General features: G+C 43.6%; 6 protein-coding genes across 6 annotated transcripts; 1 reads left to right on the forward strand and 5 right to left on the reverse strand.

The window, feature by feature from the left end:
• Positions 1-1,377: 1,377 nt before the first annotated feature.
• LOC130490786 (olfactory receptor 6B1-like) lies at positions 1,378-2,325 on the reverse strand. Its single transcript, XM_056864592.1, has one exon. It carries the CDS (start codon positions 2,323-2,325, stop codon positions 1,378-1,380), a length of 948 nt encoding a protein of 315 aa, XP_056720570.1.
• Positions 2,326-9,210: 6,885 nt separating this feature from the next.
• Positions 9,211-19,861, reverse strand: CD8A (CD8 subunit alpha). Its single transcript, XM_056864593.1, has 6 exons — positions 19,837-19,861; positions 17,056-17,400; positions 16,365-16,475; positions 11,603-11,713; positions 11,398-11,434; positions 9,211-9,253 (listed from the first exon to the last, which is right to left on the reverse strand). Exons 1-6 carry the CDS (start codon positions 19,859-19,861, stop codon positions 9,211-9,213), a joined length of 672 nt encoding a protein of 223 aa, XP_056720571.1.
• A 6,940-nt stretch (positions 19,862-26,801) lies between these two features.
• Positions 26,802-29,328, forward strand: LOC130490788 (olfactory receptor 10A7-like). Its single transcript, XM_056864594.1, has 2 exons — positions 26,802-26,964; positions 28,331-29,328. The coding sequence occupies exons 1-2, from the start codon at positions 26,802-26,804 to the stop codon at positions 29,326-29,328; spliced, it is 1,161 nt and encodes a 386-aa protein (XP_056720572.1).
• Positions 29,329-34,223: 4,895 nt separating this feature from the next.
• On the reverse strand, positions 34,224-62,975 carry LOC130490789 (fibronectin-like). Its single transcript, XM_056864595.1, has 13 exons — positions 62,837-62,975; positions 60,246-60,392; positions 58,142-58,306; positions 56,208-56,369; positions 54,563-54,709; positions 53,630-53,794; positions 52,319-52,495; positions 51,033-51,179; positions 49,737-49,901; positions 48,282-48,443; positions 39,802-39,948; positions 38,554-38,718; positions 34,224-34,285 (listed from the first exon to the last, which is right to left on the reverse strand). Exons 1-13 carry the CDS (start codon positions 62,973-62,975, stop codon positions 34,224-34,226), a joined length of 1,950 nt encoding a protein of 649 aa, XP_056720573.1.
• A 12,905-nt stretch (positions 62,976-75,880) lies between these two features.
• LOC130490790 (fibronectin-like) lies at positions 75,881-104,385 on the reverse strand. Its single transcript, XM_056864597.1, is given in 9 exon segments — positions 75,881-75,918; positions 76,983-77,147; positions 77,739-77,885; positions 78,815-78,991; positions 79,625-79,789; positions 81,014-81,160; positions 82,596-82,757; positions 84,187-84,487; positions 104,167-104,385. Coding segments are annotated over 9 exon segments (1,521 nt in total).
• A 10,073-nt stretch (positions 104,386-114,458) lies between these two features.
• Positions 114,459-119,744, reverse strand: LOC130490791 (alveolar macrophage chemotactic factor-like). Its single transcript, XM_056864598.1, has 4 exons — positions 119,672-119,744; positions 116,504-116,630; positions 116,317-116,401; positions 114,459-114,482 (listed from the first exon to the last, which is right to left on the reverse strand). Exons 1-4 carry the CDS (start codon positions 119,742-119,744, stop codon positions 114,459-114,461), a joined length of 309 nt encoding a protein of 102 aa, XP_056720576.1.
• Positions 119,745-144,179: the final 24,435 nt, after the last annotated feature.

Raw genomic sequence — 144,179 nt, forward strand, 5'->3', positions numbered from 1 at the left:
AGACACATTTTTATACGTGGTTAGACATGGTAAGAACATAAGAAGAGCCCTGCTGGATGAGACCAGTGGTCCATCTAGTCCAGCATCCTGTTTCATACAGTGGCCAACCAGTTCCTCTGGAGGTCCAACAACAGGGCATAGAGGCCAAGACCTTCCCCTGGTGTTGCCTCCTGGCACTGGTATACAGAATAGGGTTGCCAACCTCCAGGTGGTGTCTGGAGATCTCCTGCTATTACAACTGACCTCCATGTGACAGAGATCACTTCACCTGGAGAAAAATGGCTGCTTTGAAAGGTGGACTATATGGCATTATACCCTATTGAAGTCCCTCCTCTCCCCAAACCCCATCCTCCACAGGATCCACTCCTAAAATCTCCAGGTATTTCCCAGCCCAGAGCTGGCAATCTGCAGAAGTTTACTGCCTTTGAATGTGGAGGTCCACGTTAGATACCATGGCTGGTAACTACTGATAGACCTTTCCTCCAGGATTGACTCCGAGATTTAAATTATCACTATTTATATGGTGCCCCACAGATCTTTAGAAGGTACTCTTTACTAAATAGTGAAAAGAATTGAAGACAACCATGTCTGTCCCTTAGGGCAAACTTAGAAACATAAGTACTGCAATTCCTTTTCTTAGGTTCTGAAAAATGGTATTACTTTTGTAGTGTTTGTCACTCTGAATATTAATAGCTTGGGAGACAATGGGTGGTGGAATCCAGCCAACTTTTCTGCTCAGTCTCTCCTAGTCCTCATTCCTAGTCTTCCCATTTCACATAGCCTGTGTCCAAATAGGTTCCATAATCCTCAGTATAGTCTTTTTGGGTGGCCATAGAGGTCCTATCTCCCAGCAGAAAAGCTGGGTGAATTCTCCTCCACCACCACCACCCCCGAAATAAACAGGAAGGAAACAGTAAGAAGGGATGAATGTGAATTCCCCAAATAATCAGCGTCACAATTTCCACGTTCCTACTAAACCCCTTTTCTAAGAGAATAAAGATTCTGGACTTAAGTTCCACCAGCAGTAATGCATTTGTGTATATATTTGGATTTCAAAATATATTCAGAAATGGAGACTTATGGAAAAACAGAAACTTGTAGTTAACCTACTAGTAGACATCGACCCAAACATATCTCTGGCAGTTGCCAAATTTATGTCTATGGCATTAAATAATACTCTTAAATTTTAAATTGTACAATTATGTATATTTATAATCTTAATGACGTTTTATGAAAGCTGTAAATGTAATTCCAATACTTGAGTCCGTATATTTAATTATTATGTTGTTTATTAATGTACTTTTCCCATATGCTCATGACTGATTGGTCAATGAGCATTAAATAAACAATACCATGCCATACAATTTGTATAAAAATTTATGCTGCTGCCATGCATTTATTGAAAGCCCTCTTTCTAGCTTCTTTTACCTCTTTGTTTCTCAGGCTATATATGAGGGGATTGGCCAGGGGTGTCAAGACGGTGTAGAAGACGGAAAACACCTTATTAAGAGCACTCAGTGTGTCACTCTTGGGAAGCATGTAGACTGCCATGACAGTACCATAGAAAAGGGTCACCACAGTGAGGTGAGAGGAGCAGGTGGAAAAGGCCTTCTGCTTTCCAGTGGTGGATGGAATTCTCAGGATGGTGACCACAATAGATACGTAGGACAAGAAGGTCAGCAGGAAGGGAGGTAAGGTAAACACTGCAGCCAGGATGCTGGTGACCACTTCGGTCGTACGGGTATCACTGCAGGATAGTTTTACCATAGGGGTGAAGTCGCAAAAGAAATGGTCGATCTCATTGGGGCCGCAGAAAAAGAGCTGGGAAATAAAATATATCACTATGTTGTTAGCCAGGAAGCCACTGAGCCAGGAACCAACAGCTAGCTGAAGGCAAATCCGGTGGTTCATAAGGCTTCCATAATGTAGGGGTCTACATACTGCTAAGTACCGGTCGTATGACATGGCAGTTAAGAGGTAACATTCTGTACCCAGCAAGAAACCAAAAAAATAATACTGAACAATACATTCATTAACAGACATGGTTTTCCCACCAGCAAAGAAAGTTGCTAACATTCTGGGAAGGATGGTTGAACTGTAGAAGAATTCCAAACAGGAGAGGTTCACCAGGAAGTAGTACATGGGGGTGTGAAGGTGCTGATCGGTTACAACCAGGGTGATGATGAAGAGATTTCCAACAATTGTTACAATGTAGATTACCAAAAATAAGAGGAAGAGAACCAATTGTGTTTCAGGCTGATCACCAAATCCCAAGAGCAGAAATTCCTGGATGACTGTTTGGTTTTCTAGTCCTTTCTTGGCCATAGCTTCTAATACACCTAATAAAAGTGAAATAAATCATCATAAGATCAAACATTTTCCATTCCTAATAATCTCAGACTAAGCTAATATTTGGGAGGGGGCGTGCGAGTTTCCAAGTGACTTCTGTGTACACTGTTTAAAGGTAGTTTTTCATGTCCAGAGTCAAGCTCTTTGGAGGAGGGGTGTTTCTGCAATGTTCCAGACCCATGGTCCATTTATTCTAGCATCCTGTTACACACAGTGGTCAACCAGATGCTCCCAAAGACCCACAAGCAAGACAAGAAGGATAAAAATCTCCCTTTGATGTAGTCCCCGGCACCAATATTCCAACAGTTATTACCTCCAAACATCAGAGCTAGATTAGAGTCCAGCAGGACCTTAGAAACCAATAAGATTTTCAGGGTAGATGCTTTTGAGATTCAAAGCTCCTTCCATCAGATCCAAGAAGGAATGGAGATCCCTGAGTTTGTATAAACCAATCAGAAGGTGGAAGGAATGTTATAAAGAAAGAAGTCAGGAAGCAGAATGTAATCAGCTTAATAAGAATAGGAGAGAAATAATTTTCTTGCCTACAGCCTCCTCATCCACTATAAAACACTTCCTAACATGGATGCTGGGACCAAGGCTTGCAATAAACCAAGATGCCATATCTGTCCCCATATTCATGCTGACAGCACAATCACCAGACCTAATGACACTTGTCATACCATCTCAGGTACAACCATTTGCTCCACTTCCATCTTTATATATGCCATCAAGAGTCTGCAATGCCCTTCCCTTCTCTACATCAGACAAACAAGACATTCCTTGTGGAAAAGAGCAAATGGACATAAATCTCACACCAAAAATCACGACACTCAAAAAAACAGTGGGAGAACATTTTAATCTTCCAGGTCATTCCATTGCTGACCTAAGAGTGTCAATCCTGAAACAGAGAAGCTTCAAGGGGAGATTACAGTGTGAGATTGCTGGACTTGAGTTCATTCACAAATTCAGAACAATGGAGCCTCCCACACACACACGGTTGAATAGGGACATGGGATTCTTATCTTAGTACAAAGGCTAATGTTCTTCCCCTGCTCTAATCAAGCTGATCACATTCTGTATTGCACCTTTGCACCCTGACTCCTTTCTTTGCAACACCCCTCCCACCTTCCAACTGGGATATAAGGACTCGGGACCTCCATTCCTATTTGGATCTGATGAAGGTAGCTTTGGCTCTCAAAAGCTTATGCCCTGAAGATCTTGTTGGTTTCTAAGTTGCCACTGGACTGGAATCTGGCTCTTCTACTGTAGACCAACACAGCTACCCTCTCAAACTACCTCCAAACATGGTTCCATCTAGTCATGGTGGTTAATATCTACTGACTGACCTGGCTTTCATGATTTACTGTATTTCACAGTCTTGTCTTTTTACTCACTATTTTTGTGTAAATGTAGTGTAACTTTGGGCGTTTTAGTGACAGTTTTATGAAGAACAGCAGAACCACCTTGGGATCTACACACTGGAATAAAATATAAGAACATAAGAAAATCCATGCTGGATCAGACCGGCCCATCAAGTCTGGCAGTCTGTTCACACAGTGGCCAATCAGGTGCCTCTAGGAAGTCCACAAACTGGACGACTGCAGCAGCATTCTCCTGCCTGTGTTCCACAGCACCTGATATAATATCTCCTGCATCTGTCAAATTCGTGTTTTCCCTCATAATAAAGAAAAAGATAAATGAGAATGTAGCACCTGGATTTTAAAGGCAAATAGATTGTCTAAGTCATGGAAGGATGAGATAGACTGACCACTGAACCAGCATATGATTTGTTGATCTGTATGTCTGTCTTTCAAACTGTGAAGACGGGAGGAAGCATTGCTCACTCCGCAGGGGGAAATCTATCACTTCTCATTTTGTGTTGCATATCTTTTCACCCTTAGTCACCAAGAAAGAAGAGCTCCATGGAGTATGAAGCACCACATTTTATAATCCTTCAAAGTAACAAGAGCCAAACAATCCATGGTAGTTACAATTGTGGGTTGTTAATTTTCAACTCCTAATATTTATTAAGGTCGTGACAACCCTGCTTTTCTTCCCAATGAAGACCCAAAAGTGCTTACAGCATCATTGAACTCATGAAGCTGCCTTATACGGAATCAGATCCTTGGTCCATCACAGTCAGTATTGTCTACTCAGACCAGCAGCGGCTCTCCAGGGTCTCAGGTAGAAGTCTTTCACATCACTTACTTGCCTGGTTCCATTAACTGGAGATGCCAGAGATTGAACCTGGGCCCTTCTGCATGTCAAGCAGATGATCTACCACTAAGGTACAGCCCCCCTGTTCTCCTGTCTTCCACTGTATCCTCCCATCAACATCCCTCTATGAGCTAGGTGAGGCTGAGAGAGAGTGACTGGGTCAAGGTCACCCAGTGAGCTTCCAAGGCAGAGTGCAGGATTTGAACCTGGGTCTTCCAGATCCTGGTCGAACCCTCTAACAACTACACCACATTGGCTGTCAAACATTCATCGAAATAACCTTCTCCGTGCTATCTGTCCATTTTCAAAAATCAGTTGAAGATTTAGAAACTCTCTTTGCAATCATAGAAGGATCTGTTGCTCACCTAGTGTTCATATGCCTCCTTTTATCTGTTCATTAGTAACGGTACTCTCTTGATGCATAGAACAGATACCATCCAAAGGCAACCAGCTAAATGTTTGTAAACTTCCTTCCGTAACCACATCTTTGATCTTGGGCTTGATTGTGGGGATCCTTGTATTTGTGTATGAAGATCCTCTCCCCTGATACTACTAGTCTGACTGCTGACGTCTGGGGAGTTACAGTTTCCATTTTACCTTCCATAATATTCCATAATTGCTAGCTGGGTTAGCAGTTTCCTTGTGTGGTATTAGCAAAGTCCGCTGGTAAAAGCTTTTATGGGAAAACATTGATTGTCAGCTTGGCTGAGGGAATTGTTAATGAGAATGTAGAGTAACAAAGTATAACAGCAAAGGTAGGAGAGCATGTTTAGGCGGTGTGTCATAGTGAGAGCCAGTGTGGCGTAGTGGTTAAGAGCGGTGGACTCTAATCTGGAGAACAGGGTTCAATTCCCCTGTCCTCCACATGCAGCTTGCTGGGTGATCTGACCTAGTCACAGTTCTCTCAGAACTCTTTGAGTCCCACCTACCTCACAAGGTGCCTATTGTGGGGAGGGGAAGGGAAGGCGATTGTAAGCCGCTTTGAGACTCCTTAAAGATAGAGAAAAGTGGGGTATAAAAACCAACTCCTACTCCTACTACTCTTCTTCTTCTTCTGATGGGACAGTGACATCCTTAAAGGTCTGGCAATGGCTAATAGATACCCATGACACAGCCCTCTACCTGATGCCACATCCAAGAAAGATGGCATATATCTACAGCCCATGCACACACAAACAACGGTGCTGCATTCATGCAGTGCTAACTTGACCTCTGCATTCATGGTGGAATAACCTGACCGTAGGGAGGGGCTATCAGAAGCGGAGATGTAATATAATTACATCAACACTGGGTGCCCAAATACATGTTACAAAATTTCTTACATTTGTTGGGAGAATGAGATGAGACTTTTGTATCAGATGTGGAGCAGGGAAGGCTGTGGCTCAGTGTTGGAACATCTGCTTTACATGTAGAAGGTCCCCCACATCTCCCATTGAAAGGATAATAGGTGATGTGCCTCTACCTGAGAACTTTTGACTGTGATGAATGGGGAGAAGCAGCTTCAGTGTTGTCAACACCACCACCACCGACCCCCCACACACACACACTGTTTGTGTTCTTGAACCACCCTGTGGAACCTGTGGAACCAACTACTGGCTCAGTTGCCAAAATTGCGTGGTTCTAGAAGTAACATGATTTCACAACAAAACTAATAGCAGTTTGGGGATATGAAGACAACATGGGGGTGGGGCTGAAGCTGTTTCTCCCTACACGCCACAGTCGTGAGAAGAAAAGTGCTGATGTGAATATGGGAGGCACAAAACTCCCACTGCACAAATGGTGCACAAGTCCTTGTGTCATCCCCCAGCAAACACCAGGACTTGGTAATGTGTAGATTGCCCCTCATGAGGATGTTGTAGCCTCTTTCCCTTACTTGACCATTCGTGTGAAGTATTTGGTGACAATTGTGTTATGCAGCTTCCAGAGCAGATGTATAGTTAAGGATGCTTTTTTTTTTGAGTATTCTGTAACACCTGTGCACCCTATTCGTTGCAAAATCAAGATGGATTATCCTATTAACTCAAAATAAGCAATGAAGAGTGTAATGAAAGCAAAGTACAAGTATATGTATCCTATAAGAATCAAATAAAGATAACAAATGTAACGTTTTAAATGAAAATTGTAAATTGTTTATTGAATATTAGTACACTAAGGCACGTAGATCAACTAGCATTCAGCGTTATATATTAATGATTAATGTATGTTCAGTTTATTTTAAAACTATTATGTATAATATGGTCAAATGTCAGAATAATCTAATGAAGAATTATAATAGTTTAAATTGTTTGAATTGAACTGCAATGATAGAAGGTCTTCGGCTTCTTTGGGGGGGGGGAATAACAAAGCACCGCTTCAACTTCTCTTTCTGCAAATTTAGATTATGTCAAAATACCATTGCAGGATTCTCCCTTTCAGTCTGTGAAAATGCCTTCTGCCCATTTCAAGTTAAAGGGTTCTACCTGAATTGATTGGAAGTCAACCACATAGTAAGTTGTGCAAACCATGTCATGCAGGTGCTCTGTGCTAGCAAATTTCTTCCCAGCAGATGGATACAAAGGCCAAAAACGCATGGTCCCTTAACCCATTTTATTCCCCGTTTCAGCCAGGATCAAATTTACCCGGGCTGGGGAGGAAGCTGTACGCATTATCTTGAAAAGAAGGGATGAAACTGTGCCAATTGATCCATGTAAACAGAAAGTGCGGGAGACATGAAGATCCTGTTTAGTTTGGCACCCCCCTCCCCCAGTGATTGGTCGTTTCAAATTGACCAATGAGGGCCTTCCCTTCGACGGGAACCGACCAATCACTGGGGGGCGGGGTTGTTGCAAGCTAAATAGGAACTGTGCACGTCTCCCACACTTTCTGTTTACATCACTGGTTCCCAACCGGGGGTCCACGGACCCCCAGGGGTCCGTGAGAACTAAATTAAGGTCCGCAAAACAAAGTTATAAACCCATAATAAATTAATATTTTCAATTAAAAGTTCTCTATCATAAAAACATATATTCAAATATTATTCAAAGTTTAATGTTTAACTAACAGTAATGATTAAAGTTTATTTTCAAATTCTCGGAATTTTTATTTTGAACCGTGGGGTCCCTGCCCCGAACAAAAAAGTCCTAGTGGTCCCTGGTCAAAAAAAGGTTGGGAACCACTGGTTTACATGGACAGATTTGCGCACAGCTTCGTCCCAGCTTTTCAAGGTAATGGGTACAGTTTCCCCCCAGCCTGGGTCAATTTAATCCTGGCTGAAATGGGGAATAAAGTGGGTTAAGGGACCATGTGTTTTTGGCCAAAGTGAAACAAGGATGCAAAGTGAAACGGCGACTTTCGGTCACATAAGCAGGTTTTCAGATGCCCATCGATATGGGGGAAAGGGGAGGAGGAGAGAGCAGGCAAGGGAGTGAAATAGCTTCTGTGTATTTGTGTGTGTAAAATAAGCACTGCTCCTCTGATTAGCGGCATGTGTAGCACTTGTGAGAGCTGCTGTTGTGTGTGCTCACATGCCGTTGGAAAGGGGGGGAGAGAGAATTTATGTCTCTCACATCGTCTCTGTCTCTAGTCCCTATCTGTGTGCAAATGTTTTTAGTTGACTAATTCTCAGGTTATATAATCCATACCATTATGACTTCAGTTGTAGTTAGTGGCATGGCTTACTTCCTTAAGCAATCTGCTCCATTAGCATGTGTATCCAGACGTCTGCCAGGCATACACCTGATATGCAGCCTTGTATCAACAGCAGTGGAGTTCCTTTTAGGTGCACTGTAGACCATCTTGCCTCAGCTATGGCCTCCCCACCCCGCAAGAACAATCTGAAGAGAACAACAAAGGAATAGCCTGCATACTAAGTATACTATTGGAAGCCTCTGACAAACTGGAAAGATAATAATAAAAACAGGTGTAATAGCCTTTTTCAGACATTACATTTCGGAGTAGCCATCTGTGCAAACCTGGAACAGGTGCTACCTGCAATCCTCCTCATAGATGTAATTAGATGGGGAGAGGCTGTGGCTCAGTGGTAGAGCACCTCCTTGGCATGCAGAAGGTCCCAGCATCTCCAGTTAAAGGGACTAGGAAAATAGGTGATGTGAAAGACCTCTGCCTGATACCCTGGAGAGCTGCTGCCGGTCTGAGTAGACAATACTGACTTCAATGGACCAAGGGTCTGATTCAGTATAAGGCAGCATCATGTTTTCATGTGTACCATTTAGTCTGAGTAGGGCACTGCGCATTATGCCCTATTCAGATAAACTGGTGACCACAGGATCGCAAGTAGCACACACTCCAGGTGTGGACCAATGGATACCCCAAAACATAAAGTCAGAAAGTCACTATTGTTTGTGGGATAATAATAATAAAATGTTCTAGTTCACAGAGCTGATTACTGAGATAATATATGGGAAATGCTTTTCACACCTGTATAGTGCACTTCAAATACTATCTAATATAAAGGTTTCAATGCGCAGGGCAATTTACAGCAGGAAAATAGCCTGAAAGGAAAGGGTTAAAATGCACCAGCAGCCGCTTGACATAAAAATAAAAAATCTATTAAAAAAAACCATGGTGTGATGTATAATGTGTTGTTTGGGTTATAGAGAGAATGCATAGGGAAATCCATTTGTATTGATCCAGTCCTGTTCCATACTAGCGTGGTATGGAGGGTTTTCCATTGGTTCCATTCAAGGGCCTAGGGAAGGAGAGAAAAACCCAAAATGAAGGCACACTCTCACAACATGAATTTTGCTCTGTTCTTACTGAGACTCTGTGGACTCTAGCATTTGCTTGTGGGGTAGGGTTGCCAACTTCCCGCTATTACAACTGATCTCCAGGCGACAGAGATAAGTTCACCTGGAGAAAATGGTTGCTTTGGAAGGTGGACTCTATGGCATTATATCCCATCGAGGTCCCTCCCCTCCCCAAACCCCACCCTCCTCAGGCTCCACCTCCCAAATCTCCAGGAATTCCCCAACTCGGAGGTGGCAACTCTATTTGGGGGGAGGAGGGGCCTTCTTTCACCCAGAGGCCACTGGATTTCTATGTATATGTTTTAGATCATAGTCTGATACAGATTTAAACTCACTGAAGCCCATAGATTCCAGGGGTTTTGATATGTTTAATTCTGTTATGCTGTGACCAGAGCAGCAAGCTGTATTTAAAATGGCAGAGTATGGAGTAGTAGTCAGAATATCAAACGAGGATCTGGGATACCCAACTCTGAATCCCTACTCTGCCATGAAAGCTCACTGAACAACTGTGACCTAGGTTCTTTCTCTCAGCATGGCCTACCTCACAGATTTGTTGTGAGGATAAAATGGAGGAAGGGAGAATGATGTTATATACAGCTTTGGGTCTCCAGTAGGGAGAAAAGAGTGGTATAAACAACATGGTAATTGTAAATAAAGAGAGCAATTCTTATTTGTTGAATTATGTGGGAGTAGCTGCTGATCTTTTTGAAAATGCATTGGTCAAAAGGTTCTTTTGGTTCTGTCCCCTATGAATTACAGGCTGTCATTAACAAAGACTGCTTGAGAGAGTCTCAGAAGCACTTTGTTTTCTGGGGCAAATAACCCTTTACTAGCACAAACGTGATTACTAGGGTTGCCAACCTCCGAGTAGTAGCTGGAGATCTCCTGCTATTACAACTGATCTCCAGCTGATAGAGATCAGTTCCCCTGGAGAAAATGGCTGCTTTGGCAATTGGATTCTATGGCACTGAAGTCCCTCCCCTACCCAAACCCCACCCTCCTTAGGCTCTGCCCCCAAAACCTCCCACCGGTGGCAAAGAGTGACCTGGCAATCCTAGTGATTATGATGTATTGCGGAGTCATCCAAAACATATTTAGACCCTTGTATGTCTATTGACATACAAGACAGTCTGGAAAAGACAGTCATGCTAGGAAAAGAGGAAGACTCAACAAGAGATGGATTGACTCAATAAAGGAAGCCACAGCCTTCAGTTTGCAAGATCTGAGCAAGGCTGTCAAAGATAGGACATTTTGGAGGACTTTCATTCATAGGGTCGCCATGAGTCGGAAGCGACTTGACGGCACTTGACACACACATGTCTTTTGAAGCCAGAGGGCTAAGAAGGCTTAACCCTGCTTAGGATGGGCACTGTTAACTGCTCTGGTAATATCGATCCCAGTTCATCTAACGTAATGTTGTATCAGTACTACCAAGTACTGCAGGCAGATGCGCTAATGCTAATTTTAGGACCAAGGGGCAGGCAGCTTTGTGGTTTGTGGGTCATGCTGCTGGGGTGTGACAGCAAATTAAATGGCAAGAAATGTAAGCTATAAGTATTATGAGTCCCATGAGAACTTCCTTTCCTTCTCATTTCAATTTGGTGCCATCTTCTGACAATTTTTGTAGAAACCCTACCAATTTTCATTTTGTAATGTCTTACTCTCAAAGTAGCAACTGAGGGGTGTGTGTGTGTGTGTGTGTGTTTGACTTCTAGCAATGCAGTAAGGTTTTCAAGGCAAGAGACTAACTGAGGAAGTTTACCATAGCCTTCCTCTTAATAACGACCCTGGTGTTCCTTGGAGGTTGCCCATCCAAACACTAACCAGGGCTGACCTTGTTTAGTTTCTGAGATCTGACAAGATCAGGCTAACCTGGGCCATCCAGATCAAGGCAGCCACTGAGGTGTGACAACAGAAAATACAGTTTGGGAAATTTAATGTGCAATTCTCAACAGAACTGCCCCCTTCAAAGTCCATTGAAGACGTAAGATGGTATTACTCTGTTTTGGATGACACAGCAAGTTGTTCTTCGATCCCAACAAGTCAATGGGATTGTATTGGATGAAATGCAGCCTTTGAAACACACCTTTTACATTGGCATCTTCTTCTTCTCCTTCTAGGATCTTCAGTTAAAATTTGGAGAAAGAAAATAGCAAATTGCTTTATTAGTACGCATGTCAAAATATTGAGAGATATCTATGTAGATATAGTCTTTAAGTTCATAAATACATTACGGACTTGCTCCGCCCCTTCCCCAGCCATTAGCCAGGGTTGGAAGGAAGTTGACTTACCACAGCACACTATCATGGTGATCACTAAGGATATCAATAGGAGACAGCAGCCACCAGACAAAGGAATCCAGATGTATGGATTACAAGGGACCACCAGGCCACCATATGGATCTATCAAGGCAACAATAGACTGAACATGAAGTCTGAAGCTATTTATTTAGGACTTTTCTCACCTTTCTCTCCTTAGCTTACCTTTCTCCAATTAAGGCCACAAGGTGACAAACAGTGGCATCTCAAAACCACTTGTCACGGCACAATCTCAAATAATCTGTCTGCCAAACATTTGAAATAACCAACATTCAGAGCCACATGTCACTGTTCACCCATGTAAACAAATCTGTTTTGCCCATTTTCGCGAAGTGTAAAGAATGGGCATAACCCCTACAAATTCTTAAGTGTAAGGATGTGTCACTGGCAACCAAGATCAAGTTAATTCATGCCATAGTATTCCCTATTATGGTTGTGAAAGCTGGACAATGAAGAAAGCAGACAGAAAGAAAATAGATTCCTTTGAAATGTGGTGTTGGAAGATACGGATACTTTGGACCGCCCCAAAAAACAAATAAGTGGGTTCTAGATCAAATCAAGCCTGAACTGTCCCTAGAAACGAAAATGACTAAACTGAAGCTATTGTACTTTGGTCACATTATGAGAAGACAAGAGTCACTGAAAAAGACAATAATGTTAGGAAAAGTTGAAGGCAGCAGGACAAGAGGAAGACCCAACATGAGATGGATTGACTCTATAAAGGAAGCCACAGCCCTCAATTTGCCAGACGTGAGCAAGGCTGTTAACGATAGGATGTTTTGGAGGACATGGATTCATAGGGTCAGAAGCGACTTGATGGCATTTAACACACACACACACACACATGCATTAGTGCAAGAGCTGCTATCCAAAAACAAACCCAGGAATGAGCCATGACCCTTTCAATCTGCCTGCAGGAGAGGATAGGAAGAAGTAATTGATCTCAAGCTTAAAGAGGATACATGGAGTTGGATCCAGCCACCTTTCTCAGTCTTGTCCAATTTCCGTCCTTATTACAGTCCCTTTACCACATGGCTTTTGTTCATGTAAGTCTAAAGGACCCAACCATAGAGTGGTCAAAGGGAACCCCTCCTCCCTCTCTAATCACAAGAAAAGATGGTTGGATCCAACCCAAGGTTTTACCATTGTATTTCCCATCCTTAATGTCATTTCGTGTTCCACTGTCATAGAAACTAATCCTTGTAAGCAACATTTGGAACCAAAGAATACAAATGTCACTTTTTGGATGTCAAAACATGAATGGCCAGAGAGGTCTCAATTTTTGCATTCCATGGGTTGGACTCCCTGAAGATTTTCACATGCACAACCATAGTGGTGCAAGCAGAAGAGCTAAAAGTACTCTTTACAGTCTGCATGCACAAAGTGAAAGTGGTGTGTCCCCACTGTGTTTTCCATTTGTGCAAGACAGCATATAAAGTATATCTACCAATACAATTTCAAAACCAGATGAAATAAAAGCAGCATTTTACACTGCATTGCTTCATATGCACATAATTATTTCATTAAAAATTATATTGAAATGCTATGGGTTGGATCCAGCCAGATTTTCACTCAATCTCGTCCATTTCTTCTTTCAACAGCAGCCCTCGTTCCACATGGCTTTTGTCCATGAAGGTCCCACAATCTCAAACATAGCCTTTTTGGGTTTGGACCGTTCATCCCTTTTTCACCACCAGAAAAGCTGGTTAGATCCAACTCTATGTTTTGCCACAGTCCTCCTTCAAGCGAGACTGCACTAAGTATGTTTTCCTTTCTGCACACACATCTCTGGGCCCAACTTGTCATACATACATCTGCGTCAGTGATTTCTATACATTGCAAGATACAAAGTGATCATCATGTAGGACTGTATACAGATGATTCACATACTTTTTTTCCTGCAAGAAAATTATGCCAACATGGGGAAATTGCCATAAGAACACACCAAATCACTTGGACAAACGTTTGCCTAGCCTATTGTTTCCAGCAACTGCTAGCCTTTGTGATATGAACTTGCAGCAACATTTCACAAGCACAGGGTTTTCATAGGTAGACTTGCTCCAAGGTTCCATTACAGTTAGCACACATTGATGTATATATTATTAATTTCTTTACAGAATGCTTGCTCTGACTTCCTGCCCTTTTAGAGCCACCAAGGAGGCTAACATCAAAAGCAGAACAACCCTTTGGGGGGGGGGGAATACTTTCAAACCATCCAAAAAGAAAGTAAAGTCCAAAGTTGCTGCATGACAAACCCAGGTAATAATAAGTAGCTTTGTTAGTCTGTCTGTAGCAGTAGGAAAGAGCAAAAGTCCAGTAGCACCTTAAAGGCTAACAAAATTTCTGCAGGGTATGAGCTTTTGTGAGTCACCGCTCACTTCTTCAGATACCATCAGGTATTTGTGACTCACAAAAGCTCATACCCTGCCCGAGATTTTGTTAGCCTTTATGGTGCTACTGGACTCTTGCTCTTTACTACTTCTTCCAGGTAAGTTGATCTGCTGATCTTGAAGAAGCCTTCACAGATCCACAAGAGAGGGAGTCAGTGAAAATCCTCCTCCCAAGAATGAGTGTTGTACTTTGCATATTGACTATGGGATTCCTCTCTTCCTTTCCTTAATTCTACCTGGGTCCCTACTAGACCCACTTTCTCTTTGGTTGGAGTAACTGGGTTGGATCCATCTAGATTTTCTGCAAGAGGGAAAGAGAGGAGGTACTCTCCTTTGGCCACCAAAAAGGCTATGCAGGGAATCTTGGGACCAGCATCAACAAAAAGCCAGGGGGGTTGTAATAAAGAGAGGGATTAAGCAAGCTGTAGGGGAAGAGCTGGCTGGATCCAATCCACTATGTAAACCTCCTAGATTTGGCAAAATCCTTAACTAATCTGATACTGGGGTGAAAGAGACCTCATGACTAGTACCATTGATAGACATCTTCTCCATGAATCTGTCTAACCCACTTTTGAAGCAATCTAAACTTATGACCATAACTGCATACACTGGATGTGAATTCTATGATTTAATTACTTCTTAAGTAAAGAAGTGTTTTCTTTTTGTCTATCCTGTACCTATTCTTCATCAGCTTTGTTGGGTGTCCCTGAGTTCTCTTTCCTTTCCTTTCCTTTCCTTTATCCCTTAGAAGCCCCTTGATCCATTGATCTTGAGCAGCATAGTTTTGAATCGAAAGTTTGAGGGATATAAGGACTGAGATAAATTTTGTCACTGCCAGTGTAGCCTTGGGATCCCTATCACTTAATAAAAAAGGCATTATAGCAGACACAGAGGCACTGGATTTATGTATTAAAAGAGGAGAGATATATCGTGCTCTAAGGTCCTCATAGAAATGGCATTCTAAGAGCACATGAGCTAATGAGTCAGTGGAACCAGAAGAGCATGGACAAGTCCTTCCCAGTAAATTCAAAATCCTTCCTTGCATAACCATTGAAGGGTTAGTGTTTAATCTAGCTAGAAAGAAGGCTCTAGAGAGTCAAGGAATTTTCAAAAAGTAGGTATAGGCAGGCAAACCACATTGTGGTGGAATTCCGAAAAACTGAGATGAGCAAATGTGATGAGCGCGAAAAGATGTGCTATCATAATCAATCTCTTTGATATGCTTTTTCATTGTAGTGAAAGCTTCTGTTTTTCCAAGATCTGATAACATATCCCATGAGATGCCCATCAGTGTCGGATCCCTGAGTGCTAGTATTATGGGGAAAGGAGAAAAAAACTCCCTCTGTCCATTTTCTCTACCCCATGCATAATTTTATAAACCTCTATTGTGTCTCCCCTCAGCCTTCTTTTTTTCCAAACAGAAAAGTCCCAAACTCTCCACCCTTTCTTCATAGGAAAGGTAAGCCCACCCCTTAATCGATTTGGTTGCCCTCTTCTGTCCTTTTTCTCAAGACTGCAATGTCCTTTCTTCTTTCTTTTTTTTAGATGTGGTGATCACAAACAAATATAGGGAGATCTGAGACACCTCAGAGCAATGGACTCCCACACAGTAGGAGAAGGCATGGAATATGACATAGCACTTGTTACAAAAAAAACAGTTGCACAGTTCTTTAATATGCCTTTGGGATCAGTGGGTTCTAGATCAAATCAAGCCTGGACTGTCCCTAGAAGCTAAAATTACTAAACTGGGGCTATCGTACTTTGGTCACATGATGAGAACAAGAAGAACAAGAATTGGTTTTTATATGCCAACTTTCTTTACCGCTTAAGGAAGAATCAAGCCAGCTTACAATCCCCTTCCCTTCCCCCCCCCCCCACAACAGACACCCTGTGAGGTAGGTGAGGCTGATAGAGCATGACCGGCCCAAGGTCACCCAGCTGGCTTTATGTGGAGGAGAGGGGAAACAAATCCAGTTCACCAGTTAGCCTCCGCCGCTCATGTGGAGGAGTGGTGAATCAAACCCGGTTCTCCAGATCAGAGTCCACCGCTCCAAACCACCACTCTTAACCACTACACCAGGAGTCACTGGAAAAGACAATCATGCTAAGAAAAGTCGAATGCAGCAAGAAAAGAGGAAGCTCCAACACGAGATGGATAGACTTGATAAAGGAAGCCACAGCTCTCAGTTTGCAAGGCCTTAGCAAGTCTGTTAACTATAGGACATTTTGGAGGACATTGATTCATAGGGTTGCCATGAGTCGGCAGCGACTTGATGGCACTTAACACACACACACACACACATAAAGTGCATATACATAGGAGCTTAGGGGCTGCATTCGCATACCTGCAAGTGTGACATCTGGACATTTACTGGGTTCATTGGTGAATTGATGATTGTTGGTGTTTGGTGTTTCCGGAGCATGCCGTTGGGTTGTGGGAGCCTGTGTGGTTCTCACTGTAAACAGAATCAATTAGCGGACTTCATGGGAATTCCAAGATATGAAGAGAAAGAACAATGTGGTTGAGCACCTGTCCCACCACCTTTTTATTTAATTACTTTATTTATAGCCTTCCTTTCTCACTGAGACTCAGTGAGAAAGGAAGGCTATAAATAAAGTGCATTAAATAAATGTGCACAATGACACACTCAGATGTAAGCTCAAGTAGAAGAGAAGAAGAAGAGTTGGTTTTTATATGCTAATTTTCTCTACCTTTTAAGGAGAATCAAACCAGCTTATAAATTCCTTCCATTCCTTCCCCCTCCCACAACAGACACCTTGTGAGGTAGGTGAGGCTGAGAGTTCTGAGAGAACTGTGACTAGCCCAAGGTCACCCTGCTGGCTTCATGTGTTGGAGTGGGAAAATCAACCTGGTTCACCAGATTAGAGTCCGCTGCTCATGTGGAGGAGTGGGGAATCAAACCCGGTTCTCCAGATTAGAGTCCACCGCTCTTAACCACTACACCACAATAGCACTAAAGTAGAAACTTTTCACATCTCCTACAGTGGCTATTAAAGATTCATGAAAGAGCTTACCTGGCAGGAAGACTGAGAGGCCTGAACTGAAGTGTAAATATTGGTTGCGAAAGATCATGCAGTTATAAATGCCCTCATCCTTTTTCTTGAATCTTCTCACTATCAGTTTGTAAGTGTTACCACTTTTTGAGACTTCATAGTCTTGGCGATCGTTTGATGTTACCTGTGACCTTGAATTTACATATAAGATGAAGTGGGGATTGTGGCCGTTGTTCTGACGGATCCAGTACACCCCCGACTCTGAAAAGTCTGCTTCGCAATCCAGTTCCACCCGGGAGTCGATGGCTTCAGGAGGTTTGCTAATCATCTTAATTTTCATAGAATTAATTTGAGAACTGCAGTAGCCTGGGGAGAGAAGAGACATAAAAAGAGTTTGTTTTACAGATTGCTGTCTAAGGTTTGGTTCCAGCTAACCAAGTTTTCTTATTACACTGGTGTTGTAGATACATCCAAGCTGTGCTCACAAGCTGGAGTCAGACACAGATTTTTTTTTCACAGTTGAAAAACCATTTGAAAGAGGGATCACTACTTGTACTGTGGGTACATTTCCCAATTTCCCCTCAGGCAAACAGGTTTTGGTGGGGTTTTTTTTTGGGGGGTTGTAATATTTTAAACCCGAACAAACTCTTTGACTGACAGCAAGAGTGGGGGGAAAGATCATTTATCTTCTTGTTCATTACTCCTCTAAGCGTTACGCATATTGGTGGTGTGAGATCAGAGGCGGATCTACTGTGAAACTAATGAAGCTTAAGCTTCAGGGCCCCTAATCCCGGAGGGCCCCCCCAAAGCGATTTAAAAAAAATGAGTGATTTTTCTCAACAAAATCGATGGAATTTTTTTAGTGATAGAATGGGTTGAAGTACTTAATATTGACTTTAGAATATGCTCTAACACCCATTTCATATGTCCTCAAAATGTCCCTGTAATTGGTCAAATTTCAAAATTTTATCGGTGGCTTGCAGTGCTCGAACCCCCAGTTGTAAGGGCTCTCTGAGCTCACCAGAGCCTATATTTGGCAGCTGGATCCTCAAATCCTTCATTGGTGTACGGCTTAATAGTTCTATAGTTTTATTTCATCACTGTATGGCCCATTTTCAAGGACTCCACCCCACCACCCTATTCTCCACTATTTGGGCCTCAAGGTCCTTGCAGGGCAGCAAGGCCCTTTGGACCTTGGTGGATGTTGCCCTATTGTTGCTGGTTGCGAAGGGGCCCCCATAACCGTTCAAGCTTCAGGGCCCCAAAAATGTAGGTCCGCCACTATGTGAGATAATCAACCAACCAACCAACCTTCAATGCAAGCAATGCCTCTCTAAATCATTTTCAGATCACCTTGCACCACTCTCCTGAATAGGCAGTTCATGTGATAGAACTACAGTAGGGCGAAAACGCACGGTCGCTTTAGCCTCCTTTATTCCCTGTTTCAGCCAGGATTCAGCCAGGATTGAACTCACGTCTCGCAAAAAAGCATGTGTTCAATCCTAGCTGAAACAGGGACTAAAGGAGGCTAAAGTGACCATGCGTTTTCGCCCTATAGTAGTTGTCATTAAGCCAGGAAACTCAGTCCGGTTTATTTTGGAAGCCCATTTTTAAAAAATCACACTCCATTTTTAACATATTCGGTCTCTTGGTTAATTATTAATAATTTCCTCTTTCACTAGTTTGGCCTTCTGTGATCCAGCCAGCTTTACACTTTAGCAATAGTTTGCAAGTTGTTTTGGCCGTTTCACACAGTACAATCCAGCTGTAAAGTGGATTGAAAGTGGACTGAAAGTGAATTATTCAGCATGTGTGAAAGCACCCTAGATATCAGCCAATTCCCCTCCTTATGACAGCCGTTCATCCCTCATGCCTTTCATGTATTTTAATTTTATTTACATCAGTTCTACCCCACTTTTATCTCCAAAGGGGGATCACAGAAGCTTACATACTTCTCCTCTTACATACTTCTCCTTTCCTTTTATTTCAAGCTCATCCAACCAAAGATCTTGAGCGCAACATACATAAGAAAAAAACAAAATTTACAACATCATAGAATTGTAAGATATTATAAACAATATGGCTTTAAAATCTTGGAATTCATAAATTATTTTAAAATTACAAATATAAGAATAGATAACTATCTTTATAAGGATAGCAATATAGACAGTACATTGATAATATTTCTGTTTAGCACATGATTTAAACATACTTCTCCTCTCCTCCGTTTTATCCTCACAACAACCCTGTGAGGTATGTTAGGCTAAGAGAGTATGACTGGTCCAAGGTTACCAAGCAAACATCCGTGGCACAGTGGGGATTCATACCTGGTTCTCCCAGATTCTACCCTATAACAGCTACATCAAACTTGCTCTCTTCTGTCCATGTTTCAGGAGCAGGCCATGAGGTTGGTATGCGGTAGTGCGATTGTGCTATTCCCAGGTGCTGTTGTGTTGTTCTGTCCAAGGCCAGTCTATGCCCCGTGTTTAGTCTTCATAAATTCCCATACTGTGGGAATTGCCAAGTGCTCCTTCCTGCCTCTGGGAGGGGGTTACCAGTTATCTCCTGTTGCTTTTCCATATATGCTCTGCATCTTACCTTTGCCCCTTACTAGTGTCCTTCTGAATATGGCTTCTGAAACCTGTCGATTCTAACCAATAAAACTGCTTTTGTGGACTTGCCGACTGTTGGAATCTGTTTATGGGTTTGCCGCAGGGCTAGAGCTTACACCATGGCATTCTCATCCTCTCCAGCATATTCTTTGTGGTGGCCAAAGAGGACTCCTTCTTCCCTTTTGCTCACCAGTAGAAAAGCTGACTGGATCCATCATAGATAGATTAGCTAGATTCAATTAGATCAAATAGATAGATGAGAGAGAGAGAGAGAGAGAGAGAGAGAGAGAGAGAGAGAGAGAGAGAGAGAGAGAGAGAGAGAGAGATGCGAAAAAAAGAAAAAAGACCCACAATGGTGGTACCATACTCACATAGAATCAGACTCAGGAGAAGAAAACCTCTGGCCATTTTCTCTTTTTGCAAGCCGGTTTCAAAGGCAGGTAGAACCAAGGCTATCTGAAGGCTGATGGAAGCAGGACCTACTTAGCGGAAAGGATGTGGTGTCAGCAGCCCCCCAAACGGAAGAGAAGTTTCTCAGCTTGCTCTTTATGGTGAACTAGAAACGAGCAAGAAGAAGCATGAAGAATTCCCAGTTTGAATGAATTTTCTTGTCAGTGATCTTTTTTTCACTTTTCAATCAGCAAGCTTGGGTTATAGTAAAAAAATGCCAGTTTCCATGTTGAGGCACTGGAGCTCCTGCTTTGGTGAAGCAAAACCTTTATCTGATGCTGGCAGAAAAGAATCAGCAGTCTGGCAGGATGGGGGCTTGTAGAAAGGGGACTGTAATAGTTCTGAATCCACAAAGACTGTTCTTGCAAGTGCATGATGATATAATTACAATCATGAAAAATAAAAGGAGAAATTCATGCACCATCACTTTGGCTGCAAAGGGAAAAGTGATAATTTAAGATAATTTAATTGTGATAATTTAAGATAATTTAATTTAATCAATAGACATGAATGAAATGGGGTATGCCAGAATACAGTGGATATAAGGTACATATAAAAAACGAGTGTCTACAAGTAACAGAAAGAGCAGCTATTATTTTTTTTGTTTAGTTTTTATCATTAAAGCTTGCTTCAGAAACGTGGCTACTATTTCAGTAATTTCTGAATCATACCCATTCATTAAAAGTCTAAACAAGGAGTGGAGGGGAAAATTCCTATCCAGAATTAATGGCATTAAAAGTTTAGTGCGTATGTCCACTAGCATTTCGCATTCCAATAAAATGTGATAGATGGAGTCTATCTGGTTCAAGCCACAGCCACAAATTCTCTTTTCCAAAGAGGTACCAATAAATCTCCCGAATAAAACCGCTGATGGGAAGACGTCTAGTCTAGCTAACATAAAAGCCCTGCAGAAGGAGGGCTCACTTAAAAAAATAAAAGTAACCCTGAAGCGATCCAAAATTGGGAGAAAGACCCAGTTTGGATGGAGAACAAGACAAAGGAGTTGTGGGCAGAATTGTTTGTCTTTCATGGTCAAGTAGTCTTTGCTTGATAACTCGGAAAATGTTTTGTCTATCCTGCATCAATAAATTATCTATATCTAATCACAAGATTTTCAGTTTGTGTGGGATAAGCGTGAACCATTCTGTATCTGCAGCTTCTTTTAGTAGGAAGGGAGTAAGATGATTTTCATTTGGAGAAAAGTGAATATTAATCCAATATTTAAAAGTTAAGAGCCAAGCTTTGGTCTCTAAAGTCATCATTCCCGTTTCACTAAGGATAGATTGGAACAGGACGCAACTAGGAAGTCCTAGTATTTGCCGGAGGAAGGAAGTCTGTACAGCTTCCAAATTTTTATTCAATGCTTCTATCCAGACAGGTATTCCATACAGAAATTGCGTCAATATCTTAACTGTAAAAACATGAATAGCTGCAGGTACATATTGGTTTCCTTTTAAGTAAAAAAAACGTTTAATCTGTGATGCTGAATATTTAGCTAAGTTGATGGCATTATTTCTGTGATTTGTCCAAGTTAAGTTGTAGTTAAAAGTGAGGCCCAAATATTTAAAAGACTTGACCTGCTCTATTGGTACATGATCATGAATACCCCTCTCCTCCATGACCATGTCCACTCCCCTCTTTATGCCTTCCAAGTTGGCAGCCATCACCCCATCCTGGGGCAGGGAGTTCGTAACAAAGAATCAATGAGTTCGACGCCCCTGCCCTAGACAGCCACTATCAGTCAGAGAAGACATTAGTGACCTTGATAGATCAAGCGCCTGAATATATTAAGATAGCTTTATATACTCATGTGTATGAGAAAGAACACTTTTTAAATGTCATTAATATGATCTGAATAAATTTTCTTTGAGGAGACTATGAGAAGGGAGAGTCCGCCATCCTGAATGAGAGTGAGCAGGTTAAATATACAGTAGACAGGTCATTAGCTTTTTTATAAACCCAGCCTAATTCTAACCATGGAACTCTTTGGGTCATGATTGTTTTGGCCTTTTCAACTATGATTATTTTGCTTATATCTATATTAAAGGTTTATGTTGCTGTGCAGACACGGGTGCCTGATTTTTTTTAAAAAACTGTAGCGTGCTAAAACTACAAAGAGACCTCCTGTTATCTAGTACCTTGAAGGCTTTTTAGAAGACGTTGACTTAGTGAAGAGAAGACTCCATCCACACCACCAGTACAGCATTCTCAGGTGGTTGTATGTAGCAATGAGGGTCGTCAAAGTGGAAAACCCACCAAGCATATCTCTCAAGATTTTCAAATGTTGTGGTTTTCTTCACCACTGTGGTTTCCACCCTCTGTGAGAAGCATGTACGCAGCTGTGTACAGGGAATGTGTTTTGCTGAACTTCAGGCTTAGCAGGTGGTTCAATAAGGCAAGTGGAAGTTTACTGTCAAAACATCCTTGGCCCTTTTATTTTATTTTATTTTTTGCATCCTGAAGGCCTGGCATGAAGGTGAGGAGACATCACATTTATAAACAGAAGCTGAGCTGAATAACATTTAAGTGAGCCCGAGCGCCCTTTTCTCTTTTTTTCCCCTTTCCCAGCTTAGTCCTGAAGTAAACTCCCTACTGGAAAGAGAGGGAGAAACCCCCAAATGCTACACATCATTCTCAAGTTTTCTTTTAATATAAAAGGAGAGAGCAAGAAAGAAGGAAAGACTCCAAGGGCAAAAACACATGGTCGCTTTAGCCTCCTTTATTCCCTGTTTCAGCCAGGATTCAGCCAGGATTGAACGCATGCGTTTCGCCAAACGTGCGTTTGATCCTGGCTGAATCCTGGCTGATACAGGGAATAAAGGAGGCTAAAGCAACCATGCGTTTTTGCCCCAAGGAAGATAATTTTATGGAACAGGACATATGAGTATGAGCCTGTGTGGTGTAATGGGAAATTTTTACAGCATTGCCATGACAACATGACATCACCCATGTTCCACCCACTATGACTAGACAAGGACAGGGGAGCCCTGAGTTCAAATCCCTACTAATTGAATGATCGTGGGTCGATCATTCTTAGGGTTGCCAACCTCCAGGTACTAGCTGGAGATCTCCTGCTATTACAACTGATCTCCAGCCGATAGAGATCAGTTCCCCTGGAGAAAATGGCCACTTTGGAAATTGGACTCTATGGCATTGAAGTCCCTCCCCTCCCAAAACCCTGCCCTCCTCAGGCTCTGTCCCAAAATCCTCCCACCACTGGCAAAGAGGGTCCTGGCAAACCTAATCCTTCTCATTTTAACCTACCTTCTTAAAAATGAGGGCTGTTATATATATATTTTACCTTAAAAAGATTATCTGTGCATAGGAGAAATAATTACTTCCCCCCCCTCCAATCATATAGACTGTGGTAACTTCCCATTTAGGCGATAATCCAGGAAGGTGGTCCCTAAATATCATCCATAGAGATGAGGCCTATAAAGAGAATGATTAGGTACCACAGTCCCTTAAATGCTGCATTTCTGCAAAGTTCAAAAACCTCCCACCCATTTTATGAAACCACAGTTTGTATTTCAGTCAATACCGGAAAAGCAAAGCATCAGCTTCTCAAGTGTTTTGGCCCCTTCAGTTTTTCCATATTCTCTGATGAAAAGTGCTATGGCCAGAGGTGGCTCAATTTTAAACTGAAATCTGTATTATTATGGTTCCATTGAGATACCCTTTTGTAACCCAGAGATCTGAAGTGATGTAGCCCTCTTGGGAGAGTCCTTTTCAGGCTAAATTTATCTCATAGAAGTCATAGAACCATAGAGTTAAAAGGGGCCATACAGGCCATCTAGTCCAACTTGGGTTGGCAGGTCCCTCTTCACCATCGACGGGAGATTTTGGGGGTGGAAACTGAGGAGGGTGGGGTTTGAGGAGGGGAGGGACTTCAGTGCCATATAGTCCAATGGCCAAAGCAGCCATTTTCTCCAGGTGAACTGATCTCTATTGGCTGGAGATCAGTTATAATAGCAGGAGATCTTCTGCTATTACCTGGAGGTTAGCAACCCTAAGTCCAACCCCCTAGCTCGATGCAGGATCAGCCTAGAGTATCCCTGACAAGTGTTTGTCCAGCTGCTTGCTGAAGTCTGCTAGTGAAAGGGAGCTCAGCACCTCCCTAGGCAGCCGATTTCATAATTAAACTACACCCAATGTAAAAAAAAAAAAATCTATTATCCAGCCAGTACTTTTTCACCCATAATTTAAACCCATTATTGTGAGTCCTGTCCTCTTCTGCCAACAGGAACAGCTCCCTTCCCTCCTCTAAGTGACAGCTCTTAAAATACTTAAAGAGAGCAATCATGCCCCCTCTCAACCTCCTCTTCTCCAGACTGAACATTCCCAAGCCTCAGCCTTTCCTCATAGGGCTTGGTCTCCAGGCCCCTGATCATCTTCTGCACCCACACCGTTCAGTCCTATTTGAAGTGAGGCCTCCAGAACTTCACACAGTACTCAAGGTGAGGTCTGATCAATGCTGTATACAGCAGGACTATGCCATCTTGTGATTTCAATGTTATGCCTATGTTGATACACCCCCCCTTGACAAAGGAGAATTCCCAGTTATAAATATAACAGGCTATCAAATGTGGGGGAGAAAACACCATGGAAACAAGCACTACTTCCATGTCACCTCTCTTGGGCATCTATAAGACCTCTCAGGCAGGTGTTTATATTGGACGTCCTTGCTTAGCAGCCAGTCAACCAAAATTGTATTACTACTTCTCGGCTTGGACGAGTGACATCATTTTAAAGGAGACTATCAGTGCCATCCTAAGCAGATGCCACCTTTCTAAATCTATTGAAGTCAATGGGCTTTGAAGGGTGTCCAGGTGCTTAGGATGGCCCTGCATATTACCAAAACCTTATGATTTGTTTTCCCTGATAAACAATTTGAACCGGGAGTAGGGTTGCCAACCTCCAGGTACTAGCTGGATATCTCCTGCTATTACAACTGATCTCCAGCCGATAGAGATCGGTTCCCCTGGAGAAAATGGCCGCTTTGGCAATTGGATTCTATGGCATTGAAGTCCCTCCCCTCCCCACACCCTGCCCTCCTCAGGCTCCACCCCAAAATCACAGGTATGTTGCACTCCCTTCTTTTATGCTTTTGATATAATGAACCAAAAAGAACTTGGAAGGGTGAGGGGCATTAAGTGGTCCCACATCCGGAGCTTGCATAACTTTTTTTTTTTAACACCTTCCACTGGAAGGGTGAAAAGAGAAAGAACAGCCTATGCTTCCCCTCCTCCGCTTGCTTCACTGAAATGTGTGAAATTGCCTTCATATGAAATAACCACAGAAGTCTGTTTTCTTTCACTAAACATGGATGTTGTATTCATTACAAATGATATCTTCGAGCACAAACCAAAAGAAATCGCCTCGATTAACATTCAGACATCTCTCATGTCAAATCAGTCCAAGTCAGGTCCATCTAACTTGGCATTTACTTTGAATGGTGGGGAAGACTCTCTGGGAACTCAGGCAGGGGAAGGTTTCTCCTAACACTTGCTCTGAGATCTGTTTAACCGGAAATAAACCTATGACCTTCTCCTTGAAATGTATATTTGAAAATGCATACTTCAGCATAATTTCAGAGCACCTTTCAACCTAAAAACAGTCCTCAAGGCAGTTTACAACACACTAAAACATGAGCTATACATAATACCACCATGTAAAAATACTATGGGACACTGTTTAGACCACACTGTTTAGAAGACAATATTAACAATGTCAGCTTCAAAATCAGCAGGCTCCACTCTACAACAATCAGAGGTCTTCTGGAAGAGAAAGGTCTTTGACTTAATTCTCTTCTGTCTACAAAAATGCATCATAAGGAGCCTGGAAGTACAATAAAGTACTGTTTTATATATTCAGTTTCTCTCTCTTGTTTTTTTCTCTTTTCAAAAGACAATTTGGCATTGATGTATATTTAGGGTTGCCAACTTCCAGGTAGTAGGTGGAGATCTTCTGCTATTACAACTGATCTCCAGTCGATAGAGATCAGTTCACCTTTGGCAATTGGACTCTATGGCATTGAAGTCCATCCCCTCCCCAAACCCTGCCCTCCTCAGACTCCGCCCCAAAACCTCTTGCCAGTGGTGAAGAGGGACCTGGCAACCCTATGTATAGTTTCCTCATTGGTTCTTTCAGTACCACTAAAAAGAGAGTCCATACTAGGGTTGCCCTGCTCCAGGTAGCACCTGGAGATCTCCCACTATTACAATTGCTCTCCAGATGACCAAGATCAGTTCCCTTGGAGAAAATGGCTGCTTTGGAGGGTGGATTCTGTGGCATTATACCCTGCTGAAGTCCCTCTCCTCCTCAAACTCCACCGTCACCAGGCTCCAGCCCCCAAATATCCAGGTAGTTCCCAAGAAAGAGCTGGCAACCCTCATTTCATACAATGAGGAATGTTGATAATTGGGCCCTATCCCTAGAGACCTATTTATATGGTCAGTTTTTATGAATGAGAATATCTACCACTCTGACTCTAAGAGCTTAGAATAAGGCCAGTGCTCCAAACCACAATATTCTGGGCCAACTGCAACTCCCTAGTGTTTAAATTAAACAAATATCCTCTTTGGTATTCTGTGTCATATTCTGGATTATGTGTGTATAATACTACCAAAGGGGCTAATTAGATCCTTTCACGTAGGAATTCAGATAGTTGAAAGGAGGATCCGAACAAATAACATGTACTTGGTGATGGGTAGACAACATTCTATAATTGGTTTAAGTCGTTCTAGAGACATTGCTACCAAAAGCTACATCCATCTTCCTATAAATGAAGAGGACATCACCATGAAAAATATCCATGGGAGAGTCACCATCAAAGATGATGTTAATAAATCCACTGCAAAATTAACAGGTAAGGGGGGTGGGCTATTGAAAACTGAAACAGCAAGCAATTGTAACATTGAACAACTCCTTATCTCAATGATCAGCAATATAGGTCTAAACCACACAATACTTTTTGGGGCGAGTTGGCTTCAGACACGGCTTACTTTCCCTGCAGCTGCACTGCAACTGTGTGTTATGTCATTTTAAAAATAAGCAGGACCCTGATATGGCTCAGAACTGCAGTAGGTGGGAAACAGGCTCCTCTCCCCCCCCCCATGCCATTTTCCTGAATCAAAATGGTCCTGAAAGGAGCTATTTGCACAACTTTGGAGCTGAATGTGGAGTATTGTGAGCATTTTTAAAATGACATGAAAGGAAGCTTTTCTCCCTCTCTCATAATACTGGAATGCAGGATCATCTGCTGAAGCTGGAGGGTGAGAGATTCAATAAAAGGAAGTATTTCTTCACACAACACATTGTTAAATTATGGAACTCCCTGCCCCAGCATGTGGTGATGGCTGCCAACTTGGAAGGCTTTAAGAGGGGACTGGACATGTTCATGTCTACTAGTCAAAATGAATGCTAGTCATGGTGCCTAGCCTACCTACTAGCATCAGAGGAGCATGCCAAATATATTAGGTGCTGTGAAACACAGGCAGGATGGTGCTGCTGCAGTTGTCTTGTTTGTGGGCTTCCTAGAGGCACCTGGTTGGCCACTATGTGAACAGGCTGCTGGACTTGATGGGCCTTGATCTGATTCAGCATGGCTTTTCTTATGTTCTTGTAACATTACCCACAGCTGCTGTGTGGCTATGGGGAAAGCAACTCACCCCAAAAAATTTGTACACTTTGGCTGACAGAAGTAAGCAGACTTCCTGACAAGTATTTACTTGTGGTGGAAATGTGGGTCCTAAGTCAATCGATAGCTGAGAAGGAGACTGTCAAGGACCTCAGTAATTTAGGCTGTCTCTTCCATGCCATCATGGTTATACAGTGTGTGTGTGAGTGTGTGTGTGTGAGAGAGAGAAATGACCAGTAGGAAAATTACATTGGATTGGATCCTACAACCCTCCTCTGCCATGTCTTCTTCCAACAAAGGAAAACTTTCTGAACAGGAGGACCTCTTCAAGCACTGGAAGAAGAAGATGGAATGGAGTCATGGGGAGATACAACCCTTTAAAATGAAGATAACGCTGTCCATCTCCCAAAAGGAATGGCCGCTCTGTCCAATTTTTATTCATTTGCATGTCTAAGAAAGTTATGTAAGAAAACAATATATGCAATTTGTAGATAGTATTGAATTCACTGCAGTGATTACCCTCGTTTGAGCAAAATCAGATAAACCAGCATCTGTCTCCGTGTAAAGTCATTTTGTATGTTCCTTTGTTCCAGAGAATACATGAATGATATGCCAGGGACCAATCAAACTTCCATCACCACCTTCTTCCTCTTAAGTTTCAGGCACTTAAACCAACTTCAGTTTCTACTTTTCTTGCTGTTTCTGATTATTTACATCGGGACTGTGACTGGTAATATTCTCATTCTAGTATTAGTTGTGACTGATAAATGCCTTCACACCCCCATGTACTTTTTCCTAGCTAATCTTTCCTTCTTGGAGACTTTCTACAGCTCAGTGGTGACCCCTCGGATATTGTTTGACTGCTTGTCAGATGATGGAAGTATTTCCTTTGGGGGATGTATCTCACAGTTATTCCTTTACACTAGCCTGGCTGGTGCTGAATGCTTCCTTCTCGCAATCATGGCATTTGACCGTTATCTAGCCATCTGCAAGCCACTTCACTACACCGTCATAATGAACTTCAGAGTTTGTCTTCAGCTAGCAGTGGCATCCTGGGTCTCTGGCATTCTGGCATCTGCACTTTCAGTTGGGACCATTTCCAAGTTATACTTTTGTGGCCCCAACCAAATGGACCAATTTGTCTGTGACATGGAAGAGCTGATGAAACTATCGTGCAAAAAGAGCACATGGGCAAAAATGACTGTCTTTGTTGCCTGTTCCATCGTAACACTGGTTCCTTTTGTGTTCATCGTTATCTCCTATGGATGTATCCTCTCAGCCATCTTGAAAATTGCCTCTTCTGCTGGAAGACAGAAGGCATTTTCAACATGTGCTGCCCACCTTACAGTGGTGAGCCTGTATTATGGGACCATCATTATCTTGTATGTAATCCCTAAAACAGGTCAGTCTCCAGAATTCCATAAAGGGCTCTCTGTTGTGTATACTGTTGTCACACCAATGCTGAACCCCATTGTGTACAGTCTCAGGAATAAGGAAGTAAAAGGGGCCTTTAACAAACTGTTTCCCACATCATTTAAGAACAGGAAAGGTTGGGGTTTTCAGTGGGGACTTGAGGAAGACTCTACAAAGTAGACTTAAAGGAAGATGGAGAGAGTTTGCCAACTGTGGAGAAATACATGTTTACTTCAGGTTTTGAGCTTGACAAAAACCCCACACTTAGTGTTTCTCTCTCCTAGCAGAAGACAGGCAGGAAGGGGGAAATCAGTAGCTCCCAAGCATTGCTCAACTACCAACCTTCAAAGCTTTGGAAATGCTAATGGACATCCTGACTGGAGACAATGAAATGGCTGGCTCATGCCTTAACTGGAATCTGACAGCAAGAAGTTGACAGAGAGACTTGGGGATACAAGGGGCTAAATTGTACTTCCTGGTGATTTCAGGAAAGGATTCTTTGACCCACAAAAACATGAGGAAACAGAAGAGACAGAATCCCTTGGCATGGAAAAAGGGTCCATTTTGGCTTATTCCATCTGGAAGCAAGAGCTCTTACACTTAAGCTCCATCTTGATGACTGCCAGGGCCACATGGAGCAGACAAAGGGCTGGCAGTTTAGACAAAGACTCCAAGGTAATGAGAAGTTTTTAAAGCACTGTACATTCTAAGATAAAGAGCCTGCCTTAGAGAAGGACTAGCTAAGACATGTGTACAGTCAGTTTAGACAAAAGACTCCAAGGTAATGAGAAGTTTTTAAAGCATTGTACATTCTAAGATAAAGAGCCTGCCTTAGAGAAGGACTAGCTAAGACATGTATACAGTCAGGAAATTTGCATATTTGCACCTTTCTTTTGTATTCCTTGTGCAGAGTATGTGTGTGGACTTTTTACTATTAATAAATTCTTTACTATTATAAATTCTGATGGTCATTTTCTGTACCACACAGACTGCCACCATATTTAAAATGGGGACCAGGGAAGGGAAGCAGTGAGTTGCTAAATTGCTATTTCCCTGGTAATACATTTATATTTGACTAATTTAGTTAGACATTTTGACAGCCCTAACTGAGATTTTAAATTGGGGTATTTTAGGTATTTTAGGTGTTGTTGGTTTTTTTAATCATTTAATGGGAGAAAGCACAGAGCCGTGCATCTGAGCAAAAGTGAATAGTGATAATTATTTGGCTTTTTTGGGAATCACCTATTTGGCTTTGGGCAGATTCCCAGGTTTTGGTATTCAGTCAACTTGAAACCTGATAGTTATCAACATAATGACATGCAGATAATACTATTTTTTCTTTCTCTAAAAAAAATTTTTTTTCACCCTACAAGGTGGTTGCATTGATTTACCAAACTGTTTAATATCAATGTACTTATTCATATGTATATTTCCCCACCCTTTTTCCCCCCTCTGTAATCATTATATAAGTTAAAAACAATAAAAAAGATTTATATTTAAAAAAAACTTGAAACCTGAATATTGCCGAAACGGCTAATTTCGGGTTTATTTTTGGTTCGGGAATATAAATATGCACAACCCTATACATGACTTTGTTCTTTCCTGCATGAATAGATATTATGGAACCTCAAGATGGGACTGAGAATCTAAGCAGAAGCTGTACTCTGTACAGCAAAGCTCTCATATTAATAGAATTCAACCAAAAATTGCAGTTCTGATCAGTGCTTCTTTTTACATCAGATGTGGATCAAGGACACAAAAAAACTGCACATCATGATGAAAGGGTGTTAAATGGCAAAAAAAATGGTGTAGAATGTACAAAAGAAACAAACATGGAAAATTTGCACACCAAGGAAGCATTATGAAAATGGTGTTCCTGACCATGCACAAACATGAAAAGAAACATAAAATACATGAGATGGATCCAGATAGCTTTGGGAAATAAAGGAGAGGGTCCTCTTTAACCACACCAAAAGACTACGCCAGGCATCCTGGAGCTTCAGTAGACAAATGTCATGTGGGCCAGGGAATGTAGTGAGGAGAAGAAGAAGCCAGGTGGAGTGAAGACAGATGGTATGCGACCCCATATCCATACATCTGTTAAAGGACATTTTGAACACAAGAGGAATCAAGCTGATTCCTGCTACCAAAAGCATTGATTGCTGGTGAAGTGAGCAGGGAATAGAATTGTTTCTAGGCACCAATTCAAAGTGCTGATTCTAACCTATAAAGCCACAGATATATTGGGGCCAGAGTACTTGAAGGACCATTTCTTCCAGGGCTGCTAGCTCCAGGTTGGGAAATACCAGGGGATTTGGGGGGCAGAGCCTGGAGAGGGCAGGGTTTGGGAAGGAGAGAGACTTCAATGGGGCATAATGCCATGGAGTCCACTGTCCAAAGTGGCCATTTTCTCCAGGGGAACTGATCTCTATCACCTGGAGATAGGGTTTCCAACCTCCAGCCCTCCTCAGGCTCTGTCCCAAAAATCTCCAGGTATTTCCCAACCCGGAGCTGGCAACCCTACCAGGAAATTAGTTGTAATAGCAGGAGATCTCCAACCACCACCTGGAGGTTGGCAACCCTAGTTTATTCCCATATCGTCAAGCACATCAGTTAAGATCTGCCTACAAGACCTGCTCTCTCACAAGCCTTCAGAGGTGTGGCAGATGGCAACCAGACACAGCATTTTTTCAGCAGTGACACAGCATTTTTTTCAGCAGTGACATCTCTCTTATGGAATGCCCTTCCCCTTGGGGCTTGCCTGACACCTACGTTGCTTTCTTTCAGGCGCCAGGCCAAAACATTTCTGTTCACCCAGGCTTTTAATTAAGGGGTTGATCTTTTAACATTATTTTAGTCTGGAAACTGTTATTTTAATCGGTTAGTCTTTTTATGCTGGGCTGGCTTTTTAATGCTTCAAGCTATGAGGCAATGTGGATATACAGGCAAAGAAAAGTAAGTGTCTGGGGTATTGATTCCAATAATAAGTTTGTAGAGGAAGGGGGACTGTCTCCAACCGTACACATTGGAGCGACAATGTGCATTATGGGTCAGCAGAGTTAGAAAGAAGCCTGCTGCCCCCGCCCCCCCCCCCCCGGCCTCTGAACATGATTACCAATCCCAGGGTAAGGTCTGGAGATCTGGTGGAATTACAACCAGTCTCCAGTCTACAGAGATCAAATTCCTTGGAGGAAATTGCACTTTGGGAGGGGGCTGTGTGGCATATCTTAGAGTGCTAGAGGGATATCACAGCCCCTCTGAGCTCTCTCCCCAATCTCTGCCCTCCTCAGATGACCCACAACTCCAGGAATTTCCCCAAGCCAGAGTTGGCAAAGCAATCTCAGTTGGCAAACCTATCTCCATCTCCAAGTCTGAATTCTCACCAACTGAATGTGAGAGAGCCATACTCCACGGTTCCCTTGTGCGAACCTTCCAACAGTCAGTAGGAGATCTCTCTCCAGAGGTCCCTGTGATGACACAGGGGCCTTTGGAACTCTCTCATTTCTTGTTGGTGGGTACCCTAGGGTCTCCAGGCCTGCACCTACACCCCAGAAGTTTTTTTTTGGCGGGGGGGGGGGGGGGTAGCTGAATTTATTCCAGCATAAGTTTTCATGACAATAAATGTTGATAGTCTTTAGGAGGCTATGAGACTCCCGTTTTATTCTGCAACTTCCCCCCCCATAAAATTTTATTGAAAGAAAGAAAAAAGAAAAAACATACTTTCAACATACAGTCTTAACAGCAGCCGAGCAATAACATGTCATTATTAGAATTCTACCTTATGAAAAAAGTGCATGCCTTAAATCTAAGATTATTATTCTTAACTACACAATCGCATAACTGCTCAGTAAATCTTTGATTATTTTTAATCACCCTTTACCATACATTAAAGCTGACCAAATTACCCATTGCTAATTCCTGGTTCTAATAAACCAATTATATAAACTACCCTTCGTTATTATTGCCTACCCTATCGATAGCTATTATTCATGTTCAGGTTAGTCTACTAATCAATATCAATATTGCCGTTAAACACAATCATAATATAATTTGCATTTTTTTCTGAAACTCCTCCTCTGGTCTTCTGTTCAGCAGCTGCAAAGCTATTATTCATGTTCAGGTTAGTCTACCAACTGAATGTGAGAGAGTCATACGCCACGGTTCCCTTATGCACACCTTCCAACAGTAAGTAGGAGATCTCTCTCCAGAGGTCCCTGTGATGACACAGGGGCCTTTGAAACTCTCTCATTTCTTGTTGGTGGGTACCCTAGGGTCTCTAGGCCTGCACCTACACCCCAGAAGTTTTTTTTTGGGGGGGAGGGAGTTAGCTGAATTTATTCCAGCATACGTTTTCATGAAAATAAATGCTGATAGTATTTAAGGGGCTATGAGACTCCCTTTTTATTCTGCGGCTCCCCCCCCCCCCCAATAAAATTTTATTGAAAGAAAGAAAAAAGAAAAAAAAACATACTTTCAAACCCATACATACAATGTGTCATGCCTTCCAAAGCGAACCATATTTTTACAGTCTTAACAGCAGCCGAACAATCACATGTCATTATTAGAATCCTTCCTTATGAAAAAAATTGTATGCCTTAAATCTAAGATTATCATTCTTAACTACACAATCACATAACTACTCAGTAAATCTTTGATTATTTTTTAATCATCCTTTACTATACATTAAAGCTGACCAAATTACCCATTGCTAATTCCTGGTTCTAATAAACCAACTATATAAACTACCCTTTATTATTATTGCCTACCCTATCGATAGCTATTATTCATGTTCAGGTTAGTCTACTAATCAATATCAATATTGCCGTTAAACACAATCATAATATAATTTGCATTTTTTTCTGAAACTCCTCCTCTGGTCTTCTGTTCAGCAGCTGCATCAAATTCTGCGGCTTTATAGAATCCCCAGCCACTGAGGTTGTGCCATGACTGGCAGAAATGCTGCACACAGATCAATCGACAAAAACCAGTTGGTGGCAGATTTGTATCTCTCTTCTGAATAGATAAAGTTCTTGTATATTGCCCATCTACTGACTCACCCACCCACTGACTTCGTCTTAAGCAACTGTGTAGTAAGGCCCCAGAAGAGCAATGAGATCTGAACATTTCATAACATCTACTGCAATAGACAAAGAGAAGCAAATGTTTTGTTTGTACATCCTGACATACAAAGATGGAGTTATGGCTTGGTGGTTAACCCCTGCATTGTACGTATAAGGTTTCAGGTTCAATCCCTTGCATCACCAGTTGTTGTTGTTTTTTAAGTCTTCTAGTGAGCTGTTAATCACAGTAGAAAGTACTGACCTAGAAGAACAATGGCCCAGCTTAGTATTCTGTTGCTTCATATAATGTTATCAATTGTTATTATTGCCTGGTTATGGATGAACCATGCTATGGCTTTTGTATTTTGTTATTTGGTTAGTTTTGTTATTTGGTTAGTTAATGTCTGAGTGTATATCCCAATCACCTAGTTGGCAGTGGCCATCGGGGGAAGAATTAGGGTGACGCTGGAAAAGTTCACAAGCACAGAACCCAAATTAACTGACCCAACAGAAAGGGGCCATAATATGTTGGATCCAGCCAGCTTTTCTGCTGATGAAAAAGGGAGAAAGGGCTCCCCTTTGACCACCCAAAAAAAGGTTATGCTGGGGATCATGGGACCTGCATGGACAAAAGAAGAAGAGTTGGCTTTCATACCCTGCTTTTTCTCTCCCATTAGGAGTCCCAAACCAGTTTACAATCTCCTTCCCTTCCTCTCCCCACTGCAGACACCTTGTGAGGTAGGTGAGGCTGAGAGGGTTCAGAGGGAACTGTGTCTGGTCTAAGGTCACCCAGCAGGCTGAATGTGGAGGAGTGAGGAATGGAACTCTGTTCTCCAGATTAGAGTCCATCGCTCTTAACCACTACATCAAGCCATATGGGATGGGAGATGTAACAAGGAGGGAATTGAGCAAGAAAGCTGGCTAGTTCCAAGCCAGTGATCTCAAACTAGGTCAATTGCAATGTGCTTTGGGTTTATTTATATCCAACCAAGCCAAGAAGCAAGATGAAACACTGACAGCTTGGATAACCTATGATAACTGAGTGTGAGATCTACCCACAAGAAGCACATTGGATCCAGAACATAGCAAGAAACATAAGATGTCCTCTGTGTTTCACTTCCTCCCCCATTTGTTCTTACCTGAAGAGTCAAAATATGTCCTTTCTTCATCCACTTAAGATCTGGGCTTTCCAGAAAATACTAAAAGAGTAAGGAAGAAATAACTAATCAAGGGATCTCCATAACTTTGATCAGTAGGATTGCCGACCTCCAGGTACTAGTATGAAAAAATAGCACTAGGCTCGAAATTATATGCAAATTACAAATTTATGTATATAAACTTAGTTTCACAAACCAACTATAAAAGTGCATAAGCTAACACCCATGTGAGTATTTCCATAACCAAATATTTACAAAATATGTTCCACATAAGCACAAACGCTTTTATAGTTGGTTTGTGAAACTAAGTTTATATACATAAATTTGTAATTTGCATATAATTTCGAGCCTAGTGTTATTTTTTCATACTAGCTATAACCTTATAGCATTGGTGTTTCTTCCCTGACCTCCAGATACTAGCTTAAGATCTCCTGTTATTACAACTGATCTCCAGCTGATAGAGATCAGTTCACCTGGAGAAAATGGCCGCTTTGGCCATTGGATTCTATGGCATTGAAGTCCCCCTCCCCAAACCCCGCCCTCCTCAGGCTTCACCCCAAAAATCTCCCGCTGGTGGTGAAGAGAGACCTGACAACCCTATTGATCAGTGCAGGGCAGTTGCCCTTGCCAACTCAATATGACACATACAATAACTAAAAGGAAGATCTAGATCAGGGGTGTCAAACATAAGGCCTGTGAGCAGGATCCACCCCCTTGAGAGCTTTTATCCAGCCCGTGAGCCAGCCAAGGCAGCCATCTCCCCCCACACGCTTGATCTGAGCTGGTGAGGCATGGGCCAGCCCGACCAAGTGGCGTTTATGTCATATCCAGCCCTCTGAATAATTGATTTCGACACTAGGATTTTCAACCTCTGGGTGGTGGCTGGAGATCTCCTGCTATTACAACTGATCTCCAGGTGATAGAAATCAGTTCCCTTGGAGAAAATGGATGATTTGGCAATTAGACTCTATGGCATTGAAGTCCCTCCCTTCTCCAAGCCCCACCCTCCTCAGACTCCACCCCCAAAATCTCCAGGTATTTCCCAACCCAGAGCTGGAAACCCTATGTGAAAGCCCTGCATAAACAGAATGGATTGCAGTGGATCATAGTAGAGATCTCTCCAATAACTAAAGCCGTTTAAGCAGTAACCTGGGAATTCAATGTTAGAAGAAACCTAGATGCCCCAGCGCGTAGAAATACTCCGCTGAAGCCTGTGATCAGAATAAGCTTTGCCCTGTAATTAGGTGATAATTACCCATGATTACTGCAGCATTTCAGTGTTTCTCCTCCTATGCACAAAGCTACTTTGTGCAGTGTCAGAAGCTGCTACTCTAGGGCGTCAACTGGACTTTAAATTAATAAGGATTTAATTATTGTCTATATTTATAGTATGCTTTAAATTGACTGTATTACTTGATAATTAGTCGCCCTGAGCCTGACTGTGGTCAGGAAAGGACAGGATATAAATCCAATAACCCTAACTAAACTAAACTAACTAAACTTCCAGCAAATAAGAGCTGGGAAATGGTTATGTCAATTATTGAATTGTCTTGTTTCGTACAGAAGTGACTAAAGTTTTTTGTTCAAATTCTGTTTGGAATTTTTTTCCCCTTTACATTTATAAAGCTGGCTTTTTTAAAATCAAAATGTCCTGAAAGCAAAGACCATTGGTCTTAAATGTAATTTTAAATGGAATGAAGCAAGAAATAATGGGTTTGATACAACCAGGTTTTCTGATGGTGAAAAAGGGTCACCTTTGACCCCCCAAAAAGGGGGTATGCAACATATTAGTACATATAATACCTAACAGACCCGGCTCAACTATAGAGCGTGTCTATATTTACCTCCTTACATCCTTAATCCCATGTTAATGCATGATCTCCATAGTCCTGTTGAATCATTTATTCCAGGTAGAAATGAATATAGAATCATAGAATTGGAAAGGACCACCAGGGTCATCTACTCCAACCCCCTACACAATGCAGGAAATTCACTACTACCTTCTCCCCCATACCCCCAGTGACCCCTACTCCATGCCGAGAAGATGGTGAAAAAAATCCTTCAGGATCCCTGGCCAACCTGGCCTGGAGGAAAATTGCTTCCTGGCCCCGAAGTGGTGATCGGCATTTCCCTGAGCATGTAAGAGAGGGCAACGAGAGCCAAACACTGATGCAACGCATCCTGCCCTTCCTCTACTGATCCACCTAAGTTCACAAAATCAGCATTGCTGACACATGGCCATCTTGCCTCTGCTTAAAAACTTCCAAAGAAGGGAAGTTTGAGGGAGATCAAAGTCACTGGCTTCACATCTAACCCCCAAGGTTTCATGATGCCCCTTGTAATGGAATCAACCCACAATCCATTTTTCCATATTACATGTTATGTGGATGGCATCGATGTACATTGAGGTGTACAATTTTTATTTTTATTTGTTTTAGTACATTTCCATCCTGCCCTGGGCAGCAGACATAATTATCTTCCTTCCTCCATTTGATCCCCTCAAGTTGTGAGGTAGGTCAGGCAGGAGGAAAATGACTGCCCCAAGATCACTCGGCGAATATTATGGTGAGTCAGGATTTAAATCTGGGTCTCCCCAGTCCCAGTCCAACACTCAAATCACAACACCACACTCGCTCGTTATCACATGTAGACTTCTATGCAAATATCTCAGAGCACATTTCTGGTCAGGGATTGGGGACAATAAGCATGAGTCCCTTACGTTACCTTGATTCTCTTCCATGTTCTCGTTACTCTCTGGGACAAACAGGGCTATTGTGGTGGAGATAATCAAGTGTGTCTGCCAACAGCAGTTGAAAAGAGCAAGAGTCCAGTAGCACCTTAAAGACTAACAACAATTCTGGCAGGATATGAGTTTTTGTGAGCCACAGCTCCCTTCTTCAGATACCTTTTCAAGGTGTCAATAGCAGTTACTTCCCAGTGAGTATGCAGAATTGTAATGGATTTTGAATGGGCAATGTGTCTTTCAAAGGCTATAGGGGTCTATAGCCATTTATTATTTGGACCATGGTCTAGTATATAATGCTACTTCTGTGGCTGACCTTCCTTTGTACTATTCCAGTATGGCCAGGTAGGAGTTCCATATCTGGTATTTTATTCATCTTCTAGTTAAATATAAAATCCTCTACATATGGTGTACAGCAGACCCTTACAAAGATGGGCAGACTTACAGGTATCAGCACAGTAGGTCCATCTTTTGTCTTTGTCGAAGTTTCTTGTGGTGGCACACCAGAACAACCTGGGTTTGGACCTCTCGTCTGTGCAGGTGTAGAACTTGCGATTCCGATATACAAATGGAAACATACAAGGCTTTCCATGGGCATTCCCACCATGTTCTGTTGGGTGGTAGGAGAAGAGAAGGGGTACAAGGGGTAAAAATCATGGCCGCACTAAAAATAGAGAAGTGTCCCAAAACCTATTGAAATTCATCCGTTTAAGGGCACAGCATTAAATCATGGTTTTTGCTGCTGTTTTGAAACGGGCCTTAGAATAATAAAATTGAGGAATTTGTTCAATGGCTAACTTTAAATATGTACATTAGAGGATTTAAAGAGTACATTAGTGATGTAATATCTTAGTTATACAAATCTATCATCAACAGTGTTAATAACTGGGCATTCCCATGAGATTTGCAGAACATTATCCTTAGGACTATTATATTATGCCTTATATTATTATGAAGATCATTGCAATCTAAATTTGGCAGCACATACAATCTTGTTTCCCGCTTCTCTGTAGTCTATAAAAACACACACAAGATGTTGTGGGATATCTTTGAGCTTTTGGTGTCATATAAATAAAAGTCACACATTATTTTTAAAATGAGCTCGGGGACTCCTGAATCGCTAACAGTGTATGTAGAGGGACACTGGCCCTTCAAAGATTGGGGTAAATGATCCCAAAATGTTTGAAAGACAAGTTGGCTGTACCACAGATCGTGGGATCTGCATGGACAAAAGCCATCAAGGTTGGGGAGTACAGTGAGTGGGGGAATCAGGCAAGATCAAACAGAAGGGCTGGTTGGATCCAACACATTGAGTAAACATAGGGTTGCCAGGGGGGTGGTTTCATTGAGCAATTGCCCGCCAATCTACACAGCTGCTCCAAGGCAGAGAATGCACGCGTGTGTAGCCGCATGCGACGAGATTATGGCACTTCTGGGTTTACCACCGGAAGCACCGCATCACCATGGCCACTTTAACCCTCAAACCCCCAGTGCCACAGCGATGCAGAGCTTCCAGAGATAAACCCGGAAGTGACATAATTGCATTGATTGCTGCCTCGCATGCAATCGCCTCAGCCCCACCCTCTAAAACCTCCCGCCGATGGAGGGGGGGACCTGGCAACCCTAAGTAAATATCCATAAAATTTGCCTTCCAGTCTCCCTGGTTTCAAAACTCATTGTTATATGCTTGTACCTTTCTCATAGCAACGCTTCCACTTGCGGTCTTTGTCATAGTTGGTTGTTGTGGCACACCACAGCCAGTCCATCCTGGATCCCTCCGTGGTGCATGTAGAATATGTGTTGTTTTTGAAAACAAATGGGAAGGTACAGGCTGAATGATCTAATGAAAGGGAAGACAAAATCAGGAAATGAAGATCATTGCAATCTAAATTTGGCAGCACACACAATCTTGTTTCCCGCTTCTCTGTAGTCTATAAAAACACACACAAGATGTTGTGGGATATCTTTGAGCTTTTGGTGTCATGTAAATAAAAGTCACACATTATTTTTAAAATGAGCTCGGGGACTCCTAAATCGCTAACAGTGTACATAGAGGGACGCTGACCCTTCAAAGATTGGGGTAAATGATCCCGAAATGTTTGAAAGACAAGTTTTTCATTTCATGCTAAAGGTGCAGGACAGCAAGTATTTTTGTACACCAATGACTTTTAGAGCAAGGAGCACAGAATACATTTTGCACAGAGGCTGTGGCTGACGCAGATCGCTTGGAGCTCTCCACAACCAGGAAGTAGCAATGGCAGAGCAGTAAACAACTGTATTGAGCTGAAGATAGTAATTTGAAAACCTATTACAGTCAGAGAAACCATACTCAGGGAGTCCTTAAAACTATCCGGAGGATAGGTATGGATCGCACAAAAATCTTAATTAGAACCCAATTCTGTACAAACTGAAGATGAGAAATCTAGATGGATTGCTGTAGACACTGTATATGAAACATCTGAATCCATCAGCTGCCAAAGAGAAGGAAGTGAACTTAATGGTAGTTTTAGCTTGTCTTCTACGGCATTTCTTCTGTTCCATCTCAGACCTTGCCGTGAAGCAGGTGTGCTGGGGTTGCCAGCCTCCAGGAGGTTTCTGAGAATCTCCTGGAATTACAGCTGACCTCCAGATTACAAAGATCAGTTCCCCTGGAGTAAATGGCTGCTTTGGAGGGTAGACTGTACTGCATTACACCCCTGCTGAACCCCCTCTCCTCCCCAAACTCCATCATCCCCATACTTGCCCACCAAATCTCCTGGAATTTCCCGAGCTGGAATTGGCAACCCTAAGGCATGCTATTACTGGATCAGAAAAAAAAATATCCGACAAACACAATCCACGCCAACTATCTTTTCCCCCAAAGCAATGGAGCATCTTTCTCCCTTGTCTAGTACCCATCTTTTATGCTCTGCTATACATAATTGTACTCAGTTGATGGAGACCATCCTTCTTCTAAAAAGCATTTTTTTCTGAAGGTCGTCCAGAGGGAACACAGTCAATAAGAAGAGAAGGAAGATTGTCCTCCTTGCGTAATGTTGCGGAGGCAAAAGGAAGGTCTTACCTAGAAATGCGGCACTGAAGTGTAACAGAGAGGCACAAAGTAAAAGCTGGGTTAAAAAGCCCATCGTCCCCAAGTGTATAGCCGACTGCCAGTCCTTATGGTGTTCTTGATGGAACAGCCTCCACACTCCCTTCATTAAAATGAAAACACACCCTTAGATACTCATACATACCCATTAAAGAGTAATGCCATTCATACCAACTAAAGGGAGATCGCAGACATTGGATAGGAAGCACATGAGGTGTGGTTGCTCCAAGCAGGCAGAGCGTCTCACGTGGGATAGGCCATAACCAAATAACACTGGGATTTTCTCATTCTCATTTTCTGACAGGTACAGGCAGCTACCTGTAATTTTCACACAGGGCTTTCCCCCCTCCCGAAATGCCTTTGAGCTATGGAGCTAAAACAAGTACAAGAGTTGCAGTCTAGTACAAGCTACCAAACCCCAGAGGCACTGGCCCGGTTTCAAAAGCACCTTTCGAAAGGGCCACTCTCATAAAATCATTGTGTTCCTGAAAACCTGTTCTCTCTCTGTTGCCTCGTTTATTGCTTTAAAAAATCAGCAATGCTGGGCTGGATATGCCGAGGTCCTAAACTATGTCATGTTTAAAAGGTCCTACAGTATTACTTGTGATATCATAAATTGGGGGGGGGGGTTGTTTTTGTATTGGGGCATCTCATAATCATACAGCCTAAACTGTAGCTTCCTTAACTTGTGCATAAATCCAGCTCCGCCAAGACACGTCACTATTGCTGTGATTCCTACTAGGGTGGAATGACAACATTTTTCCTAGAGGAAATCCAGTGTCATTGCTCAGAACAATGAGATGCAAGTTAAGTTCCTCCAAAGGTAAGCTGAGTGTCACCCAGGGGCATTTTTCACGGTAGATTTTGCTTCTGTTTTGCCACGGACTAAAAAAAAAAACACGATTTAAATGTTTTTTTCATGGCCGCGATTTATCCCCGTCAATTATCTGTAGTTTTGGTTTTTCATGGGAACAAAGTATGCTGTATTTGACAACGGTTTGGTCTGTCCCTTTTGCAGGATGCCTCCCCTTCCAACAGGCTCATTGTTTAGGCCTGCCCCCAGCTCCGCCCCAACTCCGCCCAGCAGATTACCGTGCGCGGTTCACCAGCCCCAGCGCAAAAAACACGCACCAGTCCCTCTGGTCTCCTCCATTTTTCTTCCAGCCTCGCTCTGTTCTGCTTTTGGAACAGTCAGATTCCAAATTGGGGGGGGGGGGCAAGGCAGCGCTTTCCTCAAAGCTTCCCTCTATTTTCTATAGGTGTGGAACCCATTGCCCTTTAATGATAGACAGGATTGGGGGGGCAAGGAATGGAATCCATGTGCCCAGAGAAGTGTTTAGCTGAAAGTGTGCATGGCGGGGGGGGAGAGGAAAGAAGGCCCCTGGATTGCGAGCCGGCCATGATCCGGCCACATTGCATCGTGAGAGACAGGAGGGCTCCTAGCTTGCGCGCCAGCCCCGATCCAGCCAGTGTGCATGGCGGGGGCGGGAGAGGAAAGAAGGCCCCTGGATTGCGCGCCGGCCATGATACGGCCACAGTGCATCGAGAGAGAGGAGGGAGATAAGATTAGGCTGGCCGCCACTCTTCAGAAGAGTGATGTTAGGGAGTTTTTGCCTTGGGTTTTCCGCTCTCAGGATGCACATTTTTCCCATCCGAATTCTCAAAAATCCCCCCTCCCCACTGGGGTAGAGGGGCCAACAGCCCCTTCCCTTGAACATCCCCCCCACAGGTCCAGCTGCCCTAGACTGAGCTGCCACCACCACCACTCCCAGCGCGCAAGGAGCTCATGGCGTGGCCCTGCCGGTCTCCCCCTCGAGCCGTCCGTCTGACGTCCCCCTGGGCTTGGAGGTGTGGGCCCAGCTCCAAGGCCCATCCCGGGCGAGGGGCGGGGAAGGCGTGCGGGGACGGAGGGAGAGAAGTGCCAGGATTCTAGGCAGGCAAGCAGGCAGCAAAAGGGGCGGTATTCTTGTCCAAGCACGAAACTCCCCCAGCCAATCACCGTTCTTGGGGGAGGAGAAAGGAGACGTCCCAGGGAGCGAAGCAAACATTTTTTCATGGGCATCCGAGCAACAAAACACACGTCCACAGGAAAGATCGTCTCAAAAGTGGTTTGGATTGCCTCTCTTTTAATGCGGCTTATTTTGCTCAGTGGGGAAAATACGGATCTCCAGTGAATAACCAAAATTTGACTCCGACGCAAATCAGCGTCAAAACAGCAGCAAATCTCAGTGAAGAATACCCCCAACTGATTTGAGGCAGAAACAGAGTTAGGTTCTATCCTCGTGGCTTCCTGGTGCAGTGAAGTATCTCTCTGGAAAGGAAACAACATGGGTCATATGCACCACCCTAGAGGAGAAAGAGCTGGAATAACACAAGTTATTCACTGTGCAGTCCTAAGCAGAGTTATCCTCCCCTTCTAAGCCTATCAAATTGGGCTTAGACGGGGGTAATTCGGTGAAGAAGCAGAAGCAGAAGAGGAGGAGGAGGAGGAGATGGTTTTTATATGCCAAATTTCTCTACCTTTTAAGGAGAATCAAACCGGCTTACAATCTCCTTCCCCTCCTCTCCCCACAACAGACACCTTGTGAGGTAGGTGGGGCTGAGGGAGTTGTAAGAGAACAGTGACTAGCCCAAGGTCACCCAGCTGGCTTCATGTGTAGGAGTGGGAAAACCAACCCAGTTCACCAGATTAGTGTCTGCTGCTCATGTGGAGGAGTGGGGAATCAAACCCAGTTCTCCACATGAGAGTCTACCGCTCTTGACCACTACACCACACTGTATTGTACAGTCAGTTACTGGTAATTAATTATTTTAGTCCCTCTGAGGTGACTTCCCCCACCCATGAGTTTTTAGATACAAAATTAAGTTGTTCACACAGCTGAAACAGAGAAATCTTGAATACATAGAATAAGAGCAAGAATGTCTAATCTGGACTATATGTTCACCAATTGCAAACACACTGTATGCATTTTACATTTATTAAGAGAAATTCTCTCAATTCCTCTTTACCCAATTCCTCCCTGAAATCTGGCAGTCCTGTTATTTTCCTCTTTTTAGAAATTTGGAGTCTTTTTTCGAAACAATTCCATTTTGATAAAAAATAAGTTCAAATAGAGGAGGGGCGGTAAGTGAAGTTCTGTGAAATTTCAGAATCTCACTCTCTAGATCCTCAGGGGTATGCAATGTCTTACCAAACCTTCCTATCCTCCTGCTAGAACACTACCCTGTGGTGTGTAAATGAAATTACAAAGAGGTTACAAAGACAAATAACAGAGAAATCCTTCTTTTAAAAGAGAAAAAAGAATAAGAGGAATTAATGCCTATATCTAACAGGTACTATATCACTATATTGTGATCTATATCACAACAGGTACTTCATCAGTCTCAAATGTGTTTCTGTAGATCAAATATTCGGTAGTAAAGCTACAAGGCTGTTTTCTACCAGAATTTAAAGGTAAAGACCAAGGATATCTGTCTGCTGGAGCAAGAATATTCTGAAACGAGGTACATTTTCTATCTAGTGTATATAACCTAGAGTGTATGATAATCCAAAATGTCTTGAGGTCTTTGGCAGGAACTGCACCGCTTTCCAGCAGTTACATGCAAATCCGGAAGAACAAGAAAGTGATGGTAAAACTGCTGAACATTGCAGTAACAACAAAAGAGGATAACTTGAAAAAAAAAATCTGAAACGTAAGATATCTCAACAGTTTTAACTTTCAATGCACTTGATGCTCAGATTACCTCTAAAGATAAGGTAAAGGTTCCTGTGTAAGCACCAGGTCATTACTGACCCATGGGGTGACGTCACATCACAATGTTTCCTAGGCAGACTTTGTTTGTGGGGTGGTTTGCCAGTGCCTTCCCCAGTCATCTCCCCTTTACCCCCAGCAAGCTGGGTTCTCATTTTACCGACCTTCTGAAGGATGGCAGGCTGAGTCAGCCTTGAGCCGGCTACCTGAAACCGACTTCTGTTGGGATCGAACTCAGGTCATGAACAGAGCTTGGACTGCAGTACTGCAGTTTACCACTCTGCGCCACGGGGCTCTTTTCAGATTACCTCTAGCCATAACTAAATTTGGATCATCTGTTATTTTAGGGTAGAAGGCACAAGAAGTTTTTCCGCTGTAGTCTCATCTCTTTTTGGCAGGCAGCGACCTCTAGTGTCCAAACTTCAGAACTGCAAAGCCAACCAATTCTCTGAATGGGACATATCAGAGACTCTGAGCTAATTCTGTTCTCATGCTAATCTGCCGGTCTCCACCACCTGAAAGTCCTAGGATTCATCAACATTGTATGCACTGACAGAGAGTGCCCAATAATTGTCCTGATGTGATGATGATGATGATGATGATGATGATGATGATGATGATGATGATGATGATGATGATGATGATGGGTTGCCGACTCTGGCTTGGGAAACTCCTAGGGATTTGGGGGTGGAACTTGTGGAAGGGATGGACCTCAGTGGGAATTTGATCTCATAGAGCTTACCCTCCAAAGTTGCCATTTCCTCCAAGGGAACTGATCTCGATAGTATAGAGATCCGTTGTAATTCTGGAAGAACTCCAGGCCCCACCTGGAGGTTGGCAACCCTATAATATTAAGAAAATGAGGCTACAACTTTTAGGTTATGTCCTGCTTAGTTACGTAATTTGCCAGTTACTGATTTGCTAATTCCCCATATAAATATTCTTAACTGAGCAATTTGGCTAACACCATGGGTCAGGAATTAGTACTTGTGTATCTTTGCTCCAGTCCCACCTGGAGGTTGGCAACCCTATAATATTAAGAAAACGAGGCCGCAACTTTTAGGTTATATCCTGCTTAGTTACATCATTTGCCAGTTACTGATTTGCTAATTCCCCATATAAATATTCATAACTGAGCAATTTGGCTAACACCATGGGTCAGGAATGACCCAGTGCTTGCACTGGGGACCTTTACCTTTAGAAGAAATTAGCTAAGCAATCCTGTCTCCCAAGAACCTAGGATAGTGGTTAAGCCCCACACCAGTGTACCTCATGGATACACTAGTGGCCAGCCCCACTGGAGCTGAGCTGTTGTTCCCCTTGAACCAGCAACAGGTCCCCACTGTATCAGCAACAGGTCTTAGCTTCAGCTTTGGGATACAGAATTTCATTGCACATTTCTACCATAATTCATTTCAACTTAACTGGTATAACTTTCACAAAACAATCCTTGGAGTTAAACTTTGATTAGAGGCATGAGAAATCTCTGCTGAAGATCCCTCCACTGCACATAGAACTACAGTTTTGGGGGTAGGGGCAGTGTGTGAAAAAATGAGTTAAGTGTACATTGTAGGCATGTTCGATTGATGGCACATCTATTTGAGAAAAAGAAACTGGCTCCAAACCACTTTTACTGCCATTGCATCCCTTCACTGAAAGTGAAAGTCGTGACTGTCAGGAATATTCTAGTCACTCTGAAAATGAGGGAATGCCAGTTCCTTGTTTAGGACTACGATCCTGCAGTCAACGTCCTCTAGACAGGGGGAGGGCTCAGCACCTTCCCTCGATCAATTTAAGAAGGCAGGTATGACAGTCAATTTCTGAGACTATTAGAGAGGCAGACTATTAGAGAGGTTTTGTCGTATGTATGCATTTATTTGTTTAGAAAGCTGCTATACCACCTCTCCAGACAACCTGGTTGGGGCAGCTTGCACGGTAAAGCTTGATCAAAACAAACATAAAATGCCATAAAAATTGTTAACAATGAATCAACTCTTAAAAGCCCAGCATTAGAAACCCAGGCAGAGCCTCAAAACAATGAGCAGCTTAAAATGAGCCTCAGGAAACAGTTCTCAGACTAGAAGCAGATGCTGGTAAAAGATCAAGCGGTTCATTAAAAGCCTGGATTGAAAAAAATTAACATTTTGGCCCAAAAGAGAGTAGATGAGCCTCAAGAAGAAGAGCATTCCACAAGTGTGGTGCCACCACAGAATAAGACTGGTCTTTGAGCACCACCCGCCTAGCCTCTGAAGGCGGAGGTACGGAGGGCAGGGCTTAGCAAGCAACTCTTACTTGTGGGTTAGACAACTTTTATACTACAAAGGGAAGCAGGATAGAACCACATGAACACTAGGTCATGGCTACTTTTCATTGGTGGATGAATCACAGTGGTCATCGCTGGGTTGCTGTTGGTCCCCTGGGAGAAGAAAAAGAAGAAGAGTTGTTTTTTTAATACCCTGCTTTGCTCTACTTTTAAGGAGTCTCAAAGCAACTCACAATCGCCTTCCCTTCCCCTCCCCACAACAGACACCTTGTGAGGCAGGTGAGGCTGAGAGAGTTCTGAGAGAACTGTGACTGGCCTAAGGTCACCCAGCAGGCTTCGGTGTGGTATAGTGGTTAGGCTAGGATCTGGGAGACCAAGGTTTGAATCCCCACTCTGTCATGGAGCCCTGCATAGCCCTGGGAGAGTCACACATACTCAGCCTCACCCACCCCACACACCTACCTCCTCTTACAAGGAAAAAAACGATGGAGAGTAGAATTATGTAAGCTGCTTAAGATTCATATTGGCGAGGAAAGTGGGGTGTAAATGAATTAAATAAATAAAGGAGCTATTCTTCAAACACTGAAATGAAGAGTTGGTTTTTATACCCTGCTTTTCTCTACCTTTAAGGAGTCTCAAAGCAGCTTACCATCGCCTTCCCTTCCCCTCCACACAACAGCTACCTAATGAGGCAGGTGGGGCTGAGAGAGTTCTGAGAGAACTGTGACTAGCCCGAGGCCACCCAGCAGGCTCCATGTGTTGGAGTGGGAAAACCAACCCGGTTCACCAGATTAGAGTCTGCCTCTCGTGTAAAGGAGTGGGGGATCAAACCCGGATTAGAGTCCAGCCCTCCAAACCACTGTTCTTACCCACTACACCACGCTGGCTCCACCACTCCAAAACACCGTTCTTAATCACTAAACCATGCTGGCTCTTTTCGGGGAGCCTTTCTGATCCATCACATGGGATGTTCTCACAGCTGTCCTCTCTGCCAGTTCAACTGCTGCAATCAACACTTAGGAGCCTGCATGGCATGTTATCCCTGCATTGACTGTCCCCTGGATTTTTACCTGATGCCTCACAGTAAGTCCTTTTGGGATTCTCATCATAGTTGCCAGTGAGAGAACACCAGGGTTTCCCACAAGATTCCTCCTCTGCTGTGCAAGATAAATACGTCTTTCCTTTGAAGATGAAAGGGAATACACATGGCCCTGAAGGATTTGAATTTAGTCCTAGAAGGGGTGGGGAAGAGACTGAGAGTTGGTTAACTTTTAAAAAATATATTTTAAATGCACCAGTGAACAAAAACATAAAAAGAATATAACATACATCATATATCATATATCCAGTTCAGTTAGGGTTGCCAGGTCCCTCTTAGCCACCAGTGAGATGTTTTTGGGGCAGAGCCTGAGGAGGGTGGGGTTTGGGGAGGGGAGGGACTTCAATGCCATAGAGTCCAATTGCCAAAGCAGCCATTTTCTCCAGGGGAACTGTTCTCTGTTGGCTGGAGATCAGTTGTAATAGCAGGAGATCTCCAGCTAATACCTGGAGGTTGCATCCCTAAGTTCAATTAAAGGGGGAAATTATTCCTAAACTCTGTAACATATACTACTGATAATTATACACTCATAATTTTACTGCTGCTGCTGCCTGGTAGAATTTTTTAAAATATTTTTACTAATAGTCTTTTGTTCAAATATATCTCAAAATATACTATTTCACTTTCTCATTAGGTTTGTTTCTGTTCCAGTAGACAATAGATAAATGCCATGTCTTTGTGGTTAGCTCTGAACAACAATGCTTCTCTGACCCAGACACAGCATTCAGAAGACCTGTATTCTCTGCTATTATACTTCAAGAAATCCCAGATGGCTACAGTGCACAACTAGGTATCATGGGATTGCAACAAAAGAATATTATCCTTGGGAAGATTTGATAGGTAGATTTTTTTCCCATTCCTTTCCTTGTTTCATATGATTTCCTTGAACTAGCCTTAGCTACTTGGCACTGTAGGGTAGGGTTAGGGTTGCCAGGTCCCCCCTCTCCATTGGTGGGAGGTTTCAGGGGGTGGGGCTGGGCAGATCAGTGTGTGACACAATTATGTCACTTCCAGGAAGAACCACATCACTGGCTAAACCCGGAAGTGATGCACGTGATCCCTGCTCCGGAGCAGCCAGGTGGATTGGTGGGCAATTGCCCACCGAACCCACCCACCTGACAATCCTATTACAAAGACACTTCTTCTGGCCTTTGCTTGTTCTGCTGACTAAACCCTCTAATCTTTATCACATGACTAGTCTGTGAAAAGCAGTAGGCCTGGGGGCCTTGAGGGTTGGCCTTTTGGCAAATTCAAAGATCACTGGCTATTCAAGGCAGAACATCTCTCACCGCCATGACATACTTCTTCATTGGCATGATACAGAACATACAATAGAACTCTCTCCCTCAGCACTGTTCAAACCCAACGTCCTTTTTTTTGCACTGTTCAAACCCAACGTCCCCTGAGGCAGACCCAATTATCCTACTTGTATCAGCGCAGTAGCTCCACTTCCTATCTTTGTCATAATTTCCAGTGGTGGCACACCAGAATCTCCCAGATTTAGTATCTTCATCAGAGCAGGTGTAGAATGTCCGGTTCTTGTAGATGAAGGGGAAAACACAGGTCTGGCCATGACTGTTACCCTCATACTCTACAGTTAGGGAGACAACCAAAATAAGCAGGGATGAATTTGGTTGAGATTTGTTAAACAGTAAAGAGGTGACACAGAGTGTTAAACTGCAGAACTATAGACTGCTCATGACCTGAGTTCAATCCCAACAGAAGTCAGTTTCAGGTAGCTGGCCCAAGATTGACTCAGACTTCCATCCTTCCAAAGTCAGTAAAATGAGTACCCAACTTGCTGGAGATATAGCGTAGATGACTGGGGAAGGCAATGGCAAAGCACCCTGTAAACATAGTCTGCCTAATAAATGTCATGCAGTGATGTCACCCATGGGTCAGTAATGACCCAGTGTTTGCACAGGGGACTACCTTTACCTTTTCCTTTTAAAGAGCCAGCATGGTGTAGCGGTTAACAGTGGTGGACTCTAATCTGAAGAGCCAGGTTTGAATCCCCACTCCTCCACATGAGCGGTGGACTCTACTCTGGTGAACTGGGTTGGTTTCCCCACTCCTGCACATGAAGCCAGCTGGGTGACCTTGGGCTAGTAGTCACAGTCCCCTTCAAACTCTCTCAGCCTCATCTAACTCACAAGGTGTCTGTTGTGGGGAGAGGAAGGGAAGGAGACCATACACTGGTTTGATTCTCCTTGAAAAAAGCTAGAGAAAATCAGCATAGAAAACCCAACTCTTCTTAAAGAGAGGTTGGAGAAATAGCAGGGCATAGCCCGATCTTGTCAGATCTTGTAAGCTAAGCACTGCAGGGTCAGTATTAGAATGGCTCTGTGGAGGAAAGCAATAGCAAAGCACCTCACCTTTTCACATGCCTTGAAAGCCCCTTGCTGGGGTCGCTATTACTAGGTTGCAACTTGACAGCACTTATATACACAATGAGAGGTTGAAAGAGTCAAGAACTGGGGGGTTACCACATTCTGTATTCCCAGCGATGTATTCAGAGTTTGAAAATGTTCTAAAAAATACTGTTCGCACTTTGTTTGGCCCCTTTAGCTGTGAAGACATCTTCCAACCAGTTTTAGCCGTGGCATCCAAAAACCCTTTTAAAGTGATATTTTTATAACATTTTCAAACTCTTAATACATCGCTGGGAATACATAACGCGGTAGTCCCCTGGGTTCAGTAATTACGCAACTGCATCTTTTACCTTCAAGGGCACATGCCCGCCATTCACTATCCCTGTCATAGTCAGCCGTCGTAGCGCACCACAGCTGTCCATCTCCAGCTCCCTCCTTGGTGCATGCAGAGTAGGACTTTCCCTTGAAAATAAAGGGAAAGTGGCACGGGCGGAGTTCTGAGGTGGAAGCATAGGGCAGGGGAAGGAGAAAAAGAGAAGCTACATTAATAGGCAATGTGGAAACAATGTGATCCGGTGGTTGCGGGGCCAGGATCAATTGCATTTTATTGACAAGAGCAGGAGTCATCAGCCTCCCAGCTGCTCTTATGGACCGGGCACCCTTTCTGTATAAAGAAACTCACAAACTTAAGCCACAGATACATTGTCCTCTGGAAAGCATTCTCCATGTACATCAGTCAGCGTTCCTTAGACTTTTAAAAATCAGGTCCTTCCTGAACTTTTAAAGAAGAGCTTCAATGGCCATCTGTCAGCAATGCTGATTCTATGACCTTAAGCAGATGATGAGAAGGAGGGCATCTCTGCCATCTTTTGTGCATGGAGTAGGGGTCACTGGGTATATGTGGGGGGGAGGTAGTTGTGAATTTCCTGCATTGTGCAGGGGGTGGAACTAGATGACCCCGGTGGTCCCTTCCAACTCTATAATTCTATGAACTGCCCAAAAGGTCACATATAATGGACTGGCTCCAACAAGCTTTTCTGCTCATGGGAAAGGGAGGAAAGGCCCTTGACCACCCAATAATGCTCAGCTAGGGATCATGGGACCTGCATGGAGAAAAGCCAGGTAGGACAGGACAGTACTAAGGAGGAGGATCAGAGGATCTTATACAGTGACACTAGCTGCATGTGTAAAGATTTTGGGGACAGTAGAGTAACAATCTGTCACTGCCCGTTGGAAGACAACTTCAACAGGTGTCCCAAGCACCTTACTAAAAGCAGATGCAATCAGAACAGGAGACTAAGGAAGACTTCCTGTGGTTAGAAATTCCTGTAGCTTCCTGCTTCTCTACAAGTTACAGTATCTGTGGTTAGCAAAGCCGTCCTCCTGCCTGCCATTCTCTATCTCCGCTGCTGCAAAAATAACGAGGCGTCTCAATCTTTTTCCTCTCTGGTGTCATGTGCACCCCCTTGAAAGGCTGCAGTCTAACTACCACTGTCTCAGGGGAACACAGCTCTGCTCCTGTGCCTGTACATACCTGCATGCAGGCAAAACTACTCTAGAACCACAAAACAGATCACCCCAACTCATTAGAGATCCACTAAGCTTTCCCTTCCTTTGTTCTGCTTTTGTTTCATACCTGAGGGTTCGCAGTATGTCCATCTGGGATCCTTATCATAGTTACTGGTAAGAGAGCACCAGAGCTTCCCAGTCGATGCCCCCGCTGTTGTGCACGAGGAATAGGTCTTGCCCTTGTAAATAAAAGGGAAGACGCAGGGCCCCATATTATTTTCATGTTGTCCTGAAATACAGAACTCTTGTCAGTGCCAAGAGAAGAGGTTGTTCCTTTGTGGTAGAGCATCTGTTTTACATGTAGAAGGTCCCAGGCTCAATTCCCATCATCTCCATTTAGAAGGATCAGATTTTGTGAAAGATCTTCATCTCAGACCCCAGAGATATACCTCTAAACAATACTGACCTTGAAGGATCAATGGTCTAATTCAGTATAAGGCAGCTTCATGTTTTTGAGTTTTATGGGAACAATGCTTCTGGAATCCTGTCACAGATACTCAGATCTTCCATGTTCCCTGGTGGGGTCTGGAGAAGTGTTGGATGGTGGATTTCTTTCAGATTCCCCTGTCAGCTTTCTCTGGGGTCTAGAGAAGGCCGGTGGGGTGAATCCAATGGCAATCCACCCCCTGATGCTTCCCTGGAGCCCGGAGAAATGGCAGGGGGGATTTCTGTCAGATCTGCCCTGCTGACCTTCTCCTTTGGCCCCACAACCATTTTATCCTCTCCTTCCCCCTGCCTTCCCCCACTTACCTGCCTCTGATACCAATCCAGCCTGTGCTGCTTCTCTGGGCTCTGGAGAAGTCTGGTGTCAGATGTCAGACTCTGGTGTCAGATCCACCCTCCTTGGGCTTCTCCAGACCCCAGAGAAGCCCAGCAGACTGGATCTGAAAGCAATCCAGCCTGTGCTGCTTCTCTGGTAGAGGCTGGATTGGTGTCAAAGGCAGATAAGTAAGAGGGGAGGGAAGACAGGGGCTGTAGGGGGGGAAATGGCAGTGGGGCCAAAATCAGGACCCATTTTTATCGGTTCCCTTTATTGCCGGAAAATTTCATATTGGTAAAAAAAACCCTGAAAAATATTTTGGGGGGGGATTATTAAAAATTCAGGTTACCAGCATGCACACCTCTAATTTGAACCAATATATTCGTTTTAAAAGGCATCCTGTTAATCAGAGCTTCTGCCTGAAATGTTGAAAAGTTGGTTTTACTGTGTGGTTTTAGAGATGGTTATATTTTATGGGCCATGAACCAATTTGGGCCCTTTGATGAGGCAGAAAGGTGGCATATAAATTGACGAACTGAAATGAACTGACCTTTTTCTTTTTCTATAGCCCAATATCTGAGCACAGCTTGTGAGCGAAGCGGACCCCGGTGAACTTACTTGTGTCTGCACAGTAGCTCGATTTCTCATCCTTGTCATAACTGCCAGTGGTGGCGCACCAGAATCTCCCGTCCTCAGTATCTTCATCGGTGCAGGTGTAGAATGTGCGGTTCTTGTAGGCAAAGGGGAAGACGCACGGCTGACCCTTGGAGCTCCCTTCATACTCTACAGCGATGGGGAAATCAGAATACAGAGAGGATAAATTTAGTGGCAGTTGGTCATAATAGAAAAGTGGTTTCCAAGCTGTCCATATGGACAGACCAGGTGTTGTTCATGCAGTCTTCACAATATAAATGTATGGGCTCAACATCTATAAGTTAAAAGCATAAATCTAAACAAACGTAGGAAAATATGTATACTCATTACAATATTCCTTAAAAACACAGATCCTGGCCCAAATAGTAGCCTCACAAATGTGTATGAATACCAAGGACCATACATTTATATTGTTTAAACCTTTTTGGTTCGTAATTCAATTCATTTGGGGTTAACTTATTTCCCTTTTCTTCTTCTTTTGTCATACTGTCCTGACACCTATAATTGATTAAGGCTCGCAATGTCGTTTTGGTTTGATTTATCAAATGTGAAATTACATAGCGGCTGACCTTTCTTTGGTATCAGCTAGCTTTTTTTAAGTAACTCAATCTTTCTTTTTTTAAACTCTGGATTTAGAGTTGCCAACCTCCAGGTGGTGGCTGGAGACCTCCCGCTTTTACAACTGATCTTCAGGTGACAGAGATCCGTCCCCCTGGAGAAAATGGCCACTTTGACCATTGGATTCCATGGCATTGAAGTCCCTCCCCACTCCAAACTCTGCCTTCCCCAGGCTCTGCCCCCCCCCAAACCTCCAGGTAATTCCCAACCCAGAGCTGGCAACCCTATCTGGATTCCAGGTTGAATAGAACAGAGACTTGCAACTACCGCATCCCTTACCTAGATGAGAACATGCCTTCCATTTACCGTCGGTGTCATAGTTAGCTGTTGTGGCACACCACAGCTGTCCATCCCCAGCTCCCTCCTTGGTGCATTTAGAGTAGGATTTCCCCTTTAAAATGAAGGGAAAGTGGCACGGGCGGGGTTCTGAGAAGGAAACATAGGGCAGGGAAACAAGGATTAAAGAGAGATGATAATAAAGAGTCTAGCAAGATGAGCGCTGGGTGAAGTTTTTTTATTATTTTACTTCTTTAAAATAAAACAATCTCTTTTGCATGATACATATCAAACATAACAGTCAGAGAGTTAGGCAGACTACAGAACACCACATAACACTATATAAAGCCATAGTTCAGTGAGATAAGCACAATATAAATGGAACTTCATATATATATAAACTATAGAGTTAGCAGATCCAGGTTGGGAAATACTTGGAGATTTGGGGGTGGAGCCTGAGGAGAGCAGGGTTTGGGAAGGGGAGAAATCTCAGCAAAGTATAATGCCATTGAGTCTACCCTCCAAAGTGGCTATTTTCTCCAGTTGATCACCTGGAGATAAGCTGTAATAGCGGGAGATCTCCAGTTGGAAGTTGGCAACCCTAATAAGCTAATTTTCACTTCACTGAACTATTACCAATCACCCCATTTCCTAAATTTTACACAGAGAGTTATTTTTAACATGTTTCATCAACATCATACAACTACTAATAAATCACCAAATGGAAGACCTCTAATATCCTTTGTTGCATGTCACAATTATATCTTACAGTAATTCCAGTATTTGACAAAGGGTGACAGTAGATTTACAAATTTGGGGAAATACACATGTGACAACAAAGAGGGACAAGTCCAACCAATAAAGTTTCGGTTCTCCAAATATCTTTGCTCTGTCCTTTCTTGAATTATTTTTTTCCTCCAAAAATTCAGCCTCAATTATTCTAGGGCCTAGGCGACTGCAACATCTGAACTATGCTTGGTTTTGCACAATGTTGGGTTTATTTGCCTTTCTTTTTCATATTGTTTGGGTGTTAAAAATATTCAGTTTTCATTACCATAAACCTGTGGTTCTGAACATGGTAGCCAAATATCTTTCTAGCCCATCATATTCCTACACACACATAAACCTTTATTCGCATAATAACAGCATTTTAACATGCAGTAATACAAACACCAAAATGAAAATCATATTCGATTATGAGCTGTCCAGCTGCTTCAATAAAATTGCTAAATGTGTCCTTCTCATATAACTAGCAGATAATTCCATCAAAACCCTTTAATGTCAAATACACGGGTACATATTGATAGTCACAGTTCTTATGCTATACCACCATTCATTCTCTCTCTCTCTCTCTCTCTCTCTCTAACAATAGCAAGATACTCAGCAATATGCTCAGTAACATCCGGGACTTTATCCTTTAATAAAAATTTAGTACTCATGTCTGCTGAATTTTTTTGGGCTTGTAGATGATGATTAATTAGTTGTAAACGCTGTTGGGTAAAGAGTGGGAAGCGCAATAGGATACCATCATATTCCTTTCCTACCCTTAATCTCTCTGCAAAAACTTCCACAATACCATCTAAACCTCAAACTAAAATATGCCACTGTGAATTAAAATATGCCCGTTTATTTGTCCCTCCCTCCTTACCTGTAGGAGCACAGTATGTCCACTTGGAGTCTATATCATAGTTGCTGGTGAGGGAGCACCAGAGCTTCCCGCTAGATGACCCAGCTGTTGTGCAAGAGGAGTAGCATTTGTCATTGTACATGAAAGGGAAGACACATGATCCCATTTGGTTTGCATGCAGTCCTGGAAGAAGGGAGAAAGTGTAGGCATAAGAACATAAGAAAGGCCCTGCTGGGTCAGACCAAGGCCCATCAAGTCCAGCAGTCTGTTCACACAGTGGCCAACCAGGTGCCTTTAGGAAGCCACAAACAAGACGACTGCAGCAGCACCATCCTGCCTGTGTTCCACCACACCCAAAATAATAGGCATGTTCCTCTGATACTAGAGAGAATAGGTATGCAGCATGACCAGTATCCATTCTAACTAATAGCCATGAATACCCCTCTCCTCCATTAATATGTCTACTCCCCTCTTAAAGCCCTCCAAGAATGATGCTTTATGTGTTAATCAAGTTTACATCTGAGAGAGTCCTTATTGATGAGCCAGCATAGCGTAGTGGTTAAGAGCTGTGGTTTGGAGCTATGGACTCTAATTTGGAGAACCGGGTTTGATTCCCTACTCCTCCACATGAGCAGTGGACACTAATCTGGTGAACCGGATTTGATTCCTCACTCCAACACATGAAGCCAGCTGGGTGACCTTGGGAGAGTCACAGTTCTCTTAGAGCTCTCTCAGCCCCACCTACCTCACAAGGGATCTGTTGTGAGAAGAGGAAAGGAAGGAGATTGTAAGCCAGTTTGATTTTCCTTGAAAGGTAGAGAATGCCTTATGTAAAGCATTTAGATAACCCTGATCATAGAAGGAATTTCACCTTATTAAGGTATGATATGCTTGCTGCCCTTAGCGATTCTTGAAGGTAGATATAGAGGATTACCATCTACAGAATGTGCATGCTTATGTGGAGATGGAAATATCGAGACCCTTTTTTTATTGTAAGATCTATAGTCATATCAGGGAAATTCTGATTACCCCCATAATTTCCCGCCATCCCAGTAATAATAGAAGGACTCTCCTCTCACTAATGCTAGCAGATAAGAATTGAGAGATCACTTTTAAGGTCGCCAAATTTGGTTGGATAGCCTATAAGATTAAGAAATCTCTGGTAAACCATACATAGGCTTTTTAGCAATAACTTTTAGCCTGCGATTCACAGTGGGTAGCCGTGTTAGTCTGTTTGCAGTAGTCAAAAAGGGCAAGAGTCCAGTAGCACCTTAAAGACTAACAAAAATATTTTCTGGTAGGGTATGAGCTTTCGTGAGCCACAGCTCACTTCTTCAGATACAGCTAGAATGTGAATCCATCGGTCTTTAAGTAGAGGAACAGTATGTAAATGTGAATAGCAGGCTTGATGGGATTCACATTTACATACTGTTCCTCTACTTAAAGACCGATGGATTCATATTCTAGCTGTATCTGAAAAAGTGAGCTGTGGCTCACGAAAGCTCATACCCTACCAGAAAATATTTTTGTTAGTCTTTAAGGTGCTACTGGAGTCTTGCCCTTTTTGACTTTTAGCCTACAAGATTAGGAAAATTGGGTGAGCAGGATATATGCTTTTTAGCTATAAGTTTAATAAGATATTGCATAATTCTGTGAGTTATCATGAATTAATTGATATTCTGGAAGTTTGACTTATTGAATTGATTCTATTTTTATTGGTCTCGGACTGTATTAAATACATTTGATTTGAAGTAGTAAAAAGTGGGGTATAAAACCCAACTCTTATTATCACTTATCACAGCAAATGACCACTTCATTGTTATTCTGAATAGTGCTTCCTCTGTATTTCTCTTTGCACCAGCTCAAAGAGACCAACCACTTATTTCCTCATTGTCCCAACAGCCTTCCCTGGCCCACACACACATCCATCTAATGAACCGCCACAATTTCCCTACTTTTATCAGCACAGTAGCTCCATTTCCCATGTTTATGATAGCTCCCTGTTGTGGCACACCAGAACCTTCCCATCTCTTCATCTTCATTGGTGCACGAGTAGAATGTCCGACCGTTGTAGTCAAAAGGGAAGACACAGGCCTGTCCGCCAGTATTACCTCCGTACTCTACAGAAAGACAAGAGTTAGAGATCATGTGTACAGAGACATACCCAGTGGTTTGTTGAATTGCATTTTCTACAGTCTTTCAGAAGGATGAGCGTATGATTCAAGAACACTCAAAGCAGAGCTACACATTACAAGGCAAATAGGATTCCTAGCCCATTCGTGCCTTACAACATCGTGTGAGGGTAAAGGGGGTATATAAAGGGGGAAATCAGCAGGCAACAACCCTAAGGATATTTAGCAGTGAATAAGTCTCATTGAATGCAGTGGGATTTGCCTCCAAGTAAACCTGCACAGGGTTGGACTATAAGCCACTTCTCCTTTAGTCAAGAAGACGCTGCTGTCCATATCACGCGAAGTGATGGTATCGCTTTACTCCACTCTGGTTAGGCCTCAACTAGAGTACTGTGTTCAGTTTTGGGCACCACAATTTTTTATAGCTAAAAAGATGTAGACAAGCTGGAACGTGTCCAGAGGAGGGCAACAAAGATGGTGAGGGGTCTGGAGACCAAGTCCTATGAGGAAAGGTTGAAGGAGCTGAATATGTTTAGCCTGAAGAGGAGAAGGCTGAGAGGGGACATGATAACTATGTTCAAGTACTTGAGGGGATGTCATATAGAGGATGGTGCTGAGTTGTTTTCTGTTGCCCTAGAAGGTCGGACCAGAACCAATGGATTGAAATTAAATCAAAATAGTTTCCGTCTAGCCAGTAGGAAGAATTTTCTAACAGTTAGAGCGGTTCCTCAGTGGAACAGGCTTCCTTGGGAGGTGGTAAGCTTTCCTTCCCTGGAGGCTTTTAAGAAGAGGTTAGATGGCCATCTGTCAGCAATGCTGATTCTGTGACCTTAAGATGATGAGAGGGAGGGCATCTTGGCCATCTTCTGGTCACTAGGTGTGGGGGGGAGGTAGTTGTGAATTTCCTGCATTGTGCAGGAGGTTGGATTTGATGACCCTGGTGGTCCCTGTTGGAGTGAGAGCGACTCAGCATGCCTGGACATTGTGGGGCGCTATGTTACTCTTAAGTTTGTAGTTGCTGTTTCTTTAATGAGATGTTGCTGTTTGGCTGAACTTGGGGGCTGCACTCTAACTCCTCCTTCTCCTTTCTCAGCAAGCCATTTTGTCTCTCTGCTCTTTCCACATGGTCTGCAAAGGAGGCATACGTTTCTACAGGTCTCTCCTGCATAAACCAAACAATCATACTCGCACTCACATGACGCTGGATTAGCTAGCCACTTGTATAGGGACATGTATTCTTTAGATGAGGCTTTCTATCTTTTATCAACTGCAATAAGAATGTTAACAAACTGAACCTGAATAAATGTAAGTTCTACTTTTTTTTTTCTTTTTTTTGCAATTTACTTCTTGGGAAGACTGAATTTATTGCACTCAATATCTCGCTTCCATGACTGGGCAAACTCTGCTATATGAACCAAATATAAAATCCCAACAGTCCCTTCCAACTCTATGATTCTATGATTCTGTGCTTTGGGAGGACTTCTGCAACTATGTTTTTTCAGTGTTTTGTTCCTCACAGACTTATACAGAGAGCAGCGAGGATCTGTTGGTTTCAAGAAAGCTGTTAGTCATCCTAAGCTCATGCATAGGGTTCCCAGTTGCCCGTTAATGGCAGGCAATTGCCTGCCAATTAAAGGCCCTGCCCACCAGCCTTCACCAGGCAGGCAGGGGGCGGGGAAGTAGGCCAGCTGAAGGGGAGGTGATCCACCCGTGCACATGGCAGCATGTGGTGAAATACTGTCCTCTCCAGGTTTACCCCGGAAGTGATGGAGATGCTCTAGCACGCCCCTCAAAAAACTGTATGGAAACCATAGAGTTTTTGGAGGAATCACTCCCCCACCACCACTACAAGGAAGCTCCCGCAGATAGTTAATGGGGACCGGGCAACCCTATTGCAACATCAGTAATATAAACACATATGCCTCACCTGTAAGGGCACAATATTTCCACTGGGGATTCTTGTCATTGTTTTCAGTGGTGGCACACCACAGCTTCTTGTTCTCACTTCCATCGCCAGTGCAAGAGGAATAGACCATGCGGTTGTAAATGAATGGCAAGGCACAGGGAGCAGGGACTGAAATGGAAACAGAAGATACACTTATAAAAACAAGATTCATGTAGAGTGATCTAGGGGTTGTAGTGTTGGACAGGGATTCGGGACAGCCAGGTTCAAATCCACACTCTGCCATGGAAGCTTGGTGAGGGACCTTGAGCTGGTTCGACACCCTTCCTAACCTACTTCACAGGGTTGTTGTGAGGATAAAGTGGAGGAGCGGAGAATGATGTAAGATGCTTTAGGTCCCCATTTTGAGAGGAGGGTTGGTTATAAATAGGGTGACCAACCTCCAGGTGACACCTGGAGATCTCCCGCTATTACAGTTCATCTCCAGATGACCAAGATCAGTTCCCCTGAAGGAAATGGCTGGAGGGTGGATTCTATGGCATTACATCCTGCTGAGTCCCTCCCCTCCCCAAACACTGCCCTACCCAGACTCTACCCCCCAACATCTCCAGGGATTTCCAGAGCTGGCAACCCTAGTTATAAATGAAGAAAACAAATCATATTATATAGCATGAACTCTACTAGCTAAGGTTGTCAACCTCCAGGTGAGTTTGGGGAGGGGAAGGAGCTCAGTGGTGATGTGATGCTATAGAATCTACCCTCTGCAGCTGCCCTCTTCTTAATGGGAGCTTTTTGTCTGAAAATCAGCTGGAATCCCAGGAGGACTCCAGGTCCCGCCTGGAGGCTGGAAATTCTAATTCTTTGTGTTGTTTTGTGTCTGCATTAAGCTATGGCCTTATAAAAGGTCATACATGTGCTTTCACCCAGTAACTCTATTAGTTCCTATGAGACCTAAAATTGTAACTTGGATATAAATGAGTGTGGTTAGAGTGTTGGACTGTGTAGGGAGGGGAGGGGCCGTGGCTCAGTGGTAGAGCATCTGCTTGGCACGCAGAAGGTCCCAGGTTCAATCCCCGGCATCTCCAGTTACAGGGACTAGGCAAGAAAGTGATGTGAAAGACCTCTGCCTGAGACCCTGGAGAGCTGCTGCCGGTGATTTTGATGGACCAAGGGTCTGATTCAGTATAAGGCAGCTTCATGTGTTCATGTGCTCATGTGTTCATGTGTCTAAGATCTGGGAGAGCCAGGTTGAAAACTGCACTCTACAATGGATGTTTGCTGGGTGATCATGGGCCAGTCACATAGTCTCGGCCTCACTTACCTCACAGGATTGTTGTGAGGGTAACACAAAAGACAGGAGACTAAAGTATGCAGCCCTGAGCTTAGAGTTGCCAGGTCCATCTTTGCCACTGGCAGGCGATTTGAGGGGCGAAGCCTGAGGAGGGCGGGATTTGGGGAGGGACTTCAGTGCCTTAGAGTCCAATTGCCAAAGTGGCCATTTTCTCCAGGTGAACTGATCTCTACCGGCTTGAGAGCAGTTGTAATAGCAGGAGATGTCCAGCTAGTACCTGGAAGTTGGAGAAAGAAGGAACCTATGCTGAAAATAACGGTAACTGTACAAAGAGGCAGCACATGGCTCAAAATAATAAACATCAATATCAAAAAACAACAACAATTGTGTTTATCTTACTGTCAAATGTATTGAAAATAGACCACCAAAACAAATGAAAAGTGTGTCAAAAACACACACACAATAGCCTCGCAGGGCTAGCCTCGCAGGGCTTAAGGCAGTGCCAATAGGCTGAAAATATAGGAAAGCCGAACAGCTAAACAAAAATAAAGCCTCCCGGGCTGAATATAAACAAAAAAAGATATGGTTGTAAGCAGTACACAACAATGATGGTGGTTGTAAGCAATACATAACAATGGTGGTATTACAAACACAATAGTAACAAAACAAAAATGCGGTCCAAGGTGGGTCCGTCGCAAAGACGCGTTTCGAATCTTCTTCAGTTTGCCGACCCAACCACTTTTAGAGAAGGAATTAGAACTTAGTAGAATAGTTCATCACATGTATAACCCCATCTGATACTACAAGATGTTAAGGTTTTTTCATAATTTTGTTTTTGACACACTTTTCATTTGTTTTGGTGGTCTGTTTTCAATACATTTGACAGTAAGATAAACACAATTGTTGTTGTTTTTTGATATTGATGTTTATTATTTTGAGCCACGTGCTGCCTCTTTGTACAGTACCTGGAAGTTGGCGACCCTACCTGAGCTCCTTGGAGAAAGGGCAAGATTTTACAAAATGTTCTCAATTAATAAATCATAAATGTTTGCTAGAAAGCTCCCCTCTAGCTTCTGCTTCCTTTACTTACCTATGAGCCAGCTCCACCAAATCTTAGCTGTCTGAGAGGGTCTAATCAATGTTCTCTATATGGTATCTTCACACTATTGATTTAACACATCTCTATCATATCCCCTTAAGATTGTCCTTTTGGTGTTTCTAAACGAATCATAAATACAAGCCCACACCATTTATGTTCAGGTAGAAGAGATCCATGGAAATCAAAGGTAAACAAACCAGAAATGACACAGAGAATATTTCCTACCTTCTTCAGCAGTAAGGAAAGGTAAAAGAACCCAGCTGTACATGAGGAACCCCATGACGGAGGCCATCTCTGCTCCGGAGGACTCCGGTGTGATGAATACACACGTTACTGACTGACTTACTCTCTTTATGAGCTTCATTTGGCCGTTCCTTCCCACCTCCCACAATGCCAAACTTCTGATGTTTTCACAGTCAACAGAACCTGAATAAATATTGGGTCACTACCAACGTTTTCGAACAGTAGCCTTAAGAACAGAACAATCTGAACAGAATAACATTACCCAAACTTTCCTTTTCATACTTCCCTTTTTCTGGGGTCTGGGGCACGTGTATCAAGGTAGAAAATCAACACTTTGGCCCTTTCAGAAGAAATGGCAACTGCCCATATTGGGATAATTGCATTCCATTCACGTGGTCACAGCTCGAGGAACATAACATCTGAATGTAACTCCTGACCTTCTTCTTTGAGGCCCTTCACCCTTTCCTATTATAACTGTTACTATGGGTACTCTCCGTTTAGGGGGGAAAAGATGAGTAAGCGGTCACATTATAGAACTTTATTAAAATTTTCACAGAGTAGAGAGAGTGGGCAGTAGGGTTGCCAAGCTCCAGGTAGTAGCTGGAGATCTCCTGCATCTCCAGCAGATAGAGATCGGTTCACCTGGAGAAAATGGCCGCTTTGGCAATTGGACTCTACGGCATTGAAGTCCTTCCCCTCCCCAAGTCCTGCCCTCCTCAGGCTCCACCCCAAAAATCTCCAGGTATTTCCTAGCCCAGAGCTGGCAACCCTAGTGGGCAGAGAGAACTTTTTCTTCCTCCCCCCCAAATACTAGAACTTGATGGTATCAAATGAAGCTGATGGGCAGTAGATTCAGGACATGTGATTAACATGTGGAATTCACTGGCTCTTTTTACATGGTAATTAGCTGCGCATTTCAGGCTGAATTGCTCCACATATTTTTTAAAATTTTGCACGCTAAACCGTCATTCCGGAAGTGACTGCTCTCATTACAAAAGAGCACAGATAACACAACATTTTTGTTTGCTGCGAAGAATCGCTGTCAAAAAAACAATGCAAAACAACAGCGGCGGATTAGCTATGCATATGCTAATAGCAGGACCAAAGGAGCAGGCAAGTGGGGGCAGTGGAATTTCTCATTTTGCGTCGGGACCATGCAAAGGCATTTTTAAAGCCGGACTTTTAAAAAGAGCTTTCAGCGAGCATCAAAATTGACCATGCAAAAAGGGCCACTGCCAGGGCGTGTAGTGATAGCTACAGGCATAGATGGCTTTAAAAGGGCATTAGAGAGATTCAAGGAAGAGAGGTCTACTAGTGGCTACTAGCCATGGTGACCAAAGGGAACCTCCACATTGAGAGACAGTAAGCCTCTGGATACCAGTGCCAGGAGGCAACATCAGGGGAAGGCCTCGCCCTTTGTGCCCTGTGGTTGGACCTCCAGAGGAACTGGTTGGTCACTGTGTGAGACAGGATGCTGGACTAGATGGACCACTTGTAAGCAAACAGGTTTCCAATCTCCCGGACTGGTCATGGCAACCCCAACAGATACATGACACCACCTTTCCAGACGTGACCGCCAGCCCAAATCGCCACTGAATGGGCTCCTATTCCATCCAGCGAAACAGGCAGCCAAGGAACCACGGCCAGGTCAATCCCTCCTGTGAACCAGAGGGAATCAATTTTCCTGTGCGCCCGTTCCAGCAGAAGCCATTTTGCAAGGAATTGTCAAGCACGTAATCGTCGCCAATCCCCCCTCCCCGCATTATCTGCACGATTGATGGCCCATCGGAAAGCATCAAGATAGCAGTAATGGAGGATCGCTCCCTAGCTATGCAAAGCGACTGGCCCCGGACCCAGCTGCACGCGTCTTTGTTCCAGCTCATTAATCCCATCTACGAACGACTCCCGGACCTCCCGGAATTGCGCAAATCAGTAGGAATAGAATAGTTTGTCTCAATTGCCCTTTTGCCCCACCCCGGCAGCCGACCATTAGTGTTATTATCACCTTTTGTTTCACCACGGGAACCACGAAGGGGTAATCTCATCAACCCGCCCCCAGGAAAGGGTATAACTGGGATCTCCATAGTCCATACCTTACCTTAGGTCTTCCCCTTGCATACTTGCTGTCACTCTGTTGGTTTGGGTCTTGTGCAGCCTGACCACTCTCCCCTCCTGCCTCGCTGGTCTAGTCCCAGGAACCCCTCCCTGCTTTCCCAGTATCTTAGCCCACACAACCCCAGACGTCTCCGCTTCTGGACCAGGTGCACTATTACCTGTCTTCAGAGGGCCGGCCACATTGGCAAACATCTCTATACTACTCTCTTTAATTCCTAGCCTCTGTGTGTTGTTGTGTACATGTTATTTGAGTGTCTGTGTACATACAAGTAATAAGTAAATCCTTGAAACTAAAACCATTGACTCCTCTTTATTCTTTGAATCACGGTTTGGACTCCCGTAGACACAGGTTAGATTCTGCAGGTTATGTCCAGTGCCGGTTATTGAATGCTAATTCCCCCATATAATAATTCTTAACCGAGCATTTTGGCTAACACACTGGTCTGATCCAGCAGGGCTCTTCTTGTGTTCTTATGTGATTATAACTCGAAAATTACTAATACTATGTTATATAGTATTATATTAGTAAAACTGTATTACCACTTGCCCTGTTCTGCACTGGTTGCACATTCTCCGTCTTCTTCTGTTTTTAGACATCACTTGCCAAACTGTGAAAACCACCAGCTGATAATGTGCATGTTATGCACCATCAAACTCCTTCCAACTTGAATTAATGACCTCCAAATCATCCTGTCGTTGACAGTCTTGCTCAGGTCTAGCAAACTGAAGGCAGTGGCTTCCTGGTAATTACAGCTGGTAATAAAGATCCCTTAAATCACAAATGGCAAGTTTTTGTATTCTTGGAGATGCCTGATGTTCTAGAGTCAGTGCTCTTGAGGCAGAAAGTGTCATTGGTCATACAATCATATTTTTCTGGGGGGGGGGGCATAGCTCCATGATAGAGCATCTGCATTGCATGCAGACGGTCTCGAGCTCAATCTGTGGCATCTCCTGCTTAAAAAGGTCAGGTAGTTGGTGAAGTGAATGACCTTGACTTGAGACCCTGGAGAACCACCACCAATCAGAGTAGACAATACTGACTTTGATGGACCAGAGATTTGACTCAGTAAATAGAAGGCAGGCAGCTTCATATGTCCATCCTCACAAGTCCATTAGCTCTAGGAACACGTTCCGGTTGCCCATATGGCTTTGATACAGCTCTGCAAGCACAAGGTTTTTATTCATTTTTATATATTTATTTAAAGCATTTCTATGCTGCTTTTCCACCCAGCCAGCATGGTGTAGTGGTTAAGAGCAGTGGACTCTAATCTGGAAAAGGGGGTTTGATTCCCCACTCCTCCACATGAGCGGTGGGCTCTAATCTGGTGAACCGTGTTGGCTTCCCCACTCCTACACATGAAGCCTGCTGGGTCACCTTAGGCTAGTCACAGTTCTCTCCAAACTCTCTCCGCCCCTGATCTCCAGGCGACTGGAATCAGTTTACCTGGCGAAAATGGCCATTTTGGAAGGTGGATTCTATGGGATTATACCACATTGAAGTCACTTCCTCTCTAAACTGCAGACTCTGGTTCAGATTTCATCTTTCATTACTAGGGTTGCCAACCTCCAGGTACTGCTAAGAAAACAAACTATCTATGCTGTAATTTACAAAGTAAAAAGAACATCAGCACAGTGGCTCAAATGAAAAGAATACTTGGTGTGAGAAGAAAACACTTGTATAGGTACTCCAACCACAGAGTTACCACAGGGCAACAGAAATCAAGGTAGCATCACCCACTCTGATGGGAATATTTTGTATTAGGTTACACCACCTATGTAAAAATATACAACTAACACATAAATGGTTACATCACCATCATAAATGCAAATCAGCAAAAAAATTCATAGGGGCAAAAAAAGCTCCCAAAAATAATTCAAAAAGAATCCAAAAAGAAATAACACAGTCTCGTGTGAATTCCAAAGATTCCTGTATAGGTCCAAAGGTAAATTAAAGTCAGGGAAAGTCACAATTTCCTGTAAGAGTCCAAAAGTCAACATCCAAGAACGATAAATCAAAATCAAAACGGCACCTCCGGATCAGTGATCGTTTCACAATTCAAGATGCTTCTTCAGTTGAGGAGATTTTCATGCATTTGTTGCGGTAATCCTTATCCATGCAGTAGTCTTATTCATTTGTTAGTCTTATTCATTTGTTACAGTAATCCTTATTCATGCAGTGGTATTGGGTACAAAGACCTCTATAAAAAACATAACATAACACATCCAGCATACTGTACAGATATAAGAATATTATTAAACTTCAAAAACAAAGAATACAGTGTATGCTTACCATAAATTAGACCTAGCTGGAGATCTCCTGCTAATACAACTGATCTCCAGCCGATATAAATCATTTTCCCTGGAGAAAATTGCTGCATTGGCAATTGGACTCTATGACATTGAAGTCCCTCTCCTTCCCAAACCCCACCCTTCTCAGGCTCCACCCCAAAAACCTTCCACTGGAGGCAAAGAGGGACCTGGCAACCCTATTCATTACCCATTGTCAAAATGAAAGACTTCTGTTGAAAAAAGAAGTCGATTGGACTGTTAGACTCCAGACGTGACACCTAAGGGGTTAAATGTATCTCTGGAATTGCTTATGCAAAATAGAGAAATATTGCATCAACTGAACCCATTTATACTAGGGTCATTTCAGCGGTAATCGCTACTGATCTTGAACTCTTGTTGGGAAAACACTGCACAACTAACAGGTTTGCAACATTCATTTAGGCAGAAGAATGATTCTTTTTAGATTGAGCCAAAACCGCTTTATCTTATCTCTAATAGGTATAGGGAGTTTCTTCCTTGTTTTCTTCCAGGGAATCATAAGGACAGAATATGCTCTAGTGGTTTCGTACATAGTTTTACTGTATACATTGTAATTTGATTTTAACACAACGCTTTGTTTGTAGAATTTTAATAACCATTATTTACGAGAACTTGGTGATGTATTTGCATATTATATTTTACAGATTCCCCTGAAACAAATTTGGGGGATTTCAACTGAGTAAAGGGTGCAGCCCTTTTATTTTCTCTTGGAGGGAAACGGGAGCCATGAGTGGGAGATTCCCCTCCCCTGGTGATCGGGTTGCCAGCTCCGGATTGGGAAATACCTGGAGATTTTCGGAGCAAAGCCTGATGTCATGGCCCAGACTTCAACAGGCGAAGCATCATCAGAGGAAGAGCCAAAGCAGGGAGAAATAATGGGCATTGCACCTCAGGCAGCTGAGAATGCAGGGCAGGGTAAAGTAAACACCAGCCCTGCTGAGGATTTGGAAGTAAACACAGAATCACCTCCTTCGGCACAACCAGATGCAGCTGTAACTCCACAGAAGCAGGACCCCCCCCCCAGCTCACCTGAAGCCACTCAACAACACAGGTAAAAAGGGAGAATGGAGTTGCAAAGTAAAATGAGAAGTGCACACCTACAGACACTAAGAAGACAGCTCCAAGACTGTGAGTTGTCTGTGGATAAGAACTAAGGCAAAGAGAAACAGCTTAAAACCATGCTTGGAACAGACAGACGTTGCGAAAGTAATTGTTGCAAAAGGATCTCTGACTTTTGCGGACTTCTGACCCTGTGGACCGAACCTTTGACTTTGCCTCTGCACGCCAACTTTATCTTGGTTTCCAGCTCCTGGCGGGACCTCCCCCGGATTCCTGCATTCCTGAACTACTAACAGCCTGCTCTCAAGACCAGTAGCCATCAGTAATCCGAGACAACCTGGCCTAGCACACCTGAGGAGGGCAGGGTTTGGGGAGGGACTTCAATTCCATAGAGTCCAATTGCCAAAGCAGCCATTTTCTCCAGGTGAACTGATCTCTATTGGCCGGCGATCATTTATAATAGCAGGAGATCTCCAGCTAGTACATGGAGGTTGGCCATCCTACCTGGTGGGGGCTTGGCAACCCTAAAGCCAGCTGATGAGAACATACTGAGCCTTACCTCTTGATGCTGGAAAGAGCAAGGCTGGGAGGAGAAGAGAACATGGGTCAGTGCCCCTTCTCCCACTTCTGAGATCATTGGGCAATAAGGTGCTTAAGTGCTAAGTGTAGCTGGGTGGTACCACCCTCTTTCCCACATGATATATGCCAAAATTCCCAAAAGAGTATAGGGCAATTGACTAGGGCTGCCTGCTCTGGGTTGGGAAATACGTGGAAATTTGAGAGTGGAGCCTGGAGAGGGTGGGGTTTGAGGAGGGGAGGGACGTTAGCATACTGCCATACAGTCTACCTTATAAAGCAACCATTTTCTCCAGGGGAACTGACCTCTGTGGTCTGGAGACCAGCTGTAATCCCAGGAGATCTCCAGCTCCCATGTGGAGGCTGGCAACTCTATGTCTGCTAAACCTGCAGATTTGGAGGGTGGAGCCTAGGGTTGCCAGGCCGCTTAGATTGGCCAATCCATTGCCCGGCTCAGGAGCAAGGATCGTGTGCACATCCGCTCCGACATGATTGTGTCACTTCCAGTTTACACCCAGAAGCGCCACACCTCGACTGGCCTTTTACCACTCCAACTCCCAGGGTTTGAGTGGTAAGAGGCCCGTTGCAATGCAGCGCTTCCAATTGTAAACCGGAAGTGACGCAATTGGGTCTGTGTGGCCGCGCGCACACGATCCCTGCCCCAGCTCCGCCCCAAACACCTCCTCCTGCTGGAGGAGAGGGGGTACCTGGCAACCTTAGTGGAGCCTGGGAAGGCTGGGGTTTGGGGAGATGATGGGCTTTAATGGGGTATAATGCCATAGAGCAGGGGTGTCAAACATAAGGCCCGGGGGCCGGATGCGGCCCCTTGAGACCTTTTATCCGGCCCACAAGGCAGCTGAGGCAGCCAACCCCTCCCACTCTCAATCTGGGCTGGCGAGGTATGGCCCGGCCCAACCAAGGGGCATTTATGTCATATCCGGCCCTCGGAACAATTGAGTTTGACATGCCTGCCATAGAGTCTACCTTCCAAAGCAGCCACTTTCTCCAGGTGAACTGATCTCTGTCGCCTTCAGATTGGCTGTAATAGCGAGAGATCTCCAGCCACCACTTGGAGGTTTTTCAAAAAAATGTAAATTCAACTGTAAATTGGTAGTATTCAAAAATCACAGATGTAGGCTAATGATTCACTTATATCAATATTTATAAATATAATTTCCTCAGATTGCACTATTGCTTCATAGCACCTTTTCAATCAACAAAATTAAATGTACAGTTTTATATATACAACAAGGCAAAATTCATAAAAAATCAAATTCAACAGAAATTAGCAATTGACTTGTGGTGTCTTTCTTTCATGAATTATGCATATATTGTCCATAAATGTCCTTGAGTCCAGTTGGGTAGAACAGGATTCCGGTATCTTTGCCTGTTTCAATATTTCTTCAGCTACCCTGAAGGACATATATTTATGACGTCTGGATCCTCTCTCAGAACGTCCCTTGTATCCTCAGCATTTGTTTGTAATATCAGAATGCTGGTCTGTTGATAAATTATTTAAATAGAACTATAAATTAACATTCTAAGCATTGCAATATTAATTATTTTACACATATATAATATAATTACAATTATACTTACAATCATAAATGAATTTTCATACACAGTGACTTGTGTGGTGTCAACCTGACAAGAATCCTTTCTTGTTTCCAGTCAATTAATTCCATACAGGCAGTATACTTAAATGCTTACTGCATTACTCATTAGGATCGATCCCAGGTGCAGGTGTTAATTTACAAGAAGGAGGTAAGATCATTGGCCATATTTAACCCCTTAGGGGATATGCAGTCAAAGAGTTGCACAAAGCGTGCTTCCTGCTGACTTAAAATTCGTTCTATGTTAGATCTCTGGAACTTCTTAGGTGTTGCTTGCCAAACTGCAAAGAACTGAAAGTCACTATCTGTATGTTTGCACTTCAACCAATGCTCCACTAGGGGCGCTTCTAATACTTGATTTTTTATTCTGGACCTGTGCTCCCCAATTCTTAATTTAAGGGGGCGTGTGGTTTTTCCAACATAAATTAATTTGCACATACAAATGACTAAATAAATAACATTTGCAGAGGAGCAATTTGTAAATTGACGCAGTACGTATGTGAAACCAGTGTCTTCCCTTGTGAAACTCTTTACTGGGAGGGAGAACCGGCAGACTGCGCATGATCCACAGCGATGATGTCCAACAGCCCCTGTGGTGGGAGGTGCTACATTGAGATCTGTATGTATTAGTGCATCTCTTAAAGAGCCCGTTCTTTTAAAACCAATCAAGGGTGGTATTGCACATCCTGCAATGCTCTGTACTATGTGCCAGTGTTTATAAATGATTTGTTTTATCTTAGTTGCCAAATGTGTAAATTGTAAAGAAGCTGTTAAATTCTGTTTATCACGTTTCTTGCAAGTAAAAAGAGTAGACCTATCTATCCCATCAGCTCGAAGGCGTGCACTATTGATGATATGTGGTGGATAACCTCTGCTCAAAAGGGTGTCTTCCAATTCTGATGCTGCTTTTATATAGTCCTCTGTGCGTGTTGCATTCCTTTTTAACCTTAAAAACTGGCCATAAGGTAAATTGTTCCTCATAAAGGAGGGGTGATGAGATTTATAATGTAACAGAGCTCCCTTATCTGTGGGCTTTTTATAGGGAGCTACCCAAAGCTTTCCCACTGAGTCAACATTAACAATTACATCAAGAAATGGTAGACTGTCATGATCCGTCTGAAAATCAAACTGAATATGCTCATTGTATTGGTTAAGCTGTTCCAAAAACACATTACAATTCTCTTGATTGTCAAATAACATGATCAGATCATCCACAAAACGGCGAAAGAATAGAACATGTTTTTTAAATACCTCATTACAAAAAATAAACCTCTTTTCAAAAGAAATCATAAAGATATTTGCCACCGATGGAGCCGCTGCTGACCCCATCGCTACTCCCTTAATCTGCTGATACATTTCTTCACCAAACCTAAAATAATTGTTCTCCAGGAGTAGGTCCAGCAGATCCATTAAATAATGGGTCGGAGGTGTTTGGTCTGCTCTACTCGCGAGTAGTCTTTCTATAATTTCACGGGTCTCTTCTAAGGGAACATTAGTATAAAGAGCCCTTACATCCATGGTGGCTATTATTATATTAGGCATATTAGGAAGATTTTCAATATCCTTAATAAAATGCGTGGAATCCAAAATATAAGATGGTGTATCTGTAGAAAATTTATGCAAATGACTTTCCAGATATTTGGAGATGTGGTCAAGTGGTCCATTTATGCCCGAAACTATGGGGCGTCCTGGAGGGGGTATTCTCCCTTTATGTATCTTAGGCAAAACATAGAATATAGGAATTCTAACAAACTTATTATATAGAAAATCAGCTTCTTTCTTTGTTATATAGTCCAATGAGAGACCTTCAAAAATTACAGTTTTGATACGATTCAATACTATGGAAGTAGGATCACCTCGCAATTTTTTATAGAACTCTTCATTACTAAGTTGCCTATGACATTCTGAATCATAATCCGTTTTCCTAAGCAGGACAATAGCCCCGCCCTTATCGGCTTGTTTGATAATTAGATTGGGAATTTTTTTCAGCTTGTTAATAATTTCCCTTTTTTCTTTAGTAATGTTCTGCTGATATGGAATCTTCTTCTGTTCTATTCTTTCTACATCCTTTAGTACTAATTCTTGAAATGTAGATATCAAATGGTTTTGCACTGGAGGTATGAAAGTTGATTTTATTCTAAAGCCTGTGGGTTGTGGGGTGCTCTGCTTAAAAAAATCCCTTAATTTAAGCTGTCTAACCAATTTAAAGATATCAATGCGGGTCTGCATAGCAGAATATTTAGGAGTGGGAGTGAAACCTAAACCTAAATTTAAAACTCGAAGTTCCTCATTAGTTGGAGTATAGTCTGAAAGATTTACAACTAAGTTTTCCGTCCTCTGCGGGGTATGAAAATTCATTTATGATTGTAAGTATAATTGTAATTATATTATATATGTGTAAAATAATTAATATTGCAATGCTTAGAATGTTAATTTATAGTTCTATTTAAATAATTTATCAACAGACCAGCATTCTGATATTACAAACAAATGCTGAGGATACAAGGGACGTTCTGAGAGAGGATCCAGACGTCATAAATATATGTCCTTCAGGGTAGCTGAAGAAATATTGAAACAGGCAAAGATACCGGAATCCTGTTCTACCCAACTGGACTCAAGGACATTTATGGACAATATATGCATAATTCATGAAAGAAAGACACCACAAGTCAATTGCTAATTTCTGTTGAATTTGATTTTTTATGAATTTTGCCTTGTTGTATATATAAAACTGTACATTTAATTTTGTTGATTGAAAAGGTGCTATGAAGCAATAGTGCAATCTGAGGAAATTATATTTATAAATATTGATATAAGTGAATCATTAGCCTACATCTGTGATTTTTGAATACCACTTGGAGGTTGGCAACCCTAGCAAATCACCTTTTGAGAGACTGGTGGTTACAAGGCTGTAACCTCAATGCTCCAGACAGGCAAATAGCCATCAACCTTAGATTATATTTATAGCCTTACTTTGCATATTTCATGAGTCACTGTTTTATAGCCATTGAATCTTCCAGGAAACATCATTGCTTAATGTTTGCCTTGCTTTATCTTCCTCGCTAGTGATTTAGTACACACACACCCGAAGCCTCCCAAAGGTTTGTAGGCTTACCCAACATCATCATTGTACAGGAAACAAAGCATAGTTTTGTTAACCCACAGAAAACCTCGGGACAGCCGCTTTGTGATTCTTCTCGCCTTAATTAATATTATCTGCTATAATTGCCAGCACTGTCATTTGTGTTCATTAAGAAAAGAGTAAAAAGCCCGGACAGCGGGATTTCTACATACTTGGAGTGGGGATTTCTACATACTTGGAGGACTTTCCTGATATGTAGGGGGGGAGGGGGAAATGTCTTTGTAAATTAACTAGAAGAAAAGGATGAGGATCCCAAAATATCAGCAACTGAATGTGCTTCGGGAGGCCCAGTAGGCTGACAGCAGTTGTGTCAATTACACGAAAACAAAAAAAGAGGGAAATAGAAATTACCCTATGTAAGAGTTAATGGGAGCCTGGAAGAGGAATGCAAATGCAAAACTGTACCAACATGGGAAACCTAAAGAGAGTTATATCCTTCTAAGCCTATTGACTTCAGTGGGCTTAGAAGGTTATAACGCTGCTGCTGCTGCTGCTGCTGCTGCTGCTGCTGCTGCTGCTGCTGCTGCTGCTGCTGCTGCTGCTGCTGCTGAAGAAGAAGAAGAAGAGGAAGAAGAAGAGGAAGAAGAAGAAGAAGAAGAAGAAGAAGAAGAAGAAGAAGAAGAGGTGGTTTTTTACATGCCAACTTTCTCTACCACTTAAGGAAGAATCAAACCGGCTTCCCTTCCCCTCCCCACAACAGACACCCTGTGAGGTAGGTGGGGCTGAGAGAGCTCTAAGAGAGCTGTGACTAGCCCAAGGTCACCCAGCTGAGAGAAACCAAGCTCGTGTGTCCTGTGTTTTGTCTTATGCATGGGGATTTCACCAGGACTGAGCTCAGGGCAGAGGGAAGAATTGAGTTAACAGAGGAACGGGAAGTCCCGGGATTTGTGAGGGCTGGCAGTGAGGTCATCTTTAACGGACGGAAAACTCATTCATAACTCCAAGGAACAACTGAGGCTGACCAGGGGTGAACATGAGTAAAAGTACCTATGCATAAACAACCTTAGTTACTTTGCTGAGCTTAGGTTATAGCAGAAGTAAGGATTTATAGAACTGTTAGTTAACGTGCATGATTTCGTCATCTGTGTGCACGATCTTGTATTCTGTTTGCTAATTCCCTATGGTAATAGTTTTCTCAATAAACTTTAAACTTATGTATTCTTATTTCAAAGAATCGGCACACTTTATATGAAGCAGTAGAAAAGTAGGAGTCCAGTAGCACTTTAAAGACTAACAAAATTTCTGGCAGGGTATGAGCTTTCATGAGCCACAGCTCACTTCTTCAGATACAGTTAGAGTGTGATTCCATCTATCCTTAAGTTGTGGATGGAATGACATTCTAGCTGTATCTGAAGAAGTGAGCTATGTCTCATGAAAGCTCACACCCTGCCAGAAATTTTGTTAGTCTTTAAGATGCTACTGGACTCCTACTCTTTTTTACTGCTAGTGACAGACTAACACGGCTACCCATCATGTCCTATTCATGTGAAGCATTAGACCTAATCTTGGACCCCAGTATACACCTGGCAGAAGCTCCCAATAATAATGGCACTGAGTGTACGTGGATATGAACCCTTGACATGTTAAAGGAAGACACTACTATAGTTGAGATATATATACATATAGTATATTTGGGTAACAGATTGGCCAACCAAAGTGGGTGCTGAGGGGGCCTTCCCTCAATCCATTTAAGAAGGCATGCAAGACAGTCAATTTCCAAGATTATTAGAGAGGCAGAATATTAGAGAGGTTGTGTTGTATTTATTTATTTATTATTTAGAAAACTGCTATTCCACCTCTCCAGACAACCTGGCTGAGGCATCTTGCACAGTAAAACATGATCAAAGAACATAAAATACCAAAAAAGCTGTTAACAATGAATCAACTATTAAAAGCCCAGCATTAGAAACCCAGGCAGAGCATCAAAACAATGGGCATCTTCAAATGAGCCTCACAAAACATTTCTCAGACTAGAAGCGGTTGCTGGTCAAAGATCAAGCTGTTAATTAAAAGCCTGGGTTAAAATAAACATTTTGGCCTAAAACAGAGTAGATAAGACTTTGGGTAACACCCACCTAGTCTCTGAAGGTAGAGGTACAGAGGGCAGGGATTAGCAGGCAAATCTTAGCCTGTGGGTTAGACAACTTTTGTACTACACAGAGAACTACGTCACGGCTTATTTTCATTGCTGAATTAATCACAATAGTCATCACTGGGTTGCTGTTGGTACCCTGGAAAAAGAAGCACACAGAGAAATAAGACAACTGTGTTTTTAAGGGGTCACCATACCAAGTGAGAACCAGCATAGCATAGTGGTTAAAGTGTTGGACTAGGATCTGGGAAACCCAGGTTCGATTCCCCACTCTGCCCTGGAAACTCGCTGGGTGGCCTTGGGCCAATCACACACTATCAGTATCGACCTGGGCAAGTATTTGGATGGGAGACCTTCAAGGAATACCAGAGTCGTGACCCAGAGGCAGGCAATGGCAAACCATCTCTGAACGTATCTTGCCTTGAAAAACCTACGGAGTTACCATGAGTCAGCTGTACCTTGATGGAAAAAAACCCAAAACGCCCTACCAAGTAAATGTGGAGTTGTGGGTCACCGTACCGTCAAGGTTAGGAATGACTGCTCTACTCTACCAAATACATAATTTGGCCTTTGGGCACACTTCCTGTGCTCCAATGCATAGCTCTTCTTCTCATTTTCCATCTATGGCAGGTAGTACACTGACATCACTGTGACATGTAGAACCAGGAATAGAGATCACCACTATCTCCTCAGAGCAGGCTTAAAACTTTTTATGACTCTAGAAAACCTTTCTACAAGATCGACCCTTCCCATGGCATAAACTGTGCATTTTATCATCTTGTTTTTTGTGTTAAGTGCCGTCAAGTTGCTTCCGACTCATGGCAACTCTATGAATGAAAGTCTTCCAAAATATCCTATCTTTGACAGCCTTCCTCAGATCTTGCAAACTGAAGGCTGTGGCTTCCTTTATTGAGTCAATCCATCTCTTGTTGGGTCTTCCTTTTTTCCTGCTGCCCTCAACTTTTCCTAGCATGACTGTCTTTTCCAGTGACTCTTGTCGTCTCATGACGTGACCAAAATACGATAGCCTTTTATCATCTTAGATATGGTTATATTTTATGGGTCATTAGCCAATTTGGGCCCCTTAATGAGACAGAAAGGTGGCATACAAATGGACTAATTGAAATTAACTGACCTTTTTCTTTCTCTATAGCCCAATATCTGAGCACAGCTTGTGAGCATTGCAGCCCCCGGTGAACTTACTTGTGTCCGCACAGTAGCTCCATTTCTTGTCCTTGTCATAACTGCCAGTGGTGGCACACCAAAATCTCCCGTCCTCAGTACCTTCATCGGTGCAGGTGTAGAATGTGCGGTTCTTGTAGACAAAGGGGAAGATGCACGCCTGACCCTTGGAGCTCCCTTCGTACTCTACAGTGATGGGGAAGTCAGAATACGGAGAGGATAAATTTAGTGGCAGTTGGTCATAATGGAAAAATGGTTTCCAAGCTCTCCAAACAGACAGACCAGGCGTTGTTCATGCTGTCTTGACAATATAAGTGTATGGGCTCAATATCTGTAAGTTAAAAGCATGAATCTAAATATGTATATTTATTAAAATATTCCTTAAAAATACAAATCCTGGCCCAAATAGTAGCCTCGTAAATGTGCATAAATGCAAAGGACCATGGTCTGAAACTTTTTGATTCTTAATTCAATTCATTTTGGGTTATGTCATTTCCCTTTCTTTTATTTTGTTATGCGGTCCTGACACTTCTATTTGCTTAAAGCTTGCAATGTAGTTTTGGTTTGATTTATCAAATGTGAAATTCCATAGAGACTGACTTTTTGTTGGTGTTAGCTAGCTTTTTCTCAAGAATCTTTCTTTCTTTCTTTCTTTCTTTCTTTCTTTCTTTCTTTCTTTCTTTCTTTCTTTCTTTCTTTCTTTCTTTCTTTCTTTCTTTCTTAGCTCTGAATTCCAGGTTAAACAGAACAGAGATGTACCTCTACCATAATCCTTACCTTGATCAGAACATGCCTTCCATTTACCGTCTGTGTCATAGTTAGCTGTTGTGGCACACCACAACTGTCCATCTACAGCGCCCTCCTTGGTACAGGTGGAGTAGGATTTCCCCTTGAAAATGAAGGGAAAGTGGCATGGGCGGGGTTCTGCAGAGGAAGCATAGGAACAGGAGAAGCTACATTAATAGGGACTGAGGAAACAGTGTGATTCGGTGGTTGTGGGGCCAAGATCAAGTGCATTTTATTGATAAGGGCAGGAGCCATTAGCCTCCCAACTGCCTTTATGAACCAAGGACCACATCTATATAACGAAATTCTCAAACTTAAGTCACAGAAACATCCTACTCTTGTAAGCATTTTCTATATACATCAGTCAATGTTCCTTAGACTTTTAAAACTCAAGTCCTTTCTAAACTGCCCAAATGGTCAAGTATAATGGACTGGATCCAACAAGCTTTTCTGCTCATGGGCAAGGGAGGAAAGCTCCTCGGCCACCCAAAATGCTCCGCTGAGGTTCATAGGACCTGCGTGGAGAAAAGCTAGGTAGGACAGGACTATACTAAGGAGGAGGATCGGATGATCTTGTGCAGAGACACTAGCTGCATGTGTAAAGATTTTTGGGACAGACAGAGTAACAATCTTTCACTGCCCGTCAGAAGACGACTTCAACAGGCATCCCAGGGACATTACTAATCAGACCAGAGGGAGACTTAGGAAGACTTCCTGTGGCTAGAAATTCCTGTCGCTTCCTGCTTCTCTACCAGTTGCAGTATCTGTGGTTAGCAAAGCCGTCCTCCTGTCTGCCATTCTGTATCTCTGCTGCTAAAAGAATACCATAACAAGTTGTTTCAATATTTTTCCTTGCTGAAAGTTCACCTTTCCTCTGTCATTTCTACCCCAATCCCAGAAAGGCTGCAGTTTAACAACCACAGGGACAGTGGAACACTGGTATGCTCATTTACCTGTATATACGTATATGAAGGCAAAACTACCCCAGTGTCACAAAGCAGATGGTCATCCCAACTCATTAGAGATTCACTAAGCTTTCCCTTCCTTTGTTCTGCTTTTCTTCATACCTGAGGGATCGCAGTATGTCCATCTGGGATCCTTATCATAGTTACTGGTAAGAGAGCACCAGAGCTTCCCAGTCGATGCCCCCGCTGTTGTGCACGAGGAATAGGTCTTGCCCTTGTAAAGAAAAGGGAAGACGCAGGGGCCCATACTATTTCCACGGTGTCCTGAAATACAGAACTCTTGTCAGTGCCAAGCGAAGAGGATGTGGTTCTGTGGTAGAGCATCTGATTTACATGTAGAAGGTTCCAGGCTCCATCCCCATCATCTCCATTGAGAAGGATCAGATCTTGTGAAAGATCAACACCTGAGACCCCAGAGATATACTGCTAAATAAAACTGACCTTGGGGGATCAGTGGTCTGACTCAGCATAAGGCAGATTCATGTATTCAAGTTTCCAGAATCCTGTCACAGATAGTCAGCTCTTCCTTGACCCCTGGTAGGACTAACAACCAGCTCAGGGGAACAAGGACCATTTAAATCATGAAAGGACCACTGGTAGAAAAGGCTAAGATTCAATTTTCTCATCAACAATGCTCTAATGAAATACAAACTTACTGAATCCCTACCAAAAAAAATGGAGGACTTCAGTATTACATGAAGTCCAGGGGTTGCCAATATGGAGCGCGGGGGTGCCAGGGTGCCCGCCAACACCTTTGCTGGTATCTGCCAAGTGTTTTAGAAAGTGGGCAGGATTTGGTGGGGCTTTTATCTTGAAGAGCTTCTGACTGGCCACTGGAGATTTAATTGACTGTGCAGATTTTTTTTTAAGTTGCTTCAGCAGTAACTGCTTCCACACACCAGGTGAACTTACTTGTGTCCGCACAGTAGCTCCATGTCTTGTCCTTGTCATAACTGCCAGTGGTGGCGCACCAAAATCTCCCATCCTTAGTACCTTCCTTGGTGCAGGTGTAGAATATACGGCTCTTGTAGACAAAGGGGAAGACGCAGGCCTGCCCCTTGGAGCTCCCTTCATACTCTACAGCGATGGGGAAATCAGAATACAGAGAGGCTGGATTTAGTGGCAGTTGGTCATAATGGGAAAGCTCTCCATATCGACAGACCAGGCGTTGTTCACGCAGTCTTGACAATCAAACTGTATGGTCTATAAGTGTAAAGTATAAATCTAAACACATTTTGGAAAAGATGTATATTTATTACAATATTCCTTAAAAACATATATCCTGGCCCAAATAGTAGCCTCCTAAATCTGCATAAATACAAAGGACCATACATTTATATTGTCTTAACCTTTTTGGTTCTTAACTCAATTAATTTGGGGTTATTTTCCTTTCCTTTTTCTTTTGTCATGCAATCTTGGCACCTGTATTTGAATAAAGCTTGCAATGTAGTTTTGGTTTGACTTATCAAATTTGGAATTCCAAAGAGACGGACGTTTTGTTGGTGTTAGCTAGCATTTTCTCGAGAATGTTCTTTCTTTTTAAGCTCTGGATTCCAGGTTGAATAGAACAGAGACTTGCCAATAGAGCTGTGCATATCTGGTTTACTGAACTGAAGATAAACCTGGAAAAGGACTTTTTGTCTTCTTTCAGGTTTAATATCAGCCAAATATTAAAACTGGGAATCAAGCCTAATCCAGTTAGCCAATCGCCGAAAAAGCCAAATAGGTACTGGGCTTTTGTCAGATTCAGCTTTTCCTGGACTTTTCCGAACTTGAATTTTATTAGGCGCTCTGAGGGGGTGTTTTTTGAGGTAGTATCACCAAATTTTCAGGGTAGCTGCAATGGTCTCTCCTTGCATGAACCCCAAAGGTTGGTAAAGTTTGTGAAAGGGGGGGTCAGATTTTATGGCCTCCAAAGTGGTCATCTCCATTCTCCTTAGGAAAGCATTGTAAACTCTTTAATCCTTTCCTATGGAGAATGGGGGTGACCCTTTCAAGGGCACATTACCAAACTTTGGTGTTCATGCAAAGAGGGTCCCTTGCAGCTATCCTGAAAATTTGGTGACTCTACCTCAAAACATGCCCCCCCCCAAGAGCTCCTCAAAAAAATTCCTATATACTATAGCGGACCCTTTTTTTCCCCCAGGAAACCTGGAAATAAAGCCAAAATGTCCATTTACCAAGGTGGATATTTGGCTTATTTCAGGTTTCCCAAAAAAGAAATGGGTCCAATAAATGCAAACCCAAAATTTACCAAACTTTTTTTTGCACAGCCCTACTTGCCACTACCACATTCCTTACCTTGAAGAGAGCATGCCTTCCATTTACTGTTGCTGTCATAGTTAGCTGTTGTGGCGCACCACAGCTATCCATCCCCAGCTCCCTCCTTGGTACAGGCGGAGTAGGATTTCCCGTTGAAAATAAAGGGAAAGTGGCACGGGCGGGGTTCTGCGGAGGAAGCATAGGAACAGGAGAAGCTACATTAATAGGGACTGTGGAAACAGTGTGATCTGGTGGTTGTGGTGCCAGGATCAAGTGCATTTTATTGATAAAAGTAGGAGTCATTAGCCTCGCAGCTGCCCTTATGGACCAAGCACCATATCTATATAAATAAACTCTCAAACTTAAGCCACAGAACCATTCCCACTCTGGTAAGCATTCTCCATGTACCTCAGTCAGTGTTCCTTAGATTTTTTAAATTCAGGTCCCCTATAAACTGCACATATAATAGACTGGATCCAACAAGCTTTTCTGCTCGTGGAAAAGGGAGGCAAGGTCCTCAACCACCCAAAAATGCTCTGCTGGGATTCATGGGACCTGCATGGAGAAAAGTCAGTTAAGGCGGTACTGTTCTAAGGAGGAGGATCGGGTGGTCTTGTGCAGAGATGCTCGGTGCCTGTGTAAAGATTATTGGGACAGAGTAACAATCTGTCACTGCCAGTTGGAAGAGGACTTCAACAGACATCCCAAGCACATTACTAAAAGCAGATCCAATCAGAACAGAGTGAGACTAAGGAAGATTTCCTCTGGTTAGAGGTTTGTGTAGCTTCCTTGTTGGATATTAAGGCCCATGGAATCGTGGTTGTGGTTAAAAAGGGTCAGGTCAGAGCACCCAATAAACAGAGTCAAAGACTTTCTCTTAATCAAACAAAAATCCTTTACTTTCCTAAACAGGGTAGGTTACATGGGATGATAACAAATAACAATCTTTACTGTCTAGTTCCCTATAAAACTTGCTAGAGACTCTAGCAGGTACTATGGCTTAATTCTCTTTGTTTGTGTTCCAGCTCAAGAGATCTGAAACAAGCATCTTGCATCTGTGAGATTCAAACTGTTAATAACACCTGCCCTAAACTTTTACTGCTTTAACAAAGGAACAGGGCAATAAAGACAATTCTGACTCCGTGACTTCAGGCATGTTTGCAATGGCGATTTGCTAGCCAATAGAATACTGACATCTGTTATTTCATCATCATCTTGAGACTATCTAAGCTGTTGATATACACAAATTAACCCTTTAACTGCCTTGACAGAAATGGAACTCGCATTGAATCCCCAACATTCCTGCTTCTCTACCAGTTGCAGTATCTGTGGTTAGCAAAGCCATCCTCCTGTCTGCCATTCTGTATCTCTGCTGCTGAAAAAATAACAAAACGTCTCAATATTTTTCCTCTCTGAAAATTCACCTTTCCTCTGTGTTCCACGTGCCCCCCGAAAGGCTGCAGTTTAACAACCACTGGCACAGTGGAACACAGGTATGCCGCTTTACCTGCATATGCCTGTATGCAGGGAAAAGCACTCCAGAACCACAAAACACATGATCATCCCAACTCATTAGAGATCCACTAAGCTTTCCCTTCCTTTGTTTTGCTTTTTTTCATACCTGAGGGATCGCAGTATGTCCATCTGGGATCCTTATCGTAGTTACTGGTAAGAGAGCACCAGAGCTTCCCAGTCGATGCCCCCGCTGTTGTGCATGAGGAATAGGTCTTGCCCTTGTAAAGAAAAGGGAAGACGCAGGGGCCCATATGATTTTTATGGAGTCCTGAAATACAAAACTCTTGTCAGTGCCAAGCAAAGAGGATGTGGTTCTGTGATAGCATCTGTTGTTGTTTTTTAATTTTTAATTTTTTATGATTACAGACTTTTGCAATACAAAAAAACACTGAACATATATCAATAAATAACCATAAACAACTACTATTCTACAATCTAACACCTTAAATTAATCTGGGTATACACTCTTGTATCTACCACATATTACACGGTTATATTTCACACAGACTTCTCTTAAACACCAATATAGTTTATTTCTTATCCTTTTATTGAAATCATTCTTTTAATCTCCTCCACCTGACTAAAATGTTTATTATTTTGTGAATTCTCATTATAAATCTGTAATAATATTCTCCTTATCAAATATTTGAACCTGGTTATTGTGTCTATATCTGTAAAGAGCTAAAATAAACATTAAACTTATCTATTCTATTCTTATTGTCCAACTACCTATATTTAACCTAGTTCTCTTAAACACAAGTCTTAATCTCTTTAACAACTTTACAGACATACTTCAATACCCTTAAGATATCTGTTTTTCATGTAGAAGGCCTCAGGCTCCATCCCTACCATCTCCATTGAGAAGGATCAGATCTTGAGAAAGATCTCTACCTGAGACCCCTGAGATATACTGCTAAACAAAATTGACCTTGAAGGATTAATGGTCTAACTCAGCATAATGCAGCTTCATGTATTCAAGTTTTTTGGAAACAATGCTTCCAGAATCCTGTCACAGATACTCAGCTCTTTCCTGACCCCTGGTGGGACTAACAACCATCTCAGGGGAACAAGGACCATTTAAATCAGGAAAGAATCACTGGTAGAATAGGCTAAGATTCAATTTTCCCATCAACAATTCTCTAATGAAATACAAACTTACTGAATCCCTATCAAAAAATGCATTACTTCAGTATAATATGTAATTTAGGGGTTCCCAATATGGTGACCATGGGTGCCAGGGTTAGGGTTGCCAAGTGCCCAGTGGTGGCGGGTAAAAGCCCGCCAATCCACCGGGCTTCCCACCAACCAGCTGAGGGCTGGGGGACACCGTGTGCACGTACATATGCACAACGAGCCTATATCGCTTCAGGGTTTACCCAGAAGCAACGTGGACGCTCTAGCAACTTCGGCCGAAACTCTATGGTTTTCAGCCAAGATTGACAGAGCATCGGCATCACTTCCAAGTAAACCGGAAGTGACGTAGATGCGTGGGCGTGCGGGTGCAACTTGCCAGGCGCGCGTGTGCACCGCACACTCCAAGAAACGTCCCACCCATGGACCAACAGGACCTGGTAAGCCTAGCCAGGATTCCTGCCAACACCTTTACTGGTATCTGCCAAGTATTTTAGAAAGTGGGTGGGATCTGGTGGGGCTTTTATCCTGAAGGGCTTCTGGTTGGCCACTGGAGATTTACTTACTTGTGTCCGCACAGTAGCTCCATTTCTTGTCCTTGTCATAACTGCCAGTGGTGGCACACCAGAATTTCCCTTCCTTAGTATCTTCCTTGGTGCAGGTGTAGAATGTACGGCTCTTGTAGGCAAAGGGGAAGACGCAGGCCTGCCCATTGGAGTTCCCTCCGTACTCTACAGCTACGTGGAAATCAGAATATGGAGAGGCTGGATTTAGTGGCAGTTTGTCAAGATGGGAAAGTGGTTGAAAGCTATCCATATGGACAGACCAGGAGTTGTTCATACAGTCTTGACAATCTAAATGTATGGCCTATAAGTTAAAAACATAAATCTAAACAAATGTTGGAAAATATGTATATTTATTATACTATTCCTTAAAAACATATACCCTGGCCCAAATACTAGCCTCACAAATGTGCGTAAGTACAAAAGACCCTACATTTATATTGTTTTAACCTTTTTGGTTCTTAATTCAATTTATTTTGTGTATGATTATATATGATTCAAGTTTAAAATGTATTGTTTTATACTGTCGCTCTGGGTAGGGCAATGTACCTGTAAATATTTTATGTCTGGCCACAGGACCGTAATAAACAATTTATTTATTTATTTGTATGATGCAAGCTGCATGTTATTAAAGCTTGCAACATAGTTCCCCCATGATTTGATAAATTCATACAAATTAAACACTGAAGATTTAGGAAATGCCATAATTCCTTATAAATATGGGGTTACTTTGGGATCTTCTCCAGCATATGGAACATGACTAACAACCATCTGAGGGGAACAGGGACCATTTAAATCAGGGAAGGATCACTGGCAGAAAATGCTAAGCATCAGTTTTCTCATCATGAATTCTCTAATGAAATAATGAAATACAAACCTATTGTGGTCAATATGCCATACCAGGAAAAAAAATACTGTTTTGGTATTTTTCGGGGGAGTGTGGGGTGTTTGCCAGCAAATAAATGGCAGCAATAAATGGGAGCCGAAAAGTGGAAACTCAAATTGTTAATGCCCAAATTCATTGGGCATTATTCAGGACACTTTGGCCTTGCAGCCTCAATTACCTGCTGCTGGCTGGTTGCTCTGGCCTCGCTGCAGCTTCCGGAAATCTGGGATTTTGGAGTAAGCAGCGACGCTAAATTATGCCATTTTTGGTTTAGCATTGCCATCTAAAGTCCAGAACTTCCCAAACCTACAGGATGGTAAACTGAAGATCACAGCTGTCTCCTGGCTGGGAGACAGCGGGATTTTCACTCCCTCCCTGCCCTAGCCCCATGTGGCGCTTGATTGAGGCAGGGATGGAAACTGAAGACGGTAGTTGTCTCCCGGCTGAGAGACAGCCCAATCTTCAGTTCCTCCCTGCTGATCTTAACTCCCTGGAGGGGGGGGGGTGTTCAGATCAGCCGTGTTTGTTTCAGATCCGCAGTATTTTTAAGGAGATCACCATACCAAGTGAGAGCTAGTGTGATGTAGTGGTTCAAGTGTTGGGATAACATCTGGGAAACCCAGGTTCGAATCCCTTGCATCTCCAGTGCAAGAAGAATAGAATGTGTGCTTGTAAATAAATGGCAAGGCACAGGGACTGGGGACTGAAATGGAAACACGATAAGGTTATAAAAACAAGATCCATGTAGGATGAGCTAGGAGTTGTAGGTTCGTGTCCACACTTTGCCATGGTTGTTTGCTGGGAGGTGTTGGGCCAGTCACCTACTCTCGGCCTTACTTACCTCACAGGATTGTTGTGAGGGTGACATAGAAGACAGGAGACTGAAGCACACTGCCCTCAGCTCCTTGGAGAAAGGGCAGGGTTTTACAAAATACTCTAAATAAATGAATAATAAATGTTTGCCAGAAAGCGCTCCTCTAGCTTTCACTCCCTATACTTACCTATGAATCAGCTCCACCAAATCTTAGTTGTCTGAAAGGGTCTAGAGCAGTGGTTCCCAACCCTTTTTTTGGCCATGTCCCACCTAAGCATCTCTAAAATCCGGATGCCCCCTCCCCCGTGACATTGTCACCAGCTGACCGCTGTGTACATTCTGATTTTAATTTTAAAAACGTGTATGCCACAATATATATTTCTATACCATATATGAGGCCCCTGGAACCATAAGAAATGCAAAAAATTCACTGTTAATAACTCATTCTCGAATTGCCCCCCTTAAAAATCAAATTGCCCCCCTGTGGGGCGTGTGCTCTACGTTGGCAACCACTGGTCTAGATAATGTTCGCTATATGGTATCGTCACACTATTGATTTAGCACATCTCTATCACATCCCCTTAAAATTGTCCATTTGTGTCTCTAAAAGAATTATAAATACAACCCCACACCAATTATGTTCAGGCAGAAGAGATCCATGGAAATCAAAGGTAAAGAATATTTCCTACCTGCACCGGCAGTAAGCAAAGGTAAAAAAACCCAGCTGTACATGAGGAACACCATGATGGAGGCCATCTCTGCTCCGGAGGACTCCGGTGTGAGGAATACACACGTTACTGACTGACTTACTCTCTTTATAAGCTTCACTTGGCCGTTCCTTCCCACCTCCCACAAAGCCAAACTTTTGATGTTTTCATAGTCAACAGAACCTGAATAAATATTCGGTCACTATCAACTTTTGCAAACAGTAGCCTTAAAAACAGAATAACCTGAGCAGAATAACATAACCCTAATTTCCCTTTTCACACTTCCCTTTTGGGGGGCAAGGGACACATCTATCAAGGTAGAAAATCAACACTTTGGTCCTTTCAGAAGAAATGGCAACTGCACATATTGGGAGAACTGCATTCCATACGTGCCGTCACAGCACAAGGAACATAATGTCTGACTGTAACTCCTGACCTTCAGTTCTTCTTTGAGGTCCTCCAGCTTAAAGAGCGGTGGACTCTAATCTGGAGAACTGGGTTTGATTCCCCACTCCTCCACATGAGCAGCAGACTCTAATCTGGTTCGTTTCCCCACTCCTCCACATGAAGCCTGCTGGGTGACCTTGGGCTAGGCACAGTTCTCTTAGAGCTCTCTCAGCCTCAACCTGCCTCACAAGGTGTCTGTTGTAGGGAGAAGAAGGGAAGATTATAAAACAGTTTGATTCTCCTTAAAAACGTAGAGAAAATCAGCATATAAAAACCAACTCTTCTTCTTCTTGGACCTCTGGAGGAACTGGTTGGCCACTGTGTGAGACAGGATGCTGGACTAGATGGACCACTGGTCTGATCTAGCAGGAGTCTTCTTGTGTTGTTATGTTTTTGAAACTCAAACAGTATACCAATACTATATTACCGCTTGCCCTGTTCATCACTAATTGCACATTCTCTGGCCCTCTTCTGTTTTCAGATATCACTTAACCAAAGTGTGAAAATCACCAGCTGGTAATGTGCATATTTTGCACCATCAAGTCCCTTCTAACTTATGACAACACTATGAATTAATGACATCCAAAACATCCAATCATTGACAGTCTGCAGAGGTCTAGCAAACTGAAGGCAGTGGCTTCCTGGTAATTACAGTTGGTAATGAAGATCCCTTAAATCACAAATGGCAAGTTTTTGTATCCTTGAGGATGCTTGATATTCCAGAGTCAGTACTCTTGAAGCTGGAAGAGTTATTGGCCATACAATCTGATCTTTCATTGGGGGAGGGGCAGGGCTCCATGACAGAGCATCTGCATTGCATGCAGAAGGTCTCGAGCTCAATCTGTGGCATCTCTTGCTTAAAAAGATCAGATAGTTGGTGATGTGAATGACTTTGACCTGAGATCCTGGAGAGCCACCACTTGTCAGAGTAGACAATACTGACCTTGATGGACCAGTGGTCTGACTCAGTAGAAGGCAGACAGCACCATGTTTCCTCCTCACAAGTCCACTAGCTCCAGGAACATGTTCCAGTTGCTCATATGGCTTTAGAACTGCACTCCAAGCACAAGATTTTGTTCATTTTTATTTTTTATTTAAAACATTACTACGGCCATTTATGCATGGGTATTTGGACTCATGCTCGCCTCCTGTCTGACTCGGTTGCTCCTTGAAGTTCTGCATGAGTTTTCTGTCCATTAGAGATGACCTCACTGCCAGCCCTTGCAATGTCCTGGTCTTCCCATTCCTCTGTTAAACCGACTCCTCACTCTCCCCTGAGCTCAGCCCGGCTGAAATCTCCGTGCAGAAAGCAAAGCACTGGGCACAGAAGCTTGGTTTCTCTCACAGCCAAACACAAAGCAGTGTGTAAAGAGGTGGGGAGTCAAATGCTTCCAGCTTCCTTGGAGCTCTTTCTGAGCAGAAGAAAGGCTTTTTAAAACTGAGGGTTGGATTCCCCCCCCCTCTTTCAGATTGCTCCATTTTTTGTTATTTGTTATTAAAATGCTTTTTTATGCAGCAATTGGGTTTTTGGGTAGGGATTTTCTCTCACAGTGTGCACTGCGAAGTAATCCAATTACAAAGCAGCATTTAAAGGAGCAGGACTTGATTTGAGCTTGGAGGCTGCTGGTGCAGAGATTCCCAATTGGAAAGTGTGGGTCCAGTGAGCAACGAACCTTAGGTAAAACTCCCATGCATAAATGATCTATGCTGCCTTTCCATCCAAATGAGGTCCCCAAGGTGTCAAACATCGAACCTTAAAACATTTCAACCTTAAAAAGCATTTAAATTAAAGTATATATACAATAATTCAATTAAAACATACACACACACACATATATATATAACACCAAAACCAGAGAGGAGTTCAATAACTGTTATTGGGAATATGCCGAACAGAACAAAAAAGCTTTTACACACTGGTGTAAGACAACAATACAGCAAGGCAATCAAACTTCCCTGGGTGGGAGATCCAAATTTTTGGCACCATGACCGAGAAGGCCCATTCTTGGGTTACCGCCTGTCTAGCCTCATATGGCAGGGACCCCCAAAACAGGGCCTTAGAGAATGATTGTACTAGTTGAATAGGTTGGTATGGGAGTAGGGGGTCATACGGGAGTTTTTCTCTCTTCCTTGTTTTCCTTCAGGACAGAATATGCTCTAGTGGTTTTGTCCATGGTTGATATTTTGCTATACAAATTGTAATTTGGTTTTCAAGACAATGCATTAAAGGGGGGAGTTCTTAGCCTGTGTGTCCTCATTTCATCCCTGCAGGCGGAGGTAGCAGGAGCTGGCTGTCGAATCTGGCCCCGACCATGCGGAGCAGGAGCAACTCTGGCGTGTGGCTTTTCCCCTGCTGGTGCAACAGACCATTCTGTGTAGGGTTGCCAGGTGCCCGCTGGTGGTGGGCAAACCCCTGGCAATTTACCCCTCTGCCCACCGACCACCTGAGGGTTGCTGGGGAAACGTGCGCGCGCGCATACCGCGCGTGTCACTTCCGGTTTAGAACCGGACGTTCCGCCTCGCGAGGGGCCTTATACCTCTTAGTTGGAGTGGTAAAGGGCCCCTTGCGAGGCGGCATGTCCGGCTCTAAGGCAAAATGGCACCCAGGAGTGCCCCCTTTGGCTTCAGTGTGGGCCCTTGCACTGGAGAAACACTGCCGCCATGGCTACGCCTATGCCCATGCATGGTGCTGCCACGCCACTCCCTAACACCAGCGTAAATGGCCCTGTGCCCCTGTGGATGGTGCAAGTGGCACTTAAGCCAGCACAGGGGTCACGCTGCCTCCAAACCCCTTCCTCCCCCCTTTGGATTGCTCTGTAAGGCTGTAACCTCAAATCTCCAGACAGGCATATAGTCATCAACCCTAGATTATGTTTGTAGCCTTGCTTTGCATATTTCGTGAAGCACCATTATTTAATGTTTGCCTTGCCTTATGTTTGTCCCTAGCGATTTAGTGCACACCCTTGAAGCCTCCCAAAGGTTTGTAAGTTTACCCGACATTTTATTATCTTGGCTCACGAAACACAGCATAGCCGATGTTTATCATTGTTAACCCACAGAAAACCATTGAACGGCCACTTTGTGATTTTTATTGGCTTAATTAAGATTATCTGTTAAAATTACCAGGATTTAGGGTTGCCAGGTCCCTCTTCGCAATTGGTGGGAGGTTTTTGGGGTGGAGCCTGAGAAGGGAGGGGTTTGGGGAGGGGAGGGACTTCAATACCATAGAGTCCAATGGCCAAAGTGGCCAAGTTCTCCAGGTGAACTGATCTCTATCTGCAGGAGATCAGTTGTAATAACAGGAGATCTTCTGCTATTACCTGGAGGTTATGCAATCCTAAGAAAATAATCTCAGTACACTGCTACAACTTTTCCTTTCAAATATATTTCTCTTTCTTTTCTTTTCAAAGTTTCTTAACTTGTCTTGACAATTTGTACAACAACAAGGTTATAAGTTCCAATACAGTTCAACTTCACTATACAATTACTTCATTACACTTAATACCTTATCAGAATCTTAACATAAATGAGTACCCCTCGGGAACAACGGAATGCCGGCAGCAATGTCCTTGCTCACAAGTAAGCAGTATAATGACAATATTGTGGGGATCGCTGTGCTCCGCACCACTTCCGCGGTCAGGTGATGTGGACTGGTCCAATCACAATGATGGAATCTCGTTCCTGCCGATATTTCTCATTTGGCTGTAAAAAGCTGTGTATTTTGAATGTGGATCCATTCAATATTCATATACAGCATACAAATATGTAACAAGATCCCGGTTGCCTCTTGTTTCGCGTTGTGTACAATTAGCTTCTTCAGACCATGTATTAATATTCTGACTGCACCCTTGCAGTTCAAAAGAATGACTCCTAGTCATAAGCTCTAACTGGAGATCTCCTGCTATTACAACTGATCTCCAGCTGATAGAGATCAGTTCCCCTGGGGAAAATGGCATCTTTGGCAAATGGAGTCTATGGCATTGAAGCCCCTCCCTTCCCCAAACCCCGCCCTCCTCAGGCTCCACCCCAAAAACCTCCCACCTGTGGCGAAGAGAGACCCAGCAACCCTATTGGGGAGGAACAGAAGGCTGAAGCAGTTGAGTCAGTGAAATAAAAACCAAAAAGAGGGGAATGGAAATTACCCTATTTAAACGTTTATTGAAGCCTGGAAGAGGAGATTTCCAATTTTTTTCCCTTCCAATAATTCCTTACCTGTTTATTCAGTTACTTAATTACTTATTTAATTCATAGTCCATCTGTCTCACTGATAAGGTTGCCAGGTCCCTCTTCACCACCGGCAGGAGATTTTTGGGGTGGAGCCTGAGGAGGGGAGGGTTTGGGGAGGGACTTCAATGTCATAGAGTCCAATTGCCAGAGTGGCCATTTTCTCCATGGGAACTGATCTCCGGCTGGAGATCAGTTGCGATGGCACTGGAGCCACCCTCGTCCCAAGTGATTGGGTGGCCCTCACCTCACATAGGGAAGGACATGCCTGGCCCGGCCTGGTCCTATGCACTGTGTGAAATAGTTGCCAGCCTCCAGGTGGGACCTGGGGATACCCTGGAACTACAGATCATCTCCAGACTACAGAGATCAGTTCCTAGGGTTGCCAGGATCGTTTATGCATGGAAGTTTTTCCTGAAGTTCATTGCTCACTGGACCCACACTTTCCTGTTGGGAGTCTATGCACCAGCAGTCTCCAAGCTCAAATCAGAAAGTATTTGAATCCCCACCCCTTGAAATGCTGCTTTGAAATGCTGCTTCGTAATTGGTTGTAGTGAGAGAAAAGTTCCCTCCCCCCAACCTGTCGCATAAAAAAGCATTTTAAGAAATAAAACAAAAAATGGAGCAATCTGAAAAGAAGGGGGGAAGAAATCCAAGGCTCATTTTTAAAAAGCCTTTCTTCTGCTCAGAAAGAGCTCTGAGGAAGCAGTATTTGAATCCCCACCCCTTTACATGCTGCTTTGTAACTGGCTGTGTGCAAAACTAAGCTTGCATGTCCCATGCTTTGCCTTATGCATGGGGATTTCACCCGGGCTGAGCTCAGGGGAGAGGGAAGAACCAGGTTAACAGAGGAACAGGAAGGTCCAAGATTTGTGAGGGCCGGCAGTGGGGTAATCTCTAATGGAGGGAAAACTCATGCATAACTCCAAGGAATGACCGATTATCCACACGTAAACCACCCAAATCCCCCCTAGTACTAGCAGAGGATGAGAGGGTAGGGTTGCCAGATCCAGGCTGGGAAACTCCTGGAGATTTTGGGATGGAGCCTGGGGAGGACAGGGACCTCAGTGGGGTACAATGCCATAGAGTCCACCCTCCAAGGCTCCATTTTCTCCAGGTGAACTGATCTTTGTATAGAATAATGTGTACACACTGAACCTTTCCATGGAAAGCTTCTCTAGAACCGTTGTTTGCCCTTCGTAGGCCATTATATGAGTACCTCCTTTCCTATTTGCAATCAGGGATTCACTAGTGCACAATAATAGCTTGATAAAGAGAACGCTGAACTTTACCTTGGTCACCAGCACTTGAGAGGGTTAGATGCTAATGGTAACCTGAAGCTATAAACTTTTCAGTCTCCAAACTAATTTATGCCAAGGCAGGTCAAAAACGTGTACATTCCCACACTTCCACCCCAAACTCAAACATTATCATTATATTTGCCCTTCAGAGGAAATTATATTACTATCTCCTTTCCTATTTACAATTGGGGATTAGCTAGTGCACAATAACAACTAGAACTCTGACTTTTACATTGGTCAACAGCACGTGAGAGGTTTAAATGCTAATGGAGACCTGAAGCTATAAACTTTTGAATTTCCAAACTAATTGATGCCAAGGCAGATCAACAAGCTGTACATTCCCCACACTTCCACCCCAAATTCAAACATTAACGTTGTATTTGCCCTTCAGAGGAAATTACGTGAGTGTCTCCTTTCCTATTCTCAAACAGCACTTGAGAGGTTTAGAAGTTAACAGAGACCTGAAGAGTTGGTTTTTATATGCCGACTTTCTCTACCACTTAAGGAAGAATCAAACTGGCTTACAATCGCCTTCCCCTCCCCACAACAGACTCCCTGCGAGGTGGGGCGGGGCTGAGAGAGACCTTAGACCTAGTCTAAGGTCACCCATCTGGCCTCGTGGGTAGGAGTGGGGAAACAAATCCAGTTCACCAGATGAGCCTCCGCCGCTCATGTGGAGGAGTGGGGAATCAAACCCGGTTCTCCAGATCAGAGTCCGCCGCTCCAAACCACCGCTCTTAACCACTACACCACGTTGGCTTCTTGGGGGGGGCTTGTGCTCCTTGTTCTCCTTGTTCGGAAGTTCCAGGCTGGCGGCTGCAGAAGCGGGTCTCTCGCAGTGAGTAGATTGTGCGGCCGGGCAGGAGGCAAGCCTAGGGGAGGCAAGCCCAGGCATCCCTGGGGCAGAGGGGGAGGAAGGGAGGTGGGGGATGAAGAGGCGAGCTGGGGCATTTGTTGCTACAAGATGATGTAATAATAACAATAACAATAATAAACTTTTATTTCTATCCTGCCTTTCCTCGGCTATGCTGGGCTCAGGGTGGCTAGCATCATAATTAAAATACAATACATTACACAGAGCCCAGATCTAAATTTCTCGGAGCATTCCTAAAGGGCCTAATTCATCTTCCAGATCCAGAGAAGCTGCTCTTTCTCCTATAAGACGCCAATCCTGATGTTTCCTACAAAGTTTCACGCTTTGCTTTAGCAGCCAAGAAAATCCAAGCTAATGCTGTTTTTAATCAGGGAACTTAACAAATTTAATTACTAGCTTCTTGGGGGTCAGACTGTTTTAAAGTTATTTCAATGTCATTTTCTGTTAGTTTAATGTTAGCTTAATGATTTGTTTGATAGATTGTGATGGCCTTCGGCCACAAACAATAAACTTTATTGTATCGTTAAAATACAATACAATAAAATACAATAGGTCATAAGACAATAAAAATTATAACAAAGCTGAATATTTACTCTAAGTAATCTAATTTATGCCACCGGAGAAATTCCCAGCAGGGAGAGATGTTCCTACCGTGATAGCAACCGATATCATATCAGAGGGGGAGAAGGTGGACCACAAGTTGAAACATATCAAGTAAAGGGAAGGGCATAAGGAACCAATGGAGAACCGGAAAGGGAACAGGAAGGGGAAAGAGAGAGGGGAGAGGGGGGGAGAAGAGGGGATGTTATTCATTTTAAGTGAATCTTACATTGGTCCCATTGTAATTGAAATAATATAAAGGCTGTGTTGGCTCCTCCATGCAAAATCACAAGCTATGTGCTCCAAACTGACAAAAATTCTAGATCACTTGTGAAAATGCCTTTCATTAAAAAGAGATGCTGCCCTTTTTGTTTGCCTTGAACGGCAATGATCAATACATTTGTATGAGATTGTCAAGGGTTTTTCTTAGGACAAACAATGCAGACTACTACTTCCCTTGTCTCAGATATACATTTCCCCCCATAAAATTGGAAGATACATTTAAGTTCCAGAGAACACAAAAGTGAAATTTAAGCAAGAGATTAAAATCTGTATATTTGTTGCCAACCGCCAGGTACTAGATGGAGATCTCCTGCTATTACAACTGATCTCCAGCCGATAGAGATAGGTTCAGCTGGAGAAAAATGGCCTCTATGTAAATTGGACTCTATGGCATTGAAGTCCCTCCCCTCCCCAAACCCCACCCTCCTCCCCAAAAACCTCACACCGGTGGCGAAGAGGGGCCTCGCAACCCTATGGTGCAGGCTCGTGAAACTAAATGGAACAGTTTCCCAGGGTTTTTATAAAAAGGGCAGTTTGTGGCTTCAGTGCAGGGTTTCAGACCACATAGGAGGTGGCACAGAAGCACTGTCCCCGGGTGCCACGCAACCACCTCCACCCCACTCAGGATTGCTCTGTTAATCTCCCTCCTAGAGGTGAAATGCCTTATCTGTTTGTTTGCTCATTTCATTTATACCGTTTGTTTCCTGTCTTTCCACCGTCCCCAAGGCAGCATTTCAGGTTCAAGTCCAATCCATAACATGAAGTGATGCTATACTTTTCTTCATGCCAGTTACAATCTTTCCTCTGACATGAAACATCATGCAGATGTCACAGGTTGTGTATTTTGCCTTTTTTTTTTTTTTTTTTTTGCAGCCTTTTAACCCACCATTTTTGGTTTCTCTCTGTATATCTGTTTATGTGTGTATCTGCCGAGAGAAGGTTCATTTTATGCATCTGATAATGTGGTTCCTAACCCACAATAAATCTCTTAAAGCGCCACCAGGATCCTCTGATATGGCCCGCACCATCTGTCACCACACGAGGGAGCAGATTCATAAGAAACAACCACCGCATGAGGCAACCAGGTAAATTAAGCTTGCGCTGACTTCACTAAATCTAGTCTGTGTTTCCGTTTGCCTGTTCCTGCTATTGTTTAAATGTGCAACAGTAGATCAAGTTAGGGGTTTGTCCGCCCAGCTGGCAACTCCTGGAACTCCTGATTTTGGATATTAAATGGTCATTTGTATCCAATAAGAGTTTTTGGGAAATTGATTTATTTTTAAGAAATCCTGTTTTCAAATCCTGAACAAAAACGGAGTTTATGTGATGATATTGAAACCAGGTCAAGTGGTCCTTGACTTCATCATAGTCTTTTAGTGAACATTTGTTATAATTCCACTTTAAGAGGTCGTGATATGTAATAAATTGAGCTGGCCTCAATGGTTGTAATGTCAACATCTCTTGCAATGAAATCCACAATGGTGTCTTTGATTCTAAAAGATGTTTATATTTTGGCCAGGTTTTAAATGAAGAAGATTTAACCATATGTTGTTGAAATGATGTATGTGTCTTAATTTTATCATACCACAGATATCCGTGCCAACCACTTCTATTGTCAAAACCTTTTAAATCTAGTAGTCGTGTATTAGTCAGTTCCATCCGATCTTTCAGCCATACTAGAGCAGACACTTCAGCATACAATTTAAAGTTGGGAAGTGCAAAGCCACCTCTTTCTTTCGAATCCACCAAATATTTGTAAGCAATTCTTGTTTTTTTTCCCTTGCCAGATGAAATTCAGTAAGTCTTTTCTCCAAAGATTAAAGTATTTTACTTGAGAGATTATAGGTAGATTTTGGAATAAAAACAATAGTCTCGGTAATATGTTCATTTGAGTTGTCGAGATACGTCCCAAAAAGGAAAGTTTTTTTATTCATCCAGTTTGACATATCTTTTTTAATTGCTTCCCATAGTTTAAAATAATTGTTATTAACCAGATCTTTATTCTTAGAAGAAATCCAAATCCCCAAATACTTTACTTTATTAGTCTTCTCCCATCCTGTAGTAGTTGTAAAATCTTTCTGCTCTGTTCCAGAAAGATTTTTGAATATTATTTGTGTTTTGTCTTGATTAATTTTAAAACCTGAAACACGGCCATACGTAATCAATATTTCCAACAGTTTATTTGCCGATTGATTCGAATCGTTCAGAATTAACAAGAGATCATCTGCAAATGCTCTCATTTTAAATTCATGTTTATTTATCTTTAGGCCATGAATATCTTCTGTTTTTCGTATCTTACAACACAAAGTTTCCAAGACCAAAATAAAAAGTAAAGGGGAAAGCGGACATCCTTGTCTTGTCTCTTTTCGTATTTTACAATTGTCCGATATTGATTCATTTACCAGTATTTTTGCTTGTTGTTTAGTATAGATAGCTGTAATGCCTCTTCGAAATCTTTCATTAAAGTTCATTTTCTCTAGAACTTTCTTCATAAAGTCCCAGGAGACCATATCAAAAGCATTTTCAGCATCAAGGAAAATAAAAGCTGCTTTATGTTGAATGTTATGTTCATAGTATTCCAATGCATCCAAAAGAACTCTAAGATTGGCTTTAATTTGTTTTCCCGGAACAAAGCCTGCTTGATCTTCATGAATTAAGTCTTTAATTAATTTTTTAACTCTATTCGACAGTACAGAGGCGTAGATTTTGTAATCCACATTCAATAGTGAAATAGGCCTATAGTTAGTTACTTTTTCAGGGTCTTTTCCAGTTTTATGAATCAAGGAAATAAAAGCATGTGACCATGTCTCAGGTGATGAACCTGTATCCAATATAGTATTGCAGACCATTAAAAAAGGGTTCAACAAATTTGATGTAAATGTCCGATAAAACAGAGCTGTTATTCCATCAGGCCCAGGAGTTTTGTCTATTTTTTGTTTAATGATTGCTACTTCTAGTTCTTCTAAAGTAATTGGTGCATCAATAGTCTTTTGTTGGGCTAATGATAATTTTTTGATATTTATGGAATTTAAAAAAAATTCCATCTTCTTATCTGAGATATTGTCTTTCTGATATAATCGAATGTAATAAGATGTAAATTCTTTCTGTATATCTGTTGTTGTATAAACTGGTCCTTTTATAGTTTGTATTTTGGCTATAATTTTTTTTTGAACAGAGTCTCTTAAATGAGTAGCCAAAAATTTACCAGGTCGATTCGCATGTTCAAAATACCTTTGCTTTGCAAATTTCAAATTCTTATTCATCTCTTCTGTAACTACCAGGTTTAACTGATGTTTAAGAGCATTTATCTTCAACAGGATAGTATTTCTATGACCCTCCTAAGACTCCATAGTTAATTGCTATAAGACGTCTTATCCAGCTGTCCGTATAACATTATGAAGGCACACTCCTTTGATCCGAGAATGAAGACCCAAGCACATGGAAGGATTAAACGCTTGAAAAAGTTCTTCATGAAATGGGATTTTTACCAGAGACATCTTATCCAGTCGTCCATATAACATTATGAAGGCACACTCCTTTGTTCCGTGAATGAAGACTCAAGTATATGGAAGGACTGAACGCTTGAAAAAATTCTTCATGAAATGGGATTTTTACCGGAAGCCCATTGCGCATGTCTATTCTCTGTAGCTTTTTTGTATTAATTTTTGTATACAGACTTTTATATTGTGAACGCCTTGTGTTGCATCTCTATTTTGATACGCCTATGTGATTTTGTAACATTACTTATCACGGACTTTTGTCCCTTTTGTCTTACAACTGTGGTTGTTCTTTTGAGGCTTCTCCTCAATATATTTTCTAAATAGCATTAGTGTCTCCATTGCCTTATTGTTAGGTACATTGTACTTGTGCTTATTTTTTTAATTCCAAACTGCCAGGTAGTAGCAGGAGATCTTCTGCTAATTCAACTGATCTCCAGCCGATAGAGATCAGTTCACGTGGAGAAACATGGCAACATTGGCAATTGAACTCTATGGCATTGAAGTCCCTCTCCTCCAAAAACCCCACCCTCCTTAGGCTCCACCCCAAAAATCTCCTGCCGGTGGCAAAGAGGGACCTAGCAACCCTAGCTATAGCAGGGAGGGGAACAGGGCAAGATTAAGCAAAAAGCCTCCCAGACACATAATTAAATGATTTGCACATTCATTTGTCTGTGAGATTTCTCTTCAGCATCTGCAGTGTGCCGTAACCGCCCAGGAATTCATTGTTAACCAAACTGAATTAAACCAGTTTATGTTTTCATTTTCAAAGCGGTATACAAAACAATCTACATGACGGCATCTCTTTGCAAAAACTCCTAATTAAAAAAAAACCCTAATTTGCAACCCTGTGCAACCACAATTAAGGGGATTGCTCAACCTTGTTCCCCAAATAGATGCGTGACTGTGAAATGTGCAAATGCTTTGGCACAGGCTTGCTCAAGCAAATGTATTTCCTTCTCCTCCACATCCCATGTACAGACTGCATTGTTTTGTTTCACTTGTTTTGTTTCACTGGCAGTCTTCAAACAGCAGCTGTACGAACACTTGTGAGGGATGCTTTAAGCTGTTCCATCATCCTGAACTGAGCAGAGGGTTGGACTAGATCAGTTGTTCTCAACCTGGGGCCATATGCCCCCCAAGGGGGCCAGGATATTCCAAGGGGGGCACAGGTGAAAACTGCATACATGGGGGGCCACAGCACGAGACTAAAGGGCCACAGAGAGAAGCAAGAAGTGAAGAAAACAGAAACACATGAAAACCTAACACATGACTTTCTTCATTGCACTTCTATGCATCGCTTGCAACTGTGGATTATTGTATCGCTGTAATGCAGAAGAGGAAGAATCCCTGGCACACTGTGAATTTTACCTGGAATTTAGAAGAACTATAATCGACCCTTGGTTACAACAATTTGGCCTTTTACATCAATCTATAACCAAGGAGAGTTCAATCATTCAGTTTCTGCTCGAGGATAAAAATCCCGCTATATCTTACGATGTAGATAAATTTTGTTGGAAGGCCATTACTAAAAGGAATGCTCAAAATAAAAAGGGCTATACTTTTTGTGATGCAACAGATGATGAGTGATGGGTGAAGCATGGTATACTGTATTTTTTTCTCTTTTCTCTTTTGTATTTTAATATGCTGACAAATATATTTTAACTTGTCCATTTTAGGATATTTTATTCAATTTTCTATCACTTCAGTTATTGGTGTGTGTGTGTTGTATTCCCTTTTTGTGGGGTGTTTTTTTTTGTAAATTTCAGTTTCCCAATAAGAACTGCATGTGTGCATTTTGTGGGGCTGACTATGCTTCTTTATTCCTTGGCTATTTACAATCAAAACATTTAAATAGCTACCTTTCTACCAGTAGGACTGGGGGGCCACAGGAAGGAAACAAGGTCAGAAGGGGGCCACAGTCGGGAAAAGGTTGAGAACCACTGGACTAGATGGCCTTTCTGGCCTCTTCCAACTCTATGATTATGATTCTATGAATACCAGAATTTAATGTAACAGCTCTCCATTTGAAGGTCAATCTTCTGGCTCTTCATCTTCTAAAGTAATCTACAGTGTGGTTGGTGTGTAAGTATGAGTCTAAATACACTCCAAGTAGGGTTGCCAGCCATTGGCTGGCACTCAAGGGAGATAGGGCAGGAACATGGAGGGGGGGTGCCATCAGAGCCATGGCATGATGTCACTTCCATGGAAAACCCAGAAGTGATATCATAGTGCTCTAGGAACTGACACAAACTCTGTGGTTATTATCATCGAGTTTCCAGTGAGACCTAGAGTTTCCCCAGAAGTGATATCACACCATCGCACAATGGTGATTTTTTAAAATTAATTTTTCTCCTGCTGTCCAATAGGGCATCAATGTGGAAGCGGGAATTGCTGGCTAGATGTCTTCCACCCAAGCAGTAGGCCTGGTACCCCTAACTCCAAAGCATCTGATGAAGTGACCTCTGACACAAAAGCACATGATAGATTGGTTAGCGATAAGGGTGTCACTGGGTTCCTGCTTATTTTCGCTGCGATGGACTAACCCTTTGGGGGTTTTTTATAGCAGGAAGACGAAGTTGAGACCTTTACCTACATATCAGGAAAGAAAAATAAAGCTTCTGTCATGAGCACTACCTCAGTCAGCGTTTGAAATCCCCCACCAGGTACTCCCTGCAACAGGCAATAGGCATGATTCATGGCTAAGAAAGCCACAGGCTTTCTCGGAAACAAATCTCAGTGGGGTAGTCTGCTGTTGCACAAAGGAAAAGTCCTGCCACACCTTAAAGGTTCACAAATCCATTGCAGGTAATGGGCTTAGTGTTACTAACCTCCAGGTGGGGCCTGGAGCTCCCCCAGAATTCTGACTGATCTCCAGGCTGCAGGGATCCCTTCCCTAGAAGAAATGGCAGCTTTAGACATCAGACTCTATGGCCTCACATCTTCGCTGAGTTCCCTCACCTCCCTAAACTCCACGCTCCCTAGGCAGCACCTCCAAATTTCCAGAAAAGTCCCAAGTTGAGGCTGGCAACCCTACAATGGGTTCAGGGACTGAGTATTGTTTTTTCAGGCTAGTACAAACTTGTATTATGACTAGGGTTGCCAGATTCCCCCTGGCCACTGGTGGGCAATTGGAGTGAGTTGGGTTTCCAGATCCAGGTCGGGGAACTCCTGGAGATTTGGGGATGAAGGGCAGTAGGGTTGCCAGGTCCCTCTTCTCCACCAGCAGGAGATTTTGGGGGTGGAGCCTGAGGAGGGCGGGGTTTGGAAAGGGGAGGGATGTCAATGCCATAGAGTCCAATTGCCAAAGCAGCCATTTTCTCCAGGTGAACTGATCTCTATCGACTGGAGATTCGTTGTAATAGCGGGAGATCTCCAGCTAGTTCCTGAAGGTTGGCTACCAAATACCCAAGTGAGAAAGAGTTATTTGCAAATGAAGAAAACTGCTTTTGCCCCCTCTGTCCATAGCTTAGTGTATCTATATCCGCTTCCAACTAAATATGTTTAGGAATGGAGAGTTAGGGAAGCAAAATTAGGGAACTTGGGGGTTGGATCCTGTCTAAATTTTCTGCTAATGGAATGCACTTCCTTCAGCAGAACAGAACTTTCCTGCCTCCCTCTCTCCCAAATGCTGCTTCAAGGGGACAGGGGAACCTCAGGCCAAATCAAGGGTCAGCAGTAGAAAGGGGGAGTCAGTGGAAATTACACCTTTCCATCCACTAGGGGAAAATTTAGTCTGGACCCAACCCAGTTTTTACTGTGTGTAAGGCACCGTCAATTTGCAGCTGACTTATGTTGACCCCTTATGGGGTTATCAGGGCAAGAGACTAACAGAGGTGGTTTGCCAGTGCCTTACTTTGCCTAGCAATCCTGGTATTCCTTGGTGATCTCCCATCCAAATACTAATGAGGGCTGACCCTACTTAGCTTCCGAGATCTAATGAGATCGGGCTATGCCATGCCGCCTTCCCTCCCAGTTCCTACTGCCGTTGCAGAAAAGCAACGTGTGAAGACGTTAATCTATCCTTCACTTCAACAATATTTACACAGCACAACTGGAAGAACTTGTAATTTGCACAATGAAGATCCCAGCTTCGTTTCCCGGCATCTCCAATTAAAATGCTTCCATGTACCAGGGTTAGGAAAGACCTCTCTCCTTAAACCTTGGAGAGTCACCACCAGAGGAAATAGTTGTGAGCTAGATGGATGGATGGTCTAGCTCAGTAGAAGGGTGATTCAGAGGTCACTGGTCTCTGCTCAATGAACAAAGACAAGTGAGGCTAGATCACTATAGCAATAGTTATCTCGGTTACATATCTGTGGCTAATTCTGCCCAGATTAATTTTGCAGAAAGCGTCAAATCCCTGAAATCAGTAAATTGTCCAGAGTGTCTGGTGTGAGTTAGCCAAAAAATTTCCCTTAATCCCTCAGTTTCCCAGAATATGTTACCGGTTGGCAATGTCCTTAATGCTGTAGTGATGTACTTAATGAACTGTTTAGTATGCAAAGAGAGTTTAATACGGTCCAAGACCAGCATAAAAACATACTAGATATACATATATAACATAACACATATAAAAGTGCATCAAGTGTGAGCCCCTATAACATCTTACAATCCCTCACTCATAAAAGCCATTAAGCGCTTAATTAAAAATATTACATGTTTGGAATTAGTATAAATATAAATATAAAATCGCTCAACCATTAAGTTCGACCCATGCACGCCTGGTCCTCATTGCTTGCCACCCAAATTTGGCCACTTTAAAAGTTATCTCCATATCTTTGTCTGAGAGCATGTTAGAAAGACTAAAGGCTCTGGATCGCCCTGGGAGGTCCGATAATACAGAAAGAATGGCTTCTCGTATCTTGTTGTAGATTTTGCATTCAAACACAACGTGCTCGAGGGTCTCAGTACTCCCATCAGAGCAGGGGCATAATCGTCCTGCATATGGTATCTTTTTGTATCTCCCTTCCAAGATGGCTGAAGGGAGTGTGTTACAACGCATCAGGGTGAAAGCCCTCCTGTATTCTGGACTATCTAAGTGGGAAAGGTATGACATCGGGACCACGTTGGTAAGAGTGCTGCAATTGTAGCACATGTTTGTGATTCTACTTAGGTCATGCTGCTTTTCCACGTCCAGAACTCTTTGCCTGATCAGGGCTCTGGCCTGTGGATAGGAACTGTTTAGTAAATGATTACGTTTTCACACACTTATTGCTCTTTCTGGTCAAACTCATTTCTTTCCTTTTGGCTGGACATTCAGTAGAACATTTGAACCTTCAGGCATGAGTTCCATTGAAAATTCATAGGCATGCCCGCTAAAACTCTTGTGTCATCTTGTTTGAGAGTTCCCAGGAATCATGCAGCCCTGACTTGGGTAGCCCCAGGCTAGACTGATCTCATCAGATCTCAGAAGCTAAACAAGGTCAACCCTGGTTAGTATCTCAGTGGGCAACCTCCAAGGAATACCAGGGTCGTGGCACAGAGGCAGGCAATGGCAAACCACCTCTGAACATCTCTTTCCTTGAAAACCCTAGGGGGTGACCATAAGTCAGCTGTGACTTGATGGCACCCACACACACACAATGAATAATGAGTTAGATGACTACAAGTCCACAATTTAAGAAAGATGTAGATAAGCTGGAATGTGGGCAACAAAGATGGTGAGGGGTCTGGAGACCAAGTCCTATGAGGAAAGGTTGAAGGAGCTGGGTATGTTTAGCCTGAAAAGGAGAAGACTGAGAGGGGATCTGATAACCATCTCCAAGTATTTGAAGGGCTGTCATATAGAGCATGGTGCTGAGTTGTTTTCTGTTGTCCCAGAAGGTCGGGCCAGAACCAACGGGTTAAAATTAAATCAGAAGAGTTTCCATCTAGACATTAGGAATAATTTTCTAACAGTTAGAGTGGTTCCTCAGTGGAACAGGCTTCCTTGGGAGATGGTAAGCTCTCCTTCCCTGGAGGTTTTTAAGCAGAGGCTAGATGGCCATCTGTCATCAATGCTGATTCTATGAACTTGGGCAGTTCATGGGAGGAGGGGCATCTTGGCCATCTTCTGGGCACTGGGTATGTGTGGGGGAGGTAGTTGTGAGTTTCCTGCATTGTGCAGGGGGTTGGACTAGATGACCCTGGTGGTCCCTTCCAACTCTATGATTCTATGATTCTAACAGCGCATTCCTGAAAGGAATGCCTGTGCCGGGCTTAGGAGGAAAACTAGCAGCGTTGCCTCCTAAAGAGGTTTCGGCACTGCCGAAACTTCTGCCCGGCACCAAAAACCCATGCAACCCTCATAGGGTTTCACGGGAGATACGCCAGCTGGCGTATCTTAACAAAAATAAAAAAGGGCATTACTGAGCAGAAAGTGCTTGGAAGCCCCGCGGCCAGCACCATTACACCCTGGAAACGCCTCTCGGCTCGCTGCCGTGCCCTGTGCCAGCGGCCGGAGGCCAGCGGGAGGCAGCGGCGATCAGGGAGCGGCACCCGGCCCTGCAAGCCAGCGCTGGGGCCACTCACACCAGCGTGCTCCTTCCGGGCGCCGGCAGTGGGGGGCCCTGCGCCAGTGGAGGCCATAGTCGGCTTCCTAAGGACTTTGGGGCCATTTTTCAGGAATGGACTGTTGTAAGTGGGAACCTACCAAGAATCATGCGGGTGGGGAAACTCCATTTTGCCCACCTCCTTCTTGCTGCATCCTCTGGCTTCTCCCTGCCCCTCGTCCCTGTCTCCTACTCACCCAAGTTTTCCTACGCCCTCCCATGCACATGCCTACTTCTCCCCCTACCCACTTTGCCTCCCCCCCCCCATTCTGCTTGCCTGGCCACACATCTCTCCATGTGAATGCACAAATCAAGCCAGAGCAACCTTCTCCCCTGCTCTGAGAAGGTTGCTCTGGCTTGATTTGTGCAAAGAAATTGCATTTCCCCATGTTTTGCCCACGTTTTGAGGGACCACGTTTTGATCTCGAATTTGAAAGCACGAGAATGGAAAATTAGCAAAAAGAAGGTGTCTTTCAGAATGGATGGAAATGTTTGTGAAATGTGCCCCCTTTTAAGTACTAGTTCCAAAGTACGGGTCCATGAAATGACCCTTGTGAAACGAGGTTAGAAATACAATGATAAAAACCTTTCAGATTTTTATTTTTGGTTTTCAAAATGCTAGGGATGGTTTGTTCGCTTCATCCCAGTTTCTTTGCCAATAATTAGACTTCGTGGTTCATGTGAGATAGAGGAGTCTGCTCAGTGCCCTGGAAGTAAGTAAATTTGCAAGTCATAATACCAAATAATAATAATACCAGCTAATCTTGCCTGCAAAGAAAAGCCTAAGCCTACAATAAAAATAATTGGAGTCATTTGCAATAAAAAATACTTCAGAAATCTCACCCGGGATCCCATGTTTTTTAAACAGGACAAGGGACATTCTCTGACTTCACAACGTTTGGTAGGATGGTTATTTTGTTGTTTGTAAACCACTTAGGGGCCCTGATAAAGTTTCTCAATAAGGAGTGGAGTCAAACTATGTTGACACATTTCATGTTGGCAATCCCCAGACGTCTCTTCTGTTGCCATGACATGGCGACAGCATTCTGTCATGCCTGCCAATGGCTCTGTTGAGCATTAATGCAACTTATATTGGGGGAGCCTCCAGAATAGAGGGTTTTGATGGATCCCAAAGCATCAGGAATTCTGAATAGATTCCCCTGCTGATGTCAAGATGGACAACTGGAGTCCTGTTAGGGTTGCCAGATTTGGTTGAGGGCATTCTTGAAGATCTGGGGGTAGAGGTTTGTTAAGGGGAGGGAGCTCAGCAGGGTATAATTGTTGGAAGGAATGGACTGGGCAACGTCGCTCAATGCTAGCACAGGCCTTGAAGCTACAGGGGAGGGCAGTAGAGAGTATAGGGGTAGATAGGACCTTTTTCCATTTTAACCACTCCCACTGCTGTCTAGGGTTGCCAACTGCCAGGTAGTAGCAGGAGATCTCCTGCTAATTCAACTGATCTCCAGCCGATAGAGATCAGATCACCTGGAGAAAAATGGCCGCTTTGGCAATTGAACTCTAAGGCACTGAAGTCCCTCCCCTCCCCAAATCCTGCCCTCTTCAGGCTCTGCCACAAAATCTCCCACCGGTTGCGAAGAGGGACCTGGCAACTGCAATAAAGAACTTCTATTTCTTTTCTAAAGCTATAAGCTTGTGTGTGAACTTATTCCTCAAGTAGCCAAACTACAGAATTCCACTGTGCACAGACTCAGCTCTGCTTTCAGTAATGCCATAGAATCCACCCTCCAAGGGAAACAGGTCTCTCTAGTCTGGAGATCAGTTGTAATTCCAGGAGATTGGCAACCCTAGGTCTTGTTGAGTCTGTTAGAGTGTAGCCATTTTGAGAATGGTCTCAGTCCTAACAAAAGTCCAAACTTGGAGGGACTTAACACATCAGAGTGCGTATGCAAGCCAATACCAGCTTAAGTGACTGCATTCTGTTTCCTGCACATCTGAAGCACACTTAGACAGAGTTTTGACCAAATTAGCACACTTTTCAGACATTTGCTTTCTGTGCACCAACCATGTATAACCAGAGCACATGCTACAGATGATCTTCCCATTATGCACAGAGTAACTGTTTGGATTGAGCAGGGAAACAGATCTTTTCCTATGCATACAGCTTCAGTACGTGCAAACAGAATCCCAGATTTTTGAGCAAATGGGTTTCTGCTTACTGAACCAATACCCCTGTTCATATGGGGAGGATCAATCGTTGTGTGTGGTTCCATTATGACCAACTGGAGTGCCGAAATCAAACATCAGAAAAGTTCTCACGCAATGTGTTGGATCCTACCGCCTGTTTTTATGGTCAAAAGAGGGAGGGGGGCCTTTTAACCACCAAAAAAGGGTGTGCTGGGGATCAGGGGACTCACCTGGAGTGAATCTATATAGGTCCGGTTGTATCAAGGAGGAAAACCACACGAGATTAAGTGGAGAAACTGGTAGGCTCCAACCCGACATATGTGTTAACTCCACCGATTGCAAAAATACCCCCTCCACTGATCTGACGGACACAGACGCTCCATTCACAGGCACTCCGGAGAGTCATACACACAACCACAATTTAATCTTGTGGTTTTTCTCAGTTTCTCTTCCTGCCAATCCTAAAAACAAGATTTAGAAACAAATTTAGTCACACTGCTCAGGAAATTGCCCGAAAGGGTAAATGTGACTAAGAAAGATTTGACACATTTTTGAACAATTATCCGAGAAGGGGGGAAAGTAAGGGGGTTGATGGGTGATATCCCACGTGACATGAAACTGTAGAAGCTGTGCAGAAATCCCCTTCTCCTCTCACAGCAGGTGCTTCAAGTTATGAGAGGTGAACAGCTCAACTGACTCTTGAGGACCATTTTTGTTTTCTTTACTTTTTTTTTTTTTTACAAGTTGGTTCTACGGCAACATAATATTAGAACAGTTCAAGATTGTAAACTGTAATTGTAAGCTGCTGTGAGTCGATGGGGCTGGGGCAAGGTGGGAACCTAGTAAAGAAATGTGAGCTCAAGAAAGCCATGTGGTTCAGCTGCTCAGCATCTTCTCAAGATCAAGATCCAACTTTATTCATAGTCATAGACCATCCAGTCTCCTAACAAATCAAAGTTAAATACATACACGAATTATTGGGGAATAATAATATAATATAAATGATAAAAATGTAGTAGAAATTAAAACTGGGATAAAAAGATAAAATCCTCCAAAATGCACATAGAACAGTACAGAATTCTAATCACAGTTTGATTATTCCAGAGCCTTAAGCATGTTTTGCCTTATTTTAGTTGCCAGCCAGGCAAATCTGGCCATAATAACAAATAAATTTGGTATTGTATCTGAAAAAAGGAGCGCTAGATGATGTTTGCAGCATCTTTTCTTTAATCATTTTTTTGTTTAAAATGTTTTTCTCTCTGCACCCTGTAGCGTATACTCTCTTCTCTCTCTGTACCACAGATTTCTCAGACTCCTTCCTTTTCTGTCTCTCCTCTACAGGACTCACACTGTCTCTTTGTTTCCTTTCTGTAATGTATAAATAGGGTTACCAACCTCCAGGTGATGGCTGGAGATCTCCTGGGGTTACTACTATCTCTAGGCAATTATATGAACAGTGGCAGACCTACATTTTTGGGGCCCTGAAGCTTGAACTGTTATCGGGGCCCCTTCGCAACCAGCAACAATAGGGCAACATCCACCAAGGCCCAAAGGGCCTGGCTGTTGAGGATTAGATAGCGAGCTTCGTTACATGTCAGACAGACAAGGGTTAAAATTGAATGTATTGGTGCTGACCAGTTCAAGAAGGTGATATAATCTCCAATGTGTCAATTAGCTGTTGGTCAGAGAGGATCAGTTGTAAACATGTTTGTTGGTCACGTACCCAAAATCTGCATGTTACAGCTCTTTCTTTGTCTAAGAAGAAAGAGCAGCCCAGTTACTTTTTGGATCTCAACCAGAGAGGATGGGGCAACTCTGTATTTTAGAGATGCCATGTGTTTAAGTTTAGATCCTGCCAGAACTTTTCTGGCACGTATAGGGAACTAGAGATGTAGTAAGGATTTATTGTTTTAACCTCCAGTTTACCCTACCCTAATTTTTAGTGAGTAAAGTTTGTTTTTACTAAGACAAAGGACTTTGTCTATTCATTGTGTGTGTGTGCTTTATTTGACTTCCACCAGCCACAATCATATGATCCATAACCTCTGATATAAGAATTATTCCCAATACTGGCTGCCCTTGCAAGGACCTCGAGGCTCAAATGGTGGAGAACAGGGGGTGGGGTGGAGTCCTTGGAAATGGGCCATACAGTGACGAAATAAAACTACAGAACTATTAAGCCGTGCACCAACGAAGGATTTGAGGATCCAGCTGCCAAAATGTAGGCTGGGAATAGATTCTGGCGAGCTCAGTGAGCCCTTACAGCTGGGGGGGGGTTGGGGCTCTGCAAGCCTCCGAGAAAATTTTGAAATTTGACCAATTACCCGGACATTTTGAGGCCATGTGAAATGGGTATTAGAGCACATTCTAAAGTCAATATGAAGCACTTCAACCCATCGGCTTATGATTCTATCACTTAAAAAACTTCATCGATTTTGTTGAGAAATTCACTCATTAAAAAAAGTTGCTTCAGGGGGCCCCTCTGGGATTAGGGGCCCTGAAGCATCAGCTTCATTAGTTTTACAGTAGATCCACCTCTGTATATGAACCTGGTGAAATTGGCCGCTTTGGAAGGTGGACTCTATGGCATTATACCCTATTTAAGTCCCTCCCCTCCCCAAACCCTGCCCTCCTCAGGCTCCACCCCCAAAATCTCCAGGTATTTCCCAACCTGGAGCTGGCAACCCTACCTATGAAACAGGCACCCTCCTTCTTTTTCTTGGTTTATTTATTGCATGGCCCAATATGGCTGTTTACAATCTTTGAATCTGCCTCTCATTTGTTCTTGAGCTTTGCATATCAGTATGTACTGAAGGAAATTCTCTGGGTTCCATGACACCAAGACGCACACACGCACCTCAGGTAGGAAGGTGAAGATTTAAAAGTGGTACTTTTTTTTTGCCATCAAGTCATAGCTGACTTATGGTGACCCTTTACTCACATTAAAAAGAGGCACCACTGAGGTGCTGCATTAAGACTGAGGAGGCTTGGGTTCAAATCCCCACTAAACCGTCACCACAGGAATTTATTTTTTAAGGTAAAAGGGAGGATAGGGGAGGTGTGCGCACAGCCCTTTGCTCCTTGGAGTATCAGAGAGAGAGAAACTATTATATACAGAATTTGCCCAAGATGGTGGCTTCTCTTCAAAGAAGAAAATGTAGTTTTTTCTCATTATAAAACGAAGAAGAAGAAGAAGAAGAAGAAGAAGAAGAAGAAGAAGAAGAAGAAGAAGAAGAAGAAGAAGAAGAAGAAGAAGAAGAAGAGTTGGTTTTTATATGCTGACTTTCTCTACCACTTAAGTGAGAATCTAACCGGCTTACAATCACCTTCCTTTCCCCTCCCAACACCCTGTGAGGTAGATGGGACTGAGAGAGTGTGACTAGCCCAAGGTCACCCAGCTGGCTTCATGTGCAGGAGTGGGGAAACAAATCCAATTCACCAGATTAGCCTCCGCTGCTCACATGGAAGAGTGGAGAATCAAACCCCATTCTCCAGATCAGAGTCCACCGCTCCAAACCACCGCTCTTAACCACTACACCATGCTGGCTCTCAAGGCATCTGATACAACTTTCCTCCTCCACTGTTCATGTAAATCAGCCACTCTTAAGTTGTGGGGCATCTGCTCTGAACGCGAAAGGCCCCAGGTTCAATCCCAGGCATCACCAGGTAAGAGATCGGATAGGAGGTGATGAGAAAGACCTCCGCCTGAGACCCTGGAGACCCAGTTAAGAGAAGACAATACTGACCTTGGCCATCCAAGGCTCTAACTCAGTAGACAGTTGCTTGAAATATTCATTCCTGTATGAACCAGGTGTTAAGAATTTTGATAGGGCACACAATCCAACCCACCTAGCACTTCCCAAGTACAGTCTGAGCACATTTAAGTGCTTGTACCTAAAGCCTGATTTGATTCTGAAGTGTAAGGATGTGTCACTGGCAACAAAGATCAGGTTAATACATGCCATCGTATTCCCTATTACTATGTATGGGTGCAAGAGCTGGACAATGAAGAAAGCAGATAGGAAGAAAGTAGATTCCTTTGAAATGTGGTGTTGGAGGAGAGGGTTACAGATACCCTGGACCGCCAAAAAAACAAATCAGTGGGTTTTAGATCAAATCAAGCCTGAACTGACCCCAGAAGCTAAAATGACTAAACTGAGGCTATCATACTTTGGACATATTATGAGAAGACAAGAGTTACTGGAAAAGAAAATCAGGCTAGGAAAAGCTGAAGGCAGCAGGAAAAGAGGAAGACCCAACAAGAGATGGATGGACTCTATAAAGGAAGCCACGGCCCTCAGATGGATGGACTCTATAAAGGAAGCCACGGCCCTCAGTTGCAAGATCTGAGCAAGGCTGTTAAGGATAGGACACTTTGGAGGACATTGATTCATAGGGTCGCCACGAGTCGGAAGCGACTTGACGGCACTTAACACACACACACACACCTAAAGCCACCAAAATCTGCATGGTAAAACCTAGGCCTGCACTGCAGAAGCTATCTGTCAGATAGGCTCTCCGCCGGCCCCGGGTAGAAACAAGATAGTTTCCCCAATGGACAAAATGGGGTCCTTTTGCACTCCGTCCCTCCCCGTTTGCACCTGGTCTCCTGCCCAAGATCTGCAGCTCAATGGAGACCCGCTCCGGTAATGGCTGATCTGATACCGGGTCCTGCAGAACAATACTGGGAGCCCGGGAAGATCAGCCACTTAACGCACACATTTTACTCTGAATACTTTTGCTCAAGTCTTTACCGGTAGTTTGCTTCGGTATTGTGTCTTTGTTTCCAATAATCCAATCAACCCCATTGTATCCACCCTATATACGTTTCAATATTCCCCATACCTGTATGCTAGCCTTAAGTCTTTGACCTGCTGAAAACGCTGTTCTTCTGAAATAAACCTTTAACTCGCTGCATCGTCTGGAGGAAAGTTATTGCCAGGAACGCATCGATTTGCTGAGGCCTGACACCATCCTAGATATCTACATGTTGGCCTTCAGGAAGCTGGGAAAGCCGTTTGCATTTGATGAGGTCTTTGGGGTCCAGGGCTGACTTGACTGAGATAATTTTACTTTTTTGCTGCCATTCCTTGACCTAGTCTTCCCGCAGAACTCTCTCACCCCACCTATTTCACGAGATCTCTGTTGGGAGAGGAAGGTGATTGTAAGCCGTTCTGAGGCTCCTTAAAAGGCAGAGAAAAGCGGGGTCTAAAAACCAACTCTTTTTCTTCTTCTTCCTTTTGCTGTGTTGTTTATTCAGGGTGGTTGTTGTTTTCCTCTCACCATTTTATATCTATATGTATATATTTGTGTGTGGGTAGGGTTGCCAACGGCCAGGTAGTGTCTGTTGGAGAAGGCAGCACGTGGCTCAATAGTAAAACTAAAGTAAACCCAAATTGGGATATATGTATGAAAAGAACTGCAAGGGTGATTAATTCTAAACCAAAACAATATTAATACAACAACATCAAATAATTAGCAAACATCAAATAATGCACAGGAGCTTGAGGGAGGTCATATAATCTGTGTTGGAATGCACACGGAAACCTCAAACTACAAACAAGGCGAATAAGGATACAATGTATGCAAAGTTACAATGTATAAGACTCAAACAAACTGAAAAAAATGGATACAGTAAAGAAAAGTTGAAACAAGCCTCACCAGGCTTATATACAATGTATTGAAAGGTGGAAACAAAAGCCTCACCCGGCTAAATTGTTGTCAACTGCTAAATTGTTGCCAACTGATCTCCAGCCAATAGAGATCACATCACCTGGAGAAAAATGACTGCTTTGGCAATTGAACTCTATGGCATTGAAGTCCCTCCCCTTCCCAAACCCCGCCTTCCTCAGGCTCCGCCCCAAAAACCTCCCGCCGGTGGCGAAGAGCGACCTGGCAACCCAAGGTGTGGGTGTATATGCTCACACACACACCTGGAGGAGCTTTTTGGGCTCACAAGTATAAATGGGCGAAAATACCAAAGTTACCTGTTTATTCCAAATTGCTAAATCAAAAAACCCAATCGCACACTGGTCCCCACCAAAAAACAATAGTTCTACCCGTTGAGTTTAGAAAAGCGTTTTATTTCCATTTAGGACATGTGGTACACAGGTTTTTTTTTATATAAAACGGAGGCATTTTTCCCTTTAATCCAAAAAAGACTGTTACAGCAACACAGACATGGCCTTTTCATTATTTAACTATTTAACTCAAACCCCCTGTTCTTAGACCGAGGTCTTGAACAATAAAACCATAAAACCTATTTAAGACCCATAGCTAAAAACACCTCCCTTTGACTATTCTCCGCAGCCTCTAAAAAATGAGCAACAAAATAAGTACACTGAAAGCTAGAGTCCTTTAAGAGGAGCTGAACGTTTTACTCTAATGTTGCTCGAGAAAATGCAGAGCATTTATTAAAACATGGCATCATCCATTTTAGCCTAAGCTGGGACACCTAAGGGCATTACAAAAGGATATGTACCAAGGAGTCCACTCACTGAAGAGGGCAGGGTAATCCAAAAAAGAGCAGCAAACCATTATTCTGAAAAGTTATTTTGACAGTATGTCATACAATGAAGACATTTTTTAAAAAAATGCATGAGTTGATTTAGAACATTACCGCTCTTTACATTTCTGCATAACTAGCAATAACTATTAGTAGAACTCTGGAATACTTAGGAGATGCTAAGCAAGTGATATTTTATTTAAACTTCACCACAGTTGGATATTGCCATTAGCCATGTACATTGTGTAAGCCTGTTGAAATCTTTCCCCTTTAACCATCCCAAAATTTTGTTCCCCACCAGTTGTACCAGACAAAAATTTCTTTCAGTGAACCCCTAAAAGAATACATTCCCCCAATCTGGATTTAGGTATGGGTAAAAGGTAAAGGTAGTCCCCTGTGCAAGCACTGGGTCATTACTGACCCATGGGGTGACATGATATCCCGATGTTTACTAAGCAAACTATGTTTATGGGGTGGTTTGCCATTGGCTTCCCCAGTCTTCTACACTTCTACAGCAAGCTGGGTACTCATTAGGTATGACCAAAGCCATCATATATATATTAATAATAAACTTATTAAAATATTATCCCATGTTATGATCCAAAGATCCAGAAAGTGGCCAATAGGTCATTTAAAAAATCCTGCAATATGTTAAAAAACATCATAAAACCAAAAAGTACAAATACAGCCTAGAAATAATACCAACAGAAGCCCCCTCAATCATCATAGAAAGTGTCAACAGCAACACTCCCAGCCATAAATAATTACATAATTATAAATTATACCGGTCAGAGCAACCCAAACGCTTTCAGAAAAGCCACCTCTTTGGCCCTGCACTGGGGAACGAGCAACTTCCCTGAGAAAAGGGGTTTCTGGGTGCCACAGTAAACAAGGCCCCGTCTCACATATTTGCTCACCCCGTCGCACTTGATACGGGGAGGGCATTGGGCCACCAAGGAAGATCTTAATTGCTAGGAAGGTTCGCTTTACCCACTTGTAAAGTAACAACATTGGGCGCCATCTAGCAAGAAGTTCTCCCGGGCAAGTGCTGCAGGAGCAACCAAGAGCCTTGCTACCGTGCTCTGAGGCAGGGCCCACTGATTTCTAAAGGGATTGTGCAAGACCTCTTCCCGTCAGAATTCACCGTCTGGCATCTGGGTGCCGTGCCTCGCATTCCGCACCCTCCGATTACACAGAGTGCATTAAGAGCAGCACCTAGCGCTGCTGGACTGAACAGACCAACCCATTTGAGAGTTTAGGAATAAATACATAAAATAAATATATAATAACCAGGCTCCATAATAAATAGCGGAAAGCGTCCCAGACAAGTGGCTCTGCTGTCAAAGCCAAGAAAAGCAGGATTTGCTTTCCAGCTCTTCCTTCTATGGTCTCCCAGTTAATTTCTTCCTTCCTGGAAGTCACCAGTAACTGCTCTATTCATCCATGTTCAATAGCTTTCTTCACAGCTGGTTGCTTTCTTTTTTCTGCAAGTCAAGAGAATACAGTATGGCACATGAGAAAAACGTGCTAGAAACCGTCAGGCCCCACCAACACGTGCTCTTTCAGCATCATGCACTTTGTACTTCATCAAGCCTCGATCCAAAGCTGCCACTAATTTTGTATTGATCTCTTGGTATCTGTAGCAGGTGTTCTTGTTATGCAGTTGGTCTAGCAACCTATATTGCCTCTTAAGTTGCCTGTGCACAATTAGGAAATGGGGTATGGGAGGGTCATAGAATCACAGAGTTGGAAGGGACCACCAGGGTCATCAAGTCCAACCCCCTGCACAATGCAGGAAATTCACAACTACCTCCCACACACACACATACACCCCTAGTGACCAGAAGATGGCCAAGATGCCCTCCCTCTCATCATCTGCCTAAGGTCACGGAATCAGCATTGCTAACAGATGGCCATCTAGCCTCTTCTTAAAAACCTCCAGGGAAAGAGAGCTTACCACCTCCCAAGGAAGCCTGTTCCACTGAGGAACCGCTCTGTTAGAAAATTATTCCTAATGTCTAGACGGAAACTCTTTTGATTTAATTTCAACCCATTGGTTCTGGTCCGACCTTCTTGGGCAACAGAAAACAACTCAGCACCATCCTCTATATGACAACCCCTCAAGTACTTGAAGATGGTTATCATATCCCCTCTCAGTCTTCTCCTCTTCAGGCTAAACATACCCAGCTCCTTCAACCTTTCCTCATAGGACTTGGTCTCCAGACCCCTCACCATCTTTGTTGCCCTCCTCTGGACACGTTCCAGCTTGTCTACATCTTTCTTAAATTGTGGTGCCCAAAACTGAACACAGTTCTCTAGGTGAGGTCTAACCAGAGCAGAGTAAAGCGATACCATCACTTTGCGTGATCTGGACACTATACTTCTGTTGATGCGCAGCCCAAGACCGCATTTGCCTTTTTAGCTACCGCATCACACTGCTGACTCATGTTCAGTGTTCGGTCTACTAAGACCCCAAGATCCTTTTCACACACAAGTCGCAAGACTTAAATCCTCCTTTCTGCAGTACTAGTATAGTGTCTGGGTTAGAGGGTCGTACTAGAATCTGGGAGACCCAGTGTCGAATCCCCACCCTGCCACGGAAGCTTGCTGGGTGACCCTGGGCCAGTCGCACCCTCTCAGCCTAACCCACCTCATAGGGTTGTTGTGAGGGAAAAACAGGTTAGCTCATTCCTTGGTCACATAGATGGCAATGGCATGCCTCTAGCGCTAAAGGAACCTGATATATTATCCAGTGCCATTCATTGAAATATCCAGAAATATACTTTGATGGCAAGATCCAAGACTTTCCTTCCTCAATAAAGGCGCAGATTTAAAGCACCCTCATCACTGGGCAAAATTTAAAGTCCCAAAGGACAGAAGAACATAAGAAAGGCCATGCTGGATCAGATCAAGGCCCATCAAGTCGAGCAGTCTGTTCACACAGTGGCCAACCAGGTACTACTAGGAAACCCACAAACAAGACGACTGCAGCATTATCCTGCCTGTGTTCCACAGCACCTGATATAATAGGTATGTTCCTCTGAACCTGGAGAGAATAGATATGCATCAAGACTAGTATCCATTTTTACTAGTAGCCATGAATAGTCCTCTCCTCTATGAACATGTCCACTCCCCTCTTCAAGCTTTCCAAGTTGGCAGCCATCACCACATCCTGGGGCAGGGAGTTCCACAAGTTAACTATGCGTTGTGTGAAGAAATACTTCCTTTTATCTGTTTTGAATCTCTCATTTTCAAGTGTTCTTCCTCTGAGGTCACACTGAAGCCCACTCATCTCCCCCCAACATCTTCTGTACGTACCTTTTCCAGAAGCTTTGCAATAGCCGCCTTGATCCGAGGCGCCTCGGGATCCAGACAGACTTCTCTCCCATCTGTTGTGGTGGCTCTGTTAGAGAATGCAAAGAAAAACAGCCGGATGAGCGAAGGGCTCGGACACAGCCAAGGGTGACAAGGGAACGGGAAGGGAACGGGCCGGGGGTTCACTTACATGACTTCAATGTTGGCGCAGTGAGGTCCCGCAGGGTAGAGGTTTAGCCGAGTGATGAGTTTTGCGGGGAACCTGCCGGTAAACAGCTCCACACATTGGCAGCGCAGTTCCCCGTTCAGAGGGGAAGCTGTGAAAGAAAAGAACAGATGCCTCAGTGAGTGCCGAAGCCAAACCACCATTTTTCCCCAGAATGTAAATCCTGACAGATTGATAAATCGATAGATCAATAGACAGTCATAGACATTAGGGTTGCTAGGTCCCTCTTCGCCAACAGCGGGAGGTTTTTGGGGCTGAGCCTGAGGAGGGTAGGATTTGGGGAGGGACTTCAATGCCATTTTCTCCAGGGGCCATTTTCTCCAGGGGAACTGATCTCTATCGGCTGGAGATCAGTTGTAATAGCAGGAGATCTCCAGCTAGTACCTGGAGGTTGGCAACCCTAATAGACATAGATATTTTAATTTTCAAAAGAATAAGGAATAAAGAAAGGGGTTAAGGGGAAAATTAGAGATTACAACAATGCTTCAACAATATTATATCTACTGTTCAATTATTTTTTAAAAAAAGTATATACACGGGGTGGAAATTTGCCTTTTTCCCAATTTAATCTCTAACATGTTAAAATAGGATATATTTGATTTTCTTATTAAGATACCGTTTTCTCTATTTCTATAATTCTATTATATTAAACAAAACTACCTTTATAAAATACACTTTTAATACTATCCTAATATTTAACTAAGGAGCCCCGTGGCGCAGAGTGTTAAGCTGCAGTATTGCAGCCCAAAGCTCTGCTCACGACCTGAGTTCGATCCCAACGGAAGTCGGTTTCAGGTAGCCGGCTCAAGGTCGACTCAGCCTTCCATCCTTCCGAGGTCGGTAAAATGAGTACCCGGCTTGCTGGGGGTAAAGGGAAGATGACTGTGGAAGGCACTGGCAAACCACCTCGCAAACAAAGTCTGCCTTGGAAACATAGGGATGTGACGTCACCCCATGGGTCAGGAATGACCCGGTGCTTGCACAGGGGACCTTTACCTTTTTAATATTAAACTCCTTCCGATTTATACTATAGAATAGAACGTAAATCCTTGAGAACCTGCTGAGACAGCTAAAAGCCCCAGGAGACTGCCAAGGAAGTAACTGTCTGCGGACCGAGGCGGTGTTATAATTTCCCAACTATTGCAATTAAAATCAAGAAAAGACAGCTTTCTTTTTTTAAATGCAGCTCTCCCAGTTCTGCTCAGGAACGCCGCCAAGCATTTGGACTTCCTTATTCCTCGAATGTAAATCTCTTCTGCTTTTGGCATGCCACATTGTTAGTCAGGTCAAGCGTTTCTCCGGTTTCGTCTTTTAAGAGTGCATTGAACCATTTCCAAAAATTTAATGCGAGCTGAAGCACAAACCACCAGGAACCTGGTGTTAAAAGCGCAAGGGCTAGTGAACACTGTGCTTCTAAGCATGGACAAAGCGCACTTCCCTCACTACTGCACAGCCTCAACCAGCCCACCCAAATCTGGAATTCAGAACACAGGGCTTTGCGGTTAAGTTTAGTGTTGTTCTTTTTAGAAAATAATCTTTGCCCTCCAGCAGCCCCCAATAAGCAACTGTATAATTTAAAGCATTGCATACTTTGTAAAAGGAAGTGTTTTATAGTAGATAACAGTGCCAGAACAGTATCTGGAAGACTTGGGTTGATTTCTACTCAACCATGCACCTCACTGGGTGACCTTGTGAGTCAGTCTCTCTCAGACTAGCCTACCTCACAGGGTTGCTGTGAGAATAAAAAAATAAGGAAAAGGAAAACTAACTATAGATACCTCCCTGAGCTTGGTAGATGAAGAACAGGATCAAAACGTAAATAGCTATAGTGATTTTGTGTACTAGGTTGTGTACAGAGATAACCAGCTGCATCTCTGATTCTACAGGTATGACCAGAAAGATGTGCACAGTGTAAAAACCAAGCACCTAAAAATGATGGATTCATCATACCCAACAATGTCTGTCTTCGATAAGCTTTCCAAGGAACATAAACAAGTTTTGCAGCTAGAATCCCGCTTTCCTTCAGACTGCCGCTACTAAATCATTCCGTCTTTGGACCGTACTAAACTCCTAAACGGAGTTTAAAAATTAGATGCTGCAAAAATTTGTGGACGCCAGGCAACAAAAACGATGTACTTTTGATTCACCTGATTTGAATGGGGCTGAAAAGGACCTCACTTTGGAAGGATCTCAGAAGTCTCTGATTCTCAGAAGCAAAATACACATGACATGAGGGGATGCTACAAAAAAGAGACATTGCCACCAACACCCCCCCCCGGATCAGAGATACAGTGCTAGAGAAATGAAGGGAATCCTTCCTTCCCATTTCCCCAATCACCCCCCCCTCCGGTGCCACTTCTTGTCCCAGATAGGGAAATAATCCAGGATCCTTTTAAAAGAAATATATCCTCCCCTCCCACGCATATCAGTCAGCCTTCCCCCACCCACCCCCATAAGTTCCCTAGGGGGTTATTCACACCAAACAAAATTGGAAGCCCCAAATCCGCCTGAAAATATGGAACGTGTAGAAAAGGCAGTTGCCATTTATGCACGGGAGGTTTTGCCTTGGATTTGCCCCTCTTTAGATGCACTTTCTCCCTATCCATATTCTCAAAACTCAACAATAAGCCCCCCTCCCCATGCAGAGTTTTGAGAATTCGGATGGGGAAAATATGCATCTATAGAGTGGCAAATCCAATGCAAAACCTTCCATGCATAAATGGCCAGTGTCTCCGAGCACATGCAGAGTTTGCCTGCCACACTGCACAGCAACCTTTGCGCACAGGCACTTGGGGATTGGGGTGGGTGGGGGGTCAATTCCAAACTTGAAACTCTAGATAGGCTGGAACCACCGCCCCCCCTCCCTGCTCTTCCACCCAGCCTGTTTCTCTGCCCCAGTCCTCCCAGGACCTTCGCTCTGCACCTTCCCAGAGTTTCCAGGACCAGAACCCTGTCTCAGACCTCGCCTCTGAGGGCGTGCAGAGCGCGTTTCCTCCCCAACCCGTCCAGCGCTCGAGGAATTGGCAGGGAGGTTGGTTTCCAGGAGCCCGGCAAGCCTTCTTCGACGCCGTTCTCCCGACAGCAGAAAGAAGGGCGAGGGTTGCTTTCCATCTCCGCCCGGGGCGGACTCACCTCGGCTTTGCAAGAGGGCGGCTGCCAGCAGGGAGAAGCAGAGCAGCAGGGAGACTCGACGGCGCGGGTCCATGGTGGGTTCTGGTCGCAGCGGGTTCTGGATGCCTCCATCCCTCCTCGGGGCTTTTTAAACCGTCCGGTGGGGCAATTCCCCAGCCGGGAAACCCGACGGCCGGTGAGTCAGGGGCTGGCTCCCCGCCCCGTCGGGTTTTCCTTGCACGTGCGAGGATGGAAGGAGGGGGGGGAGCCTTTGGCCGGGACCCACGGGAGCCGCAAGGGGTGGAAGAGGGAAGGGCGAGGAGCTGGAGGGCCGTTTCACACGGGGAGGGGCCGTGGCTCAGTGGTAGAGCATCTGCTTGGCATGCAGAAGGTCCCAAGTTCAATCCCCGGCATCTCCAGTTCAAGGGACCAGGCAAGTAGGTGATGGGAAAGACCTCTGCCGGAGACCTTGGAGAGCTGCTGCTGGTCTGAGTAGACAAGACTGACTTGGGGAGGGGCTGTGGCCCAGTGGTAGAGCATCTGCTTGGCATGCAGAAGGTCCCAAGTTCAATCCCCGGCATCTCCAGTTCAAGGGACCAGGCAAGTAGGTGATGTGAAAGACCTCTGCCGGAGATCCTGGAGAGCTGCTGCCGGTCTGAGTAGACAATACTGACTTGGGGAGGGGCTGTGGCCCAGTGGTAGAGCATCTGCTTGGCATGCAGAAGGTCCCAAGTTCAATCCCCGGCATCTCCAGTTACAGGGACCAGGCAAGTAGGTGATGTGAAAGACCTCTGCCGGAGATCCTGGAGAGCTGCCGCGGGTCTGAGTAGACAATACTGACTTGGGGAGGGGCTGTGGCTTAGTGGTAGAGCATCTGCTTGGCATGCAGAAGGTCCCAAGTTCAATCTCCGGCATCTCCAGTTAAAGGGACTTGGCAAGTAGGTGATGTGAAAGACCTCTGCCTGAGACCCCGGAGAGCCGCTGCCGGTCTGAGTAGACAATACTGACAGTGATGGACCAAGGGTTTGATTCAGTAGAAGGCAGCTTCATGTGTTTGTGTGTGTTCACACGTGACGGGGGTTTGCAGATGGGAGCGAGCCGTCAAAAGGATCAGGGGACTGGAGCAACTGCCCTATGAGGAGCGGTTAATGTAGGGCGAAAAAGTAGGGGAGGGGTTGCCTTGGATTTGCCGCCGTCTAGATGCACAATAAAGTGCCAACGCAGGACTACAGCTGAACATCAAGAAAACAAAAGTAATGACTACAGGAGAATTACACAACTTTAAGGCCGACAAGGAGGAAATTGAAATTGTTCGAGGCTTTCTATTCCTTGGCTCCACCATCAACCGAAAGTGAAGAAACCAGAAGGAGATTGAGGCTGGGAAGGGCAGCCATGAAGGAGCTAGAAAAGATTTTGAAGTGTAAGGATGTGTCACTGGCCACCAAGACTAGCTTAATTCATCGTATTCCCTGTTACTATGTATGGGTGTGAAAGCTGGACAGTGCAGAAAGCTGATAGGAAGAAAATAGATTCCTTTGAAATGTGGTGTTGGAGGAGAGTGTTACGGATTCCGTGGACTGCCAAAAAAACAAATCCGTGGATTTGTATAGATCAAATCAAGCCTGAATTGACCCTAGAAGCTAAAATGACTAAACTGAGGCTATCGTATTTTGGTCACGTCATGAGATGACAAGAAAAGACAGTCATGCTAGGAAAAGTTGAGGGCAGTAGGAAAAAAGGAAGACCCAACAAGAGATGGATCGACTCAATAAAGGAAGCCACAGCCTTCAGTTTGCAAGATCTGAGCAAGGCTGTCAAAGATAGGACATTTTGGAGGACTTTCATTCATAGGGTCGCCATGAGTCGGAAGCGACTTGACAGCACTTAACACACACACAGATACACATTTCCCCCCATCTGAATTCTCCAAACTCGGCACGGGGGCTTATGATTTTTGAGAATTTGGCAAAATTTCCCATGCGTTTTCGCCCTTAGAGCTGTTTAGCTTGGAAAGAAGGCGGCTGAGGGGAGACATGATAGAGGTCTATAAAATTATGCACAGTGTGGAGAGAGTGGGCAGGGAGAAGCTTTTCTCCCTTTCTCATAATACCAGAATGTGGTGTCATCTGCTGAAGCTGGACGGGGAGAGATTCAAAACTGATAAAAGGAAGTATTTCTTCACACAATGCATAGTTAAACTGTGGAACTCCCTGCCCCAGGATGTGGTGATGGCTGCCAACTTGGAAGGCTTGAAAAGGGGAGTGGACAAGTTCATGGAGGAGAGGGCTATCCATGGCCACTAGTTAAAATGGATCCTAGTCATGATGCAGACCTATCCTCTCCAGAATCAGAGGAGCATGCCAAATATATTAGGTGCTTTGGAACACAGGCGGGATGGCGCTGCTGCCGTTGTCTTGTTTGTGGCCTTCCTAGAGGCACCTGGTTGGCCACTGTGTGAACAGACTGTTGGACTTGATGGACCTTGGTCTGATCCAGCCGGGCTTTTCTTATGTTCTTAATATAAAGTCGACCTCTTGCTAACACGACCTTCGCTTGACATCATCTACTGATCCGCGGCAGTCAGCTTCTTGATAGGAATCTGCATTTAGGCCTTTGGGGTCACTAGGTCTGCATGTATTGGGAAAGTTTGCCCCAGGTAAGCAGGCGTTGTGCTCTATTGGAGTGATCTATGGAACATCAAAAGACAGCTGCTGCACAGTTTATGACCTGTGCAGCTCACTGAGAAACATACTACTTGGACAGAAGGCACATTGTGGTTTGCAGCGAAGTGAACCACTGATTAATCTCTATTTTGCGATCTATGTTTTTAATCTATGTTACGCAGCTGTAGTGTTTCGTAAATACCAACAATGTTGAACCAGGAGCTGTGAGTAGGCTTTCACAGAGCATCATAAGAACCTAAGACAAGCTCTGCTGGACCAGACCTTTCCACCGTGTTCACTTAGATGCTACTGGAAGACCCACAAGGATGGGCACTTCAACCGAAGCACCCCTCTGCTCTTCTCCCTCCAACACCTAGTATGAAGAGGAAAATTGCATCCAAACATGGATGATCCATTTAACTTTTGTGGCTACTTGCTGTTCAGCTCCACCCTCCATGAATTTGTCTAATCCCCTGAAGCCACCCAAACCAGTGGCCATCACCACATCCAGCGGCAGTGAGTTCCGCAAGGATGCAGGGTGTAAAGGTGTATTTCCTTGGGTCTGTCCTGAATCGATGGCCTGTCAGTTTCATTAGATATTCACGAGTTCTAGAATCTTTCATGACTGGGCTCCTTTCCTTCCTCTCCCCACAACAGACACCTTGTGAGATAGGTGGGGCTGAGAGAGTTCAGAGAGAACTGTGACTAGCCCAAGTAATACTGCATGTAAATTATTGTAGATTTTTATGATATATTATCAGATTGGGGCATTAAGTGCCAATGAAGATTCTGTCAAGAATATCAATAGAGGATTGAGAAGCTCCGCAACTGGTCAATTTCATCATAGCGCAGACTGATCTGCGGCTGACGAAAGCCTTTTTGAAAAGGGAAAGATACCGGATTGCCATCTCGCGCTTTAAATGTGTGCTAAAATTGATCACCGTCGATTTATGTGCTGTTTGAATGGGTGCTGCTACAGTTTGTCATCCATTACATGTTTGTCATAAGTTACCACCATCCACATTGGTGTTCTTTGTGAAGTGTTGAGACTTAATTCATGCCTTTGAGGATAGGTTATTCCCTCGTAGTTTGGATCACATGTTTGCATCGTTCAAGGGATTGTATTTATGTACATGTATATGGTATGGTATAAATTGTTACATTCTTGTATTAGAGTCTATGTGTTAGGAGTGTTTCATTAGTATGGTAGCATGATTTAAACATTGCTTGTATTGTGTTTGAATTGGCCACAGTGCTGTTTCTGCAGTTCCCGGAGATTGGCAACCCTGTTCATTTGTAGCAGTGGGGAAACCAACCCGGTTCACCAGATTAGAGACTGCCACTCATGTGGAGGAGTGGGGAATCAAACCCAGTTCTCCAGATTAGAGTCCACTGCTCTTAACCACTACATGTACTGGCTTAACACTATACCATAACTTCCCTTATTGACCACAGCCCTTATATTCAGGTGCCACTAGATGGTAAACAAATGTTCCTATTCTTGTATTTGGGGGATGGGGTGGGGAATTAATGCATTTTCATACTATTGCACCTGTCTAGAAAAGTACATGCGCATTAAGGCGGTATGGTAAGTCTGCTATTTCCTGTGTTGCAGCCAGGTTCATCCATCATAAATGGATGACAAGATAATATTCATAGCCTAACTCTCGCTTTGCTTTGAAATGAAATACAGCCAGACCCAGCGTATGGCAAACTTAGTTCTTCCCAGCCATAGGAAAAATGACACTGAGGGATAGTAGCAGTGCAACCATTTTATCCATGCCTCTTCTGTATATCTTTTTAAGCTTTCCTCCCTCTCCAACAATACTAATACAATAATACTAGGAAGAATTTTCTAACAGTAAGAGTGGTTCCTCGGTGGAACAGGCTTCCTCGGGAGGTGGTAAGCTCTCCCCTGGAGGTTTTTAAGAAGAGGTTAGATGGCCATCTGTCAGCAATGCTGAATCTATGACCTTAAGCAGATGATGAGAGGGAGTGCATCTTGGCCATCTTCTGGGTATGGAGTAGTGGTCACATGGGGTGTGGGGGAGGAGGTAGTTGTGAATTTCCTGCAGTGTGCAGGGGGGTGGACTAGATGACCCTGGTGATCCCTTCCAACTCTATGATTCCATGATTCTACTAATTCATTCAAACTGAATGGGCAGTATGAAACTGAATGGACAGTAGATTCTGGATGGACAAAAGGAAGCCCTTCTTTTACTCCATGAGGAATTAAATGGTGGGATTTGCTGCCAGAGGGCGGAGCGATGGCCACAAATATAGATGGCAAAGGTTAAGCAGATTCATGGAGAAGAGGTTCATTAAGGGTCGCTAGACATTGGGAAGAAAAGGAACCACCATATGCAGAGGGAGCAAACCTCTGAATACCAGTTCTTGGAGGCAACATTAAGGCCTTGTTTCTATGCCCAGTTTGTTGGTAGGGCTGCCAGGTCCAGGTTGGGAAATTACTGAAGATTTGGAGGTGGAACCTGGGGAGGACAGGGACCTCAGTGGGGCACAATGCCATAGAGTCCATCCTCCAAAGCATCCATTTTCTCCAGGGGAACTGATCTCTGTAGTCTGGAGATGAGCTGTAATTTTATTTGTAGGCCCTCCAGCAGGCAACTATGTATTGTGTGCTATTACAACTGATCCAGACGGCAGAGATCAGTTCCCCTGGAGAAAATGGCCGCTTTGGCAATTAGACTCTATGGCTTTGAAGTCCCTCCCTCCCCACACTACGCCCTCCTCAGGCTCCGCCTCAAAATCCTCCCACTGATGGCAAAGCAGGACCTGGCAACCCTACCAGGTGACCTCCTTGGAGCAGGAGGAGAAGGAGGAGTTTGTTTTTATATACCAACTTTCTCTACCACTTAAGGCAGAATCAAACTGGCTTACAATCACCTTCCCCTCCCATAACAGACACCCTGTGAGATAGGTGGGGCTGAGAGAGCTCTTAATAGAACTGTGACTAGCCCAAAGTCACCCAGCTGGCTTCATGTGTAGGAGTGGGGAAACCAATCCAGTTCACCAGATTAGCCTTTGCCACTCATGTGGAGGAGTGGGGAAGCAATCCCGGTTCTGTCCAGATCAGAGTCCACTACTCCAAACCACCACTCTTAACCACTACACAACACTGGCACCCAAAGTCGGTTAACTACAGCAAAATCAGCACAGGTCCCCATCGTTCTAAAAACAACAGCAGAAGTGTTTTAAAAAAAACCAGCGGAAGTGTTTTTAAAAATAAACTTCAGCAGACATGGCTGCCAGTCAAGCTACCCACAGAAGAAACCACCTTGAGACAGCGTCCTTTCTCACAAACCACTGGAGGATTTCCTGTTTCTTCCAAGAGGCTCTTCCATACCATGGGCACAGCCATAGAAGATGCCCTTGAATGGCTAGCAGTAGCATGTACCCTCTCAGGACCCGGAACAACCAAAAGGTATTGAGTGAAGCCCCCACAGGCGTTCCCACAGAAAGATTAAGGCTTGGGTCCTATGCGCCGATTACCCGTGTGCTTGACGGCCTGTTCTGCACAGTTCATTTCTTCCCCTAGTGCTTCCACTTGAGCAAGTGCGCATTGAAAACCATGGATCTTGCGCAAACAGAAGTGCTAGAGGAAGAGGAAGTGAGCTCTGGAGCAGAACGCTGTCTAGGACCCGTGGAACATGTTCATAGGATCCAAGGTGAATTCATTAATGAATGGCATAAATTAATCGGTTAATTAATTTGGAAGCGGGTTGTTTCTTTCTAACTCCATGTTCCGCCTAAAAAGAACACACAAGGCAATAAACAATTAGAAAAAATTGTACGAAAACACACACACACAAAAAAAAAAAAACAATTGCCAGTTTGAATTAATAAAATAGTTCCCGGTAGGATTGCCAAGAGGAACCTGGCAACCCTAGCTCCCGGTTCCAGCTTCTTTTGAGGACTTGAGAGACTGGTGTGGGGAGAGAAAGCAGGCTGAGCAAATGGAAAAGCTCAGCCAGCCCATGATCTGGAGAAAGTAAGAAAGAAAACGAACCGATCCCACTAATTTACTAATGTTTTTGCTGGTCATGGACCGTAATAAATACCTCTGAGCAGGTAGCGGGGAAACAAATCCTAACTTGTCGTCCCAAAAATAACAATGCAAAAATGAGAAAATGGGACTCCCTCATTTGCGTACCACATGTACAGAGAGGCAGATAGCATGGCAGACATTGAAAAGCATCCATTTAAAGATTTTTATTTTTATTATATAAAGGGTACAAAAGGGGGAAAAGGGGAAATGGGTAAACAAAGGAACAGCCCGTCTGCGGATAAAACAAAAGAGAAACAACACAACAGATCTTTCAAATTAATTAAGCAGATTACATGTTAACACTTTGCACTTTAACTATGTTGAAACGTTGATATTTTTAAAAAAGAATATCCTGTATATCTGCAACTAAATACGTAATTTACTATTTCGCTTAAATCTGTCTTAAAGGTATACATTTAATTCTTGATGTGATTTGGGTTAACCTTCAACCAGCAAATATTTATAAAACAACTTTCATTTATCATTCAATTGTACAACATTTAAAGATTTTTAAAAGCCTGCTGCTATTAAATCAAACCCTGCCCACGAGCCTGGGGCATCGAAAAAGGTGACACAGTGACATATTTTTAGCACAGTCAACATTAGCCGTGCAACGAGGAACAGTTATGTGCAATAAGGAACGTTTCCCTGTCTCTCAGCTTCTCTTGTTTTGAATGACAGGCTGATGAGTGCATGTTTAGCTTCATTGGAAAAGGAAGTTGAGAAAGTGGCCATCAGAGGATTACAAGCGGATTGCATGTATGACGTGGCTTCCTCCCCGACCCTTTATCTTTTGTCTCGTGAATTAAGGGAGTGTTCATTGTTCTTGGGTGACCAGCTTCCAATCTCCCCTGAGAGCAAGCTTTACAAGGAAATCACAATATTAACTGCCCAGGTAGTATCAGACGGGCAATTTGTGCTTCATTAGTTCCTTGTATTGAGCAATAATGGACTTTTTTTTAATAAAGAAAACTACAGGGAGGGGGAGATCTCTGGAAGCTTTGGGCCGCAGGATGCAAGAAGGAAAAGACCCAGATATTTGATGCTGTGAAACGGAGATTGGATAGCGCTTATTTACTTATTTGCTTGGTTGCTTTATCATCTGCCTGTCTTCCGTTGTCCAATGTGTAGACAAAGAACAGATGTGACCTAACTCCAGCAACAAGAACAAAAAAAGTTAAGCAACTTGCCAGCATGAATCTCACAGAGGGTGCTCGTAAGATCGGGTCGTAGTATCATGGTCTGGAAAAAAACTGCTCCTCCACTCCTCTATCTTTTTTCATTTTGTAACATCCACCCTGATGAAGAGGTCTGGAGAGTTCAAAAGCTTGCAAAATGTTCTGAGTCAATTTGGTTGGCCATTAGGCACTTTACACACACAATAAAGGGGTGAGATGGATTTTATTCTTGCTTTTGTTTCTTGCTGAGACCCAAAGAGGATGACAATTATTTTTAAGGTGAGCAAAAGACACAGGGCTTTTCCGCATGTGTTATATTGCTGTTTTTGTGCCTGTATTGTGTTAGAGAGGGGAGGGTTCTCTGCAAGAGTTTTGCATCCTCTAGGGGTCACTTTGATATTTCATTTGATGTATCACCAGTTTATTCCTAAACATAAAAGTGCACGGAAATAAGCCAGAGTTACAGTGATGCAATATCGAAGCGACCACTAGAGGGAGAAGAACACATGTGGAAAACTTTTTTAAAACTTCATAGTATGGGGAAAACAAGTGACAAAAATAAGAAGTGTGGAAACATAATGCAACACAACTGGATTACAAAACACCAGAACAGATGCATTTGAGAAGGCTCAGAGAAATGGTGGAGCAGGGACACGTATGCTAGCATTGTACCAATGCACAATGTCACTTATGGCGCAAAACCGAAAGTGACATCATCATGTTGGAGGAATGCTCTAGGGTTTGCCCAAAACTCTATGTTTAAGAAGAAGAAGAGCTGGTTTTTATAGGTCACCCAGCAGGCTTCATGCATAAAAGTGGGGAAACAAACCCGGTTCACCAGATTAGAGTCCACCTCTTATGTGGAGGAGTGGGGAAGCAAACATGATTCTCCAGATTAGAGTCCGTCGCTCTTAACCACTACACCACACTAGAGCCAATTTTACAGTGGTGCCCTGACATGATGATGTCACTTCCTGTTTTGTACCACAAGTGACAACGAATATCGACCCAACAAGAGATGGACTGACTCAATAAAGGAAGCCACAGCCTTCAATTTGCAAGATCTGAGCAAGGCTGTCAAAGATAGGACATTTTGGAGGACTTTCGTTCATAGGGTCGCCATGAGTTGGAAGCGACTTGATGGCACTTAACACACACACACACACATTATACCCTGCCTCTACCAGGATGGCCCAGACTAGCCTGATCTCGTAGATCTCAGAAGCTAAGCAGGGTCAACCCTGGCAAGTATTTGGATAGGAGACTTCCATGGAATACCAGGGTTGCTATGCAGAGGAAGGCAATGGCAAACCACCTCTGAACGTCTCTTGTCTTGAAAACCCTACAGGGTCGCTGTAAGTGAGCTATGAGTTGATGGCAACAACCCCCCCCCAAAAAAAACCCTCCCCCCCTGGAAGTGGGTAGTTAGGCTTAACTACACATCAGTATTCCTTTGTTTTAAAGGACTTTCCTTCCCTGGAGGTTTTAAAGAAGAGGCTAGATGGCCATCTGTCAGCAATGCTGATTCTATGACCTTAGGCAGATCATGCGAGGGAGGGCACCTTGTCCATCATCTGGGCATGGAGTAGGGGTCACTGGGGGTGTGTGGGGGAGGTAGTTTGGAATTTCCTGCATTTTGCAGGGGGTTGGACTAGATGACCCTGGTGGTCCCCTCCAACTCTATGATTCTATGACTTTTTTCCTTTTGCAAATTTAGCTGTCAGGATTGCTTCATCAAGAAAGAGAAGGGGGAAGAGAAGAGGGAAACGTCAACCCTTTCCTTCCCTGCTGTATTTTCACTGGAAAAACACATCCTGACCAGCTGCTTTTACCCTTGCTAGGAATACAGTCCGGTCACCTGTAAGTTTCCCCCTGTGTGTCTAAAATCAGATGGGCACACAATGTGGCCGCAGGGTTGTTGACGGACGGGTTTACAGACAGCGCTTTTTGCAAGTCCTCAAAGAGCTACATTGGCTGCCAATTTGCTTCTGGGCACAATTCAAGGTGTCAGTTCCGAAGGGACCCGTGGGAGGATATTCTTGGCTGCCAGCTCTAACCTGTGGAACTCTCTGCCCCCGGAGTCGTGCTCACAGCACCAATTACAAATGTATTTGTTTCAGCAGACCTTTGATTATATGTGAATTGTTACGCCTGGGGTTTTAATTTTCCAGCTGGTAATGTTTCTAGTTAGGCTGTTGTATGTATTGTGTGCTGCCACCAGCATTTTAGAAATGAAAAGTTGGCATCTACTTGGTCGAAGTTAATAAAGAAACAATAAATGGAAGATCTCAGGCCAAGATTATTGAAGGAACGTTGATATCCATGGAGCCTGAACATCAGAGGTCCTCACTGGGGCATACCTCTAACTGAAAACTGGGCCTCCTCAGTGGTGACACCTCAACTGCCTTCTCCACAACAGCTTAACTAGCACCGGGTTTGCTTGGCTTTATTCACCAGGTACTTCTTTGTTTCTCTAGGATTTTGGTGAAGTGATACATCGACCTTTTATGCATGGTTGTTTCCCTCGCGGTCACCCCACCAATGACTAGGGTTGCCAGGTCCCTCTTCGCCACCAGTGGAAGGTTTTTGGGGCGGAGCTTGAGGAAGGCAGGGTTTGGGGAGGGGAGGGACTTCAATGCCATAGAGTCCAATTGACATAGCAGCCATTTTCTCCAGGTGACCTGATCTCTATCGGCTGGATATCAGTTGTAATAGCAGGAGATCTCCAGCTAGTATCAGGAGGTTGGCAACCCTAGCCTAAACAGAGGTGGCATCTCTCTCTCTCTCTCTCTCTCTCTCTCTCTCTCTCTCTCTCTCTCTCTCTCTCTCTCTCTCTCTCTCTCTCTCTCTCTCTCTCTCTCTCTGGCAAGATCCTTTGCAAGGGAAAACGCAGTGAAAACAAATGGCCCCCTCCCTTTCAGTCTAGAGGAGCCAGTTAAAGACAGTTTTATTTAGGGCTTCATTTGATTAAAGCCATCCTAAATAGTAATTATTTTTTAAAGGTTTTATGTACTTAATTTTATGTATTTTTATTTACATTGTAAGCTGCCTTGAGCTCTGTAAGAAAGAAAGGTGGCTAATAAATGTTTTGAATAAGTGAATAAATAAAGACTGTATTAAGACTGTACCTTTTTGGTGCCAAATAGATGGATTGGTTCTTAGTAACCAGACAGCACATATTCTGGCTAGTGATCTGAGGTAGTCTGAAATTTAGGTGGTGGCAGATGTACAAGCTCTTCAAAGGGGGGCAAAGCCAATTCCATCGAAGAAGAAGAAGAAGAAGAAGAAGAAGAAGAAGAAGAAGAAGAAGAAGAAGAAGAAGAAGAAGAAGAAGAAGAAGAAGAAGTTTGGTCAACCGCTCTAACCACTACACCATACTGGCCCTCTCTAAGGCAGGGAGAATCCCCATATTCATGTTAGCTGGATAAGACAGGAGGGTCTCACCTTCTCTTCGTAAAAAGGACCCCAGTGATGTCCAGACCCAAGGTTGAAAAACACTATCACAGCGACCTTTTTCTTCATGTACATCTTTTGCAGCTGGGTTTTTTGACTAAGATCTGTGTATGTTTTACAATATGTGTTTTACAGATAGGGAAGCCAGCCAGGTAATTGGATTTTTCAACTCAATGGAATTTCTAGTTGTTTACACAATACTCCAGTTGAGTTTGCAAACAGCTAGATTTTGCATAGGGATTTTCCTCCAATGAGGCACGTTGATGTTATTGCAAGATTTATGGATGAAGATGGACAATTGCAATCCGTGCCAGTACATACTTGTTAACCAGGGTAATTTTTTTCCTGAAGTTGCACATTTTGAGACAGCCCCAGATTCCATCTGGCTAATGCTCTGAGCTACTGGCAATGTATGACACTTCAACTGTATCCTGTTTAGTAACTCGAAAGCTATCCTGTTAGATTTTTCTTATAATTACTCAGACTGCTCTGACGTACCTTCGAGAGTCAAGATAGGCAACTGGTTCCTAGGGGCTCAACCTGGCCCTTAGAGAGATTTTATTTAACTGTAAACTCAGAATCACAGAATCATAGAATCATAGAGTTGGAAGGGACCACCAAGGTCATTTAGTCCAACCCCCTGCACAGTGCAGGAAACTCACAACTATCTTCCCCAACTTGGTCTCAAAGGATCTCCTTTTATGCTACACTGTGCAACTAGAGGCTTAGATCCCCCAATGTTTTCCACAGGCAGAAAATTTTCAACTCATGGAGCACAACTTCCTTGCTTCTCTCTTCCCATGGCAGCTGAAATACCCCCCCCCCGGATCCTATTCCTAGGGGTTCCCTGTCCCTAGGGTTGCCAACCTCCAGGTAGCAGCTGGAGATCGCCAGCTATTACAACTGATCTCCAGCCGATCAAGATCTGTTCACTTGGAGAAAATGGCCGTTTTGGCAATGGGACTCTATGGGGTTTGGCAATGGGACTCCCCAAACCCCACCCTCCTCAGGCTCCACCCCCAAAATCTCCAGGTATTTCCCAACCCACAGCTGGCAACCTTACCTGTCCCCCAGGTACAAGGTTTCGGAGGCATTTCAGACTGTTGTTTCCAAGAGACCAGATACATAACAGTGCAGGATCAAGTTACACCATGTATGTTTATCCAAGTCTATGGTAGGATGGGATAAGACCAGCTTGTTGAATTTTTAGTCTGTACTTCACTTTTGAAGCATATCGGGTTGCCAGCCTCGGCAAAGATCTGGAGATTTTGCAGGCAGTGCCTAGGGAGGATGGAGTTTGGAAGGTACATGATGTCACTTCTGGATGATGCTCTAGGAATTTCCTCTAATCTCTATGGTAAAGAGCATCACTAGAGAGGCCATTTTGTGGCCGTTTTTTCTCCTGCTTCTCATTTTCTCAGTTGAAGGAGATTGGAGCCGTGGGAAGGGGTTTTCCTAAAAAGCAGACATTACCCTTTAAAAGAGGGCATAAGAGTCTATCTAGCTTTATGAGTTCAGTGTGAATAGCAACACAGAGTGTTTGGCAGAGTTCTCCTAGAACCTCAGCTCCTCACTGTCTTTCCAGACAAATTTAAGCATGGCTATGAAAGGACACACAAATTTAGCCATGCAGTTCTGCGCATGTTCATGCGGCATCTGCAATATCTAATGCATTGACTTTGCACATGTAGTACATGAAGACCCAGTTTAAGTGAGAAGAAAGATGAGCAGTTGACATGTTCTACAATTAAGTACTTCCACTGCCATCATCACATTTAAAGTAGACCTCATCTATGAGCCAAGCCACAGGTGATAAAGAAGCATATTGTCGTATATACTGGGCTGGATCCAACCAGCTTTTCCTGCATTATTTCAATAATTCAAAAGTTGGGCAGTGTTATTTCTCCCCATATTGCCAAGGGAGCGGCTTGCCTTACAGCACAAATAGTGGGTGAGATCCAGCCAGCTTTTTTACTCAATCTCGCCCAATTCTCTTATTCACTCCAGCCCCAATTCCACCTGGCTTTTGCCTAAGAAGGTCCCATGATCCCCAGCATAGCCTTTTTGGGTGGTGAAAGAGGAACCCTCCATCCTTTTTCACCAGTGGGAAAGAAGAAGAAGAGTTGGTTTTTATACCCTGCTTTTCTCTACCTTTAAGGAGTCTCAAAGTGGCTTACAATCGCCTTCCCCTCCCCACAACAGACACCTTGTCAGGCAGGTGGGGCCGAGAGAGTTCTGACTGAACTGTGGACTAGCCCAAGGTCACCCAGCAGGCTTCATGTGGAGGAGAGGGGAAACAAACCCAGTTCACCAGCTTAGAGTCCACCTCTCACGTGGAAGAGGGGAGAATCAAACTCAGTTCTCCAGATTAATGTATGCTGCTCTTAATCACTACACTATGCTGGCTAGGTCCAACTCAGTGGGCTTAGACGGAAGTATTTCTGCATTGAATTTCACTGTGAGTGTTCTTATGGCCAAGGCAAGGTTTGAATCAAAGGCTTCCTGGTTCACAGCTCAACGTCTTAATCTTACTCATAATGAATCAAGGGCCGTTTGCCAGCATGATCTTGTGACTTGAACTCACAAAGCTAGGTTTGTACATAAAAGTTATTGAATGGTAACTGCTTATTCATGTTGTATTCCTCATTGTTTGTCATCATCTATATGACCAGAAGCCAAAGCAGTCTTTTTTACTTGGCAACCTCAATGCATACAGCACTACAAACCAACAAGGCAGCAGAGAACTGTCGGGAAACAGACGATCCGGTTGCAAATGCAGTCCAGGACAGCTCATAAAAAAGTGGAGCTAATTTTCAATCAAGATAAGGACTGCTCCTTACGTCAATTACTCAAGGAACATGTGCCCTGAAAAACAAATGACTAAACCAGAGGCATTGAAAGCTTTCCTTTTGAGCACTGGATATAACATAAGTGTCCCTTCATCGGGCTGGGCCATGCCTCACCAGCCCAGATTGGGACTGGGGGGTGGGGATCTGCCTTGGCTGACTTGTGGGCCAGATATGAGCTCTCAAGGGGCCGGATCCGGCCCGGGGACCCTACGCGTGACATCCCTGGACTAAACCCTAACCTTGAATTTGCCTTTTTCACTGCCGCAGTATACCATGACCCCAAAATTTCTGTGCTGGTCACGTACATATGTATTGTGAGGATGGCATTGCAGGTTATGCAAAGAAACAACTGGCCATACATCAGCATGATTGCATAATGCTTCCACAATGTTCCAACGTCAACTAAATGGATGTTCCTCATTGGAAGTCAGCAAATAACATTTCATCTTTGTGTGTACTTCCACAAGGCTCCAATGTCAACTCAATGGATGTTCCTCATTGGAAATTAGCACATAAAATTTCATCCTATTTTCAGTGGGGGGAGGGAATCAGTTCAGCTTTAGCCAAATGCACACCCCTAGTGATGCCCATGCAATCATAGAATCATAGAGTTGGAAGGGGCCATATGGGCCATCTAGTCCAACCCCCTGCTTAATGCAGGATCAGCCTAGAGCATCTCTGACAAGTGTCTGTCCAGCCTCTGTTTAAAAACTGCCAGTGAAGGGGAGCTCACCACCTCCCTAGGTAGCCGATTCCACTGTTGAACAACTCTTACTGTAAAAAGTTTTTACAGTAGCTTAGACCACCTCTAGGCTTTTATAACCAGCCTCTTTGCTCAGGCTCATCCAATTTTTTTTCCTAACTACAGCCCCTTTCCCACATGGCTTTTGTCCATGCAGGTCTCAGGATCCCCAGCATAGCCTTTTTTTTTTTTTTTTTGGTTGTCCAAGATCCTCCCTCACTTTTCAGAACCAGAAAAGCTGGCTGGATCCTACCCGTTGTTTGTTCAACATGCAACAGCCTCTGATGGTTCATCATCACTACTAGTTGCTGCATACCTAGCCTGCTTGGATGGGAGCTGAAGGAAACCATTTGCCGGTCGAAAGGGTCAGACAGAAAAGATAAAAATCACAGACATCCATAAGTCTGTCAAAGGTAATTGCATGCATGAGCAGCCATGGATCAGACTGGATATCCCACAGGAGGAAGGGATTTCCCCCTTCCAAGCCCTGCTCAATTAGGTTCATCTAATCCAGATTCTCTGCACTATTAGTAGGGTTGCCAGGTTCCTCTTCGCCACTGGCAGGAGGTTTTTGGGGCAGAGCCTGAGGAGGGTGGGGTTTGGGGAGGGGAGGGACTTCAATGCCACAGAGTCCAATTGCCAACGCAACCATTTTTTCCAGGGGAACTGATCTCTATCAGCTGGAGATCAGTTGTAATAGCAGATCTCCTGCTAGTACCTGGAGGTTGGAAAATAAATGCAACAGCACAAAAGCTCAAGTAGAAGATTAATCACTATAATATATACATGAGTTCACAAATACGATTACAATCTCAAAAACCAGTAATACTTATCCTAAATCCTAAATAATGTCCATGTGTAGATTGATCAGTATCCATACAATAGGTTGCTAATGTCCAAATAGATCAGTAGAATGGAACAAGCGCCCTTTTACAATACTTGCTGTATAAGCAATCAAGACCAGCCGTGGAAATCCCCACCGGGACAATGAACCCCGACGACACACAGAGGAGGCGCTGGGCGGGTGACTCAAGTGAAATCGGCAATAGCAAAGGCTCCGTTCTCAGCAAGATAATGCAGGCACACAGCCTGCCGAGCAAGCATGGGTGCTAGATGTGAGCCCAGCGGAGAAAGGAAACGCTCTTTCCGGAATGAGTTTAGCACTTTCACTAACAATATAGCTTCACCAGCCTGTGCATAAATGATGATGATAACGATAATGATAATAATAACATCCTAAGTACAAACTATGTCCTTGCATATTTTAATGATGCATTTTAACATCAATAGTAACATTACATTATGTATAATACATACCTAAAATTCAGCTTGATTCATTAGACCACCGAAGGCTCAAGGAAGATTTGTGAAACACTCACACGAGTTGCTAGTCAACTTCTACTATAGGTTGAAATAGCCAACAGGTGTTACAACAGATAATTGGAACAGACATGCACAATGAAGTTCTTAAAGGGATACCATAATCACTAAGGCAATATAATGTTAAAGAATATGTATTAAAGAGTATGGTGTTAGGCAATCTGCATTCCATATATCTGGATAGCAGAGGTGTAACAAAAAGTAGCTAAATATGCACAGCAAAATAATCATTAAACAAAACACGAGAGATCAAAATCAGTGTTCAAACATCCAGGAACAAATGTTTTAAACATATAGATGAACCTCATTTCCTGTCTCAATAATACTTGTTGCACATTGCTTTCATTGTATCGGTGAGGTCTGAATACCCACAAGACAAAAACATTTAAGGTCATTCTCATTGTGACCCAATTCAGTGAAATGGGACACCAAGGGGGCGTCCATGATTTTGGCTCGAATCCAGGACCTGTGTTCACCTATCTGGATTCTAATGGATCTTACTGTACTACCAATGTGCAACTTCCCACAAGGACAAGAAATAACATAAACGACCTTAGAAGTCCCACAATTGGAAAAATGTCTCAATTGGAAACGAAATTCAGTACTGGTGGAGCTCATGTCTTTAACATGATCAAGCTGGAGGTTGGCAACCCTAACCTTTTTTTAAAAAAAGTAAACAAGATGTCCTTCCCCCCAAAAAATAGATCCTTTTTTTTTCCTTTGAAAAGGTTAATGAAAATGGGAGGGGGTTAATGAGGGGTTAAATTCCCCCTTCCAAATCACAGTTGTGCGCGTACAGTCTGATGGAGATGCATGAGTTTTGTCATGTCTTGAAAAACACGGCTGGGGTTTTGGAACTCGCCAGCAAAAAACTTGGGAAAGTTTCAAGGCTCTGCTGTTGCCTTGCCGAACTGATGCTGTTTTCAAAATTAGCACAGTCCTCCTGGATGACTGCCTCCCCCCCCTCCACTTTTATTTATTTATCACGTGTCTCTGATACTCTCCCCTCACAAGGAAAGTGATAGAGTCAATGACCGTGAAACATCCTTCCATTCTAGGAACTGAAGAGTACAAACCTGTATTTAATTTAATAGCAGACAGCACGAAAAGCATCTTTGGCATTTAATCTGTGACGGTTGCTTCATACTTGACGCTGGCGAAAATATATAACAATTGATCCAAAGTCGAACAATGAAATAACACACACACACATGGAAAGGGATGTGTTTTAAATCCAGACTCCTTGTTTCGGAAACAAAAACTGCACTGGTTCAAGAGTTTCAAAAGAACTGGAATCTGTATTATTCATATGAGGCATGAAAGATGCATAGAAATGGGTAAAAATGTAATATGTATAAAAAGCATGGATATTTTCTAACAGAGCAGTTCCTCAGTGGAACAAGCTTCCTCGGGAGGTGGTGGGCTCTCCTTCCCTGGAGGTTTTTAAGAAGAGGTTAGATGGCCATCTGTAAGTAATGCTGATTCTATGACCTTAGGCAGATCATGAGAGGGAGGGCATCTTGGCCATCTTCTGGGCATGGAGAAGGGGGTCACTGGGGGTGTGGGGGGGGAGGTAGTTCAGAATTTCCTGCATAGTGCTGCTGCAGTTGTCTTGTTTGTGGGCTTCCTAGAGGCACCTGGTTGGCCACTGTGTGAACAGACTGCTGGACTTGATGGGCCTTGGTCTGATCCAGCAGGGCCTTTCTTATGTTATGAGTTGGACTAGATGACCCTGGTGGTCCCTTCCAACTCTATGATTCTATGGTTAGATATAAAATCATATTGGAAAATTAACAGAAATTAATGAATATGAACTTGTTAGTATCAAGGCAAATCTAAAGGAGAACTTGGTAGACTTTTTTATGAATTTGTAAAGCATTTACATTTTAGAGAATGAATAAGCAAGAAGAAGCCTATTTAATGTTAAAAAGCTAGAGCGGTGTAATAAAGGCAGGCTATTGAAATATTCGTTTTACCCAAAATCTGAATGCTTTTTATAGTTTAGGTTTTATGTTTTTCCTTGTACTTTGTTATGTTGATTTTGTTACATTTGTATTGTTTATGTGTTTATGTTTTGGAAAAATAACATACATTCTTATTTTTAAAATCGGCGCTTGTTCAATAGAAACGGCTTTCTCGAAACAGCCTTTCCACTTCCTTGTGAATACAAGCTTCAAGAAAGCGATGCTTTGGTGTGTCAGAAAGAATTAGCCAGCATTTTTCTCCACACATACGCATGCAAAATTGTTTAGCAACCATCGACGGTCAACTGAATCTTACTGCTTTTTTGGGTTTGGAGTTAGCCTACACTGGAAGTGAGCCAAGTAGAAGAAAAAGGTTGATCGGAATGTATTCCAGTGACATAGATTTTGCTTTGAGGAGAAGGAGGAGGAGGAGGAGGAGGAGGAGGAGGAGGAGGAGGAGGAGGAGGAGGAGAAGGAGGAGGAGGAGGAGGAGGAGGAGGAGGAGGAGAAGGAGAAGGAGAAGGAGGAGAAGGAGAAGGAGAAGGAGAAGGAGAAGGAGAAGGAGAAGGAGAAGGAGAAGGAGAAGAAGAAGAGTTGGTTTTTATATGCCAACTTAGGAGTTTGGGGTTCAAAATTGGCCACCATCATCAGCATGATCATGAGGACTGCAGTGGCAAAGATGAAAAGATATGAACTTCCTCACACAGATTAGCTCCGCAACATCCCTCTGCTATTTGTGATGGAAGCAAAGGAGGAGGAGGAGGAGGAGAAGAACAACAACAACAAGAAGAAGAAGAGTTGCTTTTTATATGCCAACTTTCTCTACCACTTAAGGAAGAATCAAACCGGCTTACAATCACCTTCCCTTCCCCGCCCCACAACTGACACCCTGTGAGGTAGGTGGGGCTGAGAGAGCATTACTGGCCCAAGGTCACCCAGCTGGTTTCATGTGTGGGGTGGGGAAACAAATCCAGTTCACCAGATTAGCCTCTGCCACTCATGTGGAAAAGTGGGGAATCAAACCTGCTTCTCCAGATCAGACTCTACCGCTCCAAACCACCCCTCTTAACCACTACACCATGCTGGCTCCCTTTTCTTTTACAAACAGACCCTCCAACAACCTTGGGGACACTAGGATGGCCAGGTTCTCCCTGGCCACCGGTGGGGGATGAGGGTTAGGGTTGCCAGATCCAGGTTGGGAAACTCCTGGTGATTTTGGGATGGAGCCTGCCAATTTTCTCCACCTTTTTTTTAAGGAGAATCAAACCAGATTACAATCACCTTCCCTTCCTCTCCCCACAACAGACCCCATGGGAGGCAGGTGAGGCTAAGAGAGTTCGGAGAGAACTGAGACTAGCCCAAGTTCACCCAGCCGGCTTCACGTGTAGGAGTAGGGAAACTATTGGGATAATTCCCTTTTATCAGAGGAGTTGGATCGTATGATTTTGGCTCGTGAAAGTCAGATTAATCACACGCACACAAGAACAGACAAAGTCATTTGTCTTCGCAAAAAGAAACTTTACTCACTATAAAAATAGGGTGAGGTATACTTGGGAGTTAAAACAATAAATCCTTGCTACATCTCTAAGTTTCCTAACCGTGCCAGAAACTAAGTTCTGGCAGTTACTAAGCTTACACACGTGGCATCTCTAAGAGACAGAGTTGCCCTTCCATCCTTTCAGGTTGAGATTCAAAAGGTAACTGAGTACTGCTTTCTCTTTGAAACAAAGGAAGAAAGCAGTAATATGCAGATTATGCCTACGTGACAAACATGTTTGCAATTGATCCTTTCTGACCAATAGCTAATTAACACATTGGAGATTACATCACCTTCTAGAACTGGTCAGCATCTATACAATCAATATTAACCCTTGTCTGTCTGACATGTAACGAAGCTCGCTATCTAATCCTCAACAGAAACCAACCCGGTTCACCAGATTAGGGTCCGCTGCTCATGTGGAGGAGCGGGGAATCCAACCCAGTTCTCCAGTGTCCACCACTCTTAACCACGATGCCACACCGGCTCTCCCATTTGGAGGGGGAAGTGGGATAGAACTAGGGAGAGGAGTGGGATAGAACGATCTATATAAATAAATTTATTTCAATAACCCTGGGCCTGGCAAGGGCACAAATTATGCATCCCCATTGAACAGGTAGTAAGATTCAACCTTGCATTTCAAAACTGACAATCCTAATTGCACCTCAACTAGGGATTTACTGGCTCATCCCAAGTAAATCGTTGCAGATCAGCCTTTGTTTTAACCCCCTCTCAAATGAGAGCAGCAGCAACCTCCCTCACTTGCCAACTGCCTTCGCATATTTGCACCGATATTATGTATGCCAACTATCACTGCAAAAGATGGGAATCTGGAAACTACTGAGTTGGGTCATTCTGAAGACACTGGGGACTCCACCCACCTCTGCATACCAGATATACTGACTGTGCTACTTCCCAGAGAGCGCTCCTGTTAGTCTGTAGCAGTCGAAACAAACCAGAATCTTATGGCGCAGTAAAGACTTTAAAATGCTTTTATTCTAGGGAATGGGCTCCAATCCTCCTAAATCTCTGTGAGAATAAAAATGTGGTCAACTTTAAGCTGCCACAAAATTGTGTGGGTGTTTACTAAAGCTGCTGTTGATCCTTTGACTTCCAGACTCTGAAAGTGAGAAGTAAAATGCAGTGAGGAAAGCAAGAGAAGGAAACAGGCTGCGATCAGACACAGTGTGGACTGCAACCAGTTCTCCAAAAGAAATGACAAACTGTTGCCATTCAAGAGTCTGGGTTGGACTCAGCCGACTTTTTCACTCACTCTTGCTCAGTTCCTCACATTACTACAGCCCCTGTCCCACCAGACTTCTTTACATGCAGGTCACAAGATCCCCAGCATAGCCATTTTCGGTGGTCGGCGGGGACCCCCCCCCCTTCCTTTCTGTCCGCAAGAAAAGCTACTTGGATCCAACCCCTTTTGTTTTGAAGCAGCCATGGAGAGGGATCTGATTTTTATCATGCGGCTAGAGCATGGGCTTTTTAACCCTTCCCCCCTTCGTACACACAGATTCCATGCTGGAGAAGAAAAATATCGGAATTCATATTTTCTTCCAGTGGGAAAGAAAATCACTTTAGGGCATTGGGAAACAACGTGGAGGTGGTGAACGCCCCGTCCTCAAGTGCTACCTGGACCACCAAGAGAACAGGACCAAGAGTTCTGGAGTTCTGGGTCATCCAGGGGGCCCGGATAAGGTATCAGTGGGGGACAGTAGCAACACTGCTATTCAAACCAAGCACTTATGTGAGTTCTGATTATGAGGGAGGCTCAATATAGTGTGAGGGAAGAGATCCAGAGGACATCTTTGACTGGAGGTCCATGTTCTTTGCCATGGACTGGAGGTTCATGTTCTTGGCCTCCAGGTACTAGCTGGGTATAAATGCTTCTTCTGAGCTGTTGCTTTTCAGTTTCCATGACCCATAGAGAGCAGGGCCCATATGGTACCCATTGTCCAAGAAGGAACAGAGTCTGGAGCTTGCAGGACTTGAGAAAGTTTTTATTCCTATGAGTGATATAGAAGGAGACAGGACAGAACTAAAAGAATGCTGGACACATCCCATTGGGGAATTAGCATCATTGGAATTACAAGGGCCCAGGACATATGTCCAATAACCTGGAAAGGAAGAAAAGATGTAGCAATCTGGGGAAGGGTCAAGACCACAATAGATTATTTCTCCCCAAAATAACTGGAACCAATCTTTATTCAGGAGGGAAGGTACCTTTTGGGTATTTTTCAGGGACGAGTACCGGTAAAAAAAAAAAAAATTGCAGCAATAAAGGGAGCTGAAAAAGCAGATTCCAAGTAATGCTGAATTTTTGAGCACTATTCGGGGTGGGATTGGTTCCACTGCCATTTTTGCCCTCCCCCTCCTCCTCCTTCCCCACTCTCCTCCCCCCTCCCCCCTTACTTATCTGAGTCAGATCCACACTGCTTGCAGGCTCCTACCTCCACGTGGAGGTTCAAGCCATCAAACAGCATGGACCCACACTCTGTGCCATGCATTTTGGGGGTTTGGGTTTAATAAACCTGAACATTTTCAATTTTTTGAAAAAGCCAAATCTATCATATTGGGCTTTTCAGTGTTTTTGAAAAATTTCCAGGTTGCTTAAACCCGAACCTGAAAAATACCCCCCAAAAGGAGCGCAGCCCTAAACATAGCTCTTCTGAAAATAAAGCCCTGTGCCTCAAAATTGGCTGCTTCGAGATGACTGTGAGCTGCCATTCCAAACATGGAGAGAATCGGAACATCCTGTCCCAGGTGGACTCTAAAGCCTCCCCCACCGCTTTTGCATTGGAAACTTTGGTCATCTATGGCAGGCGAATTTACCAGAAAATAAAGTTAGGGTTCAAAATTGGCCACCATCGTCAGCATGATCATGAGGACTGCAGTGGCAAAGATGAAAAGATATGAACTTCCTGGCACAGATTAGTTCCGCAACATCCCTCTGCTATTTGTGATGGAAGCAAAGGAGGAGGAGGAGAGGCCGAAGAGTCAGGTCTCCTCTTTTTGTGCATCCCCGCTCTTAGGGTGAGACCCACCCTGGCTCGGAGCTCTGAGCCGTCACGTGTGGTGCGGCTTATGCTCTTCCTTGCCAAGCCTTCTTTAGTACTCGAGGGAGGTGTGCGACGTCCAATCCACCCAAGCCGCAAGGTCTATAGGTAAAGGATAGCGGCACCCCTCAAGGAGTTACTATCCCAGGTCACTGCCAGGCCCCGAGGCCCCAGACCTGATCGGAGGGTTACTCCTCCATCTTCCAAACTGATGCCTCAGGGTGCTCACCGGAGTAGTAACATGAATCATGAAGCCATCTTTTTCCGCACTGCTCCCGCCACAGGGGGCGGATCAGCTTATTGCTTGGTCTGCTCCAGACCCCCACATGCCTTTAAAGGCCGCCAGGAGGCCACGCTGCAGATCCCCCAAAAAGATGTCATAGCCGGCATCTGAAAGGTGGACCCCATCAGGCCTGTATAGCTGTGGAAAGGAATGCTTGATTTCTGGATGAGCAATATGTAGACCACCCATGGGAACCACCCCACGCCGTATTTCACCATTCACCTTCGCCCGTGCCCTGTCCAGGCACCCTGGGATCAATGCGCCCCTCCAGACCCATCGCTGGAGCATGTCTGACCAAACCAACCGTACGCCCACCACCAGGGCCCTCAGATGTTCAAAGTCCGCCAGGGCTTGCAAAACAATAGACTTCCCAGGCCGCTTTCCCATGTCATTCTCGCCCAAGTGGATGACGATTACTTGAGGTGGGTGAGACGCCTTCAGGTGGTCGTGGAGGGTTGGCAATAACTGATCCCACCGCATGCCCCTCCTGCCCAGCCATGCAATCAGCATTGTCTCGCTCAAACCCAGCTGCGAGCCGAAACCTCCAGTGGCTGCCCTGCAGCTAGCCCAAAAGACAATGCTGTGGCCACAGATGAGAACCAGCCTCCTCCCGAGCTGGCCACCTGTAAAGACAAAATGTCAGTGTGTAGCCGCAGAGGGTCCCCTCTCTGACCCTATTTCCTGCAGCTGTGCCACCGAAACAATGGGCCTGACATAAGACCTAAAGGCTGCAGAACGCCACCTGCCAACCGATTTTACCATTTCATCACCATGTCCTAATGTGGCTGCTGTGGAGGCTCCCCCGATACGAAATGAGTGCCAAAAAAGGTGAGGGGGGGCTCCCAGACTAGTTAACACTCTCTTCACCACTGCCCAGAACTGGTACCTGGTAAGCAGCCTGCCATCGGCATGTTGGAACAAAGGCCCCACCCCCTGGCCCTGCAGTGCAACATAGCCCTTCAAGGCCTGTGTGGGGCAAATGGCAACTGATGCACAGGGGTACAGCTGAAATGTCTCTCCCCTCCCCTTCTGATCCGTCTTAGATGATCGTAGACTGACTGTCAACCCCATGGCCGTGATGGTAACATCCCACTTCTGCAGTGCTCTGCCCGATTGGTCCCATTTAGACCGCATGAGTAATTCGCTGATCCGCAGGGCCCCAAAGAAGGCCAGCAGGGCTTCCGCGCAGTACAGTCTGACCTCAAACGCCGATGTAGAGTGCGACTCTAAGGCCAGAGACAAACCAGAGAGCAACTCAGGGGACACCGGGACCCTGGCATTTTGCTTTTGTGACTCTGCCCTGGCCCACACCTACAGCATCCTCCGCACCCTAAAGTCACCTGTCATGTCTG

Source organism: Euleptes europaea, chromosome 18 (assembly GCF_029931775.1).
Source record: "Euleptes europaea isolate rEulEur1 chromosome 18, rEulEur1.hap1, whole genome shotgun sequence".
Lineage (NCBI taxonomy): Eukaryota > Metazoa > Chordata > Lepidosauria > Squamata > Sphaerodactylidae > Euleptes > Euleptes europaea.

Bases quoted from the DNA above. Each gene is read 5' to 3' on its own strand.
- LOC130490788 (XM_056864594.1), top strand. From the start codon at position 26,802: ATGGGTAGACAACATTCTATAATTGGTTTAAGTCGTTCTAGAGACATT. The intron at 26,965-28,330 runs GTAAGGGGGGTG...TTTGTTCCAGAG, and splicing joins ATCCACTGCAAAATTAACAG to AATACATGAATGATATGCCA.
- LOC130490786 (XM_056864592.1), bottom strand. From the start codon at position 2,325: ATGGCCAAGAAAGGACTAGAAAACCAAACAGTCATCCAGGAATTTCTG.
- CD8A (XM_056864593.1), bottom strand. From the start codon at position 19,861: ATGGATCCAGTCAGCTTTTCTACTG. The intron at 16,476-17,055 runs GTAAGCTCTTTC...TTCTGTTTACAG, and splicing joins CCTCTCAGTCTTCCTGCCAG to TGAGAACCACACAGGCTCCC. The intron at 11,714-16,364 runs GTATGCGAATGC...TTGCCTTGATAG, and splicing joins TCCAGATGTCACACTTGCAG to ATCCATATGGTGGCCTGGTG.
- LOC130490791 (XM_056864598.1), bottom strand. From the start codon at position 119,744: ATGGACCCGCGCCGTCGAGTCTCCCTGCTGCTCTGCTTCTCCCTGCTG. The intron at 116,631-119,671 runs GTGAGTCCGCCC...TTTCTTTCACAG, and splicing joins CGCCCTCTTGCAAAGCCGAG to CTTCCCCTCTGAACGGGGAA. The intron at 116,402-116,503 runs GTAAGTGAACCC...ATTCTCTAACAG, and splicing joins TGCGCCAACATTGAAGTCAT to AGCCACCACAACAGATGGGA.
- LOC130490789 (XM_056864595.1), bottom strand. From the start codon at position 62,975: ATGAAGCTCATAAAGAGAGTAAGTCAGTCAGTAACGTGTGTATTCATC. The intron at 58,307-60,245 runs GTGAGGCATATG...GTCTTTCTGTAG, and splicing joins GAAATATTGTGCCCTTACAG to AGTACGGAGGTAATACTGGC. The intron at 56,370-58,141 runs GTAGGGAAATTG...CCCTTCTTCCAG, and splicing joins GAGCTACTGTGCTGATAAAA to GACTGCATGCAAACCAAATG.